At 38.7% G+C, this 118,868-nt stretch overlaps 3 protein-coding genes across 5 annotated transcripts in view; 1 reads left to right on the forward strand and 2 right to left on the reverse strand.

The window, feature by feature from the left end:
* OSBPL11 (oxysterol binding protein like 11) overlaps nucleotides 1-3,388 on the reverse strand; it is a 94,562-nt gene extending 91,174 nt beyond the window's left edge. The window contains exons 1-2 of one of the 2 annotated variants that reach the window (XM_056793584.1): nucleotides 3,177-3,234; nucleotides 2,148-2,359 (exon numbers count right to left, since the gene is read on the reverse strand). Coding sequence is in view for 1 of the 2 variants with exons in the window: in XM_001373272.5 (XP_001373309.3) it covers nucleotides 3,177-3,388 (212 nt within the window). In the remaining variant the exon portion in view is untranslated. Of the gene's footprint in view, nucleotides 1-2,147; nucleotides 2,360-3,176 lie in introns of both variants that reach the window. The other variant, XM_001373272.5, reaches the window with a different exon arrangement.
* A 6,661-nt stretch (nucleotides 3,389-10,049) lies between these two features.
* On the reverse strand, nucleotides 10,050-26,903 carry LOC107652354 (uncharacterized). 2 transcript variants are annotated; one of them, XM_016433510.2, is made up of 3 exons: nucleotides 25,978-26,903; nucleotides 19,842-19,872; nucleotides 10,050-13,268 (listed from the first exon to the last, which is right to left on the reverse strand). In XM_016433510.2, the coding sequence occupies exon 3, from the start codon at nucleotides 13,187-13,189 to the stop codon at nucleotides 10,328-10,330; it is 2,862 nt and encodes a 953-aa protein (XP_016288996.2). In that variant the 5' UTR covers nucleotides 13,190-13,268; nucleotides 19,842-19,872; nucleotides 25,978-26,903; the 3' UTR covers nucleotides 10,050-10,327. The 2 variants fall into 2 exon arrangements, with proteins under 2 accessions (XP_016288996.2, XP_056649561.1); XM_056793583.1 differs by lacking the exon at nucleotides 19,842-19,872.
* Nucleotides 26,904-41,067: 14,164 nt separating this feature from the next.
* Nucleotides 41,068-110,062, forward strand: LOC100021123 (glycerol-3-phosphate dehydrogenase [NAD(+)], cytoplasmic-like; the record flags this gene model as incomplete). The annotated part of the gene is made up of 8 exons (XM_007493832.2): nucleotides 41,068-41,306; nucleotides 57,043-57,220; nucleotides 67,749-67,889; nucleotides 74,560-74,698; nucleotides 85,912-86,024; nucleotides 86,297-86,530; nucleotides 90,205-90,311; nucleotides 109,893-110,062. Coding segments are annotated over 8 exons (1,254 nt in total), but the record flags the coding sequence as incomplete, so codon positions are not given.
* Between the last annotated feature and the right edge of the window lie 8,806 nt (nucleotides 110,063-118,868).

Genomic DNA, 118,868 nt, shown 5'->3' on the forward strand with positions numbered 1-118,868 from the left:
CCTGGGGAAATGAATCAAGAACACTTGTGTTCATTTCTTGTGTCTTGCACATACTTTCTTTGAGCCTCAGGTTCTTCAGCCTTAAGAGGGACATAATAATAATACCTGTAGTGCCTACTTTACCTGATTGTTATGAAGCTCAAAAGAGGTAATATATATCAAACATTTTGCAAACTTTAAAGTACTATATAAATGACAATTATTATTACTCTAAATAGTCAACTCCCTCTGTGAATTTTTCCAAAAACATCCTTCAAGACCCTTTTCCCATTGCTAAATTCTTTCCAAGGTCTCCATTTTGTAGAGAGGCCCAAGTCGACCATTCCTCATCCTCCTGGCTCTGCTTCTGACTCTCTGAACTTGGACAAAATTTTCCCAAGTACTGGTGCCTTCCTTCCTCCCTTCCCTTCTCCCTTTCCCATCCTTCTTTTTCAGCATTCTTTTTGAATACTCTCTTCCTCCATTAGGATGTAAGCTCTTTGGGGGCAGGGAATGTTTATCTTTTTCCTTGGATTTGTTTCTCCAATGCTTAGCACAGTGCCTGATATATAGTAAATGTTTAATATAAATGCATGTTGCTTGCCTGCCTGCCTGCAATCCTATAGACTCTTAATGATTCTAACTGGAAGTAGCAGCTAGAAACTACGGGCTTAGGATAAAGGGTCTGCTTTTTTTTTTAATTCCTTTTTTCCCTTTCCTAGAAAGCTGAAAAACTGATATAGCTCCTACATCAAAAGCAAATCTCTCAAGCCCGGAATTATTACATTCTGGTGTCAACACTAGTCTTGTCTCCTTTTTCTGGTTTTCTGTAAGTTTTTAGATATTAGTTCTCCTCTGCTTGCTTCTAACAGCTTTCCCAACTCTTAGAATTTGTTAACTCTAACATGAAGAGTTCTACTTGTGCATCTCCAACTTTATATTGGTATTTTAAACAGGATGTACTGTAGGCATCTCAAACTCGATACATCTCAATCTGAACTCCTTATGTACTCCACATGTACTCATTTTGTATTTCTTTTGACTTTTTCCACTGCACTCATTTTGGATTGACTCCTGTGGCCCAGTGCTTGGCACTTAAGAAATGTTTATTGACTATTGGCCAACTTGTCCCTCAAACCCAGACCACTGATGAACATCCTTATTCCCACTGGGGGCACTACCCACCTTTCAAATAGTCAGTTTCACACTTGACTTCACTCTTCCCTCATCCCACATAGCCAATCAGCTATAAATCTTGTCATTTTTACCTTTACATCTCTTCCACAGGTCTCAAGTCTCTCGTTACTTCTCTCTGGGAATAGGTGATAGGCTCCTAATTGGCCTTCTTGCCTGAAGCCTCTCCCTTTTCCAATCCATCCTCCATGGCTACTAAAATTAGTTTCCTAAAGCATAGGTCTGATCATGTTTTTCTTCAATTCAGAAAACTGCATTTGCTTTCTACTACCTCTGAGATAAAATATAACCTTTCTTTGACCTTTAAAGCCTTTCAGGACAGGGTTCTCAACCTATTTTTCCCATCTTGTTACATATTAATTCCCTTCTCTCACTTGGTGATCAAGACAGACTGAACAAGTTACTTAAACTTTCAAGGTCTCAGTTTCCTTACCTGTAAAATGATAGGGTTGGAATTAATAACTTCCAAGGCCTCTCCCACCTCTAAAACTATGATCCTGTGATTGATTAAGTGTGTGATTTTAGTGCAGTTTCTTTTGACACAATTTCCAGGACTTATAGAGATCTTCTGTACTTACTTCCTGGTTTAGGTCTGTGTTTTAGAGAATTGATGTTGCCAGAAGACTGACCTCCACTTAAGTGGGATGGTAATGTATCTGGTTTCATAATAATCTCAAAAATAATTCTTTTCCTGGCTTTAGAAAAACATTTTGAATTTTTTTTGGCCTTACCCATAATGGGTAATAAATATCTTCACCTTAAAGATAAGCCTACAATTATAATAATAGTTAATATTTATATATGGCATTTATATACAGCAATTCACTTTATATATATTCTGGCATTTTATCCTTGCAACAACTCTAAGTAGATGCTGTTATTATCCCTCATTTAAAAGCTAAAGAAACTGAGGCAGACAAAAGTTAAGTGACTTTTTTAGTTAGTAGGCTAATAAGTTTTTTTTAAGCTGTTACCTTCTGTCAATATCAATTCTAGGGCAGAAGAAAGCAAATGGGGGCTAAGTGACTTGCCCAGGGTCATACAGAGTCCGAAACCACATTTGAACCATGGTCCTCCTGGCTCCAGGTCTGGTGCTCTCTCTATTCAGGGTGCTACCTAGCTGCCCCAGATAATAAGTTTCTGATAGGATCTGAACTCTGGTCTTCCTGAATCCAAGTCCAGCACTCTACAACCAAAAAAAAAAAGAAGAAGAAAAAGAAAAACTCCTTTTGTGGCTTAATCCATAGTTTATTAGCAATAAACTTGAAATCTCGAATACCTATCTGTATAGGCATATATTGAACGCTTCTGAAATGGAATCAATCATACAAGATTTTGAAAGTGAGCTAGATATAAGCTCATGCAGGTATAGCTTTAGTGTAGCTATACAGAAATATACACATACCTTCCCCTCAAAATTCTCTTTCATAATCCTATTCGAATACATTAAAATCTAGGAAAGGGCTTGGAATAATAAACAAGCGTAAACTTTTGGAGCCTGGAAACTCAAAGGATATAGAATTCATCCCCTTAACCAATAATCATTTCTGCAGGATTGATTTACTTACTAAATTCATTTCTAATGGTGTGGATGGTTACCTTCCCCTTTTTGGCGCTTCAGAACCAAGGACTTCTATCGCAGCTAAAGAGAGATATCTCTCTCCCTCAACATAAATCAAGGGCAAAGTCACTCTTCTTTTTTAACTTTTCCCACCTCCTCTGATCCATTTACAACAAAGGAAACGCTAAAGCCTAGCTGGGAACTGGCCCATTCTCCAGAATTTCTCCTAAACCGCAAGAGTGTAGATTCTCTGATCCCGCAACTCCCCACCAGGATCGAGTTAGAAGCCCTACAGAGCAGGAATCTTGGCGCTGCGGCCGACCAGAGGTCACAGGGCACAAGGATGGAACCTAATGAGCTGGTTAGCTCCGGGGAAGAAGTCGGCCCCGTTCACCCGCCCCCACGAATCCCCCGAGCCCAGCCCGCGAAGAGATGTACTTACCTGTACTGCCAGCCCTTTGCACTGCTACTTCGGCTGCTATTGCTGCTGCTGATCGCACCACCACCGCCACCGCCACCGCCACTGCTACCGCTGCCACCGCCGCTGCTGTTGCTGCTATTTTTGTTGTTTAGGGTCGCTGCCGAGCCCAGGCTCTCCAGCTTTCCTTCACTCTCTGATACTTTCATCGCGGGCCCCTGTTCTCCTGCTTGCATGGTCACTTGGAAGCCCACCACCACTCGAGCTTTGCTGGGGAGGCGATAATACTGCGCTGGAGGTGTGGGGGTGGGGCGGGGCTTGTTCTTTTTTTGGGTGGGGGAGGGGGAGAAAAGGGAGGGGAGGTCTTTGCTTTTAAGTTGTTTTTTCTTTAAACGGCCTGATTCTAAAGGGATGCGCCCCAAAAAGCCTGTCGCGGAAGGAGCTGGCAACCGAAACGGGGACCACCCAAGGATCGGGGAAACTGAGTCTTCCTAGGAAGCGACATTTGTATAAAAAAAGGTGGGGTTGGAGCAAATCCCGAGGGAGGAAAACTTCCCCAGGCGGCGGGGGCAGGGATGGAGAAGGGGGACGGGGTTATCAAGAGCACAGATCTTCCTAGGAAAAAAAACAACCACGGGGCCCGGAGGGATTAGGGACATATTTCGAGGAGGAACGGAAGCTTCCCCGGGATCTAAGAGGGAGAGCGGGTGAGATGCCTGCCTGGGAATAGATTCTATCCCTTGGCTCAGAGGGGTCGAACCCAGCTGGGCAGGGAAGCCCGGAAGCGAGGCGGGAGGTGGGGATGGCGGGGGGCGGGGCCGGGGGGTCGCACAGTCTCCCGCGCGCCAGGGAGGGGTGGGGCGGGGCCAGGCTGGGCAGGTTGGGGGGCTGAGTTCCTGGAGGGGGGAGACGCCCCCTCGATCTCTCCCTCCCTCCCTCCCTCGAATCGCAGCAGGGGGGAAAGGGGGCGTCTCCCCGCCCCCGCGAAGGAAAAATGGGGATGCCCAGGGGCCAGGGGCCCGACCACGCCTCGGGTTTCTCGGGTGCAGTCTCCTCAACTCCACCCCCGACCGCAGACTCGCCCACTTTGCCTCACCCCAGCCCCAACCGTCTCCTCCACCCTAGCTTCGTCCTGCACTTTCCTTTCCGGGTTAACGTGCATTCACTTCCTCCTGAAGGCAAAACGGTTGGCGCCATCTTGAAAGAGGGCAAGGAGGGAGAGAGCTGAGGTTGGAGCCTGATGAAGGTAATAGATGGAGTTCCCAAGTTTTGCCTCTTCTGTGGCACTGGTTCTTTGTGTGCTGAAGCGAGAATCAGCTAGACAAGAGTTCGAATCTCCATGGGACTCTGAGCAAATCACTTTTCTTCTGATTCTCAGTTTTACCCCTCTTTGAAATGGGAATAATACCACCTACCACAAAGGGTTATGGTGAGGTGGGGAAAAGCTTTCCCTACCCCAATATTATATGTAAATGTTAGCGATTATAAACATGTCTTTGCTTCCTCCAGGAAATGGAAATGATAAATTATAGAACTGTTGCCAGGATATGCATATGTCTAGGGCATATTTAATGCCAATGAAATTACAGTCTGACTCAAAAAGAGGATGGAAAAGATGGGTGTCAATGTTGAAAAACAGAACCACCAAAGTCGAAAGAACACGACTGTAATCAGGATAAGGAAGAAAGAGTTCTTAGGGTTACTACACAGCGTCATAAACATACACCACACAGAGACAAGCTCAGGGACTCTAGGAACACTGTCTCCCAGGAATGGACCTCAAAAGGGGATTTTCTTATGAGCTGAAGAACTTGGGGTCCTATATACCTTCTGGGAAATCAGGGACAGAAAAGACAATTGATTGGCTTATAATGGAAACAAGGACAGGAGAATTCCAACCAAGGTTTGGACTACCTGGGAAAGGCCTAGATACAATGGGGAAAACTTCTAAGACAAAAAGGATCTTAAGATTTGATTATTTCTACTAATTCTATCTAACTGAGATCATTGGGTAACTTTAAGGTTGATTGTTCAGTCTAAGACAAGGGCCAGTCTGGGACTTTCCCAAAGGACAAAGGCAAATTTGGGGGTGCCATAAAACAAAGTTGTCTAGGTGTCCGAAAAATGGAAAGACCATCTGTTTTGTACTAATGCCCTTAGGCTGCAGTGAGAATATGTTTATCTGTATTCTAAAGTAAGGTGAGCTCCTTGAAAGGGATTGCTTAACTCTATCCACAGTGCCTTGAACATAATAGACCCTTAAATGTTTGCTCATTTGAACATTAAAACCAAGCAGTAGATGCCACAAGGATATCTTACACAGCTATTCAGTCCATAGCAAGTCACAGGATGGCATTTAGACCCCCTTTTTTTAGAAAAGGGAAGAAGGGTACTTGCTTAATCACAACTTCTAACATGGAAGAGACTTCAAAGGCTTCAGGTCCAATGCATTCCAGAATGATGAATTCTTCCTATGGTCCTCTCTCAGACTCTCTCCAAACTGAGACCTCCCATTTCATTAAACTACAAAAATAGCAGTGATGATGATGATGGTTCCCAACAACCTCCCTGATATGAAGCACTTGGAGCAACCTAGTCATTAACTGGACTAAGACCAGAGCCAATATGAACATAAATCAGCAAAGGCAGAATGGGGTGGATCCCTTGAAGAACTTTCACACCAAGCAGGAGCAGCCCACAAAAGTTCCCAGAAGAGAGGGAGCACACCCTGACATTGCTATTCACTGGTACTGTGAGTTATGAAGATCATACAGGTCCAGGCAAAAATATGTGTCAGGCTCTCACAGATATACCATTTTGTCCTCAGGATACCATGAAATAAGTGCTATTATTCCCCATTTGGCAGATGAGGAAACTAAAGGAAACGAGTTAAGTGACTTGTCTAGAGTCACAGTGTTTGAGGCAGCATTAGAACTTGGGTCATTCTGACTCCAAACACAAAGTTCTATCCACTGTGCCACCTAACTACATTATAGTGTATTCTAATGGCCCTAAGTTCCCCTTTCAGGGGAACCACAATCATCGGTTATATACTGTTATAAATCTGGAAGAACGTATGTAGGCCCCTAGGGAAATGGGCTTTCTTGAGAGAAAAGGAGAGTTCTTTTGACTATTTCTGAGGTTGGATGTTTTATATTGGCTATTAAAGTCAAGCCTAACATCATTACTCTGTTATTTCAAGTTCAATTTGGGGTGAAATGAGGCACTTCTAAGTCATTGAACAGTTAACAAAAGGATATTTACTTTCCCCTGAAACAGGTCAAGATACAAGGATGACTGGCATGGTGTTTAGACATACACCAGGTTGGAGGGGCTCTCCACTTCTTATGTCCCAAGGACTTCATGTTCTTAAATCGGGCTGCATCAAAGGATGCAGGGACTAGTCAAGTCTCAGGGACAGCTTTGTTGCCTTTTAAGAAAAGCTAATCCCTATTTCAGGAAATAAGGGTACCCTAAAGAAATAAAGACTAAATAAAACCTTGACTATCTTGTCAGTCTGTGCATTTGCATGGGAGCCAAAAGTTCTTTACCTATTCTACAGAGGCCTAGACATGACCAAATCTTCATGTTCCCAGGGGAAAGTCTGCATTGGGGTGGAGGGGTGGGGGCGAGCTGGCCTTTGGAGTTGTTATGACAAAACCTGATCTATGGAAACCTAGAACTTCTGTTCTAAAAGAAGGCTATGGAAATGGAAATACACTCAGTTTACAACACTTCCCTGATCATACCATTCTATTTAACTCTGAAAAAAAAGAAAGTGAGGTTAGTCTGGTATGATTTATTCTTGATGAAATGCCTTTTGGTAATCACTACTTCCTTTACTTACCAAATGCCTTTGGTAATCACTATTCTTGATAATCACTATTCTTGATGATTGCCTTTTGGTAATCACTACTTCCTTTTCTAGGGGCTCCTTAGTAATGTGTTGTAAAATTTTTCTAGGAACTTAAGTCAAACTCCGATTTAGAACTTACAGATTTGGGCAATCTCTTCCCTTTTTTTTTTTTAAATTAGGCAGACATTTGCCCTTCTCTAACCCTAAAGCACCAATCTTTTCTTTCAAAGGGCTTTCAGATTTTAGAAGCAGCAGTTTCTCAGCACATCTGTTGGGTCTTTTATAACCTTATTTATAATACTTTTTAGTTCATAGATTGGAAAGAAGTTAGATGCTTCTGGACAGTCTCACTTATCTTTAGTTTCTATCCCTGCAAACTACTTTTGTTCTAATACAAAGATTATTATCCTTAGAAGAGAAAACAGAAGCATCCCACCTGTTCATTATTGTCATTCCATCCACTCCCAGAAGCAGATTTGATCCTTCTCTCACCCCTAATATAATAACATAAAGAACCCAACATTTCCTGTTGCCAGATGATCCTAGGATGATGAATTGGGGAAGAGCTGAACAAATTGTAGTATATGATGGTGATGGAATACTGTTGTGCTATTAAAAAATGATGAACAGGAAGATTTCAGAAAAAGTTGAAAAGACTTCCATGAACTGATACAGAGTGAAATAAGCAGAACCAGGAGATCATCATACACAGTAACAACAATATTGTATGGTGATCAACTGTAAAAGACTTGACTACTCTCAGCAATGTAATGATCTGGGACAATTCTGAAGGACTTAAGACAAAAAAATGTTATACACCTCCAGAGGAAGAACTGTTGGAGTCAGATGCAGATAAATACACACTATCTTTCACATCAGTTTATTTATGGTGTCATTTGGGGGGTTTGGTTTTGTATGAGTGTGCTCTTACAACAATGACTAATATGGAAATGTGTTTTGCATGATAATATATGTATGGCCCAGATCAAATTGCTTACCATCTCAGAGTGGGATTGAGGAAAAGGGTGGGGTAGAGATAGTTTGCAGACATTTTACTTTGCATTGTTGTGTACATTTCTTATCTCTGTTGCCCACTCACACCCCAAGCTAACCTTTTTAAGGACAGGGATTGTGACTTTTTATATCTGGAGCACCTAGCAACAGTTTTGCGCATAGTAAGTCTAGCTACTTTATTCATCCATCATAGTCATACAAGAAGGTTTCTCAACCCAGTTATCTATATTTTACCTCTTATAAGATGGTTTAAACCTGGTGGTTTTGAGACCACCATAACAGTTCCCCTTAAAGGAGGCTGTAAGCTTACAGAATACACTCATGGAAAAATTCTGATAGTCATATTTTCTGGAGGTTAGTATAGCTGTGTGCCCCAAATATTTTTTTTTCTCCCTGATAACAAATTCCCAAAATATTTTGTCCTGGCAGCAATATGTAAATTGCCCAGCTCCAAGGGGCACAATCAGAGTATAAATACCCCACTCTCAGAAGAGTACTTTGGAGTACCTTTCCCTTTGGTTGAGTACCGCCTTCCATTGAAACACATGCTTTCTGAAGAATAGACCCATAGCTCTGCTTCCCCACACAGTACTGCTCTTTGGAGAGTTATACTCTATGTTAGAGTGCCTGTGTTGAGTCCTGCTTCTAGCTCTCCCCATCTCCTCTTCCCTTTGCTTGCAATACAGCTTTGCATTGAACTGACTCCTATTGTTTTACATGTTATTCTTAACATCAGAACTCATTAAGGGGTTCTTTTTCCCAGGGGCCTCTCCTTAGACATAAAATGGGTACCTAAATAAGTACTTAACCTGCTGATAACCACTTGGTACTATTAATACAATATTAGAAAACAAGGATTAAAAGGGAAAGCCTAAATCCTCCTAGGAGGGACTCATGCCAAAGGATTATCACAAAGCATGAACATATATCCCTGGGAAGAAGTGAGCAGAATATGGAAAATATGAATGACCATATTTCTAAACTGTCGATGTTAAGGGTAGACATTTTTTGAAGTAGGTAGGTGAAACAATGGGTAGAATGTTAGAATGGGTAGAATCAGGAAGGCCTGGGTTCAAATTCAGCCTTAGACATTAACTACTTGATGTTGGACAAGTCATTTAACTTCTCTTTAATTGTAAAATGGGAGTCAAAAGTTGGTGTGAGGAGTGGTTGTGAGGAACAAATGAGACAGTGTTTACAAAGACTTAATACCATGCCTGGCACTTAAAGGTGCTTAATAAATAAATGCCTATTTCCTTCTTTCCTTTTATGATAGTTTGGGACAAAAAGAAATATGAGTAACTAGTTTTGCTGACTTACATTAGCATAAATTTTTCCTGATCATTCCCCAACTTCTAGTGCCCTAATCACCTTTTATTATAATTTTATATTTAATTGTAGTTATTATATGTTTATATATACATATATATGGACATATATACTTATATATGTACTTATTTACATGAGGATAGAAACTCTTTGGAAACAGAGATTCTTTGTATTTTATGCTGAGCTTAACACATATTGATTAATGCTTGATAGATTGACCTAGAACTGAAAAGGACTTCTGAGACCATCTTACCAAGCCCTTCACTTTATAGTTGAGGAAAATAGCCATCTATAAGGCTGAACATTTTGCTGGGCACCATAGAGGAGAAAAAGTTCTGAGCTTTAAGGAAAATATCCTGAAGAAATCTTTTATCCTTATTTGCAAAATAAATACTATTTCATTGAAAAAGACCCCCAATTGAGATGCTCCTTATACATCTCTTGTCCATGCCCAAGCCTTACTCAAATCCACCCAATGCTCCATTAAATTGTTTATAATATGTATACCTGTGGGCTGGGATTTGTAAAGTTTTTCTAATGTCCCAGTGATTTTGCCTCTTGGGCAGGACTTTTGTCCAAATAAACTTGTAATTAATAACAGTAATAATACAAACCAAAGAAAACTACAAATTCATATGTATAGATTTTTCTGATAGTCACAGAAATATCTCTGCACATAAGCCTCCAGATATGACCCCTAGGTTAGACTTTTTTTCTTTATTGTGGCTTAGTTTTATTTTTATCACTACATCTTTGAAGTTTTAATAATATTCCTTGGATATGTAATTTTGGGTTTTCTCCATTGGGATTCTATGAATGCTTTCTTTCTGCAGCTAATTTGTTCTTGCTAACTTTAGGAAATTATCTTTATTTCTTGAATTACTGGGCATCCCTAAACTCTTAGTACAGTTTTAAGATCATTCTGTATATGTATATAATGCTTAAGTCTTTCCCTTTTTCACAGTACACCAACAAATTATCTTAAATTCAGTCTTCTGCCATTTAGAACAAAAGTTTGTCCTAAATTCTTATTGCTAGGTTTTCTTTTTTTCAAATCAATCAAATTCTGGTCATGTTCTTTGACTCCACTTTCATTGTCTGATATTCTTTGTTCTGCCACATTTTCATACATTGTTTCCTCTTCTGATGCTGAGGATTTTTCTCCATATTTAAATCTTCCTTTATTCCCTTGAAGGAGTTTGAGATCTCTCTGATCTTCTCCAGGCCCACTTTTGGTCTTCTGCTGGACCGAGTCAGTCAAGCTCTGGTCATGTTCTTTGACTTCCCTTTCATTGTCTGGTAGTCTTTGCTTTGCCACATTTTCATACATTGTTTCATCTTCTGATCTTGAGGACTTTTTTCTGTATTTAAATCTTCCTTTATTCCCTTGAAGGAGGTTGAGATCTCTCTGATCTTCTCCAGGCCCACTTTTGGTCTTCTGCTGGACTGAGTCGGTCAAGCTCTGGTCATAGTCTTTGACTCCCCTTTCATTGTCTGGTAGTCTTTGCTTTGCCACATTTTCATACATTGTTTCATCTTCTGATCTTGAGGACTTTCTGCTGTATTTAAATCTTCCTTTATTCGCTTGAAGGAGTTTGAGATCTCTCTGATCTTCTCCAGGCCCACTTTTGGTCTTCTGCTGGACTGAGTCAGTCAAGCTCTGGTCATAGTCTTTGACTCCCCTTTCATTGTCTGGTAGTCTTTGCTTTGCCACATTTTCATACATTGTTTCATCTTCTGATCTTGAGGACTTTCTGCTGTATTTAAATCTTCCTTTATTCGCTTGAAGGAGTTTGAGATCTCTCTGATCTTCTCCAGGCCCACTTTTGGTCTTCTGCTGGACTGAGTCAGTCAAGCTCTGGTCATAGTCTTTGACTCCCCTTTCATTGTCTGGTAGTCTTTGCTTTGCCACATTTTCATACATTGTTTCATCTTCTGATCTTGAGGACTTTCTGCTGTATTTAAATCTTCCTTTATTCGCTTGAAGGAGTTTGAGATCTCTCTGATCTTCTCCAGGCCCACTTTTGGTCTTCTGCTGGACTGAGTCAGTCAAGCTCTGGTCATAGTCTTTGACTCCCCTTTCATTGTCTGGTAGTCTTTGCTTTGCCACATTTTCATACATTGTTTCATCTTCTGATCTTGAGGACTTTTTTCTGTATTTAAATCTTCCTTTATTCCCTTGAAGGAGGTTGAGATCTCTCTGATCTTCTCCAGGCCCACTTTTGGTCTTCTGCTGGACTGAGTCAGTCAAGCTCTGGTCATAGTCTTTGACTCCCCTTTCATTGTCTGGTAGTCTTTGCTTTGCCACATTTTCATACATTGTTTCATCTTCTGATCTTGAGGACTTTTTTCTGTATTTAAATCTTCCTTTATTCCCTTGAAGGAGGTTGAGATCTCTCTGATCTTCTCCAGGCACACTTTTGGTCTTCTGGTGGGCTGAGTCAGTCAAGTTCTGGTCATAGTCTTTGACTCCCCTTTCATTGTCTGGTAGTCTTTGCTTTGCCACATTTTCATACATTGTTTCATCTTCTGATCTTGAGGACTTTCTGCTGTATTTAAATCTTCCTTTATTCGCTTGAAGGAGTTTGAGATCTCTCTGATCTTCTCCAGGCCCACTTTTGGTCTTCTGCTGGACTGAGTCAGTCAAGCTCTGGTCATAGTCTTTGACTCCCCTTTCATTGTCTGGTAGTCTTTGCTTTGCCACATTTTCATACATTGTTTCATCTTCTGATCTTGAGGACTTTTTTCTGTATTTAAATCTTCCTTTATTCCCTTGAAGGAGGTTGAGATCTCTCTGATCTTCTCCAGGCACACTTTTGGTCTTCTGGTGGGCTGAGTCAGTCAAGTTCTGGTCATAGTCTTTGACTCCCCTTTCATTGTCTGGTAGTCTTTGCTTTGCCACATTTTCATACATTGTTTCATCTTCTGATCTTGAGGACTTTCTGCTGTATTTAAATCTTCCTTTATTCCCTTGAAGGAGGTTGAGATCTCTCTGATCTTCTCCAGGCACACTTTTGGTCTTCTGGTGGGCTGAGTCAGTCAAGTTCTGGTCATATTCTTTGACTCCACTTTCATTGTCTGGTATTCTTTGTTCTGCCACATTTTCATACATTGTTTCATTTTCTGATACTGAGAATTTTTCTCCATATTGAAATCTTCCTTTATTCTCTTCAAGGAGTTTGAGATCTCTCTGACTTTCTCTAGGCTCACTTTTGGTCTTCTGCTGGACTGAGTCAGTCAAGTTCTGGTCATGTTCTTTGACTCCACTTTCATTGTCTGGTATCCTTTGTTCTGCCACATTTTCATACATTGTTTCATCTTCTGGTGCTGAGGATTTTTCTCCATATTGAAGTCTTCCTTTATTCACTTGAAGGAGTTTGAGATCTCTCTGATCTTCTCCAGGCCCACTTTTGGTCTTCTGATGGGCTGAGTCAGTCAAGTTCTGGTCATGTTCTTTGACTCCACTTTCATTGTCTGGTATTCTTTGTTCTGCCACATTTTCATACATTGTTTCATCCTCTAATGCCAATGATTTTTTCCCTTTATCCTCTTTTAAGATTCTTCTCCAATATTCTTCAGATTCATTTTTGGCCTGCTGGTAGACTATGTCATTCGAACTTTTAGGTTCTTTGAATATATTTTTACTGTCTTCTATTTTTTTATCTAGCTTATCCATTCGATTTCTTAATGAGTCCAATTTCATTCTTAATGAACCCAAGGTATTGTTCAATTTCCGACGTCTTTCTATCATCTGTTGCCAATCTCCTTTGTCTGTAATGATATCTTCCTTTATTTTCTTTAGGTAGGCTAAAGTCTCTCCAAACTTCTCTGGATCCATTTTTGGTCTCCTAGTGGGCTGGGTCAGTATGCCTTAGGAACATAATTACGGCTACTGCAAAAAACAATGACAAAAACCTCTGGAAACAAGGGGGGGGAGGGAAGGAAATTCAGATAATGAACCCCTCTAATACAGTTTTTAAATTTTGCATTATAAGAAAAACAAGAAGAGAGCCAGAAGAAATGTATGCTAATCAGAAACCCAAGAAAATACTGAGAGATTATCAGATATGAATAATGGGAACCCTCTAGAAAAAAATTTTACAGCAAGTTCCTCTAATAAGGTTTCATTTCTCAAATATAAAGGGAACTGAGACAAATTTATAAAAATAAGTCATTCCCCAATTGATATATGGTCAAAGGATATGGACAGGCAGTTTTCAGAACAAGAAATCAAAGCTATCGATAATCACATTTAAAAAGGTAACATATAAAATTCACATTAAAATAACTGTAAGGTGCCACATCATACCTATCAGAAATGGCAAATGCTAGAGGGGATATGGGAAAATAGAGACATTAACTAACCGCTGGTGGAGTTATGTACTAGTTCAACCATTCTAGAGAACAATTTGGAAGTATGGCCAAAGGGATATAAAACTGAAAACTCTTTGACCCATCAATATTACTAATAAATCTCTATCCAAAACAAAACAAAACAAAAACAAATATAAATTACTTTTGGTGATGTGGCTTGGAAATGCCTTGCATAATTTAACATGTCATTAATATCATATATGCCTTCTCAGTGGTTTGGGGAGGGGGTGAGATAGAGAGAAATTAGAACTCAAAAAAAAAAAGGTTTTATGTGCATTAAAAATAAAGTTTAAAAAAATTCTTAAGGAATTCTTCAAGAAGTAAAGACAACTGGGGGCAGCTGGGTCGCTCAGTGGATTTGAGAGCCAGGCCTAGAGATGGGAGGTCCTAGATTCAAATCTGGCCTCAGACACTTCCCAGCTGTGTGACCCTGAGCAAGTCACTTGACCTCCATTGCCTAGCCCTTACTGCTCTTTCTGCCTTGGAACCAATACACAGAATTGACTCCAAGACAGAAGGTATGGGTTTAAAAAAAAAAAAAGTAAAGAAAATTGTAAATTAACAAGCTTCCAAGAGAAAACAATATACAAAGGTAGAAAATAATTACAACTATGAATATTTCTAGAACTAGAAAAATTAGAATATATGATATACTTATGTATACAAAATAAAAATAACTCATATTTGTAGAGTGCCCTAAGGTTCAAAAGCATCCTGCTCACAGAGCCCTGTGAGTTCATTTTTGTAAGTATTATACCCATTTTACAGATTTAAAACAATAACCTTAGATTTGGTCCCTGTTAACAAAACTAGTGTCAAAATCAGGTTTCTTAATTCCAAGATTAATGTTTATTGTTGTGTGTTTTTCTTCCTATTATACTACACTAACTCTGTAGAATGCAGTACACTTTTCTAAAGACTAAAGATGAGAACGCAAAGAAATCCTGCCATCACCTGGTTTTATACTTTTTAAAAGTGAATTAGTAATAAGATTCCCTAGGGAAGGCAGGATTCCCATTAAATTAAAAGGAAAGGAGCCTGAAGTTTGGAAATAGCAGCTATTCAGGATGGGCTAAACAAGGTCTTTAGAGCTGAGAAAGCTCCAATGCTGATTACTAAATCTGGACTAGCCAAGCCAGTTATGCCAGCTGAGAGTATTTGGTAATTTCAAGGCTGTCTTCATGGGACACAATGAGCTAAAGGCCTAAAGACAAGTAATTGCATGATTAGGACTCCTTTAAGCCAGGTAGTAGGGCAAGGGTGAGGATTTAGGTCTTAGTAGAGGACAGATTCAGGGCAACTAGGTGGTGAGGTGGATATAGCACCAAGCCTGGAGTCAGAAAGACTCATCTTCCTGAGTTCAAATCTGGCCTCAGGCACTTACTAGCTATGTGACCCTGGGGATCCAAATGGGGTCCCAACGATTTGGATATGACTGAACAACAACAAAAAACAAGGGTGAGGATTTAGGCCTTCTAGGTACAGCTGGGAAGTGTCTGAGGTCAGATTTGAACCCAGGACCTCCCATCTCTAGGCCTGACTCTCAATCCACTGAGCCACCCAACTGCCCCCTAGATATACTTTTAAATTATATAGGTCAATGGTATGAAATAGATGATGGTTGCCCCTCCCAATCAGTCCTACAGACCTAGGAGACATTGCACTGATCATTATTACCAGCAGGACAGAGAGCAGTTCCAAAAATTTTAAAGATGTTGAAATGATAGTATGGAAAGTAAAAGTCTTTCTCCTGAATGAAGAAAGGCAGTGAATAATGAGTTTCCTCAAGCACAAGGAAGTTGGTCTTTTCAATGCAGAAATGAAGAAAGATTAATGCAGAACTAAAGTAGTTCCCCTCCTTTGGGCTTAGTTTGGGATGCTCTTTCGTTTTCCCAACTAAGTACTAGTTATTTACTTATGAGTAAAATGACAGAAGCATAGTCTTAGAGAGGGACAGTCTTTCAAGTCTTCCGGTTCAATCCACCACCTACCATAGGAGGCTCCACTACATCATTCTAAATAAGTGGGCTTCTAGTCTTTTAACTCTTTCTAAGAAAAGGCAGTCAGTCCATTCCATTATTGGTTAACTCTGGTTCTTAGAATGTTATTGCTTATAGTGAACTAAAATTTGCCTCCTTCTAACTTACACATATTGAATAATAGAATTTTAGAGCTGGAAAGAATCTTGGGCATTCAGTTCCTTCATTTTATAGAAGATATTAGGCCCCAGTGACAATGAATTATTTGCCTAAGGGCAGTGAATGGCAGAGCCAGGACTAGACTCCAGGTCTCATGATTCTTAGTTTAGTTTGCTTTTTACCACACCACACCATTGTTCCTAATTATTGTCTTTGTAAGCAGTGGGTCTCCAAAATATGGTATCCCAAGGTATACACAAGATATGAACCATCTGGATGTGGCAAGAAATTATAATTGCTATTTCTATTTATTTCATAACTGAAAAATTAAAAAATTGATCTTTTCTAATAATTAATACACAGATTGGCATTGGCACCTTCACTTTTTCCATGTCAGTTGATTACATGTTCAAAATAATATTGAAGGAAGAATAGAGATTCCACAGCGTGGAGGAGTTAACAGTGATACCCTTTTTCTTCATTTACTTTTAACAAATTTGCTACATATTTCAATCTACTTGTGTCCCCATTAAACTCATTTCTGTCTTGTTTTCTAGGGGTTTTTTGTTTGTTTGTTTATAAAACGTTTACCTTCTGTCTTAGGATCAATACTGTATATTGGTTCTAAGGCAGAAGAGCTGTAAGGGCTAGGCAATGGGGGTTAAGTGACTTGCCCAGGATCACACAGCTAGGAAGTATCTGAGGCCAGATTTGAATCTAGGATCTCCCGTCTCTAGACTTGGATCTCTACCCACTGAATCACCTAGCTGACCCCATGAAGTTTTTTTTGTTTTTTTTTTTTATAAGGAACATCAGGCTAGATTCCCCCACCACACATACCATGGCTGAGAGTGAGAGAGAAAGGAAAGGAGAGGCACAAAAGGAGAGAGATAAAAAGAGGGATGGAGAGAAAGGTAGAAAGAGAGGGAGAGAGAACCTAAAGTTGTCTAATTCTTATTTTGTTTCCATCTAGGAGAATGACTTTTTAACGAGAATGAAAAGGAAACAATTGTTGTCATCTCTGTTAGAGATGCCAGTCTGGAGATTAGAAGAAAATATAGGGCTGGATGAATAGATCTAAGAATTATCAGTAGGGAGATGATCTATAAATCTATGAGAGCTCATGAGATCACTAAGCAAAATCAAGGAGTTAATAATCAAAATAAGTAAAGAAATAGTAAGAACATCTTTCTGTCCTTAATGAATTCAAATCATCTGGCTCAGCTTAATTTTATCCTCCAGTACTAACAGAACTGGATTCTGTGTGGATTCTATATTAATCTGTGCTTAATTAATCTGAGCTGCTTGCTTAGTGAATTTTAAAAGATCACAGGGAAGCAAAAAAGTTACCATAAGATTGAAGGAGAAATGTTCTAGTTTTGAAAAAAAAAGGAAAGGAAGGAAGGAAGGAAGATATGGGTAATGTTATTACTAAAGTAATAAAGCTTATAGATGGTGCATTGGATAGAGTGCCTAACCTAAAGTTTAGGAAGATTTAAATTCAGATCCTGTTTTAGATACTTATGTGTGGCCCTGGGCAAGTCATTTAACCTCTGTTTGCCTCAGTTTCCTCAGTAGTAAAATAAGGATAATAATAGTATCTGTTGCTCATAGTTATTGTGAGGATCAAATCAGATAATAATTGTAAAATAATTGTAAAAAGTACTTAGCACAGTACCTGGCACATAGGTAAGTGCTCTATAAACATTAGTATTATTGTCGTTATTATCACCATCATCACCAAGTGATGGTTAGTAGGCATCTAAAAAATGAAGAGTAATCACAAAGGTGCAACATGGCTTTACCAAAAATAGTTCATGGCAGAGTAACTGCATTTTCTTTTTTCACAAGATTACTACAAAACAGGTAGTTCAAGGAAATGCTAAAGATAACATTTTACAGGGAAACCTAGAGTGCCAAACTGCAAAATGGAAGTTCTTGAGTCTATGCCATCCATGTAAGGATTATTTGATGGAAGGGGAAATATTTAGTTTGGGGAAAAGAAGCCTCTGGGATCATTGTCCTGTTGAAGGACAGAAGGACTATGATGTGGAATATAGGTTAGTCTGATTCTGTTTGTCCTTAGAGAGTAAGATCCAGAGCAAGAAAAGGTGAAAGTGGCAAAGAAACAAATTTAGTCTTAAAGTCAAGAGAAACTTTATTGCCATTACAGCTGCTCAGAAGTGGGACAAGCTTCCTAGAGAGATGGGACATTCTCCCTCCTCAGTCTCTTGTTGGATAAAGCAGGCAAGTTTGCCTTGGAGCAGATGGCTAATGAGTTCCTTCTTGGTTCTCAAATTCTGTGAATCTGTCCCCTCTCTAAAGTGTTCTCTCACCACAATGAACTGATGCAGAGTGAAATGAGCAGAACCAGGAGAACATTGTACACAGAAAGTGAAATACTGTGGAACAATCCATTGTCATGGACTTTACTACTAGAAGCAATGCAAGAATCTAGGACACTCTTGAAGGACTTATGTGAAAGAATGTTACCTACATTGAGAGAAAGAACTATGGGAGTAGAAATGCAAAAGAAAAAACATATGACTTATGACTTATCACATGTATGTATGGGTGTGTGATTTGGGGGTTAGGCTTTAAAAGATCAGTATCTAGCAAAAATGGATAATATGGAAAGGTATCAAGTGATTGATAACTGTACAACCCAGTGGTATTGTCGACTCTGGGAATGGGGAGGGAAGCAGAGAGGGAAAGAAAATGTAAGCATGGGAAAATATTTTAAAATAAATTAATCAATTAATTAAAAAAATAAAGTGCTCTTTTCTCACTAATGAAATCAATGTAGATTGAAGAAGCATACTTTTTTCTCCTTAATTTTCTTGTTTTGTTTTTTTGTCTGCTTCCTTTTGCAACAAAATTAATATGGAAATGTTTCCCGTGCTTCACTCATATAATCAATATCAAATTACTTGCCCCCCTCAAGGGAAAGAAGGAAGGGAGAGAATGTGGAATTCAAAAAAGTTTTAAATGATTGTTTAAAATGTTTTACATGTGTGTATGGGGCAGCTAGGTGGTTTAGTGGATTGAGAACCAGGACTAGAGACAGGAGACCCCTAGGTTCAAATCTGGTCTCAGCTACTTCCTAGCTGTGTGATCCTGGGCAAGTCACTTAAACCCCATTGCCTAGCCCTTATCATTCTTCTGCCTTGGAATGGACACTTAGTATTTTCTAGGAGAGATAATCAGGGGGCTTGATTTTTTTTTTAAAGGAACGCAGAGAACTAGAGGGGAAGAGAGGCAGATTCTTATAGTAAGTTTCTGAGTTTAAGGCTCATTTCTCAAATATCTAGAGAATTTGAGTCATTCCTTGATAATTCAGTTGATAATGGCCAAAGGATATTAACAAGTAGTTTTCAGAAGAAATCAAACCTATCTATAGTCATAGAAAAATGCTCTAAATCACTATTGATTAGAGAAATGCAAATTAAAATAACTCTAAAATTAAAATAACTCTAAAGTATCATCTCATATCTATCAAATTAACTAATATGACAGAAAATAAAAATGACAAATTTTGGAGGGATGTGGAAAAATTAGGACACTAATGAACTCTTGGTGAAATTGGGAACTGATCCAACCATTCTAAAAAATTTGGAACTGCATCCAAGAGGCTTTAAAATTGTACATACCCTTTGATCCTGTAATACCACAATTGGGTCTGTATCCCAAAGATATTATAAAAATGGGGAAAGAACCTACTTATACAAATTTTTCGTGGCAACTCTTTTTATGGTGGCAAAGAATTGGAAATTGAGAGAATGTCTATCCATTGGGGAGTGGCAGAGCATTCTATCTTTCACATTAGCGTATTTATGGTTTTATTCTGTGGTTTTGGTTTTGTATGAGTGGGCTCTTAAAATAATGGCCAATGTGGAAGTGTTTTGCATGATAATAAAAATTAAATTTAACTTTAAAATTTTTCTAAATGAAATTAAAAAAAAAAACAACTTTGCATACCTTTTGACTTAGCAATGCCACCACTAGGTCTCTATTCCAAAAAGAAAATGGAAAAGGAAGAGTTATACATACAAAAAATTTTATAGCAGCTTTTTTGTGGTAGAAAAGAAATGAAAATGGTGAAGATGTCTAACAATTGGAGAATGATCAAACAAGTTATGATAGAATATGAGTGTGACAGAATTCTGCCGTGCTCTACGAAATGTTGAGGGGAACCTGGCTCTCAATCCACTGGGCCACCTAGCTGCCGCCAAAATTCTTCTTAATGTAATGTCCAGAAAAGAACAAAGTTCTACAATGTATTTAGTACAGAGTAGAGCAAAACCATCCTCTTCTCTGTCTCAGAAACTGTTCTCCAATTTAATGTTGCTCAAATTTACATTGGGTTTTTTGGTAGCCATAATGTGTATACTGTTTAATTATACTGAGTTTGCCATCAACTCAAAATTATTAGTGTTTTTCATATGAATTAGCCTTGTTTCTCCCCTTTATCTTGTACTTGTACTATTAATAATTTACTTCACTTTTAGTTATTCCTACTCATCATTTGAATTTGAATGTGTCTAGATCTTTGGAATGTTCATGTGGTCACCCATATGTTCTCAAGCAGAACTCAGCATGTTCTTAAGCCCTCCCAGTTTTGTATTCTACACACATTTGATGTGTGTCATTGGTCTTCATCTAAGTTATAGATTTTAAAATATTGATTGTGTGTGTGTCTATGGAAATTCACACCTGTCAGAGGTAAAGTAAATATATAAATAAAATAATGCATAACAAGAATAAATATATAACAAAAAAGTAAATAAAATAACATATATTTAGATAATATTTTGATCTCTTGGGAGAATATATTGTCACACTAACTTCACTTTTTTCTGGTAGCTTCAGTCCCTCTAGTATCCCTCCAAATGGGTCTAGCCTTATTATTCCACAGTTTGGTTTGAGAACTACCATTAGCCTGTGAAGGTGTTACCTTCCTCTACTATTTGACCAGAAATTCTAGTCATCAGGATCATCACTCCCCTCATCCCCTTTTCTGGATTATGTATACAGAGTATAAATACAATATTTCCAGAGGACCACTACTAAAATGTACATAGTCTACTTGAGAAGACAGAAAGAATTCTGGGCTTTCTGCTGCTACCAGGTTCCATCTTGAATATATTAACATAAATTATTTTATCTGATTTGCTAACTGTCCAATGTCTCCTAGCTTTGAGGAAAGGATACAATGGGCAGGTATGCATGAGTGGGTTGGAAGAAGACTGAGAACATCAAGATAAAAAGAACATGAACTACTGAGGGCAGGCAATTGGCACCAAAGAGGGAACAATACCAAGGTTTAGAAGTTGGAGCCAAAGACAAACTTTATTTACTTGGCAATATATTGCTTAAACTCTTCGCTCTTTACACTTATGCCCAAGTGCTATTATAAGTTATACATGCGTTTATGTATTTCCATTACATATGGCATTATTTTCAAGTGCATATAATAATTAGTAATGATAATTAGCTTTAATAGTACTTTAAGTTTTGCAAAGCACATTACATAGGTTAACTTGTTTGAGTTAACATATATTACATTGTTCCTTAGATATTCAAGAGAAGGTACTTTTTATCTTCTGTATCTGATGTGTAATTGGAAATCTGTTACCCTAAAAACTGCATTTCCCAGGAGCCCACTGACTTCCTATTGTTATGTACTTCCTGTAGACAAAGGGATAAATTCAGTGGGGTTCCTGGTTTCAAGCTCTTTGCTTCCTGGGTTGCTACTGTAGTGGTAAGTAGGGTTTTTGAACAGGTAGATAAGCCATGGGCATGTGGTTTTTTATTTTGTTGCCTTTTTATTCCGTTATTTCTAATGATCAATAATAAATCTCTTATAATATAATATTTAAATTATTTGAGATTAATTTAATTTTTACACTGATTGCAAATTTTCTTTGGAAAGGGAATAAGTTCCCTTCCCTTCCTGTCTCTGAATCTCCTGACATTCCCCCAGACTAGGGATCCATGCTTATCAGCACCCAGATACAATTCTTTGCATTTGCTCTTGTTAGCCTTTTCATTACTTTCAGGTACTGCGTGTGATGGTATCAATTGTGATGGTATGTCAATTGTGATGGTGGCATTTGTAATATGATTACTTAAAGCAGGGGCAAAGGCAAAGCCTCACTTACCATCACAAGGACTCAGGCACACTCTCCCATCACCATCTCTTAAACAGCCAATCCACCACCATACGGTAACAGTTTCTATTTTCCTAAACACTCTCCTTTTGTAGTAGATTTTTCAAAAGAAGCTGAATTTGAGAAGTGGAATTATATGGATTATGTATATTGTGCTCATTCTAAGATTGACTGACTAGGATGTGGAATCCAGGAAATGATCTCTCTCATTATGGGTTTCTCTTCCCTAGAAGTCTAGATGTAAGATCAAGAAAGACTCCATCTATCTGAAGTAGGGACAAGGAAGCAGATAAGATCATCTCCTATTTTCAAGGTCCATGGATTGTACTTATTTCTACTTTTAGAGCACATGCCATATCATTTAATGTGAAAGAGTGTTTACCAAACCATATTTTCCTTCTGCCAAGACTATCATAGCATGGTTCTAACTTAGGTTCTTTCAGATCCTTAGGTATAGGAATTAACCTGCCATCGTTCATATATACAAAGACCACATTTCTGATTATCTGAATGAGGCATGTTTTGACAAGTAATGTAAGCTTTTAGGAGCTCCTTACATGTAAAAGAACCTCTATGTAATAATATGCTGTAATTTCTTAGTTAGCTGGATTATATAGTTCTGGTTTCCTCTTGGTTTTTTTTTTAAACCCTTACCTTCTCTCTTGGGATCATTACTGAGTAATGGTTCCAAGGCAGAAGAATGGTAAGGGCTAGGCAATTGAGGTTAAGTGACCTGCCCAAGGTCACATAGCTAGGAAATATCTGAGGCCAGATTTGAACCCAGGACCTCCCATCTTTATTTAGGCCTGGCTCTCTACACCCTGGGCCACCTAGCTGTCCCTTCTCTTAGTTTCTTGACTTCTGAAATTGAAGCTTAAGTCTCAGAATGTCCAAAAAAGAGAATGACAACCATTGTTCTGTAAGTTAATGCTTTCTTCCCCTTCTCTCTCAACCATTGCCTTTTAACTTCTAAGATGGAATTCAGCTATAAAAAAAATAACCCAGGAAGGAATTGCCTAACATAAAGCTAAGAAGATTCCATGGCTACCAACCGTTATGGGGTTGTTGGCAGGGTCACTTATTCATTATCCATTCTTTCTATAGGTGTTCTAGTGTTCCATATCTGACAAATCACGTACTATATTTCTCCAAAAACAAAAACCTCACTAATTTTCTTTTTTCTGAATCATTCAAAATGATCAGAAATTTAGCTGTGCACTTTCAGTTATTTATTCCCAAGATGGCCTATAAACATAAGAGACATGGACATTGCTAAAGACCCATGCCAGATGCTAACATTCGATTTAAGATCCGTATGATAGACAATGTCCTCTGTGAATAACTGTATCTAGCTCGGTCTGATTTCCATCCTCTGGGTTTGACAAAACTATTTCCTTGTGGTTCTGGCCTTTTAAAGAAAAGCTATTGGAGTTTACTTCTCACCTTGTAAAATGGTTTTAGTAGACCAGGCTATTAATTAAATGGAGGTTTTGTTCTCTCTGCCAGTGGCGGAAGTGTACATTTGGCTGACGGTTTTTAAGGTAGCAGATTTACAGCCCTTTTAATATGTTCTGTGAAATCAGCAATGAGGGAGGGAGGGGGAAATCCTCATGATTCTCAAGGAGGTCCAGCTGAATACAAGTGGGAATCTCACTGGGTGTGTTCAAGAAGTGTGAATCTTTCTTAAGAGAATTCCATAAATGTGTCTTTTGCCTTCCAATCAATCTGACTTATCAGTGTGGGCTATATAGAAATGAAAGATGGAAATGAGAAGGTCTAAATATGCATAAAGAAGTGTGATCTGCATTTATAAACATATATTTCCTTATAGAAGAGAAATTCTATCAGATTTCACCATGGGGAAAATAATTTAGGGTTACTTAGTTACTAATTAAGCACTGTGGGAGATTTCAATATAACAGTGTGAGAATTTTATTTTTCATATAACTGTATTAATTTCTTTTTTTCCCCCTAAAGCCCTTATCTTCCATCTTAGACTCAATACCATATATTGGTTCTAAGATCGAAGAAAGGTAAGTAAGCAATGGGGATTAAATGGTTTACACATGGTCACACAGCTAAGAAGTGTGATGTCAGATTTAAACTCAGAACATCCCATCTCTAAGATCTGGCTGTCAATCCACTCACCTAGTTGCCCCATATAGTATTAGTTTCTATGTTAGAGCCCTAGATTAGTGGAGCTCCCTCCCATCTACTGCTTTTTACATTTTCCTTGTTCTTAGAAATTCCAAAGAACCAAAGAAATTTTTTAATAAAATTTAATCAATAGAAAAGGAAGAAGATAATAATTCTCTTCCTAGTAACCTCCTTCACCTATGGTGTGGGGAAAGATTGCATCTAATGGACTATCTCCTAATTAGCTATTTACCTATTAAAGGATGTCTGAGACACTCAAGGGAAGGGCTGAATAATGAGATCTTAAAACTCTATTTATAGATCTGCCTAGAAAGCCTTCAGGTTTGGGGTCTTCAAGGGGACCACTGACCTATCTTAGCTATTGGTTATAATATTTGCTAATAAATAAATTGATATTCCTTTGAAAAAAATAAACCCTTACCTACCATCTTAGAATCAATACTAGGTATTGGTTCCAAGGCAGAAGAGGGATAAGGACTAGGCTGCAATGGGGGTCAAGTGACTTGCCCAGGGTCACAAAACTAGGGATTATCTTGGGTCACATTTGAACTCAGGGCCTCCTATCTCTAGGCCTACTCTTAATCCATGGAAGCTACTTACCTACCCCCAATAAATTGATATTCTTCCCAAAACCGGTCTTTCAAATAATTTAACGGTAACAACCCCATCATTTTTGCAGATAAGAAAACAGGCCCAGTGGAATTAAGTGACTTGTTCATAGGCACTATGGCAAAATTGAGAATATATATATATATATACATGGTTTCTGCCTTTAAGGAGCTAATAATCAATTTGGGGGAATTTTTACACAGCTCAAACAATTGAGCATGAAATGATTATATAGGAGATGTTTTATAAATGTATACATAACATATACTGCACACATATGTACTATTATGTGTGTGTTTGCATTTGGACCACTGTTATCAGCAAGGACCAGTTTTCTCTCCCCTCTGGCTAGGAGATAGATGTGAAAGCTAGGGCCAAACCGTACAACATAGCTTCTCCCCTCTCCTGACCACTTTCCCCTCCGTGCCAGACTATATAGCACTTGTAATGTACTTGTACTTGTAATGTACTTGTAATGTACTTGTAATGAAGACTGGAGTTTATGGAATTCCAGCTGTGACAAGTCACTTAACCTTGCCTGGGTCTCATTTCCTCTTCTGCAAGATGAAACAGTTGGATTAAGCTACCTTTAAGCTTGCTTCTAGCTCTAGATCCAGGATTTAGTGATTCTCTCCTCCCGGTACCTAAATTTGGAGCTCGAGGCTTAGATTCCAGGAAAATTTTCTTTGTCTCTGGACCTCAGTTCCCTCATTTGCAAAATGAAGGATTAAAATTGGATTATTAGATTATCCCTAAGGATCCTTTCCACTCTATGGTTCTAAAAATGGTATAGTTAGTCTTCAAAGCATTGTATGTGGAAAATTTTTTAAAAGAACCAAATTGGGGCTTAAAAAACTATCTCCTTCCCTATATGATCTTTTAGTGAACCTTGTCTTATTTCAGAGTTGTTCAGGGAAAGAGAAATTCATCTTCCATATAGCTACAGTAGATAGAAAGTTTTCTAACAGTATGGGCTAATATTTAGCCTAGGGCCATTTTAGTCTCTTCTTAACTGGTGAGTTTTAAGATGATTTATGATTCAAAGGTTAAATCTCTTTAGACGAAGGGTCCTGGGTCACTGATCTTGGTCTCTAATATTAGCAGTAGTCATTTGGCAGAGGGGACCACATTCAAAGACAATTTATACTATAAATCCAAAAAGTGGGATACATACATACCTACGTGCCAAACTAGTTTTAGGTAAAGAAAGTTCCAGTCATGTGCCCTCTCTGAGAAGAAGGAAAGTCAGTTTATGTGACTAGACCTCCTTATTTAGCTTTAAGATGCTTGTTTCAGAATCTATTTTCTTAAAAAGAAGAGTTTTTTTTATATGTCTGCTTAACAAAAGTGACTGCAGTCTAGATTAGCCAGATTCAATGTTCTCCAGAAACTTTTACTTGGACACATTTCCTGCTCTCTACCTGTGCCTCGAACTAAGCCATATTGTTTTCAGTGGCTGCCATGGGGATGCCACTGTGATGTCATCAACCTTTCACCACAGTTGGCCAAGTACAGGAAAGGCTGATCTGAGAGTCCAGAGAGAGGACTCAAGTTGGACATAAGAATGAGTCTCATAGTCTAACTTTGAGGATATCATAACTGGGGCCATTGTAGCTGAGGGACTGTGAAATTAATTCCCTGTTCAGGTCATTCAGACTGGATTCAATTAGGGAGGAGAAAAGGGCAGGGGATTTAAAGGTGTGGGAGAGGGAGAGTGTGGCTTCTGAGGGGCGGGACTTCCTTTTCTCACACCCATTGGTCCATTCAACCCCACTCCAGAGACAATTTTACTTCCATCAAAAACTATGGTTCACATCTATCACTTTCCCAAAAGGGAGAGGGAATAAAAGATATTCCTTATACAGAAGGAATCTGCCTTGGAAGAAGTACCAAACATAAAAGATTCACAAATACACATTTTAAAACACACACACACACACACACACACACACACACACACACACACACACACAGAGGGAGGACCTGAGTTCAAATTTTGCCTCAGACACTTTCCAATTGCCTAGTTCTTATCACTTTTCTGTTAGAATCAATACTTAGTATCAATTTTAACACAGAAGGTAAGGATTTTAAAAACTAAAAAAACAGGATTTATTAACATATAATTATGTATTCTTTTAAAAAACATTTTATTTTTCCCATTACATTTTAAAACCATTTAAAAGTTTTTTTTTAAGTCTCGTTTCAAATTCTCTCCCTTCTTCTGATCCTTTCTGTCCTACCCCCAAAACATTAAGCAATTTGATATTGATTTGACATGTGTCATCATGTAAAACAATTTTCTGTGTTAGTCATTTTGTGGAAGATATCCCAAATGAAAAAATAGAAAGATTTTATCAGTTCTGTCTCAGAGGATAGTCAGTGTTTTTCATCATGAGTGAGATTTTCTTGGATCATTGCATTGCTGAGAAAAACTAAGTCATTCACAGTTGGTCATCAAGAAATATATTGGGGGCAGCTAGATGGTTCAGTGGATTGAGAGTCAGGTCCAGGGATGGGAGGTCCTGGGTTCAAATCTGGACTCAGGGTGACCCTGAGCAAGTCATTTAACCCCCATTGCCCAGTCCTTACCACTCTTCTGCCTACCATGTGTTGGTTCCAAGATAGAAGGTAAGGGTTTAAAAAAAAGTAATATATCACACTTACTCTTACTATGTACTTCACTTTGCATCAGTTCACGTAAGACTTTCCAGATTTTCCTGAAATCATCCTACTTGTCATTTCTTACCACAATTGCATTCCTTAACTATCATATAACACAACTTTTTCAGTCATTCTCCAAATAATGGACATATTCTCAATTTCCAATTCTTTGCTACCATAAAAAGGGCGATAATAAAATATTTTTATAACTATGTACTCTTACAAAAAAAAAACAAAAAATAAACAAATACTGGGAAACAATTAACCTGAGTCATATTGACATTTTATTGTAGAACATTGTAAATTACAAAATGGCAGGATCCAGGCCTGTCCCAGTTCTGCAAAAGACCCTAGAGCTCATTTGTCAACTGGTGTATATATAGAGTCAGATTGCACAGACCCCTCCCACGTAAAAGGGGAATGGTCTTCTGAATATTTCTTCTCAGAAAGGACAAACAAAGTTTTCATCTTTTAGAAGGTCTCCGTCTTCAAGAAGGTCAGGTTCTTTTCTCTATTCTGCGAAGTAATTATACATTCCATATATGGTACAAGCCAAGGTCATTCCTGTAGCTTCAAAACTAATATAATGTCTGGATAATTCCAGTTTGCTGGAGGAATGAGCCCAACTCCCTTTGTCATAAGACACTTCAGAGGATTTTCATTGTTATTTTGCTCACAATATGATAATTGATTGCTGATACTCATACACAATTTTTCAATCAATTAATAATTAGGATTATTCATTATAACTTTTCTCTAAAATACTGATTAATAGGATTACATGCAGAATATATGTAGTTAAACAGAGGCATAAAATAGTGAATATAAACTGAAGTTAAGTATCAAAAGATTGATATTTAAGACTTATTCTGCAGGACTGATAATTGAACATTTTACATTTTGCCTTGGCATGGCTTTATCAAAACAATTCATTTTACATGTCTTCTAATAAAATGATTAGTTTTGAGCCAATCCTCTTATTAGTAGGCATCTTACCAATATGAAAAGTGCAAAAGTCCTAAGTTGAGACAAATTAGTGACCTAGAATAAGCTGTTGTAAAATCCTCCTCTGGCTGCCACTTAGCACTAATTTGTCTCAACTCAGGACTTCTGCACTTTTCATATTCACAAGGTCACCTCCCTCACCTAGAAATATTCACTTTATAAATTATGTTCAGTCACTCGGGAAAGTAAATATAAAGTAGAAATGGCAGCCATGTATACAAGTGCAAACTTGCCTAGTTGAATTCCTAGGGTGACAATAGTGCTCTATTTGCCACATGGGAGAGAGGAAGGCAAGCTAGAAAGTATCTTTTCCTTTAAATGACTCATCACTCCACTTCAAGATTTCCATGTGAAGAAAGGCCATTTAGCCCCGAGTCAGCCACATATGGTCAGAAACAAGTCCCAAATGTCCCATGTGGTCATCCAGAACCAGAAAGTATGACTCCAAGTGTGTTCAAAGGGATTGGGTTCTTATAGATCAAATTAACAAGCTTCATGAGATACCAAAGAGAGGAGTCTTGAAGGAACTGCATAAAGCAATATAAATCAACCAATGAGCATTTATTCAGCTCCCACAACTATGGGCTGGTTGCCAGAGATATTCCTGTATGTATATCTTCTTTGTGAAGGGAGGGGTTATAGCAAATTTTCACATAGACTAATATATTACATGACTATAAAATGGGGTATGAAATTAAGCCTCAAGGGCAAGTAGAAGACTCAATTGGTTGAGAGGCAGGAGTAGAAATAGGAGGTCTTGAATTTACAAGTGGCCTCAGATACTTCCTAGCTGAGTGACCCTGGGCAAATCACTTAAACCCTTATTGCCTAGCCTTTACCACTCTTCTGCCATGGAACCAATACACAGTATTGAACACGATGTTGATTCTAAGATGGGAGATAAGGATTTAAAAAAAGAAAGAAAAATTTCCCCAGAGAATCTGTGGAACTTTCTTCCTGATGAACTTTAAAGGTAGGCATCCTAGAATAGTTGATTTGGTTATCCTACCTGGTGGTAAGGGGCAAGTGATTTGGACTTCCAAGCTTAGATTTTAGGAGCATATGAACCAGAACCATAAAGATGGGTAAAAGCTGTTGTGTTTAGAAAGTGCTCCCTAAAAAGAATGCTTGAAAAGAATTCAAGAGAAAGTAAAAATAATTTTTCATCCTAAGGCTAGCTCATTTAAGTGGTGTTCTGCTGCCAGGAGCCATACCCAGCGTTTATTGGTCAAACCAGGATATTATACCACCCCTTGGGCTTTCAGCCTGTCAGGTATGATTTGATATGTCAGATGTTCTCAGCAGTATCCTCTGATTTGTTGTGAAAAGTTCTTTAGATTGAATTATTTTGTCATTCTTTTTCTCTGCTTGGGCACATATGGTATATGTATTAGAAGGAGAATAAGGAAAGCAGTCTCTAGTTCCTTGCTCTTTCCTTTTTAAGCCCTAGATATATAGCACATACTCTGGGGCTGCCACCCCCCATTTCATAGTTAAAGAATTGCAGTTCATGTCCCTAAGAGTGTAATTACCCTCACACATTCAAAGTTTCCCAGTGGAACTACATTCCTGAATCTAACATAGCTTATGAGACTCTAACAATGAGCCAAACTTATTAGTCCAATCAGTTGACACAACTCAAATTAATGACATTTACTAAGAATGGTATACATCAGAAGGGGGGTTAGGTGGTGGTTACAAGTCATTTCTCAAAAATTTGATCTCTCCCACAAATAGTGTCCATAGGAACAATGGACACAAAGGAGGTGCACTGATTGTAACACGTACTCGTGTGCCCAAGGCCAAAATAGAAATTTTCCATGAAAGAGTAGACACAGAGTAAGTATATTGATATTGGGTTGCTCACACATGGTCAAATCAATTATTGCTTCTAAGACTGCAAGTCTGTGATGGTCTTTCTCTTATGATGCTTTCCTCATAGTGCTTCTCCCTTTGAATAGTATTTCTCTCTTGGGCAGGTTGCTCAGCTGGGTTCCTAGGGTCTGTTCCTCTCTTCTACTCAACTTTCAAATGCTGGGGCTAGTTCACCCTTGAATCCATTAGTCTGTTCCCTTCTCTAACATCAGAATCTTATTGTTTGAATCTATTTCCTTCCTCAAATTCTATTCCATTCTGTTTTTGAGTCGATAAAGCCAGGAGTCCATGAATTTGGATAAGAAGAAAAAAATCTTTGTTTTCCTTAATCTTTGGTTTCCTTGGTTGTAATGCTTTGTATTTTTCCCCATGGTTACATGATTCATGCTCTTTCCCTCCCTTCTTCCCACCCCTTCTCCCATAGCCAACATGCAATTCCACTGGGTTTTTCATGTATTATTGATCAAGACCTATTTCCATATTGATATTTACACTAGGGTGATTGTTTAAAGTCTACATCCCCAATCATATCTCCACTGACCCATGTGATCATAATGCTTTGCATTTTATGCATTTTTATGCATTATTCTGAGAAGGAGTCTATGGAATTGACCAGGTTAACACCGCCACAAAAAAAGATAAGAACTCTTGCTATATTCTGTCTGCCTTTTGCTAGATATGTGTCTCAGCTGTGTCTCGGCTCACTTGAATTGTTCAACTGTCTCTAGGACTTGGCAGGCTTAGCTTTTTAAAAGCCTCTAGGTGGGATATGGCCAGTCTTCACACAGGCAGTGGCCAGATGTCCTTCCAATTCAATCAGAACTCTTTCACACTTAGTAAAGGAATGATAAGTTATTGACATGTCTTTGCACTTCAGCAGCATATTTATACCTCATTAACTGTTATCTGCCCTTTCCTTTCTTTTCTTAAAAAAAAAAAAGAAACAACCCTTACCATCTGTCTTAAAATCAGTACTGTGGATTGGTTCTAAAGCAAAAGAATAGTAAGGGCTAGGCAACAGGGGTTAAGTGATTTGCCCAGGGTCACACAGCTAGGATGTGTCTGAGGACAAATTTCAAACCAAGACCTCCCATCTCTAGGCCTGGCTCTCAGGCCCCTCAGCCACCTAGTAGCTGCCCTTTGCCCTTTACTTCCTATAATTATTGCATCACCTAATTGGTTGAATTACCAAAGAAACACAGGACTAGAAAAACCCTTAAGAAGTTATTCTTCTTCCCTGTTTGCTGGCAAAGGTCTGTTCAAAACATTACTTGACTATTTTTTTTAAACCCTTACCTTTCATTTTGGAATCTATACTGGGTATTGGTTCCAAGGCAGAAGAGTGGTAAGGGCTAGGCACTGGAGGTTAAGTGACTTGCCCAAGGTCACATAGGTAGGAAGTGTCTGAGGCCAGATTTGAACCTAGAACTCTAGACCTGGCTCTCAATTCACTGAACTACCCAGCTGCTCCCATTACTTGACTATTTTGAAAGAATACTCTAATAAGATTATTTCACAATCTCTTTTTTATCATCCCTTTCAATGTTTAAAAATTCTTCCTTTTGTCAGATTTCAATCCCATTTATTACAGAATAATCTATATGGAGCATTTTAATCCTCTTTCTTTTTAGGCTGAACATACCAATTCCCTTAGATTATATTATGGACCCTTTTATCTTCCATATATCTATCTCTCTACTGAATCAACATCCATTAGATTATAAGCTTCTTGAGAGCACAGATTCTTTTGCCTTCCTTTGTATCCCCAGAACTTTAGCACTCATGGTGCCTGGCACATAGTAGGCATTTAATAAATGCTAGTTGACTACTTGTCTGAATGACTGAGTGACAGATCTATATTCTGGAGATTGATAGGACTTGTAGAGGAGAATATAGCCAAGGTCTGTCTTCTTCAGTACATTATTGGCACATAAGCAACCACATCTTTGAGCAGCTAATATTAGTCCCAAATAACTAAATACTGGTCGATCATTTGCCCGTAATGGACATACTGAGCATATTTATTGAAATCTGACAGAAGACTAAAGCTAAAATTCAAAATGTTATGTCATCAAAATAATTTTGTGTTGTTTTCTTTTTATATCAGTTAACTCAGAATTTTAGAAAAAAGACCAAGATCCATTCTAGTATAGTCAATTAGTGTCACAAAGAACAAAATTATATTCCTTAGCTCCTTTAAAATTCTATTAAGTGATGAAAGTTTACTCTTTGGCCGATCTTTGAGGGTAACTCTAATCAATCCTGTGTTCAGTTAAAGGTTCAGTTTAAAGGAAGAGGAGAGTTTTCCTGGATCTACTTATCTTGCTGCTTCATCCAAGTGTTTGAAAATTATTTCTGAGATTTGAAGTGTGTATTAAGGATCCCAGTATGCCAGAGGATTAATTATTGAATAGAGATTGATGAAGCAAGATCAGTAGATCCAGGAAAAGTATTAAGAATCCCAGTATTCCAGAGGATTAATTGTTGAATAGAGATTGATGAAGCAAGATCAGTAGATCCAGGAAAAGTATTAAGAATCCCAGTATGCCAGAGGATTAATTATTGAATAGAGATTGATGAAGCAAGATCAGTAGATCCAAGAAAACTCTCCTGAATTAACTGACTCCCAAATGAATAGGAACAGGAGCCATTAGGAGAAAGCAAAAGGCTACAAACTCTTACCAGAAGGCCAAATATTTCTTCCTGTTCTAGAGTGATATTGGCCAGCATTTCTCTTTGTGGTCTATATTTGTTTGTTGCCTCTTCCACCACATTTTTTTTAAAACATTATTTTATTTGGTCGTTTTCATACATTATTCACTGGAAACAAAGATCATTTTCTTTTCCTCCCCTCCCCCCCCGCCTTCCCCCCCCCTCTTTCCCTCTCCCATAGCCGAAGCATGATTCCACTGGTTATCACATGTGTTCTTGACTCGAACCCATTTCCCTGTTGTTGGAATTTGCATTATAGTGTTCATTTAGAGTCTCTCCTCAGTCTTATCTCCTCCAAACCTGTAGTCAAGCAGTTGCTTTTCATCGGTGTTTTTACTCCCACAGTTTATCCTCTGCTTGTGGGTAGTATTTTTTTTTAGATCCCTGCAGATTGTTCAGGGAAATTGCATTGATACTAATGGAGAAGTCCATCACCTTCAATTGTACCACAATGTATCAGTCTCTGTGTATAATGTTTTCCTGGTTCTGCTCCTTTCGCTCTGCATCACTTCCTGGAGGTTGTTCCAGTCTCCATGGAATTCCTCCACTTTATTATTCCTCTAAGCACAATAGTATTCCATCACCAACATATACCACAATTTGTTCAGCCATTCCCCAATTGAAGGGCAGCCCCTCATTTTCCAATTTTTGGCCACCACAAAGAGCGCAGCTATGAATATTTTTGTACAAGTCTTTTTCCTTATTATCTCTTTGGGGTACAAGCCCAGCAGTGCTATGGCTGGATCAAAGGGTAGATATTCTTTTATCACCCTTTGGGCATAGTTACAAATTGCCCTCCAGAATGGCTGGATCAGTTCACAACCCCACCAGCAATGAATTAATGTCCCCACTTTGCCACATCCCCTCCAGCATTCATTACTTTCCTTTGCTGTCATGTTAGCCAATCTGCTAGGGGTGAGGTGATACCTCAGAGTTGTTTTGATTTGCATCTCTCTGATTATAAGAGATTTAGAACCTTCTTCATGTGCTTATTAATAGTTTTGATTTCTTTGGCTGAGAATTGCCCTTCCACCACATTTTAATGATAACCTATTTGTACTAAATTAAACAGCTTGTTTAAATTGAAAGATTTTATTTTGCAAAGGAAAAGAAAAGCAGACAGCTTGGGTAGGAAGCCTCAAAGAGGACAGCTGTTTGGGACTCGGGAAGGATCCTGGAGAAATGGGTGAATCATTGGCTACAAGAGTTAATATTTTCATTATCATAGATAGCAAAACATATCTGAATTGGGTATCCACATGTGGCTATCTTTGTCAGTAAAGATGCTGAATTATTACTGTCCAGACTGAGGATGCCAAGGCAAGTTGAGCCCTGGAGTAGGACATTTGCATCTTACTCAACTCCCTCATCTATAAAAAGAAGAGGATTACTGATGAGCTCTTTTTCTGAGTTTAAGGCTCCTTCCTGAATGGCTGCTCTGTTTCTCCAGGATCTTCCTCCCAGCCATGATTTCAGATCTCAGGAATATGAATCCAGCTTGAGGTTTCTTCTTTTTCAGATCTGTCTTATTTAGCCCCAGAGCTCTTTGCATAGTCACTCTTCAGCCTTTACCAAGCACCTCAAAGCAAGAAGCAGCCAGTATCATCCAGCATTCGGGGCACCTTGGAATCCAATGATTCTTTTCCCCTAATATTCTGGCCTCTTCTGGATTAATCTGTGGTCATATGGACACCAGCCTCCCCACCCCCTTCCCCCACCTTGGCTATGAAAGACAGTTCCCATGTCAGTCCCAAGTCGGCTCATTAATTATTTCTTGGAAATACTCAATTCAAAATGTGTTGATGCTTCCTTGATATCTCATCTGCATCAGAGTCCTGAGGGTTGACTTTTTCCCTTCCAGGATTGCCAGCATGGTGTGGTTGGTTTGAGGCCTATTCTCCAAGTAGTTTCACCACTAATCTAGGGAGACTGATAGTACCTCCTGATACTCTTTACCAGTCTCCTTTGGCCAAATTTAAAGCTATAATTTCTTGGGAGACCCTAGTCCCTACCTTCTCTTGTAAGAGCGTCTATTGGTGTTCTTAAAGACCTATCAGCTGGCTCTGAGCCACGGTTTATTTGATCTGATTTTGTCAACACATATCAAGCATTTTTTGGGAAATTGTATTTTTACCATTTTTTCTATTATCTTCATTTTCTATTATGTTCCTGCTCTTGCCCCTTCACCTTCCAGAGATTCCATCCCAAGAAACTAAGACTTTTAAAAAGTTAATCATTTTTGCAAAGGATAAACTATGGGAGTGGAAACACCGAGAAAAAGCAACTGCCTGAATACAGAGGTTGAGGAGACATGACAGAGGATAGACTCTAAATGAACACTCTAATGCAAATACTATCAACAAAGCAATGGGTTCAAATCAAGAAAACATCTAATGCCCAGTGGACTTACACGTCGGCTATGGGGGGTGGGGGGGAGGAAAAGAAAATGATCTATGTCTTTAACGAATAATGCTTGGAAATGATCAAATAAAATATATTTAAAAAAATAAAAAAAAAGTTAATCATTTTTGTAAGTGAGTAATCTTATAAAACCAAAACCACAAAATATAAACCCAAATAAGCAAGTGAAAAGTCATATGCTTTCACCTGCATTCCAACTCCAACAGTTCTTTCTCTGGAGGTAGATAGCATTGTTTGTCATAAATACCTTAGACCTTGGGGCAGCTGGGTGGCTCAGTGGATTGAGAGCCAGACCTAGAGACAGGAGGTCCTAGGTTCAAATTTGATCTCAGACACTTTCCAGCTGTGTGACCCTGGGCAAGTCACTTAACCTCCATTGCCTAGCCCTTACCATTCTTCTGTCTTGGAACCAATACACAGTACTGATTCTAAGATGGAAGTAAGCATAAATGAATGAATGAATGAATGAATGAATGAATGGATGGATGGATGGATAAATAAATAAACAAATACCATAGAACTGTCCTGGATCATTGTAATGCTGATGATAGTAGCTAAGTCAATTACAGTTGATCATTCAACAATATTGATATTACTGTGTATAAGGTTTTTCTGGTTCTCTTTATTTCACTCTGCATCAGTTCATGAAGGTCTTTCCTGCTATCTGCAATCATCCTCTTCATCATTCCTTACAGCACAATAGTATTCCATCACAATTTGTTCAGCCATTCCCTAATTGACGGACATCCCTTTAATTTCTAGTTCTTTGCTGTCACAAAAAGAACAGCTATACAAGTATAGGTAGTTTCTGATTTTTTTTGTTATCTCTTAGGGATACAGACCTAGTAGTGGTATTACTGGATCAATGTGCTGTTTTATAGCCTTTTGGACATAATTCCACATTGCATTCCAGAATGGTTAGATCAGTTCACATTCTATCAGCACTGCATTACTGTCCCAGTTTTGCCACATCCAATTCAACATTTATCATTTTCCTTTACCGACATATCAGCCAATCTGGTGGTACCTCAGGGTTATTTTAATTTGAATTTCTGTAATCCAGAGGGATTTAGGACATTTTTCTATATGATTATTAATCGTTTTGATTATTTCATCTGAAAACTGCTTTTTCATATCCTTTGACCATTTTTCATTGGGGAATGGCTCATATTCTTAGAAATTTGACTTCATTCATTATATATTTGGGAAATGAGACCTTTATCAGAGAAATCTGTTATAAAAATATTTTTCCAGGGGGCAGCTGGGTAGCTCAGTGGATTGAGAACCAGGCCTAGAGACGGGAGGTCCTAGGTTCAAATCTGGCCTCAGCCACTTCCTAGCTATGTAACCCTGGGCAAGTCACTTGACCCCCATTGCCTAGCCCTTACCACTCTTCTGCCTTGGAGCCAATACACAGTATTGACTCCAAGACGGAAGGTAAGTGTTTTAATTTAAAAATATATATATATATATTTTTCCAGTTTGTTGTTTCCCTTCTAAATTTGGTCACATTACTTTTGTTTATACAAAAACTTTTAAATTTAATATAATCAAAATTATTCATTTAATATTTTGTAATGTTCTCTATCTCTTGTTTGGTCATAAAATTTTCCCTTTTCCATAGATCTGACAGGTAAATTATTCTATTTTCCCCCAATTTACTTACATCACCATTTAAGTCTAAATCTTGGTATATAGAGTGTGAGATATTGATCTATACCTAATTTTTGCCATACTGTTTTCCAATTTTCCCAGTATCTTTTGTCAAATAGTGAGTTCTTATCTCCAAAATTGGAATCTTTGGATTATCAAACACTAGATTTCTAAGGTCATTTACTCCTTTAATTTATTCCATTGATCCACCCTTCTGTTTTTAGCCAGTACCAGATTGTTTTGATGATTACTGCTTTATACTACAATTTAAGATCTGGTACTTGTAGGCAATTATCTTTCATATAGTTTTTCATTAATTCCCTTGATATTGTTGATATTTTGTTCTTCTAGATGAATTTTATTTTTCTAGTTCTGTTAAATAGTTTTTTGGTAGTTTGATTAGTATGGCACTGAATAAGTAAATTAATTTAGGTAGAATTGTCATTTTTATTAAATCAAGTTAGCCTACCCATGAGCAATTAATGTTTTTCCAATTGTTTAGATTTAACTTTATTTGTGAGAAAAGTGTTTTATAATTATGTTTATGTAATTCCTGTGTTTGTCTTGGCAAGAAGATTGCCAAATACTTTACATTGTCTAGAGTGATTTTAAATGAAATTTCTCTTTCTAACTCTTGCCGCTAGACTTTTTTTGGAAATGTATAGAAATGCTGAAGATCTATATAATTTATTTTGTATCCTGCAACTTTGCTAGAGTTATTCATTATTTCAACTAGTTTTTTAGATGCTTTTCTAGGATTCTCCAAGTGTTCCATCATATCATCTACAAAGAGTGATAGTTTACTTTCCCATTGTCTACTTTAACTCCAATTTCTTTTTCTTCTCTTATTGCTAAAGCTAACATTTCTAGTATAATATTAAATAATAATGGTGATAACGGGCACCTTTGCTTTACTGCTGATCTTAATGGGAATGCTTCTAACTTATCCCCATTGCAAATGATATTTGCTGATGATTTTAGATATATATTATTTGTTATTTTAAGGAAAGGCCTGTTTATTTCCATTTCCATTCTTGCTCGTGTTTTTTTTTAACCCTTACCTTCCATCTTAAAATCAATATAGTGTACTGGTTTTATTAGGGCAAAAGAGGGGTAAGGGCTTGGCAATGTGGGTCAAGTGACTTGCTGAGAGTCACACAGCTAGGAAGTGTCTGAGGCCATATTTGAACTCAGGACCTCCTGTCTCTGGGACTGGCTCTCAATCCACTGAGCAATCCAGCTGTCCCATTTCTAGTGTTTTTTAATAGGAATGAGTATTACATTTTTTTCAAAGGCTTTTTCTACATCTATTAAAATAATCATGTGATTTCTGTTTTAGTTATTAATATTGTCAATTATGCTAACAGTTTTTCTACTATTAAACCAGCCTTTCATGCCTAATATAAATCTCACCTGGTCAGAGTGAATAATCCTTCTGTGATATATTGCTGTAGTCTCTTTGCTAGCATTTCATTTAGGATTTTTGCATCAATATTCATTCATGAAATTGGTCTGTAATTTTCTTTCTCTGTTTTTGAACTCCCTGGCTTAGGTATCAGCACCATATTTGTGTCATAAAAAGAATTTGTAGGACTCCGATGCTTATTTTACCAAATAGTTTATATAATATTGGGATTAATTGTTCTTTAAAAGTTTGATAGAATTCACTTGTGAATTTTTTCTTAGGGAGTTCATTGATGGCTCATTCAATTTCTTTTTCTGAGATGGGATTATTTAATTTATTTTATTTCCTTTTGTTAATCTGGCCAATTTGTATTTTTGTTAACATCAACAATTAACACTATTAATTATTAATACATCATTCATAATTAATAATAAATTAAATGACTGATAATATTGCTAAAATTAAATAATAATTTGTTACTAATGCATTTTGTTAATATTCATCCATTTCAGCTAGATTGTCAAATTTATTGTCATATAATTGTATAAAATAGCTCTTAATGGTTGCTTTAATTTCCTTTTTATTGGAGATGACTTCACCTTTTTCATTTTTGATACTGGTAATTTTATTCTCTTCCTGCCTTTTTTAAAGCAAATTAACCAATGGCCTGTCTATTTTATTTGTTTTTTTTTTTCATAAAACCATTTCATAGTCCTATTTATTGGTTTAAGAATTCTTTTACTTTCAATTTTATTGATTTCTCCTTTATTAATTTCTCCTTTGATTTTAGAATTTCCATTTTCATCTTTAATTAGGGATTTTAAATTTATTTTTCTTGGCCTAGGAGCTGTTGAACTTTGACTATTATATTCCTGAGCATTGTCATTTGGGGATTTATTGTAGTAGGTGATCTGTGAATTCTTTCAATTTCTATTTTACCCTTTGTTCAAGAACATCAGGGCAGTTTTCTTTTGATAACTTCTTGCAATATGCTTTTTTAAAAATCACAACTTTCAGGTAGACTAATAATTCTTAGATTGTCTCTCCTGGATCTATTGACATTTTCAATGAGATAGTTCATATTTTCTTCTATTTTTTTATTCTTTTGATTTTTTCATTGTTTCTTGATGTCATGAATCATACCTTCTATTTACCCAATTCTAATTTTTTAAAGAATGATTTTATTTTTGAGCCTTTAAACTTTTCCATCTAGTCAATTCTATTTTTTATGAAACTCTTTTCTTCATTGGATTTGTGTGCCTCTTTTTGCATTTGACCAATTCTGCTTTTTTCAGGATGTTTTTTTTGCATTACTTTTGTTTCTTTTCCCCATTTTTCTTCTGCCTCTCTTATTTGATTTTTAATTCCTTTTTGAGCTCTTCCAGAACCTGAGACCAATTCCCATTTTTCTTAGAACTTTTATATGTGACTGCTTTAATCTCACTGTCCCCTCTGAGTCTGTGCCTTACTCTTTTTTGTCAACATAAAAATTTTCTATTGTTTGGTTTGGTTTTTTTTTTCTATTTGCTCGATTTCCCAGCCTTTTTTGTTTGTTTGTTTGTTTTACTTTTATTTTAAAGATAGGCTCTGCTCTTAGGGTAGAGAAGGCACTCTCTTAAACTTCAGTTTTTCCTTGCTCAAGTTCCTAGCTCTAGTTCTTGTCTCTTCAAGCTTCATTTCTTCCAAGGTGGTATGATGGCCTGTAAACTGGGATCTCTGAAAGCCACCTCCAATTGCTGGTGGCTTACTGGGCTCTGTGAGTTTCTTTACTCTGGGGCTAGGGGTTTCACCACAGGCTTGAAAAGACCAAGAGCCAGGGACATGGGGCCTCATTGTGCACTGCAAGCTTGTGCTAGGGTTTGGGGCTTCAAGGAGTGGCTATGGGGTACTCTGTTGTTGGCTTAGGAAGGATCCCAGGGTCTCAAAGTTGCATTGTGCCCAGGTTTGGAAGTTGGTGCAGTAGATGAGGGTTGGGCAAGTGGGCAGCTTACACTCCTCTATGTGCAGCTTTATTTTGATTCCCTTCTCACTTGAGAAATAGACCCTGTATGCCTATCTTTCAAATTATTTTCTGCAGGAGAGTTACATGACTCCATCCCCTCGTTGGTTCTGTGACTCCAATATTCATTTTGAGGAGCTATTTTAAGATTGGTTTGAGAAGATTCTAAGAGCAATTCCAGTTTTGCCTGCTACTACTATGCCATCTTGGTTCCACCCAAGAGTTCTTGTTCCCAGTGTTTTAATTTTAAGTGATTTGCCCAGGGCCATGTAATTAGTGAGCATCTAAGACCATATTTGAACTCAGATCTTTCTAAATGCAGGCCTGGAGCTCTCTCTACTCTGCCACCTCCATTCCAGTGTGGTTTTATAGCCCCCACGTAGACACAGCTGGCATGTAACCAGTGTCCTCCCTGCCCCTCCTTCTACAAGGTACCTTACATAGAAAAGGGACTCATTCTGTTTCTCCTCTATTCTTTCAGTCTCCAGGGGGCTATCACAGCAGTGGTGGAAAAAACAGAAACAGGCAACTCACTGATTGTCAGGACACATCAAGAATCAGCCCCCCTTTGTACCTGCCCTTCCAATTCTCTTCTCTGCTTCGGGTGCTGTTCGGTTTCCAGTCACGGAGTTACAGTTAACTGCCACAACCATCAGAATAAGACAGAATGTCGATGGCCAGCTATCTCTGTGCGGCTCTTCAAAGAAAGTTCCTTCAAGCATATCCAAAGGCCATTCCGGGGGGTTGAAGGTGTGCATTGTGGGTTCTGGCAATTGGTAAGTACTTGGCTTTGCCTGTGTGTGGAGGGAAGATCTGGATCTCCTCACCACTCTAAATAAGGAGAGAGGAGGCCAGATAGAATCCAGGCATAGTCCGCTTTATTGAAGGTTCACTGCAGGGAAGGGGGGGTAGGGGAGAGAGGGAGGGAAACCAAACACCTCTTTCTATGTACAAGCACAGACTTTTTATGACAATATTGATGCAAGATTTCCCCCCTCCACCCCTCATTCCCACACTCCTCCAACCCTGTACAGGCTGGGACTGTGACAGCCACAATTTCAAGTGCGTGATTTTCAATCAAAAACCCCTGTGATCAAAAACCCATGACTTATCCTGCAATTTTCAGCCTGGGACAGTAAAGAAACATTTGAAAGCCCCTGTTCCTTCCTCCTTCAGCTTATCTTGCCCCTCTTCCTAGAGCCTTCATACTTCCCAGACTTTGAGAAGATAAACTTTTCTCAAGATTTTGAAAAGAGGTCAGGAAAGCTAGGAGAGGCATTTTTATTCTAAGGCTAAGTCTACATGGGGTCTCAAAAATTGGGGTTATAAGCTAAATACTACTTTGAAAATTATACACTCAATATCTCATCCCACACATTCCCCTGCATTTTAATTTCAGGGTTGTATAATTCTCACCTGCCTCATTTTCCCCTATAAGCAACAATAATAATAATATTAAGAATAATTGGACATTCTTCATCTTCAGAAATCATCTCCTGATAGCCAGGGATAGGTCTTCTCAGGAAACCTTGTTCCTTCTGCTCCAGGTTGATTGTAGAATATCTGGGGATCCTTCAACTAACAAAAATTCTTTTGCAAAGCAAACATTTTATGAAGTAAATCCTTCTATCTCAGGTTCTGTAGGAGATATTCTTGAGCCCTAATTTTAAACCTCAAGTTTAGATTCCATTCATATCTAAAACTGGAAATTTCCTTCTTATAACTACTTCTACCTATTTTATGGAATCTTTCTTTTTATAACAGTATTTTATTTGGTCATTTCCAAACATTATTCATTGGAGACAGATCATTTCTTTTCTCCCCTCTCCCCCCTATCCCATAGCTGACGCACAATTCCACTGGGTATCACAAGTGTTCTTGATTCAAACCCATTTCCATGTTGTTGGTATTTGCATTAGAGTGTTCTTTTAGAGTCTCTCCTCAGACATGTCCCCTCAACCCCTGTAATCAAACAATTGCTTTTCCTCAGTGTTTTTACTCCCATAGTTTGTCCTCTGCTTATGGATAGTGTTTTTTCTCCTAGGTCCCTGCAGATTGTTCAGGGACACTGCATTGACACTGATGGAGAAGCCCATTACGTTCGATTGTACCACAATGTATCAGTCTCTGTGTACAATGTTTTCCTGGTTCTGCTCCTTTCACTCTGCATCACTTCCTGGAGGTTGTTCCAGTCTCCATGGAATTCCTCCAGTTTGTTATTCCTTTAAGCACAATAGTATTCCATCACCAACATATACCACAATTTGTTCAGCCATTCCCCAATTGATGGGCATCCCCTCATTTTCCAATTTTTGGCCACCACAAAGAGTGCAGCTATGAATATTCTTGTACAAGTCTTTTTCCTTATTATCTCTTTGGGTCTTATGGAATCTTAATTAGAGATCAATAATCTCACTTGCCTAAAGTTATCACGTAATCAGTTCTAACTTCCCACTACTAGGCTACTTGCTTGCTTGAAAAATGAAAACTTTCACTTCACAATTTGCATTCTATGCTGATCATAAGAATTTGTCAGAAAAGAAAAACAGAGAAACAATCTTTAACTGTCCTCACTCATTACTGTAGGTCTACATCTTTTTTTTTTTAATTCTTACCTTCCATCTTGGAATCAATACTATGTATTTGTTCCAAGGCAGAAGAGTGGTAAGGGCTAAGCAACAGGGGTTAAGTGACTTGCCCAGGGTCACACAGCTAGGAAGTGTCTGAGGCCACATTTGAACCCAGGACTTCCCATCTCTAGGCCTGGATCTCCATCCACTGAGCTACCCAGCTGCCCCCTATAGGTCTACTAAGAGAGGACACATGATGACTTAACATTGTCTGATTTCATGGGCAGACCAGAGCTATCACTGGCTCATGTCATAACTGTTGTTTTACTCAGAGATCACTAGAGCCAGAGTCAGAAAGGGACTGTCCAAGTTGAGCCTAAGAACTGCCTTTCCAACTGTCATAGGACTTTCATTATCCTTTGAGTACCTCCTCACTCTTCTAATGGTGATTCAATTATCAGACAGCCATACTTGAATTCCAAACTCACAGTTATTAATTAATTAATTATTAATTAACTGAAATTTCCAAGAGCCTGATGCCTTCAATGGCAAAAATCCTACTTGTTGCAGTTCAGAGAAAATTCACTTTCTCTCAGCGGTTCAATTCCAAGCAAGTTTTCTGCTTACTCACTTTAATGGCTTCTGAAAACCTTATTTCAAGTTTATCTAAAAATGTCCTCTTTAACTTCTCTGTACAGTCAATGCCAGTTCTATATCTTCTTCATAATTTATCTAGTTGCGTACAGTGTCTTCAAAAGATTTTTCTTACTCTATCATAAATCTAATTGAAAATAGTTTATCCCTATCTAGGACAACGCATATTCACACTCGGCCATAATGCCTGCCCCTCCTTGTTGGCAAGAGGGGCAGATGAAATCGTCAATTGCTTACACTTCCTACTCTCTAAACAATCCACTCTTTTCCCCTTTAAATGCCCGCTTAAAGCAGAATCCCATTCATTATTCGCTTTCCCCCACATCCCAGGTCCTACAGGCTTGTACATCCAACATGGCTTTCTTCTGGCTCTCTTAAAGAAGCCCCATATTTTAATTAAAGTCTCCTACACCTTTATGTCTTTCATAAGCTTATTGTACAGTACTCTTTACCCCACTGCAACTTACTGCCGCCATCATGAAACTTAACCTCCACCAGGTGTTCCATTACCTGCCATGAGTGGCTCCGAAGAGCCCTGATTATCACTCATTCTTCTCATCAGTTGCATCATTTACATACTATATCTACCTATCCTATCCTTACAGATGGTCTCATCCCATTCACCTCAGATATAGATTTAGTTTAATTCATAAACCATTTGTGGCTCAACAGACTGACATTGTAACAAATTGCATTTAAACATGTTTACATTCAACTCATGAAATTATTCTTGCCCAAGGTACACACTTTCATAACAACTCATCTATCCCAATCAGTTACAACAAATTCATGAATCATTTAGCCACATTCTAAATTCTTTATACCTGTTCCATTTCAAATTTACAAATTTAAAACTTCTTCTTCCCCAGTGCTTATTATATCTTCTCTTGCTGCTTGTTTTTAACAGCACATATATATTAAAATAACATTTTTCACATTCTCATTTGTAAATCCCCAAATTTAGATTCTACAGAATCTTCTTAATGTGATGTCACATCTTCTTCTAATATGCCGGCATTGAATTCTTATACACTTCACATTCATTTTATTGAACTCTCTTATTCATTAAGCAGCCAACACATATTAGGAGTTTGCTTCTCACCTGCTTCTTTAAAGCCAAAACCCTTTTCTGCTAATTAGGCTGGCTCTCAATTACATTGACTAATTAAATTAATATATTATATAACATATATAATATATATGTAATAGATATATAAAACATTAAATTCCTAATTTCAGTTGGCTCAACAAACATTTTTGGTAGGTTCAAACATTCAAATCTCTAGCCATTGTTTATTTTAAATCTCAATGAAAACTAACAGTTCTCTTATCATTAAATTAATACAGCAGCATTGAATCTCTTTACATTTATTTCATTCAATTCCAGAAGTACATTTCAAAATCATTTTCCAAAACCATATATATATCTTAAAATCAACACCATATAAGAAAAATCCAGTCATGGGATTTAAATCTCCCTTTTCTTGATCGAATTTTCTTCCTCCCATTTAGTGACCAGCTGAAAAGGGAAAAGGAAAAATGTTGAACAGATCTTTTCTGCCTTTGTTAAAAGATCCAAAAATTCCCACTGAAGTGTTACTTTTAGAATCTCTCAAACATATTCCCTGGTCTGTCAACTCTCCCATTTTCTGGGAAAATGAAGGAGCAAGAGGCAAAGTACAAACCAGTAATCACAAAGAGATCTCTTCCCTAAAAAAAACCCATCCAGTGCACACCCATGACACACAGACTCACAACTTAGAAAGGACAAGAACAACAAATAGTTAACAAACTGTGAAAGCCTGCTTCATCAGTATTCCTGGGCATAGGAGGTGGAGGCTATCTACAGCCTCATCAAGCAGGTCTTTCACAGTTGTGTCTTCAGACTTCAGCAGCATAGAAGGAGAGCCTGTTATCTAAGGCCAAATGGCCATTTGGTCCATGGTAACTGAGGTTCCACCATCAGCTTGGTAAATTGTAAATTGGTAAATCAGCTCTTGATTCATTCTCTCCACCTTCCCCAAGGAAGGAGGGTACCGGAGGGTACCATGGGATATGCAATCCCAGTCAATATCTAAAGCTCTTTGCTCATCCTTGCAACATCTTGGATATAAAATGAGTTTCATTCTCAGAATCAATATTCTTGATGAGTCCATTTCTCAGTACAATGTGCTCAAGTAAAATTCTGGTCTTGTCTGAGCAGTGGCTTGACTGACTCCTGTCAGCTGTTCTGGCCGTAGCAATTTCTTTAGGACTTGAATTAGTAATTCCACATAAACTAATTCCAGCCTCTTCAAAGCCTGGTTGAATACATATATTTCACAGATTTGGGCTCACCAGGCCTCCTGAGGGCAACCTCTATCCACTAGAGTAGTCTTGTCTCCATCAATTGTCAAATATCCATTTCTCCTTTTCCCATCTAAGACATATTGTGAGGACTTATCTATAGATAAGCTCACTTCCCCAGGCAGGGGAGACTCTTGAAAATTCTTGCTCACTTTAGTCTGGTAATCTATTACCTTCTTCTGTGTTGCTTTTTGCTCTTTATGATTTTCCTTCCTGGTTCCCCACAGAAACATTGCAGATGGGCGGGGCAGCTGGGTAGCTCCGTGGATTGAGAGCCAGGCCCAGAGATGGTTCAAATCTGGCCTCAGACACTTCCCAGCTGTGTGACCCTGGGCAAGTCACTTGCCCCCCATTGCCTAGCCCTTACCACTCTTCTGCCTTGGAACCAATACAGAGTACTGATTCCAAAATGGAAGGTAAGAGTTTAAAAAAAAAAGACACATTGCAGAGTTCAAGTTATAATCTGATATCAGAAATATGTCATCTTTCTCTAACAAGATGGCCTCATACTTCAGCATCCTTTAGTTGGACTGTAAAGCCCTCTTCAGCTCTGATAGTTTTTCTTGCTCATATTTCACTTGTATTGGTTGGGTGATGGGAACAGGAAATTCTCTCCTTTTACCTCAGTCCGCATAAGTCTCACTTTGCAAGGCTTAGCCCTTAAGGGTATCACAATAGGGACACCTAATGGTGTCCATGTCTATCATGAAGGCAACCGCCACCTCCTGATCTTCCACTTTCAAAATTATCAATGGTTCTGGGTGGGAGTCACCAAAAACCCTCTGACTTCTTGAGTCTTCAGTCTCTGTGAGAGAGAATCTTCTGCCCTCTCTATTGTTTAGAACTATTCTCTTTCAAGTGGTCCATTTTCCCACAGTGTGTAATAATTAAAATTGGTTGCCAAGTGCAAAAATTAAACATTTGGTTTGACAAAGATAATAAAAAATTGTTGTGGTCACCATTTATAAAAGTTAACGTTAAACTATGTTAGTTAGTAGCTTTATTTACAGCAAAGTAGAGATATTTAAGTGAAAAAATATAGGAAGGAGGTAAAAAAAATCACCTAGCTAAAAATACCCTAAGTCCTAATCCTAGAGCCTAGAGCCTGTGAATGCAAAGCCAAATGCAAATCTCACCAGAATTCAAAGTCCGGATCAGGAAGCCAAAATCTAAAGAGCCGAAGACACTGAGAAACTGCCAAGATCCTTCAGTACACACAAGGCCAAGACCACCTAGAATCCACCAAGCATGAAGAAGCACCAAGAAATCGGCCAAGAATGAAGAGGGTAGAGCATCAAGAAATGAGAGCCAAGAAGGAATTCCTGAATCTCCCTTGGGCTCCCTCTTACACACAGTTTTCCCCACCCATCAGTTCCCCTCAATCACATCTTAGAATCAATCACAGCCTTTCAATTTTCCTAGCACTGTAGGAGAGGGGAGGGGGAGTGCTCGTGGCCTGTTAGGACGTGAACTTTCTTTGTTAGTGACTTACTAAGTGTTAAGGAAAGGATATCAGCTATCACATAGAGCCTCTAGAGACCTTCCAAATTGATTGCTCCATCCTTCCTTCCTAGGAGTCTTAATCTGTCCTTTCTTACTGTAGTTCCTCTTTCACAAATACCTCTTGGACTTGCTGTGACAACCGATCTTATGATTTGAGCATCCAGTCTTCCACTTTCTGGAGCTTTCTACTAATGTGCCAGGGATTAGCAGTCCCATTTAATCCAGAATTCAGAAAATCTATTGGGGGGGGGGTCTTTTTTCTCCTGTTTGACTTCAGACACCTCATTCTGGTTCTGGTTCTGGTTCTGGTTCTGGAGCTCATCTGTTCTCATGCCCCAAGTGATCATTCTCCCAAGGTCTCCCATGTTTTCCTAATGACCTGGATTACTGTTATCTTGGACAAGGAATTCCTATTCACCTCTTGGTCCACGTCGTGCTGGGCATTATCTCCATCTCTCATAGTAGTTGGTTTTAGGTGGCTCTGCTCTTCCCCTGCTTCTATGGGACTCTTCTTCTCTCCCTTTAAGTTCCTTCCTTCAGAACTACTCAGGAGAGCACTGACAAATCCAGGGGCCTTGCTTCACCACTTCCCCTAAAACTGGTGGAATGGTAGAGGAGATGGGCTTTCAAATGGAACCCATAATTTCTCTCTGAACTCTTCTCCTGGTCAGTCTCCTATTTATTGGCCCCTACACTGCTGTGTTCTTTAGCCAAAGGGGCTGCCTGCTGCTCCCGTCCCATTGTGTCTCCCTAAAACCTTGGTCTTTGCTCTCCAGCCCAGCTTAAATCTGGCCTAGCAGCTTAACCTCCTCTCTAAGGACCCTGGTCACTTCCTGCCAGTCCGCATGAAGGTCTCAATCCAGGCTTCCCAGCCCAGATAGATCCTGCAAGCTAACTTTTCCCTGATTTGCTCACTGTCAGACTCACCAGGTCTTTCACTGTCTCATGTCTGAGATGGCTTACAATCATTCCTAGTACAATCAGACGAGTATGCTGAAAACCACAAACAAGAACTGGAGGGGGGATCATTTACACAGGCTTTACCTAAGTTTTGTCTAGAAATTTAGCCTGGCCACTTCCCTAATAAAGATTTCTATTGATACTCACATTCTTTGTTCTACACATTTGAACCTGGATTGCTGCTGGCTTTCAGCTGTCTGCCTTGTCCGTTGGCCACACTCTCTGATTGTTTGTTACAGTTTTTTAGAAGCAAATAGGAGGCCTTAATTCACCTGTTGTTCAGATAGGTAAACTGAGGCACTCTCTGGTGTTCAGGTTTCCTGGTCAGGGAATCCTCTGTGTGAAGTGAAGATCTGGATCTCATCACTACTCTAAATAAGTAGAGAGGAGGCCAGCTAGAATGCAGACATATTCAGCTTTATTGCAGATTTGCTGCAAGAAAGGTGGGGATGGTGGTGGAGGGGAAGGGAAATGGAACACTGCCCACACAAGCCTAGTGCTCAGGCTTAGGACAAAGATGTCTCTTGCTATGAAGGTAGACCTTTCATAACAATATTGATGAAAGATCTCCCCCTCCCTTTCATCTAACCCCATACAGGGGATGGGCCATGACATTCACAATCTTGAGCGTATGATTTTCAACATTATTTACCCTTAAAAAAATAAAAATAAAAATAAAAAACATGATCAAAAAACCCCATGGCTATCATGCAATTTTCAGCCTGGGACAGTAGAGATACAGTTGAAAATTCCTGTCCCTTCCTCGAACTTCAGCTTATCTTACCCTTCTTCCTAGAGCTGGCATACTTCCCAGACTTTGAGACAAATTTTTCCCGAGGTTTTGAAAATAGGTCAGAAAATCTAGGGAAAGATTGATGGGGGGCAGTTTTATTCTAAGGTTAAGTCTAAATATGGGGTTTTGGAAAATTGATTTTACAAATCAAATACTACTCTGAGAATTAAACACGTAATTTCATCTCACATAACTGGAAACATTGAGAAAGAGAGGACTGCCAATCCTGGAAATCCTTGAATCCTTGATGAATATGTCTTTTGCAGAGGCTGAGGCAATTGTACTTGCCCTGGGACTTTGACATGTAACTGATGTGGACTTTTGTTTTCTCACAAGCTCCTTGTTTGCAAATAGCAAAGTCTGTTACATTTGATCATCCCACACTGTTTTAGTTACTGTATATAATGTTCTCCTGGTTCTACTTATTTCACTCTGCATCAGTTCATGTAGGTCCTTCCAGTTCTTATAGAAAATCAACCATTTCATCATTTCTTATAGCACAGTAGTAGTAGTATTCCATCAAGATCATTGAGGGACATCCCCTCAGTTTCCAATCTTTCCCCACCACAGAAGGGGAAAAGGGGTGGGGGGTGGGGAAAGCACAGGTAGAAATACTTTTGTACAGACAGGTCCATCTCCATTTTACAAGTACCTCTTTTTAAGATTACATAAAGAAAGGCACATGTTTGATACCAGAATATCCTTTTCCCTATAGCATATAGTATTTCTAGATTATCACATGCTTTCTAATGACATATTAAATCTCTAGTATGCTGTATTCATTTCATGAGCACAAATATGGTCTTTTAGATGGATCTACTGTCAAAAAACTTCCCATCTTCATTGATACCACATCTGAAATATGGTCAATTTTACCTGGGATGCTGAACCCCAAACCTCAGACCTCTTGGGTATATTTGATGGCTTGCTTTATAACCCTTTAAAAAATGTTTTATTGTTACCTTTTATCTTTATGTCCCTCAGGGTTCAGTAATAGGATCTCTTATTTCTGTTTCTTCATTTAGTGATAAACTCCTATGGATTTAATGATCAATTCTTGCTACTGATTCCTCCCCTCCCTTAAGAAATAACAGTTTGGGACACACAATCCATTAACAAAGATGGGTCCTTGCCTCTACCTATCATGCAAAAGACCCTTAGTGAATCCTGACTCTTTCTTTTATTTATTTATTTATTTTTAATTCTTACCTTCCATCTTGGAATCAGTACTGTGTATTGGTTCCAAGGCAGAAGAGTGGAAAGGGCTAGGCAGTGGGGATCAAATGACTTGCTCAGGGTCACACAGCTGGGAAGTGTCTGAGGCCAAATTTGAACCCAGGACCTCCCATCTCTGGGGCCTGACTCTCAATCCACTGAGTCACCCAGCTGCCCCCCTGACTTTTTCTTTTAAAGAGAGATATGACCTCTTTCTGATTGGCCTGACAGTTTGTCTCTTGGGCTTCCTCTAACAGTCCTCACTGGTGGATCTTTCCAAAGAGGGGAGAGGTAGACCTAGAGATCTTGACTCCTCTCTCATTACTTCATGGTATAGTATGTGTGCATCTTTACCAAACTAAGGAAACAATAGCCTACTCTGTTCCAAACTAAGGAAACAATGACCCTCTCTATTTCCAAATGGGTGAAAGTTCCACCAGCTAGGGAAACATGACCAACAGGCTCTTCTATGGTATGTTAAGAAATGGAATGCCAGGGAGTTTATGAAGCTTATCTTCTACTAATCTTTGGTCAGAAAAATGTAAGTTGTCTCTATCATGTTTTCAGAGGCTTTTCCCATATTGGGGATTTGGACACCCCAAATATAGATGTTTATCAAGGACCAAAAGGGCTCATACTTTCAAATGTCTCAGAGAGAAAATTAATGAACTCTGAAGACTGAAATATAATTTTTTGAATTTTTCTTGCTTTTTTGTGAAATGGGTAATATAGAAATCTGTTTCCATAATTTATACATGTATGGTTTGTTGTGGGAGAGTGAGTTTTGTTGTGGGAAAGCAAAATGGTTCTTATCCAAAGAACTGCAGCTCAGACCCCTTCATCACAAGGCATAAAAGTGTTTATTCAAGGATGTTACAGATAGAGTAGAGTGATGGAAAAGCCCAGGGTGTTGGAAAAAGCCAAGGCAATGATTTCAAGTTTTTGTTATTTTATTTAATTATGGATCTGGGGTATTGCCATCCTCCCATGCTGGGGGTTCCCCCTTTCTCCCTCCAATTATTCCTTCTGTGGGCATTCTTGGGGGGGGGACGTTCCAGGGGAAGGGGCAAGGAAGGAGAACACCTATGTGATATTCTCTCCCATGTCCTGTTTTGTAAGCCTTTTAAGGTTGTTTTAGTGCTTGAGTGTCTTTTCTCAGCCTTGCAAACTCTTATCAAAGGAAATGAAGTAATAACATACTCTCTCCCACCCCCTTCAGGCTTGAAATGACAAACAAGCCCTTATCAACTAGAAGGAAGAGCATAGGCAAAACAGAATTTGTCTATTTTCTGACTAGTAAAAAAAGTATAAGATTTTAAAGGACCATTTAAAAAAATGGTTTCAAAGCACTATTTACCACTGCCAACCCTCATCATATTGATATCAGATTGTTTACATTCCAAATAAGTAAGGGAGTGTCTAGAAGGAGGGAAAGAATTTGAAACTCAAAATTTTAAAAAAAGAAACAACCAACAAACAAGAATGCTAAAAATAATAAATTTGGAAAAGAATTTTTTGAAAAATTTGATATGAAAAAGAAAATAATATCAGGCAGAATCTTATATAGATGTGCCATAGATTTTGAGAGAGCAGATTTCAGAATTCAGAGAAAGGATGGGAAATGTCCTATAGTCTAAAATCCTTCAGGAAAGTTGATCCCACTGGACTCAGAGGAGGAGAAGTATACTCCAATTTCTCTTCCTTAATTCTTGATTGCTCTCATCAACTCAGCAGCCTTTTTTTAAAAATTAATTTTTTAAAGAATATTTTTCCATGGTTATATGATTCATGCTCTCTCCCACCCCTCTTCCCTCCCCACTCCTGGAGCTGTCAGCAGTCTTTTTTGAGGTTTATTCCAACTCTCTCTATATAGCATCCTATCAAGAGTCTTTTTGTGGTCATCTGCCAAATGTTCGGGGAGGTTAGGACTTGACACATAGTCTTCCTCTCTACCCCACCCCATGCTATTCTACCTGCTAGTAAAGGGAACTGAACTTAAAGATGACTTCTAAGGTCTTTTCCACTGCTAAAATAATGCATTTATTAAGTGACTGACTGTTTTATGCCAGACACTGCTAAGTTCTAGTGATATAAATACAAAGAATGAGAAACTCCCTATTTCCAGGGACCATATACCCTATGGGGAAAATATTAGCATACATTCTAAGGGGTAAATAATCTGTAGCATAAGTATATATATTTACATACACACACGACATGTATATAGTGTGGTTCAGTTGTTTCAGCTATGTCCAACTCTTTGTGACTGCATTTGGGATTTTCTTGGCAAAGATACTGGAGCGATTTGCCATTTCCTTCTCCAGTTCATTGTATAGATGAAGAAAAACTGAAGTAAACACAGCTAAGTGACTTGTCCAGAATCACACAGTTAGTGTCTGAGACCAGATCTGAACTCAGGAAAAGATGAGCATTTTATCCGCTCACTGTCCTTTACAGTAGGTCCCTCTATTCTTATGTTCCAAAACCTATCATGGAAGAGTACTTCAGAATAAACAAAAACAGGTCCCTGTATGTAGGTACTCTGTCTCCCCACTCCTGCCTCTCTGCTTAGTGGCACCCCAAAAAAACAAAAGTGAAAACGAAAGTAAGAGGACAGGTAGGTGGACAGGCAGCTAGGCTGGGAGGACTGCTAGGACAGAGAGAAAAGAAGAGACCTTTACCCCACTCTGGCCACCCACCCATCCACCTTGTTCAACTGCCAGCAGTTTTCTTGCCACACTGCGTCCTGCCTCCCTTATTTATCTGAGGTGAGGGTAAGGAAAACCTCTTGAAAGTGTAAAAGCAGATGGGTTTGGAGGAAAACTACCATATATACAGACATATATATGTATATATAAATAAATATATAGGCATACATCCATTATACACATGTAGGCATACATATGTCTACATATGTAAAATATATGCAGAATAAGTAGAAAAAATAAATACAAGGTGGCTGAACAAGATAGAGAGCAATAACCCTAGCAAGTTGGGAGGGTATATAAATAGCTTTGTATAGAAGGTGGCATTTGAGCTACTGTCTCTTTTTTTTTTTTAACCCTTACCTTCCATCTTGGAATCAATACTATGTATTGGCTCCAAGTAAGGGCTAGGCAATAGGGGTCAAGTGACTGGTCCAGGAATCACACAGCTGGGAAGTGTCTGAGACCAGATTTGAACCTAGGACCTCTGGTCTCTAGGCCTGACTCTCAATCCACTGAGCTACCCAGCTGCCCCCAGAGCTACTGTCTCTTGAAGGAAGATTTTTTGAAGCAGAGGTGAGGAGAGAGCATTCCTGGAATGGGGCATGGCCACTACAAAGCCATTGAATAGGCAGATGGATTGATTATCAAGTAGGAGGAACAGAAAAGGGCTATTTTGACAGAACTATATAGCTGGGAAGTGTAAAGGAGAAGAATTATGGGGAGAAAGTGGGAATGGGTGAGAGAGAGTGAAGGGATTTTTCTTCTCCTCCCTTACTTGTGGCGGGGAGATAAGCCAAGTCCTATCCCCTTGAAAGCAGAGTATGTCTTCATAGAGATAGTATCTGGGAGATGGGGGACAGGAGACTAGAGGGGGATTGCCCCATGAGATGGCAAGATGCCTCCCTCTCCCTCAGAGGAGCCCAGGGCCCCTGAGATCAAGTCTGTCTTTGAGAGGCAAGACGATCTCTTCTTATACTTCTGCCTCCCAAAGGGACACTAACTGCCAGCCTTTTCAGGGGCTCAGAAGTGGTCAACTGCCAAGGAAAGATGTCAGTTTCCTCAGTCAGACAATTCTTGAATCATTGGGGTCTGGAAGTCAACCCTCTCGGTGAGAGGTGTGACCCTCCCAAATCTTCAATCCCCTGAGCTATGTTATTTAGACACAGACCCAAGCCCCAAATCCTAAATGTCAAATAATTGATTGAGGTTAAGGTAGGAAGACCTGGCAGGGATATGAGGCAGGAAAGCGGGTAAAAGAGAATCCCTAAAGATTTTCCACTCTTGCAAGTTGGCCACCCGGAGTCTGGAGGTCACAGACTTCTCAGCCCTGACCTCTCCCTTTTCACCAACTGCTTTATTGCCCCTACTCTCAAACTAGCTAGACCTTGAAAGTATGAGTCCAGGGACAAGTAAGGAGGAGGGAAGGAGACAGAGACAGAGAGACAGAGACAGAGACAGACAGAAACAGTCAGAGACAGACAGGGAGAGGGACAGGGAGGGAGAGAGGGAGAGGGAGAGGAAGAGAGAGGAGAGAGAAAAAGGGATAGAGAAAGATCAGGAAAGGGTCTGGATGGCTCTGTTCAAAAATCCAAATCCACAATCCTTCTTGAGGATTTTAGATGGCTGTATCTGAGAGTCTTAGTGGAGATGTTCAGGGTTTCAGAAGGGATAATAAGTCTCTAAAGAAATAGACTTCTTCTCAGCTTCAGGAAATCCACCTTTCTCCTCTACCTCCCAGGCTGGAAGTGAGCTATCAGTTGGATTTCAAGCTTCTGATTCTTCCTTAGAATTCTCAGCTTTTCTTCACCCCTCCTCCACTCTCTCTTCAGCTGGTCCCTCCAAAAAACTGGTCTCTCTCCTAAAATGCAAAATCTCTCTTCTCTTATCTTACAGAAGGGAAAAAACATTTTATCTTAAAGGAATGGGGAGACATTGAACGGCGAATTGGGAAGTGATATGATCAGACCTGTAGTTAAGAAAAATCACTTGGACAGCTGTACAGAGGACAGATAATAATGATAATTATAGCTAACACATGTCTTGGGGAAGGAAATGGAAAACCACTCCAATATCTTTGCCAAGAAAACCTTCATATGGGATCACAAAGAGTCAGATATGACTAAAATGACTGAATGACAATTAGTGTTTACTATGTGCCATTCAATGTTCTAAGCACTTCACAATTACTATCTCATTTGATCTTTATCATTACCCTTGGAGGTAGGTGCTGTCATTCCTATTTTACAGATGAGGAAACTGAGAGTAAGTAATTTACTCAGGGTCACATAGGAAGGTATAAAGTGTTTGAGGTCTGATTCCAAGCACATTCACAGCACCACCTAACTTCCCAGGAAAATTGGAGTATCCCGATCTTCCAGGGAGGAAGATCAATTATTAGGCCATTTCACACTAGTCTAGGTATTTTCTCATTAGGCTGTGAGAAAACATCCTCCATTTGAGAAATGTCAGGAATAGCTAAGTAACTTAAACAGGGTTATAGATGAGAGGTCCAGGATTCAAATCTAGCCTCAGAAATTTCCAAACTCTGTGACTCTGGGCAAGTCACTTAACCCCCATTGCTTAGCCCTTACCATTCTTCTTCCTTGGAACCAATACCAAGGACATATATATATATATACACACACATATATATATATACACACACACACATACATACATACACACATATACATACATATATATATACATACATACATATATGTATACACACACATATACATAAGTATATATTGTAAGGGGGAGAAAAGGATTTTTTAATAAGAGATTGGACTGGATTATTCAAGAGTAGGGTCACCAGGAATTTTTTGAAATTCCAAAGAGATTTATTTAATAATTTATTTACAAAATATAGAGACAAATGAAGTAGGAAAATCAGAGAAAGGATAGGGTATGATATCTAGCCTACACACTATGTATTTTGCTCCAACCCCTGGCTCAACCCAGGCAGGGAGAGTTAGTCCTTAGCCAGAGAGGCCTTGGGCCCTTGCAGCTGAGCACCTGGGGATGCAGGGGGCCTCTCTCCTGAGGCTAGTCTCTTCAGAAAATCCAGGAAAGGAGTCAGCTCTTTTCACTCACCATGTGTCAGTCCAAAGGGAGAGATTCAAGGACAGTCTCACCAAGTACGTCTCAGGTCCAGTCAGCAGATTCTTCATCAGCCTCCAACTTGAACTCAGAAGTCCAGAAGAAGACAAAGTTCCACCAGAAGTTCCCCCAGGAAGTTGTAACTCCCTTTTAAAGACACTTTCTTTTGCTTCACTTCCTAAGCCTTCCTCCACTTTTACATCTACCAATTACAGTTGAAGCTTTGCTTAGGACTGCCCAGGGGGCAGTCAGTTTGATTCGAATTTGTCACCCACTATTGCACACCGGGGTCACAGACCTCCCCCACTTAATCTTTAAGTGAGATATTTACACTTTTGGTGATTAGATCTAAAAATGGGCAGATCTCCCCACTTAACTTTAAGTAGGGTGTTTACACTTTTGGTTATTAAATCTAAAAATGGGCAGGGGGGGTTAATTTAATCTTCACTATAAATATATACCATATAGCCATGTTACCTTATTCTTGGCATATAAGGTACTTCTAGGAGTTGGGACTTTGGTGAGTTCTTATTTTCTTAATTGAACTTCTAAACCACAATAAAGTTAGCCATTGACTTATCCCATTCTGTCCTCTCTAGGAGAGTCTTTAATTCTATGAGACTCACTCTCTTTCCTTTATTTTCCTCTCTTCTTATGAAAGGGGAACTGCCATTGCAAAAATAATTGGCAAAAATGTCATGAATTCTACAAAATTTGACAGTGAAGTGACACTCTGGGTATTTGAAGAGGTACTTGATGGAAAGAAACTATCAGATATCATCAATGAGGAACATGAAAATAAGAAGTACCTGCCTGGAATCAAATTAACTTCTAATGTGGTGAGTTAAATGAACTGCTAGAACAGTACCAGATCTTAAACTGTACTATATAAAGCGGTGAGCATCAAAACAGTATGGTACTGGCTAAGAGACAGAAGGGTAGATCAATGGAATAGACTTGGGGTAAATGACCTCAGCAAGATAGTGTATGATAAACCCAAATATCCTAGCTTTTGGAATAAGAACCCACTATTTGACAAAAACTGTTGGGAAAATTGGAAAACAGTATGGGAGAGATTAGGTTTAGATCTCAACACCCTACACCAAGATAAATTCAGAATGGGCAAATGACTTAAATATAAAGAGGGAAATTATAAGTAAATTAGGTGAACACAGAATAGTTTACCTGTCAGATCTATGGGAAAAGAAAGGACTTTTAAGACCAAGCAAGAGACAGAGAATATTACAAAATATAAACTGAATAATTTTGATTACATTAAATTAAAAAGGTTTTGTACAAACAAAACCAATGTAAACAAAATTAAAAGGGAAGCAACAAATTGGGATGATGATGGGGATATGATTGGGGATATAGACTCTAAGAGATCATCCTAGTGCAATTAATAATATGGAAATAGGTCTTGATCAATGACACATGTAAGTAAAACTCAGTGGAATTGCTTGTTGGCTACAGGAGGTGGGGTAAGAGGAGGGGAGGGAGAAGAACATGATTCATGTAACCATGGAAAAATATTCTAAATTAATTAAACAATTAAACTTAAATTCTTAAAAAAATTTATCCATTTTAAATCTAGTAATCCTCTCTCTCTTGTACAGTCCTAAATTCTTCCCTTATCCATAGATCTGGCAAGTAAACTATTCGAAACTCCTTTAAAATTAGATGTTGGCTCACGCCCTTTTAAAAGGCGGTCTAATCTTTAACAAGAAGTTAATAGAGATACATCTTAGTTGAATTCAACAGACAACTTTAATATTCTTTAAGGGATAGCAAAAGAATCACACTCAAAGACTGTCCCATAGGCAAAAAGTTTTAGAGAAAGCATTGCCATTCTATAGAGTATCTGGAAGAGGAAAACTACTATGGTGAATAGCCTTGAATCCATGCCATATAAAGATCATTTGAAGGAACTGATGATGTTTAACCTTATGTTAAGGTTAAAATTTTCTGGAGACTGCATATTAATTTATAATTTATAAGTGATAAAGAGTGGGTCAGAGAAAGAAAGGCACAGAGCCACAGGATTGGTCACACACTTACTTCCCTAGCTACCTTGAGCTCACAACTCACTTTGTATCCCTGCTTCACTCTTGCTGCTTGGCCAGAAAAACTCCAAAAGCTTCCTTGATCTATAATTTATATCCCCCATGACATCACTTTTTCTAGGTCTTCCTGATTGGACAGACTTGGCCTCAGTCTGGGTCAGAGGCTGTTTTCTGGACACCAGGAGTCACATGGGACAAGAGGCAAGCATCTTCCAGGACACACCAGAGAGCCACAAGTCTTCTGGTGCCCTCCCAGAGTGTGCATTCCACTCCCTTATACAGATAAGCCTCAGACCTTGGTCTGAATCCAATCAAGGGGTGGGGGCTGAACTGAAACTGAAATCAATAAAAAATGGCCACCAAATGCCCATATTCCTAGCTATATTCCTAGCTATAGACTTGTCTAACCACCAATAAAATGATTATTCACTGAGAGTAGCCAAACTACAGGTCATACACCACCCTTGGGGCAGGGAAGAGTGAGCTGAGGAGTTACAGACAAAGAGTGACCGTATGGAAAATCCATCTTCAAATGTCATGAGGCAGTAACAGTGGCAAAGGATATGTATTTATGTGACCTACCTATCCTTTATCCTAATAAGCTGTGTCTTACAACAGATCAGTGCTGTAGTAGGCAATGGAATAGTGAAGTTGCACTTCCCATTGTCACCCATATATCTGCTACCCAGTGATTGTTTCTCTCTTAACACACAAGTCAGAGAACACTTTGGTAAATGCTCAGTCAAATCAATAGGAGTGGGGTAATCTGAAAATTACCTTAGGAGGCATGTTAAAATCAACCAACATTTCAAAATCTATGAGTTTCTCAAAGACCAATGATAGAGGTTATGACCAGGCAAAAGGGCTCCACCCATCACTTGAGGAGATATATAACAAAAGCAAAAGGGCAAAAGGCCTGTTTTGGTGATATATGACTGTCATGAGGTACAAGTGGTGGCCAAGTCTCATTCATATGGACTGAAGTTACAGAGCTCTGATGGAGCTGGTGACAGATTCAGCATCCATAAGGTCCAATGGCCATGTCTTGGTGTTGAGAATGTCCTTTTTGGCCAGGGACCCTAATAATAGCATTATCCTTAGTCCAGTCATCAGAAGAGGAAACAAAAGAGGAAAATGCAATATGGATTAATGCTAAAAACAAAATAGTACCAAATGAGGGTAGCTTTTTTTTTTTTTAAGAGTAAATTAGGGCATAGCTGGGTGGCTCAGTGGATTGAGAGCCAGGCCTAGAGATGGGAAGTCCTAGGCTCAAATCTGACCTCAGACACTTCCTAGCTGTGTGACCCTAGACAAGTCACTTGACCCCCATTGCTTAGCCCTTACTGCTCAGAAAGTAAGGGTTTAAAAAAATTTTTTTAAGAGTAAATTAGATTCATAATCCCTTATCACTTATAATCCCTAATCACATAAAGAGTAAAAATAAAAGCAAAACCAAACCCAAAGATAAATAGGTAATGTAAAATCAAAGTGACAGAATACAGTTAATCAGTGTCAAGGATGGTACTAGTTTTACATGAGAGAAAGGAATGCAAGAGTTTTTTTCTCCAATTTTGATGACAAATGGAATAGTTAGCAACACCTGGAAAGGGCCTTTCCAAGCAGTCTGAATTCCACCAATTCACTGAAATTTTTTTACATACACCTTGTCTCCCAGGTATAGATCATGGAATGAGAAGTCCAAGAATCCTGCCTGTACTGTTTCCCCAGGGTCATGAAGTTCAAGTAATTTGACCTAATTCCTGTATATGAGAAGCAGCAGAGATGTCCCCCCAGTAATATGTATTCAGGGGAAAAAAGTTAGGATTATACAGGGGGGTCTCCAATAAGCATTTCAAATGTGGGACATGTAGATCTCTCCCCTGCATCTATCTGCTGAGAAGGTAAAATAGGGCTAAGGGGAGAATCTCAGGTCACTTCAAGTGAGTCTCTCATCCCATAATTTGTCAGTTATGGTTTTAAGTTGTCAATTCACACATTGAACCTGGTCTGAGATCTGAGAATGAAAAGTTGTATGGCATTCGAGAGTAATTCCTAACCAAGAATAAACCTGTGACAAAACAGAATCAGTAAAATGAGTGTCCTTATCTGAATAAATGCATGCAAGTGGGCCAAATTGGGGGAAAATCTTCCTTAATAGCAATTTAGCAACAAATGCCTCTGTGGCATGAGTACAAGGAAAGGCTTTCAATTCATCCAGTGAGTTGGTTCACTTAAACAAGAAAAACTTTATAATGTCCAGCTTTAGGCACACTGATGAAATCGATTTGATAGAACTCCCTCTTTGCAAATTATGTCAGAGTTTGTATAGTATTGGGATTAGCTGTTCTTTGAATGTTTGATAGAATTAATTTGTGAATCCATCAGGCCCTGGGGATTTTTTCTTAGGGAGTTCTTTGATGGCATGTTTTTATAATCTGGAATTCCTAGAGCAGAGATGGACAGGATCACCCGTTTTAATTCTGTGAGAGCTAACAGGTATTGGAAATTTAACTGAAAAGGGTTTAGGGCCTGAATTTTTAGTCAGAGCTACAAAGAGCTTAATAAATTTCCCATAACAGGAGATCCATTGTCTAAAAGATTGCTCCTAGCCACCTCTTAGAAGAGGAAGCAGAGAGTTCTTGAATAGCTTTAATGCTCTTGGGAGAAAGAGAGCAGGTTCCTGCAGCTAAAATAAAACCTAAATATTCTGCTTTTGGAAGGTACCACTGTCCTTTTGATCTAGAAACTTTGTGGTCTCTCTGATGGAGCTCTAAGAGAAGATGCCTAATATCTTTCTGGCATGTTGTTTGCATCTGATGCCACTAAAAGAAATAATCAACATACTGAACTAAAGTAGAACCCTTAAAGATGATAGTACCTAAGTTCTGCTATAAAATTTGAGAGAATAAAGTTGGACTCTCTACATACCCCTGAGGCGATTGAGTTCATGTCAACTGGGAAACTTTCTAGTTGAAAGTAGACATGTTTCTATAATTTATATGGATAGGAACCAGTGGGGAAAAGCAGAACAAAGGTCTACCACTGTAAATATATAGCTTCTCTAGGGATTGATTAATAACTGGATTCCCATCAGGCACTGGGCTTAGGCTTTTTTACTAGGAGAATTGGTCAATTATATTCAGATTTGTATGGAATTATCCTTGCTCAATCATTGAATCAATTATTAGGGATATCACTTCAAAATAGCTTTCTTGGTTAACGGGTAATGAGGAATGGAAAGTAGGGAGGGCACCTTTTGTCTTAATCTGAATAGGAACAGCTGACTTATACCCAGAGAGATTCAAGGATGTCTCTTGGAATTTCAAAGGAAGGGGCTGCTATCTCCTGACTGTCAGGAAGGAGAACTATGAATTAAGTCAGAATTCTCAGGCAATTACAGGGACAAAGACCTGTTTGGAGAACATGATATTTTGGCCCTGAATTCACATTAAGAGATCTCTCCCTATGAATGACTTCTTGTTTGGAAATGATGAGGGACCCTAGATTTACCTTGAAACCCCCAAATTGTAGAAGTTTTTCAGGTCAAACTGTAAGCAGGAAAAGTCCTTTCCTTCCTTGAATTGTTTTTAAGGCTAAAGAAAGAGTTGGTCTGGACCTCAAAGGCTAATGATAAGAAAGACCTTTGGGAGAATTATCCTCCTTCTATCATCCTTGAGGTTTTGAGATGGATACAGAGATACACCTCTAGGCTATTCTTTGATTGTCAGGTTATATCTAAGACATCTATCTGTCCCCTAAACTATGAGAGTCACCCCCTATGTCTTCAGATGACCAAACCTCCCCCAAACCCACCCTGTGCCCGAGTGCATACCCTCCTCAAATCAAGTATCACCTGTTGTAAAGAGTATATAGACCCCAGAATTGATGTCCTCTAGAAGGCAGCTTTCCATCTATTCTGTCCTCCCAGCCAAATTCAACATGAATTCTAAATTAATACATTTCTCTTTTTTTTTAAGCTAAGTTATGGAGTCTTGCATTCTTGCAAAGGGTACCCGTCTGGATCCCAGGGGGTTCACCTCAAGCCTACCCACAACATTTTGGCACCCAACATGGGGCTAAGGCAGGATTGTAGTTAAAACTACACTAACTTAAAAGATTCTTCAGGTGATCACCCTGGGGTGTAAAATGGGGCACTGTTCTGGGAAGCTAGGGGCACCATGTGGTGGCCACAGATGAACCTATACCCTGAAGGGGCACAAATAGATCTGTCTGTGGATTTTAGCATTTAGGTAGCATTAATTCCCCAATCAGAGGTACAATTGCAGGATGCTAGTCTACCAGGTCTGACACCAGTCTCAAGTAAAGTTTTTAGCATAGACCATGAGTGTGGTTGTCAGAAAGGGGGTGTTAGGGTGGAAAACTTGAAGCTAACCCCAGGATTTGGATGGTTACATTAGGATACCAGTACATACAGAAAGGGAATACATTGTTAACCCCTGTCATGAAAGGGGCAAGATCCTCAGTCTACACAGTGCATGAGTCATATTAAAAGGAAAAGGGTTGGTGTTCCATTCCTTATCAAAGCACTTATACTGGAAGGGGTCTAGGTTAATCCACCCATCCTTGATGAGCAAAGTCCTAATGTGCTGGACCTGGGAATATTCTGCAAAAGTTAAAGGCTGCCCTGTGAGAAATCAAGGAGCATCCTCTAAGGTATCCCATAGGGGAGTAGCCAAAACTGGAGTGAATGTGAATCTCCTGGAAGCCTTTAGTCTTGGGTATGCCTCAGAGGCACTGAGAACCACGGGTTAGAGGCTTGGGGTTCTCTCCACTTTAGGAGTGTTTCATATACACCCAACAGTCAGAGGGCCCAGCTTTTGCTACTGCTTCCCCAAGTTGAATCATGGAATTATCTACCCGGATGGCTGGGCATGCATCATTTAAAACACAGGAGAAGCCCCAGAATGTGAGGAGAGGAATAGTCTTCAATAAAGTAGTTAAGAGTTAAAGCAACAGAATCAATCAGAAGGATGAATATGGAGGGGGGAGGGGGGCAACTTATTCCAAAATGCCCTTCCATTGCTTTTTCCTATGGCAAAGGAGGAATTTAAGATCTTCTACTGGCTCACAGGAATAGGTGTCTTCTGTTCCCTTTCCACTACCTGTTTCTGAAGAAATAAAGGGTTTAATGTGAGAGATGAGTCCAATGGAAGGCCTGCAAGAATGCTTTTCCCTCTTTCTTAATTGGGTCAGCTAGTCCCTATCTGGCTCCAACCTCAGTCTTGGTGTAGCCACTCCACCAGATCAGAGGGAGAAAGTCCTAGCACAGCCACTACCTAAGGGAGGAAACAGACTGTCTAGGACTGACTTAAAATTTTTTTCTCCAGTTTGTTAAGTATGCACCCCAAAGGGGAATCTCAGGGTATGCTCTGTCTCTGCCCCATTTAGATGAGGAATAGCCAATTCCTCACTGAGGGTCAACAACTGTGTTTCCACAGAGGTTGCCTAACTTTTAGCACTCAGCTCAGCATTGAAGTGAGTCTCCTCTACACTGGAATGTCTTCCAATATAGAAAGAGGGGAAGATAGACCCCAAATCCAGCAGCCTGACTGACCTTTGGGGCCAATGAGAGAGAGGGCAAAAGAGGTCCCACAAAGGTGTCACCCCAAAATGGGGGGTTTCAGGAGTCCAAGACAGCTTGTACACCCTCCCTTGGGTAGTTAAGATGTTATTTATTAATGTCATCACATTGCCTCTACAAGCCATGTGTGGCAACTTCCCTAAGAGGAAATAAGACCTTTGGAGAGTCATTATTTTCCACTGATTGACTCAATTGAGTCAAAAGCCTGTATGGAGACTTAGCAGAGAACACAAGGAAGAAGTGAACCTCCTTAATTTGGAGGAGGTCACTCTGGGTAAGGACTTCCTCTTGTTGGAGGAAGTGTTGAGAAGGCAGGAAGGCAGAAGTAGGAAGAGAGATCAGGACAGCAAAAAGGAGGAGAGAATGAGTTCTGTATATGGGCCAAAAGAATGTGGAGGGAAGGGGAGAGTAAACTCTGCAGAAGGGTCCCAGAAAAGAGGAAAGGAGAACAGGTTGAGGCAATGGGAGAGAGGTCAGATAGGAAAGAGAAGGGAAGGTCCTTGAAAAGAAAGAAAAGAAGGGGGACAGGCTGAAAAAAGAGAGGGGGGAGAAACAGCTGCATCATGAGAAGAATATTTTCTACAAAGGCTAATGGCTTGGCTTACCTGGTTCTATTGGCAGTAGCTCTTAGTCCCATGCAATGAGCATCTACGTCAAGAAGATCCTCATGGCATATAGTTCTTACTTCATATATTTCCCATTTCCTCAACAAACACATATGGATACACACACACACACAGAAAGGTTAGAAATTGTTGAGCAATCAAAATAAAATAAATTAGACACGTCTTGGTTATTGCCTAGTCTCCACCTTGGATCTCTCCCTAGAGGCCATGTGGTTGTGTTGAACTTATAGGTCCCTCTTTATAGAAAACAAAAAGGGCAAAGAAAGGAAGAATTCAGACTCTGCTTTGTGGTCTCCAGAACTGTTAAGAGTAAAATTCTCTGGAGACTGTATATTAAATTATAATGATTAAGTATTAAAAAATAGGTTGGAGAAAGAAAAGGCACATAGCCACATGGTAGGCTGCACTTTATTTCCTAGCTAACCCAAGCTTGCTGCTCTTGATGCTTGGCCAGAAAGATCCCAATAGCTTCCTTGACCCATAATTTATGTCCCCCATGGCATCACTTTTTCTGGGTCTCCCTGACTAGACAGACTTGGCCTCAGTCTGGGTCAAAGGCCAGTCTTCTGGATGCCAGGAGTCACGTGGGACAAGAGGCAAGTGTCTCCCAGAACATCAGGGCACCTCAATTGAGGCTTCTGGTGTCTTCCCAGAATGCAAGTCCCCCTTATACAAATAACCCTCAGGTTAATCCAATCAAGGGATTGGTGCTGAACTGAAACCCAATTCACTAAAAAATGGGTTTTCAAATTCAATATAAAACGTTCCTTTTGAATCTCCAAAACTGATCTTAGGGTACCAAGAAAAATGGTGCAAACTGGTGTTCAATTCTCATGCTCGAGAAGGCTCAGGAGGCTCATATCAGTCTTCAAACATTCCAAAGAGATTAAATGGCTCTGTTGGCCTTCACCAAGGTAAAGCCTGGAGGCAATGTGGTATAAGAGAAAGTATGAGCTTAAAATCATAATTCTGACCCTCTGCTTTGATAAGCCCTTGAGCAGCTAGGTTGTATAGTGGATGGAGCATTGGACTTGGAGACTTGCCTTAGATGCTCAATAGGTCTTTGCCTCAAATGAGATCACATTTGTAAAGCACCTAGTACAATACCTGGCACACAGTAGGCACTTAATAAATTCTTGTTCCCTCGACCTGTGTGTAACTTAGCAAGTCACATTAATTCCCTCTGTTCCATATTCTTCATCTGTAAAACGAGATAATAACACTTACCTCCCAGGATTGATGTGAGGATTGAATGATATAATAATGTGGAAGGAAGTGGCCCTAGAATACTTTTTAGAATCTATCTAGGGGCAGTTGGGTGGCTCAGTGGATAAAGAGCCAGACCTAGAGATGAGAGGTGTCCTGCATTCAAATCTGGCCTCAGACACTTCCTAGCTGTGTGATCCTGGGCAAGTCACTTGACCCCCATTGCCTAGCCCTGACCACTCTTCTGCCTTGGAAGCAATACACAGTATTGATTCCAAGAAAGAAGGTAAGAGTTTAAATTTTAAAAAAGTATCTAGTTCCTTAGAGAGCTGCTAGATGGCTCAGTGTATATAGAGTGCTAGCCTTGAAGTCAGGACTCCTCCTCTTCCTGAGTTCAAATGTGACCTCAGACACTTATTAGCTGTGTGATCCTGGACAAGTCATGTAACTCTGTCTCAGTTTTCTCATCTGTAAAATGGATTGGAGAAGGAAATGGTAAACCACTCCAATGTCTTTGTCAAGAAAATCTCAAATGAAGTCATAAAGAATTAGACCTGACTCTACAACAGCAACAACGTTCTTTAGACAGAGGGCCACCATCTAACACAAAAGGCTTTCCTGATTCCTGCTGTCAGGGCTGCTCTAGCCTCTTCCCAGAATTATCTTGTATTTATCTTTTTGTATATTTTAGATTTCCTTATAGGTGTACCTGTTGTTTCCCCAGATAGAATAGAAGTCTCTTGAGGAAAAGAACCATTCTGTTTCTGTTTTTGTAGCCTCAGCACTTAGCTCGCCCAGCATTTGGCACAAAATTAGCATATAATACATGTTTTTCATTAATTAAGTGAAAGAAGGTCACACAGCGGGTTAATGATTCCTTTCCTCTCCAACATTCTCTATTTCAACCCAACCTAGTCTGCTTGGTCTCCTCAGCTCTAAGAATCTGATTTTATCTCTACCATGAAACTATGGTGAAAATTAAATGGTGAGTTCAAGTGTGAATACAGTGATTATATGTGGAAGAAAATCTCATTCTCTGTGTTCATCTGTATCTTTGAGAGAAAATTTATTAATATATATTGTTAGTGTTCAGTCATCTCAAATCAACTGCATGATCCCATTGGCAAAGATACTAGAGTGATGGGCTATTCCCCTCTCCAGCTCATTTTACAAATAAGGGAAATGAGGCAAACAGGGCTAAGTGATTTGCCAAAGGTCACACAGCTAAGCTTCTGAGGCTAGATTTAAACTCAGGAAGTTGTCTTCCTGACTCCAAGTCTGGCACTTTACCCACTGTACCACCTACCTGCTCAAATCTATTACTGGAAACTGGTTTTTTTATTGACACAAGACCAAGGACTTCAGATTTCTATGCAATTAAAATATTTCTTAATATTTTCTAAAACAAAAAGAAGCCTAAATGAAGATGCTCTAATGGGCATGTAGGTGGCCGTGGATAGAATATCAGGCCTGGATTCAGGAAAGTTCAATTTCATGAATTCAAATCTGACCTCAGACACTTTCAAGCTGTATGATCCTGGGAAAGTCAATTAACCTCATTTCCCTCAGTTTCCTCATCTGTCAAAAGAGCTGGAGAAGGAAATGGCAAACCACTCCAGTATCTTTGCCAAGAAAACTCCAAATGGGATCATGTAGAGACAAACACAACTGAAAGGACTAAACAATGGAGATGCTTCCACATAGGTCAGAGTCAAGATAAGCCTCTTGGCCTATATCGATTGCCCATTGGAAGATTGCTGAGAATCAGTCAATCAGTCAATCAATATTTTATTAACTGCCTACTATGTTACCAGCACAATTTGTAAGTGACGTGTTATCAGGTGAAATAAATGATGCCTTCTGGTTCTAGGTGGCTATTCCAGATTTGGTGACAGCAGTAAAAAATGCTGACATCTTGGTATTCATCATACCCCTTGAATTCGCCTCAAAAATCTGCTGCGACATGGCTGGTCATCTGAAGCCTGGAGTATTTGGCATTTCTCTCATCAAGGTACAGTCTTAGTCATCATCCTAACTTAATTTGAGAAGGTCTTTATTTGGTGTGGGAATGATAACAAAGATTAGCCTTTCAAAATCCAGCTCAATTCTCTTTGAGTTCCAGACAGAACTAGTTATCCTCAATCACGGTTCTTTTTTTTTAAACCCTTACCTTCTGTCTCAGAATCAATACTGCGCATTGGCTCTAAGGCAGAAGAGCAAGAAGGGCTAAGCAATGGGGGTTAAGTGACTTGCCCAGGGTCATACAGCTAGGAAGTGTCTGAGGTCAAATTTGAACCCAGGACCTCCTATCTCTAGACCTGACTCTCAGTTCACTGAGCCACCCAGCTGCCCTCATCTCCCCCCATCTCAATCATATTGCTAACCGTAGGCTTTGTGGCAACAGACTCTTGAATTTTACTATAGTGACAATTAATATAATCAAAAGGCTAGTTTTGGGGTAAGAATATCAGCTTATTGATTAGTCTAGAATTTAACCAATAAATTGGTGTTTGGTAATCCTCTCAAAAATTGCAGACCAGGAAGTTCTTTCATGCAGATCTATATATACAGATGAGGAGCTCTTTATTCAGTCTCTGCCTTGGGGATCCCAAAATATATCTAATTAGTAAATAACTAATGAGGAGGTAGACTTAGAGATCTCAACTCCTTCTTGATTACTTCATCACAGGGGAGGTGGATCTGCACCTAAATAAGAAGACACCAGCATACCCTAGCAACATGGCTGGTCTACTATCCTTTCCAATGGCAGACGTGCTTTACCTGGTCCAGGGCACTGGAAACGTCTTACTCTAAAATTGTTTGAAAAAATAGATCCTAGTACAATTTAATAGAGCCACGACAGTGTCTCATTGCCAATAGTTAGATATAATGAGAACCCACTCAAACTTTAGGATACTAATCTTATGAATATAAGCTAAAAGTGAAAGCCCTGAAGCTCATCTGGGTGGGAAATTGCTGGGTGGAAGGGAAGGGGGTTAATAAAGGCTGGCAGTATGGAGATGAGATTTAGAAATTAGCAAGGAGTGAATTTATAGAAACTAAGAGGAAAAAGACTTAATAGTGGGCCCTGTCCCATACAGAGATGCTATTTTTTCAATTCTCATTTTTCAAATCCTTCACCAGTTTCCTATCTCAGCTGTTTAATGTAAAGCTTCTTAAACTAACTTCAAGCCCTAGCTTATCACTAGGCAAAGTAAGCCTTTTTTTGCAATTTAAAACCTGAAGACTGTCATCTCTCCTTTATTCCATTTTATGCTCACTTTTTCTTATCTCTTGTAAATTTAAAAAAAGAGGTTATTACACATATACTTGTAGGAGAAAAGGTTTTTTCAAGCACATTTTATTTTATTTTATTTTTTAAACCCTTATCTTCCATCTTGGAGTCAATACTGTGTATTGGTTCTGAGGCAGAAGAGTGGTAAGGGCTAGGCAATGGGGGTTAAGTGACTTGCCCAGAGTCACACAGATAGGAAGTGTCTGAGGCCAGATTTGAAACTAGGACCTCCTGTCTCTAGGCTGGCTAGATAGATAGATCCACTGATCTACCCAGCTGCCCCCACCACATTTTATTTTAAGCTCTGTCTTAAAATAAGTTCAGGACTTATTTCTGAAACTTTCATTTAAGCCTATGGAAGAATGGCCTCCTCTTTCTGGAAGGTCCTCTCCTCAAAAATTCATTTTTCTTGAAAGGATCTCTTCCCAAAAGGGAAATCTTCCAGAACAGATATAAACTCTAAATTATCACTCTAGTGCAAATATTAATAATGTGGAGAAAAGTCTTGATCAATGACACATGTAAAAGCCAGTGGAATTGCAAGTTGGCTATGAAAGGGGGAGGGGAGGGAAGGAACATGAATCTTGTAGCCATGGGAAAATATTCTAAATTAACAAATTAAATAAAATATTAAAAAAAAAAGATCTACCTGATCATGAGATTCCTAAGTGGATTAAAAATATCCACCAGGCCCATGACTGTGAAGCAAATTTTTCTGATAAAATCTGGAAAGATGTAGGGAAAGAGTCCCTAATCCCTTCATGGTTACTATCTATGACTATTAAAATATTCAAGAGATTGGTTTTTGGGTAAGAATATCAATAATCCAATTAGGCTAGCATTTAACTAATAGATTAATCATCTATAATTCCTCTTGAAAATCAAAGGCCAGGAAGTCACTTCAAGTAGACCTATATATACAATTTTATGGTTCATGATTCAGTACCTCCCTTAGCTATCCCCAAACACCTCTAAATGGTAAAATATTTCATGAGGAGGTTGGACTTGAAGATCTCAACTCCTCCCTCATTACTTCATCACAGGGAAGGTAGGTTTTGCCTAATAAGGGAAATGCCAGCATACCTCAAACCACATGGGCTAGCCTTCTGTACTTTCCAATGGGTCAAAGTTCAACATGACTGATTGTAAAAATTAAAATTAATATACGATAACTTCAATTATTATATTTTTTAAGATTTATTAATAATCACTAGAAGTAACAAAATAAAAAGGTAACAAAATAAAACCACATGCCCATGGCTAATCTCCCTGTTCAAAAAGCCTGCTCCACCAAAGTCCCAAACCAGGAATGAAAGAGAACTAGCCATGGAAGACCACCCAATTTATCTCCTGTCTACATCAGCACGTAACAACAGGAAGTCAGTGGGCTCCTGGGAAATGTAGTTCAAAGGCATAAGAGTTCTAATTACACATGATCAGTCCTGCCTTTAATCTTTCAAAGTCTTATTAAAAAAAAAATGTCCCAACTCAGTTTGATAGCTTTGGGGTGGAGGGTAGGGGGAGAGTGCAGGGTTGGGACTGGTAGTATTCTTAGCTTTGAACTAAACTTGTTTCAATCTGATTTTGGAAGCCTATAGAGAAATTATTTCACATAGAAATATTACTAATACTAATAATAAAAAGTAGAAATTTCATATAGAAAATTTCAGTATGAATTTTCTTCACTGTGATGAGGAGTCTAAAGAGAAATTAAAATAGATTACTTCCTCTTTAAAGAGAGGATGCTGGGGATTATCTGAAGTATATGAATGTGCATATTCTGGGTTCTTCTAGCCTTTGGCAAATATATGAAACATAGTCCCTTTGCCAGGGACTTATACAGCTTATAACAAAGATTTATCTAGCTCTTTGACTTTAAGAATGTTAGTCTCCACTGAATCTTTGAGAACAAAAATGATGTAATAGTTTTGTGGTAGAATCCTCTTTTGACGTGATTTATAATATGTGAGTCATTTAAATAAAAAACCTGAAATGTTTTTTCATTATAATAATTTAATTTCTTCCTGCCTTTCCTTCCTCATATATAAAATGGGGATAATCATACTTGCCCCATCTACCTCTAAAGAGTTATTGTGAGGTATGAATGAGATAATACATACACACACACACAAATATGTGTATGTGTGTGTGTATATATATATATATATACATATATATATATATTTAAACATTTTTAAAACTTTAAAGCACTGCAGAAATGCTTGTTATTGTTATTATGGGGAAGATGAGCTACTTTTTCAATTATCCAGGGCTCTTTCTCTCTTACTTCCTTTTTCTATTACTTCCTCTAATTATGACCTAGGTGGCACAGTGGAGAGAGTACCTGGGCCTGAGTTCAGGAAGATCTAAGTTCAAATTTAGACTTGGGTGAATGTGTGACATTAGCTATGTGACCCTGGGCAACTCACTTAACCCTGCTTGCCTCAGTTTCCTTATCTGTAAAAATGAGCTGGAGAAGGAAATGGCAAACCACTCCAGTATCCTTGCCAAGAAAACGTCATATTGGGTCATAAATGAACAATAGTGACTTAAATTAGCTATTTGAATGACTTCTCTCCCTGGGATTTGGTTTCTGATTTCATTGCCAAGCTCGGGATCAGGAGTTGTTGTTTAGTCATTTTCAGTCATGTCTGACTCTTTGTGACAACATTTTGGGTTTTCTTGGCAAAGATACTGGAGTGGTCTTTTTTTTTTGTTTGTTTCCTTCTCCGGGTCATTTTATAGATGAGGAAACTGAGGCAAACAGGGTTATGTGACTTGGCCAGAGTCACACAGCTAGTAAGTTTCTGAGGCTAGATTCAAACTGAGGAAAAGAAGTTTTCCTGACTCCAGGTCCAACACTCTATGGTATAACCTAGCTGTCCTGCCTTTTGATGCTTACTATTTATATATTATTTAGAAAATTGGGAAACTGCATTATCGAAATACCCACAGATAAAACATAACAGCAAAACTAAATAAGAAATAAATTAGTGCTGAAGGCAAAGCAGATTTGCCCAAAAGAGGACAAACCCACAGACAAAAACTTTTGTGTAGATTCTAAAGTGAACTCAACATTTTGGAAAAAGTATGAGTAGATGTGATATATTTATCTTTAGTTTCCTTTTACTTTGTTGTACAGGAGTTCGCATTTTTATGCTTTTCTGAGGAGATTTAGGGCTTTTTTTTTTTACTTGCAAATAAGATTAAGGAGGTGGAGGGATGAAGAAGAGATAGTGGGGCAAAGGAAATGAAAAAGGATTAAATAGGATATTTTGGTGAGAAAGAGATTGCCTGAAGTAGAAATGTCTGCTGTGAGTAATGAAAGACAGAGTCTGCAAAGAGAAAATATGTAGAAGGTGCACTATCCTCCATGGAAAGAAAAGAGGACTATAGCAGACTGTATAAATGTGAAGGCCTTAGATCTTTTATGCAAATGATTGTAAAGGTGTAGAAAATCAGAGCCCACTGGGAGAAAATCAGAACGTGTGGTTTGACTGGAGTTAGATTAGAGATATTGTACTAGAAAAATGGTCACATTTCACCTAAATTTGGAGAGAAATAATGCGTGTTGGCAGAAGAGTACATTCTAAACTGGGAGAATGACACCCTTGCATTTAGAGTTGGAAGCAAACAAATCATCTGAGTATAAGGAGAAAATTTGCTTGGCCAGTGAGCTAGATTGAATGAGCTAGAATTAAGCAATTATTAGAAATAAAATTGGGTTCTAGAGAATCCAATTGGATAAAATTCTGAAATATGTACATCAAAGTGTTTGAATGTGGAGAGAGGAATTATTGTTGCCATCCTTTGTTTAGAAGACCAGTGAGTGACATCACAGGGTGAGATTTTTCCCTTCTTCCTCATTTTGAACATGCCACTTCCTTACTTCTGAAGTAAGTAGAGTAAGTGAGGGCAAGTTACACAAAGGTATCAAGCCCACCTTTCTCTCTCTTCCAGAGTCACTTAAGTTCAGCGGAAGGACAACAGTTAAGACTCCTGGTTGTAGTTCGGCCCAGAATGTAGTGGATTACCTTGGTGTCTTGAATGTCTAAACCAAATTCTAAATGAACTACAGAGCTTGCTTCAACTGCCTTCATGGCTATCAGAACTGTTCTCATCTACCCACTCCACTGGCTGGATTCTTGGAGTAGACATCCAATGGCAGAAATAATAGCAAGTTAATGGAAATTAGAAGTGAGGAAGTGGCCCGCTCAAAATGAGGAAGGAAAAAATAGCTGCCTCTTAATAGATTGGATGGCAAGAAGGTGTGGGTTTTTTAATTAATATTCAATAACTATTACATTTTAAAAGTTTTATTAATAATAACAAAAGTAAAAAGAACTAGCTAAAAAAGGTGCTAATCCTTGTGAAAGAGCAAGAAAGGGAGGAGTTACAGCAAACTTAAATACAAAAGTGACCATGGTGGAAAGAGAGGAGAGGAATTCTGGGAATGCTGAAGGACTTCTGGGGGATGAAGTCCAAGGGTTCAAAATTCCACTTGTACAAGGGAAAGGTGAAAACCTATCAGTTGTTATCTCAGGGAGGGAGAAGAGGAAGACAGGATGGGGGCGGGGGGGAGAGGGAGAGAGAGAGAGAGAGAATTTATAATTGAAAAATTTTTAAATTGAATGTTAAAAATTGTTTTTACATGTAATTGTGAAAAAATATTTTTTAAGAAAAAGAAAAGCAACCCTGCTATTATTCTCTCCATTGACACTGAGAAAACTTTGGGGAGGGTTGTATTTTTTGTCATGAAAAGGAATGGATTGGAGGGGGATAAAATATAAGTCATTTCTCCTGCTTTTAAGTATTTTAAGAACCAAACTTTTTCAGACACTTCCTAGCTGTGTGAACCTGAGCAAGTCACTTGACCCCTATTGATTTTCTGATTTGAAACTGACTCACAGTATCCATTCTAAGACAGAATGTAAAGGTTTTAAAAAAAAAAGTAACCAAACTTTTGAAAACCACTTTGCTAGAGGAACAATAGCAGAAGGTCTTGGAAGACATGCATAGGGTATCGTACCTAAGTCTGCAACTAATGAGGAAAACTGATCAGGCTCACTGAGGAAGAGAAGTCTACCCACAAGCTTTTTTCTAGTTCTTTCTCCCCCAAGGACAAGTTGAGTAAACAAAAGGAAATAATGTCTTTTCCTTAGCTTCACCATGTGTTAAAATAACTATTTTCCACGTTGTCTCAGGGGTTTGTTGGGTCTAGCTCCATTTCTCTATCATTTCTCTCTTCTGACCAAATTTTTCCACGTTGTCTCAGGGGTTTGTTGGGTCTAGCTCCATTTCTCTATCATTTCTCTCTTCTGACCAAATTGAGTCCAACTCACCTTCTGCCTCCTTTCTCCAACTTCTCCTTGTTCTTTCTGCCCAGGGAATTCAGCATAATCCTGGAACTTTGCTGCTTACCTCTGACGTCATCCGAGAGAAACTTGGCATTAAAATAAGTGTGTTAATGGGGGCCAACATCGCCCAAGAGGTGGCAGATGAACAGTTCTGTGAAGCCACTATTGGTAATGATGACCGACCGTTCTAGGCGACTCATTCAAGCTAAGACTTCCTCTCTTAGAGAATGGGGTTGGGAATAGATAAGGCCTGGGAATGGGGATGGTGGAAGGTCAAGGGAAAGCAAAGGTTCATATTTGTGGTTTAAAGCACGAAAATTTTGTCTCAAAGAAAACAAGAGTAAATCTTTGTGCAGCCCTGGGTAAAACATTCTGTTTATCCCTTATTTGTTTTTAAAACTTTATCTTCCAACTTAGAATCCAAACTGTGAATCTGTTCCAAGGCAGAAGAGCAGTAAAGAAGGGCTAGGCTGAGGGATTAAGTGACTTAGCCAGGGTCACACAGCTAGGAAGTGACCAAGGCCAAATCTGAACCCAGGACTCCCCATCTCTAGGTCTGGCTCTCAATCTACTGAGGTACTTAGGGGTCCCCATTATTCCTTGTATAGAGGGATGGACCTTTTCCTGGTTTACTCAGGGATCGTAAGAAATATAAGTGAAATTTTAGTAAATTTTCCCCAATTATATTTTTCAAAAATTATGAAATCAATCTGATGCACACATCAAATACCTCACTTTAAGTGTGAGAAAGCAGCACAGGACTGAATTCAGTAGAAAGAGCCCTGGTTTTGGAGCCCAAAGACAAAATGCTAGCTTCAGCACTGACTAGCTGTGAATCCTCAAGGTAACTCATTTCAGTATTCTTAGTATCAGTTTCCTTATCAGTAAATAAGCTAAGCACAGCCCACATACTTCTCACTTCAGCGATTTTGAGAAAAGTACTTTCTAAACTATAAAGTGCTATATAGATGCAAATAATAATAATTATCATTATTAGTAATATGGTAGTGCTGGTGGTAAGGTAGCAGACTTGGGGGTAGCTAGGCTGCTCAGTGGATTGAGAGCTAAGCCTAGAGCCTGAAGATCTTGGGTTCAAATGTGACCCCAGACATTTCCTAGCTTTGTGACCCTGGGAAAGTCACTTACCCCCACTTGCCTAGCTAGACCTTATCAGTCTTCTGCCTTGGAATTAGTAATGGTTCTAAGACAGAAGGTAAGGATTAAAAAAAAAAAAGGAGCCGACTTAGTAGATGGAATGGGTCCAGTCTTAAGGCCAAGAAGGCCTGAGTGTCCATGTCCCACCTCTGACACATCCTGGCCATGGGAGCCTGGGAAAGATCATCATTAACACCTCAGTGCTCTCGGCAACTTATTTTTTTAAACCCTTTCCTTCCATGTTAGAATCAATCCTAATATCAGTTCCAAGGGAGGAGAGCAGCCCTCTCAAGGTTGTTTTAGTACCAGGAAAACTTCCATTATAATAAATCACAAAAAAATACTGATTATATCATTAGTTATAGAGAAAGGTTCTGATAATATAACCTTCATTTAGGTATTTTTACAACCTTTTAGAAAAAGAAAGATCTTTCATTTATATAATAGCTAACATTTACATGGGACAGCTAGGTGGTGCCAGGTCTGAAGTCAAGAACACTCATCCTCCTGAGTTCTAATCGGGTACTAGCTTGTGATCCTAGGCAGGTCACTTCACCCTGTTGGCCTCAGTTTCCTCATCTGTAAAATGAGCTGGAGAAGGAAATGGTGAACCACTCCAGGATCTTTGTCAAGAAGACCCCAAATGGGGTCTCGAAACATCTGATAGATACTACTGAAAATGACTGAACAGTAACAGCATTCATAGGATACCTACTCGTGCCCAGCACTTTATGGATATTATCTCATTTTATCCTCACAACATCCCTAGGACAGGGTGCTATTATCATCATCTTCATTTTACTGATGCAGAAATTGAGGCAAACAAAGGTGAAGTAACTTGCTCCAGAGTCATATAGCCAATAAGGGCCTGAAGCTGGATTTGACTTCAACTATGCTACCTACCTGCCTATATTTAAAGCATATATTTAGAATTATACGGTTATGTATACAATGAAAAAATAATAAAACATTCCTACTGTTCCTACTTGACATAGTTTTATATTTGTAGCAATAGCAATAAAAAAAAAACTAAAGGAATAAATATTGACAACAAGGATATTAAAATGCAGATTATAAAGTATAATATTGAAGGTTGTATAATAATTATAAAACCCAGAATAATAAGCCAGAAATTTTAGTTAATATGTTTTTAAAAATTGATAAACCCACAAAATCTTCTGTATTTCTGAATCACATCAACAAAGATAAGACTAATAATTAAAAAGTAAATGTCTTTTATAATTTGGGGGGTTTATCTTTATTTTATTTCAGTAACAACAACATACCTAAGTTTTCTGAGGTTACTTGATTCTTATTGTCTCCCTCCCTTCTTCTCTCCCCTATCCTGGAATTGACAAGCAATTCCACTGGTTTTACATGTATAATCACTCAAAATCTGTTTCCGTATTGTTCATTTTTGTAATAATCTTTTAAAACCCAAACCCCAAATCACATACCCAAATGAACAAGTGAGAAATCATGTGTTTTCTTCTGGATTTCTACTCTAACAGTTCTTTCTCTGGAGATGGATTAGCATCCTTTTTCATAAGTCTCTCAGAATTGTCCTGGATCATTGTATTGCTGTTAGTTATCATATAATTTTGACAAAATGTGTTACTTATTTGGGTATTAATTTGTCCATATACACAATATATATGTGTATATTGTAACAATTAAAATTAGTTGGAGACATAAACTGTGGCAGTTAAAGAGTGGATGCCTTAAACTGTAAGAGTTAAAAGAGTTGAGGTTGTAAACTGTAGTGAGTAAAATAGTGGAAGATATAAATTATAGTAGATATAAGAGTGGGTGAGTAAATTGTGAACGCAGAAAAAATGTTTCACTGCAGTGTCTTGTTTTAATCAATATATAAGGTGGTTGCCAGGGAAATATTCCCAATTATGAATATACCCAAGTCAACTGGGTTTTATAGAGAATTTAATTAATAATACAATGAGAAATTAAAGAAAAGAGAGAAAGAGAGAAAAAAGAAATAAGTATGAAGGGCCTTAAGCCAACATGGCCTAGATCTGAGTCTTAAGAGAGATCAGTCAGTCAGTCTTTTATCACTCACCACAAGGTCTGTCTAAACAAGGATTCTAGTGACAGAGTCTCCTCAGAGAGAGTTCTAGCCAGAGTCCTCCTCAAAGAGCCTTCCAGCCAAAGACTGTTTCAAAGGGCCTCTTTCAAGAGCCTCCAGAGGGACAGAGTCCCCTCAGAGGAGCTCCAGTGAGACCTCCTTAGAGATTGTCCTCCAAGAGCTTCCCTTCTCCAGAGCCTCTCCTCAAGAGATTCTCCTCAAGCGATTACTCATAAGAGATCTTCCTCAAAAGGATTGTCTTTCAAGAGATTCTGCTTTTTCTTATATAGGGGGTTTTCTCCTATGTTACCTCCCTTAAGTTCTTCCTTCTACCAATCACAGTAGACGTTTTCCAAGGGACAGCCCATTCTAAATTCACTGGGGGGTTGACTAATCCCTTTAGTAAATTTGAACCAGAAAAACTTCTGCATAAATTTTCAACCTCTTTGCTCCTGGCAAGTTTACAAGTTGCCTGACCTTTAATAGGTACTTAGCACCCCATTGTATTAATTCTAAAAATAGGCATGGCTTAAAGAACTTTTTGCCTCATTATAAGTATGGGTTAAAGTACTTTCATTGTTTAGCAAGGAGTTCTCTCCCCCAAAGCAGTCCCAAGTATGGGTGGACCAGAGGTCCTCCCATTTCTGATCCAAGTAGAGTTCTCACTGTCAAAATGGGGAATGTTCCCAGTAGGGAATTGTTCCAATGGAGAATTCCCCAATGTGGAAATTTTTAACATTCACAAGTCTGAGAAATTTCAAGATTTACAATATATGAAAAGAATATATATACATTAAAGATATACTTCAAAATTGCATTGATAAGGGTAGCTAGGTAGCTAAGTGCTGGAGCCAGGCCTGGAGATGGGAGGTTCTGGGTTCAAATTTGATCTTAGATACTTCCTAGCTGTGTGACCCTGGGCAAGTCACTTAACCCCCATTGCCTAGCCCTAACTACTCTTCTGCCTTGGAACCAATACATAATATTGATTCTTAGACAGAAGGTAAGGGTTTGGGGAATAAAAGATATTGACCGAAATATAGGAAGAATATAATAGATGTCTCTGTGATTTAACTGAATGAATAAAAGGAAAATGTCAGTATTTACCAAAAGAATTTGTAGATTTATTTCAGTACCAATTAGTGAGCTGACATGTATTAATTAAATACTTAATGTGTATCAGGCATTGTGTACTAAATGCCAGAAATGCAAGGAAAGGTAAAAACAATTAACTGTCCATAAGGAATTCATATTCTTTTTTTAATTAAACCCTTACCTTCTGTCTTGGAGTCAATACTGTGTATTGGCTCCAAGGCAGAAGAGCGTTAAGGGCTAGGCAATGGGGGTTAAGTGACTTGCCCAGGGTCACACAGCTAGGAAGTGTCTGAGGCCAAATTTGAACCCAGGACCTCCCATCTTTAGGTCTGACTCAATCCACTGAGCCACCCAGCTGCCCCCATGGAATTCATATTCTAAAGGAAGAGACAAATAAGAAAATTACGAGTGTACATAAAATATATATTTAAGTCAAGCTCTAAGTTCATTCTCCCAACTGGTATTACTCCTCCCTTCAGGATTTTAGGGTTTATGGCTTCTAATACACTTAAAGACTCCACTGGGATGCTCATAATTTAGCCAGTTAAAATCTCTCCAATATCAATCAATTAATGTATGTCCACTAGCTTTTATAAAAGGATATTTACTGAGAAGGTACAGCAAAGACTGAAGTAATAAAGTATAAAAACATTTCTTCAGACCAGGAGTTGAACTTTTCCCTCCATATCCTCCTTGGTATCTGGGGACAGTGTACAACCTTCTTACTCCTACAATATAATTCGGGGTACACTCTTCCCTTCTACATATCCCCAAAGTACTTGGGGAAAGTGGACTCCCACTTGAGGTGGAAAGGCACTAAAACAAATAAGAAGGGAACACATAACCAAAGAAGTACCCACTGGCCCTGGGATTCCTTTCCTACTTTTTCAGAGAACCCACAAAATTGACATGAGCTAGCTGATAAGTTATATACTAATTCGGCCAACCTGCATCAAATAGATCATTCCTCAGGGTTGGCTCCTTCCTGGTCTTGGCTGTTAAAGCCACTGGAAGGCTCCATTACCAATTCCATTTGCTGGACCTTTCTAAAGTCTACAAAAATCTAAACTTGGTTTCTTCCCTCTCTCAATACTTGGATGACCAACAGTATAGAAAGAATAGGTGTGAGACCAAAGAAACAGAGGCACCATGCAAGCTTGGCCATGATGAGGAGATAAGGTATTGCCCTTCCCCAGCCCTCACCTTGTGGGATCTCCAAGCATTTCCTAAAGAACATCTTCGAGGCATGCACACAGATGGCAGAGGGAGCATCATATGAGAGGAACATGAAGAAGGCTAGAGTGGATGGACCAAGGTGTATAAGATGAAGAATGGGCTCTGTTATTGTTCAGTTGTTTCATTCGTTGTCCACCTTCAGGACGCCATTTTGGATTTTTTAGCAAAGTTATTGGAGTGGTCTGCTCTTTCCTTCTCTAGCTGAACAGACAACTTCATAGAATTATCTTGAGTATTTATCAATTATCTGTATTAACCCAACTGATGCAGATATGATAATGTTCTCCAACTCCACAACCAATTCCAAATCAATTAACTCCAGTAGCTCTCTATTGATCACCTCCAGGTTCAAATACAAAATCCTCCGCTTGGCATTCAAAGCCCTTTTCGACCTAGTCTCCTCCTCTTTCCTATAACTTGCTCCCCATGACTCACATTGACATTGACTCATTGACACTGGCCCTCTGGCAATTCCACAAACAAGATGCTCATCTCTTGGATCTCCACATGCTCTTTGGCTGTTTCTCTTTCCTCTGCTCTGACAACTGACCTCCCTGGATTCCTTTAAGTCCTAACTAAAGTCCCGTCTTTTACAGGAAACCTTTAATTCCTCTTTTTCTTTTCTTTTTCTATATACCCTTACCTTGCATCTTAGAATCATTCTGTATATTGACTCTAAGGCAGAGGCGCAAAAAGGGCTAAGCAATGGGAGTTAAGCAACTTGTCCAGGGTTAGCAAAGGAAGCTGAGGAGGAGCAATCAGATTTGTTAGTATCAGAACCAAGAGAGCAGCATCATAAACACTCAGAAAAGAGAAAAATTGGTCAATCATGTCAAATGCTGTAAATTCGTGGAGGAGGATGAAAACTGGGGAAAAGCCATCAGAACTGACAATTACAAAAGCATTGGTATCTTTAGAGAAGACTTTGAGATGAGTGATAGATGAGGTCAGAAAGCTAGAAATCCAATAGCAAATTGCTGAGAAATGAGTAAGAAGATATAAAATGTAGGCAATGAGAATAGACTTCTTTGCAGCAGTGGAAAATTTGGCTATGAAACGGAGAAAAGATATGAGACTAATTTGAGACCTTAATAGGTCATTTGTGTAGCCAAGTGACACAGTGGACCTAGGAGTCAGAAAGACCTGAGTTCAAATGGGACCTTGGCCCCTTACCAGCTGTGTGACTCTGGACAAGTCATTTAACCCTGTTTACTTTAGTTTCCTCATATGTAAAATGAGCTGGAGAAGGAAATGGCAAACCACTCCTATATCTTTGCCAAGAAAACCCCAAAAGGGGAAGAGTTGGACATGACTGAACAAAAGCAACAAATCATGGGAATTAGGAGATTAGGGGATGATGGGAGGCCTAGAATGAGATTTTTTTTTTCCCTATAACTTATTTTCTTTTTAATTTTGTCTTATATTTAAAAGTTGCTATTAAGTACTATTAACCAAAAATACATAACAAAAGCTTCATAACAATTGAAAAAATTAATTACAAATGCTGGAAACATTGGCATCATTAACATATTTACATTAATACATACTCCTTTGGGAATGAGTTATGACACATTTGTACAAATATAAAAAAAAAACATTCCCAATCTATTTTTGAGTAGTGAATACTTCAGTCCTTTAATTATTTTTTTAATTTTTAAAAAAATCCTTTAATATTTTTTTAGATTTGAAATTTTTTATTTAATTAATTGATTTAGAATATTTTCCATGGTTACAGGATTCATGTTCTTTCCCTCCCCTCCTCCCATTCCCCTCCCAAAGCCAATGAGCAGTTCCACTGGGTTTTACATGGGTCACTGATCAAGACCTATTTCCATATTACTAATATTTGCACTAAGGTGATCATTTAGAGTCTACATCCCCAGTCATCTGCACTGACCCATGTATTCAAGCAGTTGTTTTTCTTTGGCATTTCTACTCCCACAGTTCTTTCTCTGGGTGTGGATAGTGTTTCTTTCTCATGGATCCCTCAGAATTGTCCTGGATCATAGCATTGCTGCTATTAGAGAAGTCCATTACATTTGATTGTACCACAGTATATCAGGCTCTGTGTACATTGTTCTCCTGGTTCTGCTCCTCTCATTCCGCATCACTTCCTGGAGTTATTACAGTTCACATGGAATTCAGCCAGTTCATTATTCCTTTTAGCACAATAGTATTCCATCACCAACATATATCACAATTTGTTCAGTCATTCCCCAACTGAAGGGCATCCCCTCATTTTTCAATTTTTCATTTTTTTGCCACCACAAAGAGGACAGCTATGAATATTCTTTTACAAGTCTTTTTTCCTTATGATCTCTTTAGGGTACAAACCCAGCAGTACTATGGCTAGATCAAAGGGCAGACAGTCTTTTAGAGCCCGTTGGGCATAGTTACAAATTGCCTTCTAGAATAGTCGAATCAATTCACCACTCCACCAACAGTGCATTAATGTCCCAATTTTGCCACATCCCCTCCAACATTCATTACTTTCCTTTGCTGTCATATTAGCCAATCCTGCTAGGTGTGAGGTAATACCTCAGAGTTGTTTTGATTTGCATTTCTCTGATTATAAGAGATTTAGAACACATTTTCATGTGCTTATTAATAGTTTTGATTTCTTTATCTGAAAATTGCCTATTCATGTCCCTTGCCCATTTATCAATTGCGGAATGGCTTGCTTTTTTGTACAATTGATTTAACTCCTTATAAATTTGAGTAATTAGACCTTTGTCAGAGGTTTTTGTTATAAAGATTTTTTCCTAATTTGTTGCTTCCCTTCTAATTTTGGTTGCATTGGTTTTGTTTATACAAAACCTTTTTAATTTAATGTAATCAAAATTATTTATTTTATATTTTTGTAACATTTTCTATAACACATTTTTGTAATATTTTCTATTTCTTGCTTGGTCTTAAAATCTTTCCTTTCCCATAGATCTGACAGGCATACTATTCTATGTTCATTTAATTTACTTATAGTTTCCTTCTTTATATTCAAGTTCAGTTCTTTAATTTAGCTGAAGTTTTCTGACAGGAGAGCTAACATGCAACAGAAATGTTCAGCCTGAGCTGCTATTGATATTGTTGATTTGTTTTTTCCTGTAAAAAGATGCTTCTGATAAAGTAATGCCCTATGTTCTTTCTTTTCTTTACTCTTCCTGTAGTTTTAGGATTATGTTTCAGATTTCTTCTTGTTTAGTTTTCATTCTTGGGCAAGGAAAACAGTCTTTAAAATTCATTGGAAGGTCAAAATTCAAAATTGGAATAGAATGAGATTTTTAAATTTTTTTAATTTTTGTGTCTGTGAGGGAATTATTAAACATTGTCAATCAAAGCAGTCTATTTACTTCTCATATAGGACTTGATGAGAGGTACCTTCTTTTATTTTTTCATTGTATTTTTATTTGCTTTGTGAAATATTTTTCAATTACATTTTATCTTTTTTTTTAATTTTAATTTTATTTCATCAATTTAGAACATTGTTCTTTGTTACAAGAATCACATTATTTCCCTCCCTCCCCTCTCCTCACCCTTTCCTTAGCCAAACATGCAATTCCACTGGGTATTACTTGTGTCCTTGATCAGAACCTATTTCCGTGTTGTTGATGTTTCCACTAGGATGTTCATTTAGAGTCTACATCCCCAACCATATCCCCTTGACCCATGTGATTAAGCAGTTGGTTTTCTTCTGTGTTTCTACTCCCACAGTTTTTCCTCTGAATGTGGATAGTGTTCTTTCTCATAGATCCCTTCAAATTATTCAGGATCACTGCATTGCCACTAATGGAGAAGTCCATTACAATCGATTGTACCACAGTGTATCAGTCTCTGTGTACAGTGTTTTCCTGGTTCTGCTCCTTTCACTCTGCATCAATTCCTGGAGGGTCCTTCTTTTAGAGTAAAAAAAAACTAAGTTCAAGTCCCATCTCTGACATACATATTGGATAGGAGGGCAAGTCATTTAATCTCTTAGTGCCCCAAGCAATTTAAGATGATAAATTGCAAAGAAGTTGCCACTTAAATTGATAGAATGAATTTCTTTACCCAGGAACTCCTTATAATAATGAAATCACATACCCCACATCAAAACCCCCAAAGCTTCAGACTACATAAATAAGATTTGGTGGGTTATACCCCAGAGACCAATCTAATGAATAAAGACTGATTGAAGTAAGGTTAGGGAGAACATAGAAAGCTGAGTAAGGAAAGAAACACGGAAGGTTGAGGAACCAAAGGGGGCATACATAGGTTGGCAAATCGGGCATCCACAGAGTCTAGAAATAACCACACAAAGTCAGGTCAATGCTTACTACTCTTTTAGGACAAAATAGAGCAGAGGCAACCTGTACTGGAGAGAATGGCTTGGCAGGTTATCTGGGGGCTGACCAGTACCTGGAAGGAGCATGTTCTAAAGAGCACCCATGGGGGCAGCAAAGTATTACAGAGGATAGAGAGTCAGACCTAGCATTGGGAAGTCCTGGGTTCAAATGTGGCCTCAGACACTTCCTAGCTATGTGGACCTGGGCAAGTCACTTAACTCCCCTTGCCAGCCCATATCATTCTTCTATCTTAGAATTCATACCAAGGGAGCAGCTGGGTGGCTCAGTGGATTGAGAGCCAGGCCTAGAGACAAGAGGTCCTAGGTTCAAATCTGGCCTCAGATACTTCTTAGCTGAGTGACCCTGGGCAAGTCACTTAACAGTGCCCTCCACCCCCACCCCATTGCCTAGCCCTTATTGCTCTTCTGCCTTGGAACCAATAACAGTATTGATTCTAAGACAGAAGGTAGAGTTTTTGTTGTTGTTGTTTTAATTTATACTAAGAAGACAAAGGCTTAAAAAAAATGAGAAAAATAAAATAAAATGTACCCAGTGTGGACAATGACTTTAAGACCCAGAGTCTCAATCTAGCTAACGGAAATTAGATGGTGACAACTTGAATTTAATTCAGTAGACATTTATGAAGCTCCTGTTAGAAACAATTGCATCCCTGCCCCTGGCTTGTCCTTTAGTGAACTACAGCACCCTATAATAGTAGAAAAGGCCCTGGATGTGTGGAGGAAGAGGGCTTTTCATTCAAGCCTGAGCTCTGATGCTTAACTGACCCTCAAGCCAGCCATTTAATTCCTGGTCCCCTCTTCTAGAAAATGGGCACATTTGGGCTCCCTACCTTACCAGTTTTCTGGTGAGGAAAGTGTTTTGTAAACTCTAAAGTGTCATGGAAATATGGGCTATTTTGGTTTAATGTGTTCTATCTTGTGTTCAGCAAATTTGTTTTTCCCCTCAGGCATCTCACTGAAGAGATGCCACTTACCTTCTCCCCCAAATAAAAATACCTTTCATTTTTATAAGGCTGTAAGGTTTACAAAGTGTTTTCCTATCTGTTATCTCTCTTGATCCTAACAATGAACTCTGTGAGAAAGCCAGGGTATATATACATAATCTATGTGTATATATAGATATATAAAATGTATATATTTCCATGCAAGATATGTATGCATGTGTGTATATATGTAAATGTGTATATATATCAGTTTCCTTTTATTGATTTTTATTTGTATTAATTTTAATAATTTAAATTTTCTAAATCAAATTAATTTAATACTTATTTATTGATGAGAAAAATTAAATAATTTTAATAATTATTTATTGGTGAGAAAATTTTAAAATAATGTTAATAATTATTTATTGATGAGAAAAATCCTCTTAAGTAGAGGATGGAAATCAGGGAACTTTTATTCCTCCCTGCTGTAACTCATCTGTCATGGAGGCCAAAAGCCACAGGGCCTTTGTGTCTGCCTCCCTTTCTTTCTCAGGATGTGAAGATGAGAAACAAGGGAAAATCTTCAAGGAATTATTCGAAACGATGAACTTCAAAATGTCTGTAGTGAAAGATGAAGAAACTGTGGAGCTCTGTGGAGCACTAAAAGTGAGGCAGGGGAGGGAGGGAGGCTTAGGAGAGATGGCTAAGGGGGCGCAGGGTCGGGGTTCCAATCACAACACTCGTGGCCCCTCCTGAGGACCACCTCTAGAAGCCTAAAGAGGAAAGGGTGGACCTTAGCAAAGAATTCTAACGTAGGTGCCGTGGGAAACCGTTAGGTTGGGAGCCTTCCGGGAGTGGCCGCCTTTCTCTCTTCATCCTCTTTTTTTCCCATTCTCTTTCATTCTAAAAATTTCTCTCCATGGCGCCTTTCCCTGCAGAATGTGGTGGCCCTTGGGGCCGGATTCATCGACGGCCTGGGCCATGGGGGTAACACTAAAGCGACCGTCATCCGCCTGGGACTCATGGAAATGATAAGCTTTGCTAAGATCTTCTGCAAGAAGCCTGTGGAGCTGACCACCTTCCTGGAAAGCTGTGGGATCGCTGACCTCGTGACCACCTGTTACGGGGGGCGAAGCAGGAAAGCGGCTGAAGCTTTTGTCCACACGGGAAAGGTGATGATTAACGGGAGGGTGGCCGAGGCTTTGCCCATACCCAAAAGAATTGTGAGTTTTGTTCTCAGGCAAGGGAGGGGCTAGCTTGGATGAGATGAATATTGATTGGCATATGCTTAGTTCCTAGAGTGACCCAGTCGGGGGAGTCTGATGGAGGGGAAAAAAATCAAGCTCCTGCGTTGCCCAGTTTCATTTCGAGGGCCACCATATTTTTAGATAAAACTGGCTTTGCTGCAAATAGATATTTAAGATCACCGAGTATAAGACAATAGGGGGAGGAGTCTAGAATCATAGATTTTTTAACTGGAAAGGACCTTAGAGGCAAGAATCTATCTCATTTTATTTTTTTTCATTTATTATTTAATTAATTTAGAATATTTTTTCATGGTTACAAGATTCATGTTCTTTCCCTCCCCTCCTCCCAACCCCCTCCCGTATCCAACGCTCAACTCCACTGGGTTTTACAGGTGTCCTTGATCAAGACCTATTTCCATATTATTAATATTTGCACTAGAGCGATCAATCTACATCCCCAATCCTATCCCCATTGACCCATGTGATCGAGCAGCTGTTTTCTTCTATGTTTCTACTCCCACAGTTCTTCCTCTGGATGTGGATAGCATCCCTTCTCATGAGTCCCTCAGAATTGTCCTGGATCATTACATTGCTGCTAGTTCATTTGTCATTTCTGATGACACAACAGTATTCCATCACAATCATACCACAACTTGTTCAGTCATTCCCCAGTTGATGGGCACCCTCTTAGTTTCCAATTTTTTGTCAAATAAATACTTTTTGTACATATAGGTTCTTTTCATCTTTCATCTCTTTGGGATACAGACCTAGTAGTGTTGCTGAGTCATAAGGCATACATTTGTATACTTCTTTAGGCAAGGCTCCAAATTGTTCTCTAAAAGGATTAATCCTCTTCACAACTCTACCAACAAGGCATCAGTATTCTTATTTTACCACACCCCCTTCAGCATTTGTCATGTCTGATAAGGCATGAGGATTCTACCTCATTTTTTATCTTTATTTTATTTTAATAACAAATTTCCGTAACATATACCCCAAACATATACCCAAATAAACCAGTGATAAATCATGTTTTCATCCTCATTTCTACTCCAGCAGTTCTTTCTCTGGAGGGGGGAGAGCATTATTTTTCTTAAGTCCCTCTGAATTGTCCTGGATCATTGTATTGCTATTAGTAGCAAAGACTACCACATTTGATCATTCCAAAATATTTCAGTTATTGTGTATAATGTTCTCCTGGTTCTGTACCTCATTTTAAAAATAAACTTAAAACACAGTTTTGTGCTTAGGTGATTTGCTCAGGGTCATATAGCTAGCTAAAAAGTATGAGAGGTGGGATCTGAACACAGGTTTTCCTGACTCCAAGTCCAGTCCTCTAAAAGAAGCACTAGATGAAGCATCAGGGACCGGGTTAGAATCCTGGCCCACCCTTTCCCTTCCCTGCCCAGGAGGCAACATGGTACAGGACAATACTGACTTTGGAATGATTGATCTGCCTCCACATCCTAAGTTTGCTTGCTTTTGTGACCTGAGACAATCTATTTAATCTGTCTTCACCTCAGTTTCCTCACTTGCAAAATGAGCAGGATAGGATGGCAAGCCCCTTTCAACTTCAAATATCTGACTTCATTTCTCTGAAGCTCAGTTTCTTCATCTGAAGTATAAGGAAGCTGGATTTGAAGTGACTTCTAAGGCCCCTTGCAGAGCTAACATGCTAGTATTTTTTTTAATAGGATCAGCAACTTGCCTGCTAAGCTAATTTCTTTTTCCTTAAAACCTTTCCCTTCTTTCTTAGAATCAAGGCTGTGTATTGGTTCTAAAGCAGAAGAGCAGTAAGAGCAAGGCAATGGGGATTAAGTGACTTGCCCAGGATCAATCAGCTAGGAAGTGTCTGAGGCCAGAATTGAACCTAGGATCTCCCATCTTTAGTCCTGGTTCTCTATCCACTGAGCTCCCCAGCTCGCCGTTGACAAGCTCATCTTTAGCCCTTGTAAAAATTTAAATTATAATCTCTAATAATAAAACATTATCTTTTAAGAGATTTATTAATGATCATTAGAAATCAAGGAATAAAGAAGATACAAAATAAAGACCACATGCCCATGGCTGATCAGCCAGTTCAAACACCCATCTTACCACCACCAAATTCGGGACAGGAAGTAAAGAGGAGGGACCTTCCATGTCCCCACCTAATATCCCCTATGTACTGTAATGACAGGAAGTCAGTGGGCTCCTGAGAAATGTATTTCTTTTTTAGGGTAACAGATTTTTCAATTATACACCCTATTATATTATACACCTCTAGGTCTTAGGAGCCTCTGAAAATTCTGGCTTAAAATCAGTTCCTTTCCTGATCTCTCTCCCCTTAAGCGCACTTCCTCATTCTGGCCAAGCTAGCACCCTGCCTGATGTCAAAGCTGGGCAATCTCGCTACTCCAGGGACCCAAACCCTTTGCCAGTAGTAGAAAAAGGTAGACAAGATCATGGCAGCTTGGGCAGCCCCATGAGAAACTTCCTGGGGAGGAATACCTTCCTTTGACTTTGCCTGTGTCTGCTGCCCCTACTCAGAGCCTCCAGAACCAGTCATTATATTGTTGACATCTCCAGGGTTTACCAAAGGTCACAAAGCTTTTCTTCTTCGTAACCGTCCTAAATCTTAGCAATGGTCCCTCCATCACATGACCAGAAAGCGCTAGATGCTTAATCCGAATTCCAGGCTTCTTTTCCTAGAGCTAGTGAAGGTTCTTTCCATTCCCCAGGCTGAGTCTAGCCCATCCCTGCCCATGTCCCAAGCCTCTCTGACAGAGGTCCCTCAAGGGGTGGCTTGTGATATCCCAGGGTGGCCAATTTCCCAGTGTCCTAGTTTCTCCCCTTCATCTTCTTCTCCTTTGAAGGCTTTGTCTTGGTGTATTTTTTTTTTTTTTGCTATAGATCTCATATTTTTTTTTTGCTATAGATCTCATATTCCGAGGGTTTCTCCTCCAAGTTAACTGAATTTGAACAGATTACTTGCTTCAGGGATTACAAATTTGATTTGCAGATGCTGGTGCTGCTTGCCCCCAGTACCAAGACTGCTAGTTATGGCTTTGCATCTTAGTAAGCCTTCTCAAATTAATGTAAATTAACTAAGCATTCATTCTTTTTAAAAATAATCTATTTTTTAGGTTCGGATCAAGGACACATGTAACACCCAGTAGAATTGCACCTCAGCTACAGGAAGGGGTGGTGGGAGGAGGGGAAGGAGGGAAAGAATATGATTCTTGTAACCAAGGAATAATATTCTAAATTGACTAAATAAAAATCCCAAAATAAATAAATAGATAAATGATCCATTTTTACAGTTACATATAGAAGCAATTCTTGACAATTGTTTTCTTATATTTTAGGATTTAGATTTCCCCCTCTCAACCTCCCTCAATTCCCCAAGGCAATAAATAATCTGGTATAGTTTATATCAGTACTTTCATGCAGTGCATATTTCCATATTGCTCACATGATGATAGAAGATATGTCACACGTACAATAAAAATCTCATGAAGGAAATAAAGTGAAGGATGCCATTGATCAGACATAAAATCATAGGGCTTTAGAGGATATCTAAACCACCTTCTTAACCTTTTTAATCCTATTCCCTCTAGACCTTTGAAGAATTAGAAATTGAGATTCTTAATGGACAAAAACTTCAAGGGCCTCCAACTGCCAAAGAAATCTACAACATCCTGAAAAATAAAGACTTGACTGATAAGTAAGTGACTAATGATAACTAATAGGGAGTGGAACTTCTAAAAAGAAAGTTTAATTACTTTATATCTAGATATGTATATACATGTGTGTAAAACTATACCATACATATTTCTATTTATCGGTGCTTTCTCTAAAAGTGAAAATTTAGACACATGTAAAACTCAATGAAATTGCATATCAACTATGGGAGGGGATGGGGTTGGGGGGCATGAATCTTGTAACCAAGGAAAAATATTCTAAATTAAATAAATAAAAATTTCAAAAAGAAAAGTAAAAGAAAAGTGGACATTTAGAGTTATTCTTCAAACAATATTCACTATGACTATATCCAACAACTTCTTGGTTCTGTTCATTTTGCTCTTCATTATTTAATGTAAGTCTTTCCATATTTTTCTTTAAAAAAAGATCCTACTCATCATTTCTTACAGGATTTTAGTATTCCATCGCAATCGCCAAATGATAGGCATCCCCTCAATTTCCAGTTCCTTGCCACCACAAAGAAATCTGCTTTAAATGTTTTAGAGCATATAGGTTCTTTTCCTTTTTTCCCTGATCATCTTGGGAAACAGACCCAATAGTGATAGGGCAAAGAGTAGAGAGCTCTACAAAATGGTTGCATCAGTTCATAGCTGCACCAAGAGTTTGTTAGTGCCCCAATTTTTCCACATACTTTCCAGCATTTGGGGGCAGCACCTGGGGCCTTCCAGTTTGTGGTTCTCTACATCCTTTACCCCTCCACCTGCAAAGGGGCAACTTTTCTGGCTCCTTAATAAAAAGCAAATTTCATGGGGGGAAAAATCATTTCGGCCAATCAGATAGATGTGAAATGATAGATCAGGATTGTTTTAATTTTCATTTCTCTAAGTAAGAATGATTTACAGTAATGACTAGCTGTCTCTAACTGTCTATTTCTCTGATTTCTTCATCCAAAACTTTCCTGTTCGTTTCCTTTGACCATTTATCAGTTGGGGAATGATTCATATTCTTATAAACTTAACAGAATTCTCTATGTGTTGGATATGCGACCTTGACTCAAGAATGTCTATAAAAATGTCTTCTAGTTTGCTGCTTTCCTTCTAATATTGGCTACATTGGTCTTATTTGTAAAATAAATAATAATAATTAAAATTATCCATTTTACATCTCATTATAGTCTATAGCTCTTGTTTATTCATAAATTCTTTTCCTATCCATAAGTCTTATAGATAATATTCTTTTATAATCTTTGAATTTGCTTATGATATCTCCCTTTATTTCTTGGCCACATAGCCATTTTGACTTTTTCCTTGGCAAATGGTCTAAGATAATGGTCTATACCTAGTTTCTGGCAGACTGCTTTCCAGTTTTCCCAACTATTTACCAAATAGTAAATTCTTATCCCAAAAGCTTGAATCTTTACATTTGTCAAATACAACATGACTATATAATCATTTACTCTTGACGTGTATTGCATATCTATCCACTCTATTCCACTAATCCAATATCTATCTACTGTATTCTACTAATCCATCTTTCTATTTCTTACCCAGAACCAGATAGTTTTGATGAATTATTGCCTCATAATTCAGTTTAAAATTTTTATACCTCTTCCTTTACATTAAAAAAAATTAATTCCTGTGATATTCTTGGCCTTTTGTTCTTTCAAATGAACTTTGTTATAGTTTTGTTATATTTTTGGTGATTTAATTGGGATGGCATTGAATAAAGCAGATTAGTTCAGTTTGAATAGTAATTTTAATTCTATTGACTGCCCATTCACAAAGAATTAATATTTCTCCAATCATTTAAATTTTACTTTATTTGTATATGTAAAAAGTGTTTCATAATTATATTGTTGTAGTTCCTGGCATTTTCTTGGCAGATAAACACCCAGGTATTTTATACTGCATCTCTTAATCTCTTCTTGCACAGCTATTTGTTAGTGACATAAAAATGCTACTGATTTATGTGTGTTTATTTTACATCTTGCTATTTTGGTAAAATTATTAATTTAAAAAATTCTTGCTTTCTGTCTTAGAATTAATACTAAGTATTGGTTTGAAAGCAGAAGAATGGCAAGGGCTAAGCAATTGGGGTTAAGTGACTTGCCCAGGGTCATACCTATAGCTAAGTGTCTGAGGCCTGATTTTAACTGAGTTCCTTCCCACTACAATTCCTGGCACTCTATCCATTTACCTGCCCCTATTAATTGTTTCAACTAGATTTTTAGTTGATATCTAGGATTTTCTAAGTATACCATCATTTCATCTGCAAAAAGGGATCATTTTATTACCTTTTTGTTCCATTATGATTCCTTCAATTCCTTTTTCTTCTCTTATTGCTGTTGCTAGCATTGAATAACACACTGGTGATAATGGTTCACTCTTGATCTTCTTGGGAAAGCTTCTAGCTTATCCTCATTATAAATAATGCTTGCTTCTGGTTTTAATTAGATACTTCCTATCATTGTAAGGAAAAATTATTTATACTGATGCTTTGGAGTGTTTTTAAAATAGGAATGAGTGTTCCATTTTGTTAAAAGCTTTTCCTCCATCTACTGTTATAGTCATATAATTTTTGCTACTTTTGTTATTTATATAACAAATTATGTTAATAGTTTTCCTTATTAAACCATCATTGCATTACTGTTATAAATCCCTATTGGTCACTATGTATAATCTTTGTGAAACACTGTTGTGGTCTCCTAGCTAATATTTTATTTAGGATTTTTCTAGCCATATTCAGAAGTGAAACTGATCTATAATTCTCTTTTTCTGTTTTTGCTCTTCCTGGTTTAGGTATCACACCATATTTATTTCATAAAAGGGTTTGGTGTAACTCCTTTGCCTGTTATTCCAAAAATTGTTTTTAACATTAAAATTAGTTGATCTTTAAATATTTGGTAAACTTCACTTGTAAATTCATCTAGTCTTGATGCTTTTTTTCATAGGAAGCTGATTTATGGCCTGTTCAATTTCTTTTTCTAAAGTAGTTTCATCCAGTTATTCTATTTCCTTTTCTGTTAGTCCAGGCAGTTTATATTTTTGTAAGTATTCTTCTTTTTCACATAAGTTGTTAAATTTACTTGAATATAATTGGACAAAATGGCTCCTAATTGTTTTTATTTCATCTTCATTAGTGGTATATTCACCCCTTTCATTTTTGATACTAGTATTTTATTTTTCTTCTCTCTTTTAAAAAAATCCTATTAACCAAGGATTTATCTATTTGTTTTTTTCCCATAAAACCAATTCCTAGTTTTATTAATTCAATAGTTTTCTTACATTCAATTATATTAATCTTACCTTTTAATTTTTAGGATTTCCAATTTGGTGTTTAATTTAGTATTTTTCATTTGTTCTTTTTCTATTTTTTCAAATTATGTATTCCTTAATCTCTTCTTTGTTTATTTTATTAATATAATTTAGAGATAAAAAATTTTCCTCTGATAACTGCTTTTGCTACATCCCATAGGTTTTGATATGTTGTCTCATTATTATTCTCTTTAATAACATTATTGTTTTTATGACTTGTTCTTTAACACACTCATTCTTTAATGATAGGTTATTTATTATCCAACTAACTTTTAATTTATGTTTTCCTGGTCCTTTATTAAATATAATTATTAATGCATTATGATCTGAAAAAGGATGCATTTAATATTTTTCCTTTTCTGTATTTAATCATAAAGTTTTTATGGCCTTATTTATGGTTAATTTTTATAAAAGCACCATGTACCACTGAGAAAAGGGTTTATTTCTTTCTGTTCCCATTCAGTTCTCTCCAGATAGCTATCATATCTAGCTTTTTAAAGCTCCAGATAGCTTTTTTAAGGTTCTATTCTTTTCCTTTTTAATTTCCTTGACTTCTTTCTTATTTATTTTTGGTTAGATTTTTCTACTTCTGGGAAGGGAAGTTTGAAGTTCCTCACTATTATGTTTTTGCTTTCTATTTCCATCTTTAATTCATTTGGCTTTTCCTTTAGAAATCTAGATGCTATAGCATTTGGTGTGATATAGGTTTAGTATTGATAATGCTTTATTATCTTGGTGCCTTTTAGCATAACATAGTTTCCCTGTTGGGTAGTATCTCTGGTATGGAGGGTTTGTCGTGCCCTTCTAGAGCAGCTCTTCAGCCTCTGACCCTCACCTGACACCCAGCTCTCACTTGTGGCTCCTAGTAGCTGCTAGCATGTGGCAGCAGCCACACCCCGGGCAACGGCTTTGACAGGCCAGCTAAACCTTGTGAGAGTAGCCATCTGGTCGTAGACCCCTGGTGAACCAGGGCCTTTCTCACCCAGCATGTGAAGACTGCTTCGGCTGAACAGACGGAAGAAACCAATAAGAAGGTTCAACGGCTGAGATGGCGATGCAGCAAAGCACTGTGGAGTGCTTAGGGCGTGTTGGAGCACAAAAGACAACATGGCCATCCAATGCAGCTGAGGAAGTCTCCAGGTGTAACGATCTTTCGTGCCAATGGACCCAGGCTTCCAATGCCGAGAGAGTGGGACTGTCTCTGTGCATCGACTTTTCAACTTAAATCTCCTTCACTCACAAGTGTCTTTGTGCACGCTCATCTATCATAGATGAAAATGCACAAAGACAATTGTCATCCTTGGTTACCGAGAGACTACTACTACTACTACTACTACTAGTTTCCCTGTTCATCTCTTTTATTCATTTATTTGTTTTTAAACCCTTACTTTCTGTCTTAGAATCAATATTCTGTATTAGTTCCAAGGCAGAAGAATGTTAAGGAGTAGGCAATGGGGGTTAATTGACTTTCCCAGGCTTGCACAACTAGGAAGTGTCTGAAGCCAGATTTGAACCTAGGACCTCCCGTCTCTAGACCTGGCTCTCAATCCATTGAGCTGCTCCGTTCATCTCTTTTAATTAAATCTATTTTAGCTTTAACTTTGCCTGAGTTCATGATTTTTGCTTCCACTTTTTTTTTTTGCATTTTATGAAACAATAAATTCTACTCTAGCCCTTTATTTTTCCTCTTACATGTTCCTTTATGTGTTCCTCATTTTAAAATGTATTTCTTGTAAACAACATATTATCAGAGTCTGGTTTTTTATCCATTCTATTCTATAAGCTATCTATTTCCATTTTGGGGGTGAACTCATCTCATTCACATTCACAGTTAAAATTATTAGTTGTATATTTCCTTTTATCTTGTTTTTCCTTATAGTCTATCCTTTTCTCCCTCTCATTTTACTCTCCCATTACCCTCTTCCTTTACTACTACTCCCATTTTTCTGTAACTTAAGAAGACTTTTATACTCTTCTGGTTGTATGTATTATTCCCTCTTTAACCCAGTTCAGATGAGAATAAGATTCTAGAACTACCAGCCCCTTCTTTCTCTCTACTGTAATAGTTTGTCTATTCATGCCTCTTTTGTATGAAATAATTGTTCCATTTTACTTATACCTACCTAATTTTATTTTTTAGGATGGACCCCATCCATCATGCTGAGCTCAATTCTCAACTTCCTATCTATGTATGCTCCTTCCAACTACCCTAATAATGATATTTTTAAAGTTAACAGATGATGTTTTCCCATATAAGAAGTAAATAGTTTGATCTTATTAGATCCCTCATAAATTAATCTTACACACTTACCTTCCTATGTTTCTCCTGATTCTTGTAGGTCAGATTTTCCATTCAGTAATGGTCTTTTCCTCAAGAATATCTGAAAATCTTTTAATTCAGTAACTATCCATTTTTCCCCCTTTCAGAATTACACTAAACTTCCTTGGTTGCAAACAAATTTCCTTTACTCTTTGGAATAGCATGTTCCATGCCTCTTAGTCTTTTAATGTAGAAACTGCTAAACCTTGTGTTATCCTGGCTGTAATTCCACAGTCAGTTATTCTGACTATTGTTCAAATTGTTTCTTTCTGATCACTTGTATCACTTGTATTATTTTCCCCTTGACTTGGGAATGTCAAAATTTAGCTATAATATTCCTGTGAATTTTCATCTTGGGATCTCTTTCAGATGGTAATCAGGGAATTTTTTCTATTTCTATTTTACCTTCTAGTTCTAAAACTTCAGGAAAATTTTCCTTAATAATACCTTAAAGTATAGTGTCTAGAGGGCAGTTGGATTGCATAGTGGATAGAGGCCAGTCCTGGAGTCAGAAAAATCTGAGTTCAAATCTTACCTCAAATATTTACTAGCTCTGTACCTTTAAGCAAATCATTTACCTTTGTTTGTCTACATTTCTTCATCTGTAAAACCAGTTGGAGAAGGAAATGGCAAACAACTTCAGTATCTTTGCCAAGAAAACCCCTAATGGTGCCATGAAGAGTAGCATGTGACTAAAATGACTATATCTAGCGTTCTAGATTCTTTTTTGATCATAACTTTCAAATAGTCCAACAATTTTTATCATGTCTCCCCTCAATCTGTTAAATAAGTTAAATAAAGTACCGATATACAACCGTGTCATACTCTTTTTCCAATCTTAAGCCAATCATGGGTTCCATATTTTATTCTAACTACTGCTTCTTGGCCTACTTACAAGTTCCTCAAGAGAAAAGTAAGATGACCTGGTACTTTCATCTCTTTGAGGACTTGCCATATTTTGTTGTGAGTCGCACAGTCTTCAATGTAGTGGTCAATGACGCAGAGTCTATGTTTTTCTCACTCCCATTCTTTCTCCATAATCTAGCAAATGGCACTTTGTCCCCAAGTTCTTCTGCCTCTGAAAATCAGCCTGCTCTTCTGGTAATTCTTGATTCACATATTACTGAAGCCTAACTTGTAGAACCTTTACCTTAACTTTTCTGGCATGTGAAATGAGCACAAATGTTTATTAATTTGAATGTTATTGTCCTTCTTTAAGATTGGGACATAAATTGATCTTTTCCAGTCTAGTGGCTGTTATTGGGGCGTCCAAATTTGCTGACATATTTGGGTATAACACTTTAGCAGTAGCATCTTTTAAGATTGTATGTAACTCAGCTGGAATTTTGTTACCTCCACCAACCTTATTGTTAGCAATACTTAAGCTAAGACTCCATCTTCCACTTTATCAGTAACCACATCATCCTGGTTATTAGTGATATTAAGATCTTTCCTGTATAGTTCTTCATATTCTTGCCTACCTCTTCTTAATCTTGCTTATTTCTGTTAAATCCCAGTCATTTTTGCCTTTTATTATGCTCACTTTTGTATAAATATTCCTTGGATAGCTCTAATTTTCTTGAAGAAATCTTTAATTTTTCCCATTCTATTGTTTTCTTCTATTTCTCTGCATTGCTCATTTAAGAAAATCTTATTTCATTCCCTGTTCTCTGGAAATCTGAATGCAATTGGGTATAGTTTTCCCTTTCCTTTTTTCCTCAGTTATTTGTAAAGTCTCATCAGTCATTTTGCTTTCTTGTTCTTCTTTTTCTTTAGGATACTATTTGTTGCTGCCTCCTTATAATATTGAAATCTCTGTACATAGTTGTTGTTTTTTAATTTTGTAGTTGTGAAGTTTATTTTCTGAACCCAAGATTAAGACTAATTTTATCCCTATTAAATGCTATCATTATTGATCTAGACTTGCAAGAAACTTTATAGAGATCATCTAACTCAATCTCCCACCTCATTTTACAGATGGGAAAACTGAAACCCTAAACGGTAAAATGATTTGCCCAAGGTCACAGAGTTAAGAGGGCAGAGTCAATATTCTTTCCATTGCTCTATATTATTAGATTCATTTCCAAGTTCTAGTCTGTCAGAACCTTTTTGAATCTTAACACTGTCATCCAATATGTTAACCGTCCCTCCAAATGATATGTCATTTACTCCAACAGTTCTTTGTACGAAAGTGGATAGCATTCTTTGTCATAAGCCCCTCAGAACTGTCCTGGATCATTGTATTGCCAACAATAGTCAAGTCTATCACAGTTGCTCATTCCACAATATTGCTGTTACTGTGTACAATGTTCAACTGGTCTTATTTCACTCTGCATCAGTTCATGTAGGTCTTTCCGGCTCTTTCTGAAATCATCTTGTTTCATCATTCCTCATAGCACAATAGTATTCCATCACCATCATATACCACAATTTGTTTAGCCATTCCCCAAATGATAGGCATCCCTTCAATTTCTTGCCACTACAAAAAGATCGGCAATAAATATTTTTGTACAAGTAAGTCCTTTCCTCTTTTTTCTTTTTTATAGCTTTGGCATACAGACCTAGCAGTGCTCTTACTTGATCAAAGAGTATGCATGGTTTTATAGACCTTTGGGCATAGTCCCAAATTGCTTTCCAGAATGGTTGGATCAGTTCACAAATCCACCAATAATGTATTAGTGTCTTAGTTTTGCCATGTCCCTTCCCAACATTTACCATTTTCCCTTAATGTCATATTGATCAATCTGATGGGTATGAGGGTAGCACCGTCGAGTTGTTTTAATTTGTATTTCTCTAATTAAGAATGATTTGGAACATTTTTCATATGATTATTGGTAGTATTGATTTCTTCATCTGAAAATTGCTTATTCATATCTTTTGAACATTTGTCAGTTGGGGGATGATTTGTATTCTTATAAATTTGACTTAGTTCTCTATATATTTGAGAAATGACACCTTTTTTCTAAGATATTTGTTATGAATCCCCACCCCCACCCCAGTTTGTTGTTTCCCTTCTAATTTTGGTTATATTGGTTTTGTTTGTGCAAAAACTTTTTAATTACTCATTTGACATCTTATAATGTTCTTTAACTCTTTTTTGGTCATAAATTCTTCTCTTCTCCATATGTCTGAACAGGTAAACTGTGCTATGTTCCCTCTAATTTACTTATAGTATTACCCTTTATGTTGTATAACCATTTTAACATTTTCTTGATATAGGGTGTAAGATATTGGCCTATACATAATTTTTACCATACTGTTTTCCAATTTTCCCAGGAGTTTTTGTCAAGTAGTGAGTTCTATCCCCAAAGCTCTAGGATCTTTGGGTTTATCAAACACTAATCTATTCCATTGATCCACCCTTCTATTTCTTAGCCAATATCAGATTGTTTTGATGATTACAGCTTTTAGTATAGTTTAAGATTGGTACTGCCAGGCCACCATCCTTCACATTTTTTTCATTAATTCACTTGATATTCTTGACCTTTTATTCTTCCAGATGAATTTTATTATTTTTCCTAGTTCTATAAAATGCCATCCTTCACATTTTTTTATTAATTCACTTGATATTCTTGACCTTTTGTTCTTCCAGATTAATTTTGTTATTATTTTTTCTAGTTCTATAAAATAGTTTTTTGGAAGTTTAATTGGTATGGCACTGAATAAATAAACTAATTTAGGTAGAATTCTTATTTTTATTATGTTAGCTCAGCCTGCCCATGAACAATGATATTTTTCCAATATTTTAGTATACCTAACTTTATTTGTATGAAAAGTGTTTTGTAATTGTGTTTGTGTAATTCCTGTGTTTGTCTTAGCAAGTAGATTCCCAAATATTTTATATTGTATAGAGTGATTTTAAATGGAATTTCTCTAATTCTTGCTGCCGGACTTTGTTAAAAGCATATAGAAATGCTGATGATTTATGTGAGTTTTATTTTGTATCCTGCAACTTTGATAAAGTTATTATTCCAACTAGTTTTTTAATTGATTCTCTAGGATTCTCCAAGTATACCATCATATTATCCACAAAGGGTGATAGTTTAGTTTCCTCATTTTAAAAAATCCTCAATTAAAAAATTACTTTAACTTCTTCAATTTCTTTTTCTTCTCTATTGCTAAAGTTAAGATTTCTCATTTAATAGTATTAAATAATAGAGGTGATAATGGGCATCCTTGCTTCACTCCTGATCTTATTGGGAAGGCTTCTAACTTATCCCTATTGCATTTGATACTTGTGTCCATAGTTCTTCAGTTACTCTTATTTACTAGATCAAATCCCTTAAACCTATTCATCACTTCCACTTCATATTCATAAAGAATGTTATTTAATAAGATCATCCTCACATAGTCTAATGGTTTTCCCTATCCTCATTACTTTTAGTATAAATTTTGCAATACAAAGTTCATGTACTGAACTTCAGATGGCTCCAGGTCTTGTTTTAACTGACAAAAAAGGCATCTCCTCCACCTTTGGCTGCCAAGTACATAATCGCTCTAATTTTGATATTAGCTATCTGGTGATGTCCATGTGTAGAGTTGCCTTTTGGGTTGTTGAAAAAAGAGAATTTTCTGTATCCAGAGAGTTATCTTGACCAAACTCTCTTTATGTCCTGCTTCATTTTGTACTCCAAGACTAAGCTTGCCTGTCACTCCAGTTATCTTTTGAATTCCTTCATTAGCATTCCAATCCCCCGTGATGAACATGAAATTTTGGGGGGGTTATTTATAGAAGAAATTTTAGGTCTTTGTATATATGAGCCACTTTGGCCTTATGTATCAGTAGTTAGAACACTGACTTGCGTTATCATGAAGCTGAACAGTTCACCTTGGAATGAAATAGATCTCATTGTGATTTTTGAGATTAGACCCCAGTATTGCTTTTCTCAGCCTTTTGTTGACTGAGGGGCTACTCCATTTCTATTTCTTTTTCTTTTTCATTTTTTAAAAAGTCATTACCTTTTTTCTTAGATTGGATACTAAGTATTGGTTCCAAGGCAGAAGTGTTAAAGGCTAAACAATTTGGGATTAAGTGACTTGCCCAGGGTCACAAAGCTAGGCAGTGTCTGAGGTCACATTTGAACCCAGGACCTCCCCATCTCTATTCCTGACTTTCTATGCACGGAACCAATTAGCTGCCCCTACTCCATTTCTTCTAAGGGATTCTTGCTCACAGTAGTACGTGTAATGATCGCCTGAATCAAATTCACCCATTCTCATCCTTTTACGTTCGGCGGCAGCCAGAATGCCAATATTTCATCTTTCCGTCTCCTGTTTGGCCACATCCAGCTTACCTCGGTTCATCGCTCTTACACTCCAGGTTCCTCGGCCATGTGGACCTTTACCGCATCAGATTTACTAGATACCGTCTCAGCTGGGCTTCCCTTTCGTCTTGGCCCAGCTGCTTCATTCGTGCAGGAACTACCTGTGGCTGTCCTGCACCCTTCCCCAGCAGCTTGTCTTCCATTGTTGTCTCTTTTATCATTTTGATACTGTCCATAGAGTTTTTCTCTCTAGTAGAGATACAAGAGTGGTTTGACATTTCCTTCTCTAGACCATTTAACAGATGAGGAAACTGAGGCAGGCAGGGCTTCGTGACTTGCCCAGGGTCATTTGTCCAGTAAGTGTCTGCAGTTAGATTGAAATTCAGATCATCCTGACTCCACGACTGGTTTCTATCCACTGAGCCATTTAGCTCCTCACACTCCTTCCTAGCTGTGGTCGTTAGTGAGTTCCTCTCTGCTTCCATCTCTTGGACCCTTCTGGAGTTTTCTGCTAGCATTTACTGGGTTCCCAATGGCTCGTGAGCCTTGTCTTGGTAAGGGGAAGCTAAGGGCCAGATAGCCTTATTTAGGCAAGCAGTCAGCAAAAGTTGAGTAGAAACTAGACTAGTTAATATTTAAATAGACTAATAATAATATTAAAAATAGTTAATAATTAGATGGAGAGCCAGGTCTGGGTTCAGGTTTGGCCTCCTGCCCTTCCTAGCCGTGTGACCCTGGGCAAGTCACTTAATCCCAGGGGCCTAGCCCTTAGCCCCCTTCTGCTTGGAACCAAAAGACAAAGAAGCTTTTATTTTTGTTTTTAAGTCAATGGAAGCCCTCAGTCTAGGATTGTCTATACAATGAACGGCCCTCTGCTATGGTCACGTCCCTGAGCAGAGTCTCTGACTAGGAGCCCTTTAACTGCAGTTTGTTTCTCGGACATGGCAGGGATTCCTCTCCACAAAATCATCAAAGGTCCTCTAAGGGGATGGGATGGGGGAGAAGATTTCCCCATGGCCGCCCCCATAGCGATGCTGGGTACCGAATGAATGCGGGGATGTTCTGCTTCGCTTTCAATGCCCGAGTTCATCGTGCACACCTGCCAGGCCTTTGTTTCCTCTTCCTGCCAGCGACTTACTTTGCTTTTTCTGAAGTACACAAACATTTCTTGCAATGCTGGGCGCCGTCTCTGACTCTTGCGGGAAGTTGCTGATGTGTTTCACAAAATGCTGTCGAGGCAAAACTGGGCCATTTGTCTCTGCCCCTCCGTTCCCCACGCACGTGGGTGCCAGCTACTCAGCACCCGTGTTTGATGGCCCCTGTAAAGATTAAAATTTAGGAGAGACTGAGGCAGGTAGAAATTAGTTTCTCTCTGCAAGGAGTATTATATATATATATTTTTTTAAACCCTTACCTTCCGTCTTGGAGTCAATGCTGTGTATTGGCTCCAAGGCAGAAGAGTGGTAAGGGCTGGGCAATGGGGGTCAAGTGACTTGCCCAGGGTCACACAGCTAGGAAGTGGCTGAGGCCAGATTTGAACCTAGGACCTCCCATCTCTAGGCCTGGCTCTCAATCCACTGAGCTACCCAGCTGCCCCCGAGTATTATATTTTTTAGAGGTTTATTAAGGATTAAGGATTAAAGAAAATACAGGATAAGGAAAACGTGCCTAGGCCAGAGGCCTAGACAAGACCTCACCTACATTATGGAAAGAGCCCCGTCTGCTCCAAAACGGAAGTCCAAAAAGAGAGAGAAGAGCTCAAAAGCCTTTGCAATCAGCTTAAGTACCTTCTCGATCTTGCCCACCCCCGAATTCCGTGAGATTACAAAGCATTTTGGGGAAGTGGAGCAAGGGTTTGTGGGGATTGAAGTCCAGAGTTCAAATCTCAATTTTACATTCCCTCATTTGATTCTCTGGGAAGAAGTCCTTCCCCAAAGGATCATAAAAACATAATCAATTTAAAGATCACAATAATTTGAGGATGAGAAAAAACAAAACAAAACCAATAATTGCTGAATGCATTGACAAAAAGCCAGTTAGGGGGCAGTCCCCTTTGGCATGAAAGTATACATAAAAATAAATGTTCAATCAACCACACCCAAAGTTCAATTTTGTGCAACTTGTGGTCTGGAGGCATCTTCATTATGTCTTCTCCAACAGTTAGTTCAGTTTCTGGGTTCAGAGAGAGGTAGCATCTTCTTTACCTAAAACTCTTCTCAAAAGGAATTTAAACTTTGCAATTTAAATAATGATATTTTTTTTACATTCCCCCCCATTAAGAGGGTGATTAAAAAAAAACAGGATCACTTAGGGATGCATGGCTGAGGTATAAGGTATATGAATCAATTGGCAAGAGATATTAAAAAAACATCAGAAAAATCCAAAAGAAAAGAAAAAATTTCTGGATGAAAATATAGACTATCAAAGTCTCATGTGTAAAAATTGCAAGTAAAGAAAAATAAATCTATAACAGGTCTTTCAATCAGGGCCCAATCAAAATGATCTAAGCAATAATGCATTTACCCAGTCAGTAGCCAGGACTACAGAAAGTTGCCACACTGTGAAAGGCAGGAAAAAGGGACCAGATTATAGGAGCCAAGGTTTCAGGGATACTCGTATCTGTGAGTATTTTCAGAGTGAGTGTGGACACAAGGAAAGCCTATGTCTAACAATGTTAAACACAGTAACCTCGAGTCTTCACACTAGGTTCAAGACCTTTGTATTGGCCTAGAAGTGCATCAATCCATCCTAGATTGGCTTTTCTTTGGCTCTGTGCAATGGCTCTGTTGTGTATATCTTGTCCTGGAATCAGACAGAATCATTAAGCAAAGTCCCATAATTTATTTTAATAATTAGTGGCATCGTTTTTATAGTCTCTAGATTTTTAGGGCATGCATTAGCAAATGTATTTCCAACTTATAGTACTGAAAAGTCAAAAAGTTTAAAGAAAATCTTGATACTGGTGACATGTGCTTGAAATATAAAAAAGGAGAGAAAAAATTAAATAAAAAACAAATAGTATATTGCACATGCAAGGAAAATATAATAATAAAAAAGCTTTAAAAATTCAAAAATATAGCTTATAATCATTGACACTCTGTGTCAGCTAAAAAAATATAAAATGCAAGGCTTTCTCACCAAAAATTAGATCCATTTCCTCTTAATATCTGGCCATGCTCCACTGTAAGTATGAGGCAAATGAATTGAACAGTAGTACAAATATCCCCAAAATTCTCAATAGCCCAATTAATTACAATAGCAAACAAACACACTATCATATTTCATATAAGTTGTATGACATTTAAAAGCCTATGAATTGATGGATATTTGTCACAATTTTTACAAACGTAGCAATCTTTCAACCTTGGTATTTAAACATATATTTTAAAACAAAGTAAAACTCATCTTGGGTTAAGAACATAATCAAGAAATCTATATATCATTCTGGTAGAAGTAAAGTAGTGAGCTGAAGAGTATAAATAAAGGGGTGCTCCTTTTTTTGGAGGCTTTTAGGGGTACAAATGCCCTGAGAAGGCCCAACTTCCATTCACATGTGGGAAGGTTGGGGTTTATAAAATGTATTTCACTTCAGCTACTAGAATGGGCCTTACCTCGTGGTAGGGGCAGGCAAAAATAACCAGAGATTGTTAAAAAAAATTACAAAAATCATATTTTAAAAACCCTTAAAATCATTTGAGATATTTAGCACATTAATTTTTCCAAAGGTTTTATACAATTTTAACCAGTTCTGAAGTCCATCTATCCTCTATGTGACAAAGGCAAAAATAGAAAAAAGCTGTTTTGTTTTGCTTTGTTTTTTCATATATGGGCTTATTCAGTAATATTTGTTCAGCACAGTTATAGGGGAAAAAACAGAATTTAACAGTAGTCAAAACTCAGTATATTCAAAATAAATTCAATCAACCTTCAGTTCAAGCAGAATAATATTGAATCCAGTAATATAAGAACTTAAAATCACAAAGTTAAATCTTAAACTAAGCAAATATCAGAATGCAATAGAAATACAGAGATTTTTTATAAACCATTGGAGTCTGAAATGCCTATAGAATATAGCCTTTAGTCTTTAAAGTTCCTTGGGTGTGTTTATCCATTTAAATGTCTATTGTCCAAAGGCAGAGTGGTAAGGGTTAAGCAATGGTGGTTAAGGGATCTGCTCAGGAACCCACAGCTGGGGAGTATCTGAGGCCAGATTTTAACCCAAGACCGCATGTCTGTAGGCCTGGCTATCAGTTCGCTGGGCCACCCTTTTGCCTCCCCAAAGTTGAATCTTTGGGCTGAATCTTTCTTCTGGCATGCAGGTGAAATCAATGAAATTACCAGAACAGTCAAAAAGGTATCCTTTTAAACAGCCCATTGCTTAAAAGTCTGTTTGAAAAGTCTGTTCCTTCTCTCTCCCTTTTTCTCTCTCTTCCCTGCTACCATCCGCCCACGTGGCCAATAGTTACCAGCTGGTAGAAATGAATCCTGAGCGATCTGCTCCAAGGATCTGGGTGATGAGCCGGCTGGGGTCGTGCTCGTGGGTCTGGGGCGCAGAAACAGGCAGGCAGCGCACCAGTGGATGGCTGCAGGCAGGAACACAGGCAGGCAGGGCCAGTGAGAGGCGAGGAGCAGGAGCTGGAGCAGCTGCCGGGGTGGGCAAGGCCGGGACCAGGTACCAGGTAGGACGATCGGGGCTGCAGGCTGCAGGCAGGAAGCGACTGGGCCCAGCCGGGTGGGGTGGGAGGCAAAAGCAACAGGTCTGGAACCTGTAGCAGCTTTGCGAGGGTAAAAAAACCTTGGCCAGAGTAATATGGCTCAAAAAAATTTCTAGGTACTAGATATTAAAAGTTGAACTAAAGATCAGAAAAGAAATCAGGAGATTGAGGGTTCGTATCCCTTCGTGGTTGCCAACTGTAAAGATTAAAATTTAGGGGAGACTGAGGCAGGTAGAAATTAGTTTCTCTCTGCAAGGAGTATTATATTTTTTAGAGGTTTATTAAGGATTAAGGATTAAAGAAAATACAGGATAAGGAAAACGTGCCTAGGCCAGAGGCCTAGACAAGACCTCACCTACATTATGGAAAGAGCCCCGTCTGCTCCAAAACGGAAGTCCAAAAAGAGAGAGAAGAGCTCAAAAGCCTTTGCAATCAGCTTAAGTACCTTCTTGATCTTGCCCACCTCCGAATTCCGTGAGATTACAAAGCATTTTGGGGAAGTGGAGCAAGGGCTTGTGGGGATGAAGTCCAGAGTTCAAATCTCAATTTTACATTCCCTCATTTGATCCTCTGGGAAGAAGTCCTTCCCCAAAGGATCATAAAAACATAATCAATTTAAAGATCACAATAATTTGAGGATGAGAAAAAACAAAACAAAACCAATAATTGCTGAATGCATTGACAAAAAGCCAGTTAGGGGGCAGAAGAGCTCAAAAGTCTTTGCAATCAGCTTAAGTACCTTCTCGATCTTGCCCACCTCTGAATTCCGTGAGATTACAAAGCATTTTGGGGAAGTGGAGCAAGGGCTTGTGGGGATTGAAGTCCAGAGTTCAAATCTCAATTTTACACCCCATCCATCTAATGATGTCATTCTTCTCAAAACAGCAAATGGCAGCAGCCCCTCTCCCCATGGACCTCCCTTCTTTGAAGAGGATCCTTCAGCCTTCCTTTAACAAACATGGCTAGGGGACCTGCTATGTGCTAAGCAGTCATTTAAGCATTATGAGGGAAATAAAGATAAATATTTGGGGATCCCTTAGGGAGAGGAAGATGAATATAGGCCAGTTTATAATCCAACTAGAGGAGATCAGACATGCAAAGCTCAGTATGGTTGATGTGTTGAGAAGAATTCATTTTCCTGCTAAAATCACCAGCTTCGGGAATGGGATGGATGAATGGATGAGGATCAAAGAAGGCTATCTTTCACACAGTGTATTTACGGTTTTATTTGGGGGTTTTGGTCTGCTATGAACATGTTCTTACAACAAGGAGCATCTTGGAAGTGTGCTTTGCATTAGAGTAAATATGTAAGGCCCAGATCAAATTGCTTACCATCTCCCAGGGAGGGAGACGGTCTGGATTTTATAATCCTGGAAAATGTCTCTTGAAAATGATTATTACATGTAATTGGGAAAATAAAATATCTTTGAATAAAAAATATAATCCAAACTTCACATAAAATATTATTTAAGATAGTTCATAATGAGAAAGTAAGCAATAAAGGCAAGACCCTCCTAAGAAACAAGGCCCAATTTTCAGTTACAAAGCACTTCCTTATGCAGGGCCAGTTTGGAATTCTTTTCTCTATGGATGGTCAGCAGAGTCAGGAATCTGGTTTGTATGTCTGGTTAGACATCTAGCTGATACCTACATTGGTAGGTTTGCAAGTCAACAACAAACAGTTCAGGTTTCCAAATCTTCTAGGAAGGTTGGAAGCTTTAGCGTTCAGAAGAGAAGATAGGAAGTTCCTTCATTAGACTATCTGGTCCAAGTATCTTGGTCAGGCTTTATCTTGAACCAATTCAACTGGTTTTATGAAGGCTGCCAGCTTCTTAAGCAGAGGCCTCCGGCCTCTGGCCCTGGAATTTGGCTGGGTTGTATGTGATACATTCCTTAGGTGTTACATTCTATTTCATTGCAATGCCACCCAATATGCAGTGATGTCTATTATATATATTTTTAATATCTAGAGCTCACAGATCTGATGTGAGTAGTAATTCAAACTAAGTCAAGTAGCACACAAGCAGGAGAAATGAGAACGGAGGAAGACCTGGAAGAAGTAGTAATTTATTCTATCTTGAGTTTCAACAGGGAAGAGGGGGGAGATAATGTGTCAGCCTGGTTTAGTGAGGATAAGAAGGGAATTCAGGAGAGCAGTTAGGTGACAAAGTAGATAGAGCCCCAGACCTGGAGTTGGGGGTGGGGGGGGGATTTGGGTTCAAATCTAGCCTTAGACACTTCCTAGCTATATGACCTTTTGGCAAGTCACTTAACATATGTTTGCCTAGTTCATACCTTTCTGGTCTAGAGTTGTTACTAAAACAAAGTAAGGGAAGGAGGGGGAGGAGGAGAAGGAGGAGGAGTGTTACAAGGGAATCACTTTAAAAGACTGATATATATTAATTTAAGGTCGCCCAGGAATCAGCTATGTAATTCCTAAATGAAAAACTCAAGTCAGCCGTCAGCCTTTTTGGAGTTTAATTACAATAGGAGCAAGAAAGGAATTAGAGATATATAGAGAGAGAGGAAGGGGAGAGAAGGGAATAGGGCTTAAATACCCCTTCTGTTTAGGCTGGGCCAAAAGGCCCAAGCCCTTAGATAGCTGGGGCAAAGAAAAGAGATCAGTCCCTATTACTCACGTGTCCAAAATGGAGAAACAGTCTCAGAGGCCCCCACCTTCAGCTTCCTTCAGAGCAAGCTTCCTCAGAGCCCAGGAACCACACCGACCAAAAACTCTACCACCTCCAGTCTCCAGACCCTCCTATCTTTAAGGACACCATCCAAGTTGCCTCCCCTCAGTCCTCACATCTACCAATCACTCTTCATCAATTTCCCTGTCAATGGAGGCTCTCGCTTAACCCAGGACCACCCAGAGGTTTCTGGCTTTTGCACATGTCTGTTGAAGGTCATATTTTCAAATGATTAAATCTATACTCCTTTGCTACAGCCCTTTCTAAATCCTGTTAACTTGAGTATGGTAGAGATTGGAATAATTAAATTTTGATCTAGGCTGCAGCCCTTACTCAATCCTATTAGGACTGAATAGGGTGGAGATTTATTCCAAGTATCTCCATTGTATCAATTCTAAAATCAATCAAGACTCAAAGAAATTCCTGTTCTATGCTTAAGCATAGGTCAAAGTCCTTTCCATTGTTCAGCAAAAGGTTTCTGTCCTAAAGTAATCTTAAGAAGGGAAGAGAAGGAACCTCCCATGCCAATGGAGTTCCCATTCCAATAGACTATCAGTAAGAAATTTTCCAAGTATGAAATATCCCAATGGTGAAATTTTCAACAATTATAAGTCTAAGGAAATTTGAGGTTTACAGGAGGAGGGGAAGGAGGAGGAGGAAAAGGAAGAAGGAGGAGGAGGAAGGAAGAGGAGGAAGGAAAGAAAGAGAAAGAAAGAAAGAAAGAAAGAAAGAAAGAAAGAAAGAAAGAAAGAAAGAAAGAAAGAAAGAAAGAAAGAAAGAAAGAAAGAAAGAAAGAAAGAAAGAAAGAAAGAAAGAAAGAAAGAAAGAAAGAAAGAAAGAAAGAAAGAAAGAAAGGAAGGAAGGAAGGAAGGAAGGAAGGAAGGAAGGAAGGAAGGAAGGAAGGAGAGGGAAAAGAAAATTCAGGCATATGGAAAGGCAGGGATATGTTTAGGGAATGTCAAATAGTCCAGTTTTTCTATAACTTAAAATATGAAAGAGATTAAGACTAGAAAGGACGGAATTTCAGTGCCCGCTAAGAACCTTGCATGTACAGCCAATATATGCACCTGCGTGGATATAAACATTATTCTGAATGCTCAAAAGCCTACCTCCAATTTAGGTACAGGGTGTGGAAAGAATTTCCCCATGGCCTTAAGTGTTTATGACCTACAAGCTTGTTCTACTTGGAAAAACAATTTCTTCATTTTCAATTTGCTAATCATGACTCAGTTTCTGTTAAGTGGTGGGTTTCCCGCCTTTTTGGTTATGCTATGCTTCACCTGTGATTTCTCTTTCCTAGGTTTCCACTATTTGTCTGCATCTATGAAATATGCTGTGAAGGAAAAGCAGTGAAGGAATTAATCACTTGCCTGCAGAACCACCCAATTTACAAAAAACAATGATTCAAGCAAAAGATTGGGGAAGTTCCATCCATCCTAATCTCTAATAAAGGGAGATAAGGCCTGAGAATATCCCACTTTTACTATAACTCTAGAAAAATACCTTTCTTTTTCGATGGGGAGAAAGCATCCAAGAATATAACCCTAGGGAAAGAAGGGGCTTTCCCTAAATCAATCAATTCAGGAAGTATTTATTAAATGTTTGCTTTATGCCAGACACTGGGCTAAGTACCTTATGAAAAAAAAGCAAAAGAACAGTCCCTCCCCTTAAGGAACTTAAATTCTGATGGAAGAAACAACGACAACATAATAGTTAGCATTAATACAGGTCTTACTTTACAAATAACTTGTTTTAATCCTCACAAGGACCCTGGGAGCTAGGTGCTGTTATTATCCCCACTTTACAGATGGGCAAACTGAGGCAGATGCCTTGCCCAGGATCATATAGCTGGTGAGTGTCCTTCTCTGGGTTCCTACTTTCGGTCAATTGTTCTGAAGCCCCCTCCCATGTCCAAACCCCCACCCTGCTCCCAGCCGCCTTGCTGAGACTTGAGTTCTAGGCGCCCTGGCTTCTCAGGACTTCCATGCCAGCTGGTTGCAACACTCCACGATTGCAATGCCAGCTCCCATGAGCAAGTATCCCTCTGGCACTTGAAAGTGAGGACAAACAGCGCAAAATAGAAAAAAGCACCCAGCAGCCCTAGAGTCATTCCTAGCAGCCAGCAGAAAAGAGCTTCCAGATGCCAGAGGTGAGAAAATATTTGGAGCAAAGGAGGCCTGAGTTGTGGTAGAGATTGTCAACATGGAAATCTAGAGATCCTCAGTTTATTTAGTTGGAGTGTAGAAACCCCAGGTGTGGACCTTGTCACAAGAGAGGTTTCCCCCTGAGGGAAGGTCCCACTTCACCAGACAATGGACATCCTGGTAGTTTGGGTGGGAGCAGCTAATCCCATCCAATATATTTTTTATATCATTTCTTTTTTTTTATTATTTTATTTGGTCATTTCCAAATATTGTTCATTGGGAAACAAAAATCATTTTCTTTTCCTCCCCCCACCTTTCCCTCTCCCACAGCCAACGCGCGATTCCACTGGGTATCACATGTGTTCTTGATTCGAACCCATTTCCATGTTGTTGGTATTTGCATTAGAGTGTTCATTAAGAGTCTTTCCTCAGTCATATCCCCTCCACCCCTGTAGTCAAGCATTTGCTTTTCCTCGGTGTTTTTACTCCCACAATTTGTCCTCTGCTTGTGGATAGTGTTTTTTAGATCCCTGTAGCTTGTTCAGGGACATTGCATTGACACTAATGGAGAAGTCCATCACCTTTGATTGTGCCACAGTGTATTAGTCTCTGGGTACAATGTTCTCCTGGTTCTGCTCCTCTCGCTCTGCATCACTTCCTGGAGGTTGTTCCAGTCTCCATGGAATTCCTCCACTTTATTATTCCTTTTAGCACAATAGTATTCCATCACCAACATATACCACAATTTGCTCAGCCATTCCCCAATTGAAGGGCATCCCCTCATTTTCCAATTTTTGGCCACCACAAAGAGTACAGCTATGAATATTCTTGTACATGTATTTTTCCTCATTATCTCTTTGGGGTACAAACCCAGCAGTGCTATGGCTGGATCAAAGGGCAGACAGTCTTTTATCGCCCTTTGGACATAGTTCCAAATTGCCCTCCAGAATGGTTGGATCAGTTCACAACTCCACCAGCAATGAATTAATGTCCCTACTTTGCCAACTCCCCTCCAGCATTCATTACTTTCCTTTGCTATCATGTTAGCCAATCTGCTAGGTGTGAGGTGATACCTCAGAGTTGTTTTGATTTGCATCTCTCTGATTATAAAAGATTTAGAACACTTCTTCATGTGCTTATTGATAGTTTTGATTTCTTTGGCTGAAAAGTGCCTGTTCATGTCCCTTGTCCATTTATCAATTGGAGAATGGCTTGATTTTTTGTACAATTGATTTAGCTCTTTATAAATTTGAGTAATTAAACCTTTGTCAGAGGTTTTTATGAAGATTTTTTCCCAATTTGTTGTTTTCCTTCTGATTTTAGTTACATTGGTTTTGTTTGTACTAAAGTTTTTTAATTTGATGTAGTCAAAATTATTTATTTTACATTTTGCGATTCTTTCTATATCTTGCTTGGTTTTAAAGTCTTTCCCCTCCCAAAAGTCTGACATGTATACTATTCTGTGTTTACCCAATTTACTTATGGTTTCCTTCTTTATGTTTAAGTCATTCACCCATTTTGAATTTATCTTGGTGTAGGGTGTGAGGTGTTGATCAATTCCTAATCTCTCCCACACTGTCTTCCAATTTTCCCAGCAGTTTTTATCGAATAGTGGATTTTTGTCCCAAAAGCTGGGATCTTTGGGTTTATCGTATACTGTCTTGCTGAGGTCGCTTTCCCCCAGTCTATTCCACTGATCTTCCTTTCTGTCTCTTAGCCAGTACCAAATTGTTTTGATGACTGCTGCTTTGTAATATAGTTTAAGGTCTGGGACTGCAAGGCCCCCATCATATGTGGTTTTTTTTTCATTATTTCCCTGGATATCCTTGATCTTTTGTTATTCCAGATGAATTTTATGTTTTTTTCTAAATCAGTAAAGAAATTTTTTGGGAGTTCAATGGGTATGGCACTAAATAGATAAATAAGTTTGGGTAGGATGGTCATTTTTATTATATTGACTTGTCCTATCCATGAGCAGTTAATGTTTTTCCAATTGCTCAAGTCTAGTTTTAGTTGTGTGGAGAGTGTTTTGTAGTTGTGTTCATGTAGTTCCTGTGTTTGTCTTGGGAGATAGATTCCTAGGTATTTTATTTTGTCTAAGGTGATTTTGAATGGGATTTCTCTTTCTAGTTTTTGCTGCTGAGCTATGTTGGAGATATATAGAAAAGCTGATGACTTATGTGGGTTTATTTTGTATCCTGCAACTTTGCTAAAGTTGTTGATTATTTCAATTAGCTTTTTGGTTGAATCTCTAGGATTCTTTAAGTAGACCATCATGTCATCTGCAAAGAGTGATAACTTGGTCTCCTCCTTGCCTATTTTGATGCCTTCAATTCCTTTATCTTCTCTAATTGCTACTGCTAGTGTTTCTAGTACAATGTCAAATAGTAGAGGTGATAATGGGCATCCTTGTTTCACTCCTGATCTTATTGGGAATGCGTCTAGTTTATCCCCATTTCAGATGATATTAGCTGATGGTTTTAGATACATACTGTTTATTATTTTTAGGAACAACCCTTCTATTCCTATGCTTTCTAGTGTTTTTAATAGGAATGGGTGTTGTATTTTATCAAAGGCTTTTTCTGTATCTATTGAGATAATCATGTGGTTCTTCTTGGTTTGCTTGTTGATGTGGTCAATTATGTGGATGGTTTTCCTAATATTGAACCAGCCCTGCATCCCTGGTATAAATCCTACTTGATCATGGTGGATGACCCTTCTGATCACTTGCTGGAGTCTTTTTGCTAGTATCCTATTTAAGATTTTTGCATCTATATTCATTAGGGAGATTGGTCTATAGTTTTCTTTCTCTGTTTTTGACCTGCCTGGTTTGGGAATCAGTACCATGTTTGTGTCGTAAAAGGAGTTTGGTAGAACTCCCTCTTTGCTTATTATGTCAAATAGTTTGTATAGTATTGGGATTAACTGTTCTCTGAATGTTTGATAGAATTCACTGGTGAATCCATCAGGCCCTGGGGATTTTTTCTTAGGAAGTTCTTTGATGGCTTGTTGGATTTCATTTTCTGATATGGAATTATTTAAGAATTCTATTTCTTCTTCTGTTAGTCTAGGCAGTTTGTATTTTTGTATATATTCATCCATATCACCTAAATTGGTGTATTTATTGCCATATAATTGGGCAAAGTAATTTTTAATGATTGCCTTAATTTCCTCTTCATTGGAGGTGATGTCCCCCTTTTCATCTTTAATGCTGTTAATTTGCTTTTCTTCCTTCCTTTTTTAATTAGATTGACCAGTACTTTGTCTATTTTGTTTGTTTTTTCAAAGTACCAGCTTCTTGTCTTGCTTTAAAGCTTGATTTTCCTTTTCAGTTTGGTCAAACTGGTTTTGTAGATGCGTGAATTTCTTTTGCATTATTTCCCATTTTTCCTCCCAGAAGGCTTCCATCTTTTTGATCATTTCTGATTCATATTCTTCACGGGTTTGTGGAGAGTTTCCATTTCCTTTGGAAGGTTTCGGAGCATTTGCTTGTGTTTCCTCTTCTATCTCCTCTGTGTTTTGTATTTTTGCTCCATAAAATGTGTCCAAAGTCGCCCCCTTCTTCTTGTTTTTTTTTTTTTTAATTTTGGGGTTTTTGTGCTTCTGTGGAGTTTGCCATCTCTATATGAGTGGGGAGGATTAGCTTTTTTCATCTCTCTGGTGTTTTAGCCCTAGGCAGATTGTCCGTTCTATGGCTTGGCTCTTGTTTCTGTGCCTCAGACAGCCGGAAGAGCCAGTACTCTGAGGGGGGAGGGGGCCGCAGCTTCCTGGAGCTCTGAGGGCTGGTGATAGGATTAACCTCAAACTGAGTATGCCCTCAGGCAAGGACCTTCAGTGAGACCAAGATGGAAGGTTCTAGTCAGGGGGCTACAGGCTCCCCCCCCCCCCCCGCCTCCCTGCTGTCTGGGTGCCCCCGCGACTGGCTCAGGTCTTTTTCAGGGGGCAGCCCTCAGAACAGCTGCCTCCCGAGGCCCCCTTGCCTGCCCTGAGGTTCCTGCTGCTGCCTTGGACTCAGCACTCTGGGTTGGGGGGGGATGGGTCCTGGGACCTTCCCTTTGCCTTCCTCTTAGATCCAAGTGATCTCCGGCTCTGACTCTTGGGGGCCGTACCTTTTGATCCAGGTCCAGGAGGAGTGTTTCCGGGGTCTATTCTGCTGTTTGTTTTGAATTTCGATGCCCTAGGAGCATTCCGTTTGAGATCGGTAAGGAAGGGTTTCTGGAGCTCCGAACTTTAGCTTTCTCTAAGCTGCCATCTTGACCGGAAGTCAATCCCATCCAATATTATCTCTTTTGCCCCAGTGGTTTCTCCCCCTAGGCTAAGGTCCATTACTGAGGTGGCCCAGCCCAGGCTGAGTCTTTCCCTTTTGTGTCCATTGTAGGGCATCAGCCCCTCACTGTCATTCCTGTCTGGAACTCCTCGTTTTCCTTTCTTACCATTGTAAAGTCAATCAACTGTCCCTCTAATCCTAAACCCCCCAGTAATCTAGAATGGTAGTGAGGTTCCCGAATCCTTTTGTTCCTCGGAGTCCATCCTAAGTAGGTAGCACTCCCAGGGGCCAGTGCCCAGGGGATCCAGACTCTGTGCAGTCTCGGGGAGCAGCTCTGTTGTCGCAACCTAGTAGCGCTGACCCTTTTTCCCTTGATTAAAATGATTTTGACTAATAGTTCTGCGTTTTTTCTAGTTGACATGGTTTAACATGAGCTAATTTTTGGATGTCCAGGAATAATCACTGACTTTAGGAGATTTGGCCATTCCTACCTGGTTGCTAATTAGACAATTAAGACTTCTTTATGTGTATTTCCCTTTAGGAAAAAGATTTCCTACTTTATTATAGGGAAGTAGGAAGAACCAAGGGGCTAAAGTGAGGTTCCATACCCAATAATGGAAGCCATATTATTTTTCTTTAATGTAGCATTTATTTTTAATATTCATTTTTATAAAATTTTGAGTTCTGAATGATCTCTTTCCCTCTGGCTCTTCCTCATCAAGAAGGCAAACAACATATCCATTATATAGGTAAAATCATGCAAAAAAAAAATTCTATTTTAGCCATGTTACCAAAAAAGAAAAAAAAGCAAGAAAAAAAAAGTGAAAAAATTATACTTCAATCTATACTTCATCAGTTCTCCTTCTGGAGGCAAATAGCGTTTTTCATCCTGAGTTATTTGGAACTGATGGAGGCAGTATTGATTTCTCTCTAGCAGCCCAAAGCAGAAACTTCTCATCTTGAGACAGGAATTATCAGTTGCCCGGAGGAGTTAAGACGACTCTTCTCCTCCATCAGTCCATAGTCCCAAATGTCAAGGTTTAAGTTTCAGACACAGTGATAACGTTAAGATGAGAGTTTCCTCTCATACCTTATGGCTTGAGCTGTGTTTTGCTAAGAGCTTTGGTCACTGGCCACACCTGAAAGGGAATTTCCAGGTTCTAGCTTGTGATATCTAGAACCTTGTAAAAACCCTAGGGAGAAGACATCGGACCAAGAAGCACAGGTGTCCCTGCCACCAAAGCAAAGACCCTTGCAATGAAGAGTGATGTCACTAGAGCAGAGCACAATGCCGTATAGAGTCTACTGTGAAGAGGGCTCTCATCCCAGAAAACACTGGTGGGGTACCACAGAACTTTGGACTATGATAATGTACCTCGTGTTTGCTATTAGTTTTTCTGGACAATAAAGCTTTCTATTGCTGAGATATCAAATCCTACTTCAGACACTTGCTAGTTGTGTTTGCACATGTTATTGAACCACTCCTGACCTCAGTTTCTTTATCTGAAAAATGGAGATAACAAAACACCAGATTTGCTTTTACCCTCTTCTTTTTACCCCTCATCAAAACCTCAGGAAAGAATCACGAGGTCTGTTTCCCTTATTTTTCAGTCATTGAGGATCATTAGAGGCGGTCTCTTCTTCCAGACGAGAATGTTAGCCCTCCTTTAGAAAGCCTTTCCCAATTGAAATAAACTTCTCTTTCTAGGTTTCTTTGGACTGTTTTGTCCTGCTCTTTTCATTGAAAATACTCGTAAGTCCTCGTGGGGCAGCTGGGAGGAGATACGAAGGTTGGCTTGATCGACCTGGTCAGGAAGATCTGAATGAAAATCTGACTTCAGCTACTTTCTGCCGAGATGACCCTGGGCAAATCCTTTCACTGCACTTGCCTCGGGTTTTTTTCAACTGTAAAATGGGGATGAGAACAGCACCTGCCTGTGGAAAATGAAAGCTGAATTTGGAGTAGATAACTTTCCCCCTCTGCATCCTGCTCCAGAGGTTGAGAAGTGCTTTGATTTGAAAGTTGAGGCAGTTTCTCCTCCCAGGCTAGGAAACTGAGTGGGGTCCCGCCTTTTGTCTAGATCTCTTGCCTTTGTTAAAGATTACGGGGTTAAAGGCGTATCGTATCGTTGCGCTGACTGTTGTTTCCGGCAGGAGATCCGCTGCTCATTTGGCTGGGAATAAGAACGCTCTAGCTTGGGTAACAAGTCAGTCCGCTCTAGTTGTCAGGGTGGTCCAGTCACCTGGCAAGGAGGAAGGTGGGTTGGAGTCCTCCTGAGACCCACCTCTTCTTAGGATGAGGTAAGTGTGGGGGAGGAGCTGAGGTCTTGGCGGACATTTCCCAATCAGAAACCTCTATAGGATGTCCTGGGGAGGGACCGGACAATGATGTCACAAGGATTATAGGAGATGGTCGAAGAAAGGAAGTCGGCCTCTTTTACCCCCCCCTCTTCCGTTCTTGTCGTTTCCCTCTCCTCAGCCAACCGAGCTGTTTACTTCCTCTTGGACCCCTGTCGCCTGCCCCACCCAAGTTCTGTGCCGTTGGTTCAGACTAGAGGAAGTCCAGTAACTGGCTAGAAATCCTGAGTGGTTGATTAATTAGATATCAACAGCCTCCAGAGAATTAAAGTAGGCACCATATAAATATTAGATAGGATTATTATTCTATTAAGGGACCAGTTTCTCCCCTGGAGAATTAAACCTAGTTTTTCAGCGTGCTTGGTTGTAAAGTAACCTCTCTGGAATACAGTGGTACCTTGTCATTGATTCATTCCAGAAAGCAGGGCAGATACCCCAAAGGTCAAGTACAAATGAATTTGGTATAAGAATGTATTATTAGGAATTAGTGTTGGGAATTGTTTTAGGAATGAATTATTAGGAATAATGTAAACTGAATTGATTTATTTCCGCCACTCAGAAACCCCAGATTTTACATGGCATTATTATATGCCTTAATGGAGTTGTGTTTTACTAAATGAATATTGACATAAATACCAAATAATAGATTAAATTTTACCTTTACCAGTATTGAGAAGAGCTCATGACCTAAGGGGACTATGGGGAGGAGAAATACCTTGGTCTGAAAGAGGAGTCCCCTTGCAGAATATCTAAGAGCAACTGCCCTTCTGGGGTTTTCTCTTTCTTTCTGTCCCTCATCATCACGGAACCTTGCTTGAGATTCATCAGGTATAAGTTTCAAGAAACTTATCTAATGATGCTTGTTTTTGTCTCTGTTGCTCTAAAGTGGGGACCATTTAACAGATTTACAGTTCTGCTTGTTAAAGCTTTATCAAGGTGATATTTTTCAACAAAGTTTTGCACTTCCACTATTTTTCACACAATTCCTTGATGAATGGAGGCATCCTCCTTTGCCTCTTTACCTGGAAAAAAAAAAAACTCTCCCTGACACTGGCTATTGCTTCTCCCTTTGAAGATCCTTCAGCTTCTCCAGTGTTGAGCTCTTCTTTATACTCTTGAATTAATGGGCGATTCTTGTTTCAGCTAGAGTGGGGGGTGTTCTCTCCGAAATCATGACACCAACAAGTTCTAGCAAATGCATTGAGTACTGTAAAATACAGGATAAGAAAGCAAGTGTCTAGGCCCAGGGGCCTAGACAACATCACCTACATTATGAAAAGAGCCAAGTCTGCTTGCAAGCGGAAAACAGGGAAGAAAAGAGGCACAAAAGCCTTTGCAATCAGGTTAAATACCCCATTTCGTTCTTGGCCCAGGTGAGGTTTTCAGTGAGATTACAAAGCATTCTGGGGAAGTGGAGCAAGGGCTTCTGGGGATTGAAGTCCTGGGTTCAAGTCTATTTTTTACAGTACCAAGCAAACAGCAAATACTGTGACAATTTTTTTTTGCC

This window comes from Monodelphis domestica, chromosome 4 (genome assembly GCF_027887165.1).
Source record: "Monodelphis domestica isolate mMonDom1 chromosome 4, mMonDom1.pri, whole genome shotgun sequence".
Classification (NCBI taxonomy): Eukaryota; Metazoa; Chordata; class Mammalia; order Didelphimorphia; family Didelphidae; genus Monodelphis; species Monodelphis domestica.

Bases quoted from the DNA above. Each gene is read 5' to 3' on its own strand.
- LOC107652354 (XM_056793583.1), bottom strand. From the start codon at position 13,189: ATGGATCCAGAGAAGTTTGGAGAGACTTTAGCCTACCTAAAGAAAATA.